The sequence below is a fragment of the Apodemus sylvaticus genome, chromosome 7 (genome assembly GCF_947179515.1).
Source record: "Apodemus sylvaticus chromosome 7, mApoSyl1.1, whole genome shotgun sequence".
In the NCBI taxonomy this organism is placed as follows: Eukaryota; Metazoa; Chordata; class Mammalia; order Rodentia; family Muridae; genus Apodemus; species Apodemus sylvaticus.
This window is the reverse complement of record NC_067478.1, coordinates 17,124,749-17,242,206: the sequence shown is the minus strand read 5'-3', so window position 1 is coordinate 17,242,206 and position 117,458 is coordinate 17,124,749. Positions and strand designations below refer to the sequence as shown.

The window sequence follows — 117,458 nt, the reverse complement described above, 5'->3', positions numbered from 1 at the left end:
TTAATTTGGTGAGCCTTGCTGTATGCATTTCAGACTGGCTTTGAGGAAAGGCAGGTCCTGGTGAAAGGGTATACACCAAGCCACAGAGAGGAAGGACTGTGGGCTGTGAGGGGGGATAAGCAGCAGAAGCTCGTCCCATCCCTCACAAGATCCATTGTGGCTTTAGGGACCCTGGAGAGTAGAAGTAACAATCTCGGGGACTCTGTTGAATATGATACCCTGTGCTTAAGAGCAAAATGCCAGCTGGGCGGTGGTGGCACATGCCTGTAATCCCAGCACTCTGGGAGGCAGAGGCAGGCGGATTTCTGAGTTCGAGGCCAACCTGGTCTACAGAGTGAGTTCCAGGACAGCCAGGGCTACACAGAGAAACCCTGTCTCGAAAAAACCAAAAAACCAAAAAACCAAAAAACCAAAAAACCAAAAAACCAAAAAAACAAAAAAACAAACAAACAAACAAACAAACAGAACAAAATGCCTACCATAGGCATAGACTTTTGTACCCTGATACTTGCTAAAGCATGCCTGGATATAGACATAACCCTTTAGAAGAGGGTCCCACAATCGTGCCCCAAATAGAGAGAGGCTCTAGGGAAATTAAGCCCTCCAAGGGCAGGGAGTCACAGCGACTGTCCCGACTGTCCTGGAACAGGACTCGATTAGCATTCTCTAAGATTCTCCAAAGTATCAGCTGCTGTGGGCTGTTTGGGAAGGGAGGAGGGTCCAAGAACAACTGGGAAAGGGGCAATCTGACTGGATCGGAGAGTGCCAGGCACACCCTAAGAGGAGGCAAGGAGCCACAGGGTATCCACAGAGACAGAGAGGAAGCCTCAACCAGTGACAGGTCTGGGTCCAGGACTGAGAGATAAAGATAAATAAAGCCTGGAGAGACAAGACAGGAGCAGGGACCCAGCAGAGAGAGTAGTTGGAGTCCTGGACAGAGTCACGGGGACAGCTGGGACTGGGACGGGCAGGAAGCCCAGATTCTGCAGAGCAGTGGCATGGGTTCTGCCAAAGGAACAGGGACTGGGGGCTCGGATAGAGCCCAGGCTGAGGACCCCTGAAAAGATAGACTCAGGTGCACTGTCTATAGAAGGTTTGGGCTGCTGGTGTGGGTCCAGAGAGACAGGGCAGGCACGGCACTCCAGATCGGAGTTCAGTTATGAACATAGTACTTCCGCCTTTCTCAATTCAGAAAGACTATTTGGGGAATGTCCCAGAATGCACTCTGGCCTTGGGATTAAAAGAGCTAATGTCATGGAGCAAGGGGACAAGAGTGAAGTAGAGGCAAACTCACACGAGGATCGTCAGTTCAAGGGCGGCCTGAGCTACACAACAAGTTCTATTTGCACAGATGTTTTCATGTATGTATACCTGTGTGCTGGATGTGTGCCTGCTAACCGTAAAGGCGTGAAAAGGATATCAGATGCCCTGGAACCGGAGTTATTGGCAGTTGGAAGCCACCATGTGGGTGCTAGGAATTGACCCCAGGTCCTCTGGAAGTGCAGTCAGTGCTCTAAACCACTGAGCTATGTCTTAGCCCTAAGATTCTGTCTTAAACAAATAACAAAGCACCTAGTATTGTGGGGTATGCCTGTAATCCCAGTGCGATGATTTGGATATGCTTTGGCCCAGGGAATGGCACTATTAGAAGGTATGGCCCTGTTGGAGTAGGTGTAGCCTTGTTAGAGTGGGTGTGTCACTGTGGGCATGGGTTTTAAGACCCTAGTCTTAGTTGCTTGGAAACCAGTATTCTGCTAGCAGCCCTCAGATGAAGATGTAGAACTCTCAGATCCTCCTGCACCATGCCTGCCTGGATGCTGCCATGTTCCTGCCTTGATGATAATGGACTGAACTTCTGAACCTGTAAGCCAGCCCCAATTAAATGATGGCCTTATAAGAGTAGCCTTGGTCATGGTGTCTGTTCACAGCAGTAAAATCCTAAAAGACCCAGTTTTCCGTAGGCAGAGGCAGGAGGATTACTGGTAACTTTGGGACCCACCTGGTCTTTATAGTGAGTTCCCATCCAGCCAAGGCTACTTAGCAAAACTTTGTCTCAAAAAAAAGAAAGAAAGAAAGAAAGAAAGAAAGAAAGAGAGAGAGAGAGAGAGAGAGAGAGAGAGAGAGAGAGAGAGAGAGAGAGAGAGAGAGAGAGAGAAAAGAAAAGAAAAGAAAAGAAAAGAAAAGAAAAAAGAAATGTGTGTATATACATATGTATATATGTATACCCTTTCTGCCAACTCCTGATACCAGCAGCCTGTCCCTTGGTTCCTGAGGTCAAGTTGGCTTCCGGCTTCCTCAGCATAGAGTGCGACTACGCTTCCTTCCCTGGGCCCCATAAGGGCAAGATCTGTCTCCTGCTTAGATCCCTCAAAACAAAGTCTTTCAGATCCCCAGGACAAAACTTGATGTCCTCCTCATACTTCAGAACAGGATCTGTCACCTCCTCAGACCCCTCAGGACAGAGCCCTGGTTGCTCTCTCTCAGATTCCTCAGGACAAAGCCTATCAGCTTCTCAGATCCTCCCTCCAGCCCTCCAGGTCAGGGAAAGACCCCTCCCCCCAGCTCCTGGCCTGCCTGGCTCTGGCTGTTGAAGAGGTGTTGACAGCTTGCTAACCACAGGCAGAATGCCTCTGACTTCAGCCATCACCTCCCCCATCTTCTCTGGACACCTGACATGGCCTCCTGCCTGGCCAGGGTCAGGGCTGGGTGCCCAGGACCTTTTAGCCAGGCAGCTGTCGGGATTTCCGGCCGGCACGAGGAGTCTCTCAGCCACTTTCTTGTCTGGAATCTCTGGCCAAGTCTGCGCTCTTCTGGGGTCCGCGTCTGAACTTTGGAGCATCTGTCATTAGAAGGGAGAGGGATACAACAGACAGCAGGTGGCCTTTGGTGGCCTTTAGCCCAGAAGGCTTAAGGACAGTGCCCGTGAGCCCTAGGAATGGGAGAAATGGCCGCCAGTTCTGGGACAGGGCTTTAGCCAGTGCATGAATCAGGAGGACTGGTGGTCTGAGCAGCCCATCGGGTCTGCAATACATGATGGGCAGCAGTTTTTTTATGGAAACAGATGGTTTTTTTCATAGGCCCACAAAACAAGCCAGAAAACTTCCTTATGTAACGACTTATAACTAGAGACAGCACAGTTTGGGTTAATCCAGCCCATATTCTGGGTAGATCACACCATGCACCTCAGTTTCTTTATCTGTAAAATGGATTACAGTAAACCCTCTTTTCCTCTCTCTCCTCTCTCCCCTCCTCCTCCTCTTTCTTTTTTCTTTTTGTTTGTTTGTTTGTTTGTTTGTTTCTTTCTTTCTTTTTTTTTGACACAGGATCTCTCCATGTCACCTTGGCTGTCCTGAAACTCACTTTGTAGTTCAGGCTGGCCTTAAAGATCCACCTGCCTCTGCCTCTTGAGTCCTGAGATTAAAGGTGATTGCCATGCGAGTCAGCGATGGCAACCAAGACTCTACCTAGAGGCTCCTAACCTTTTCCTGAAGCCATCTTTCTCTTGCCAAGCACCTAACAGCTTAAGCCGATAGGCGGCCCTTAGCTACCCCTAACCCACTCTAACCAGGGGAGACCACACTGAGCTCTGCAGGAAAAAGAAGCCTGGGTGGGCACTTAGAATCGAGATCTAGCCGGGCGGTGGTGGTGCACATCTGTAATCCCAGCACTCTGGGAGGCAGAGGCAGGTAGATTTCTGAGTTCGAGGCCAGCCTGGTCTACAGAGTGAGTTCCAGGACAGCCAGGGCTATACAGAGAAACCCTGTCTCAGAAAAAAAAACAAAAACAAAAAAACAAAAAAACAAAAAAACAAATCCAAAAAACCAAAAAAAAAAAAAAAAAAAAGAATGGAGATCTAGGGCAGAATCCCTCCTGGAAAGGAACCTGGCCGAGCCCACTCCCTTCCAGCGTCTGCAAAACGGGGAGCTGCTGGCTGAGTGCCTGCTCCTCTGATGTGGAAGCCACAGACTGTGCCCAGAGATCTATCCTCTGTCTTCACTCGGCCTCCCTCCCTGCCTTCCAAGCTATTCTGACCTTTGGCCCCAGCTCTTTCAACAAGATGGGGAGGAGGAGGAAGAGGAGGAGAGACGGCCCCCCCACCCCAGACCTTTTTTAGCCCCCCTGGGAACTCGGTGTCCTCCCAGCAAGGGTGCGTGGGTCGCGGTGAGTATTAATAGCTTGGCTGGAGGAGGTGACAGGGACTATCATAGCCAAACTCTGGAAACTTCACTTCCTAGGCAGGCCAGGCCCTCCTCCTGTCCCCGGCTCCCCTATTAAGCGGCTCCATTTCTGTCCCCCAGGGGCTCTCTCAGCCCCACAGCTCCCACCCCCTCAGGCACGCCTCTAGCTGCCTCTTGGTTTGAGCCTTCATGAGATCCTCTCAGGCCAGAACTTTAGTGGGTTGATGGCTTGGGGCTGCTCTGGGACCTGCCCATGGGAAATGAGAACAGAGGGGGGTCCTGTCTGTGACAAGGACCTTGTCTGCATCCTTCCCTGTCCCCTGGATGACTGCTCCTTCCTGCACGCTGCCTCCATCTTTGTTTCTGATGGAGCTGTGTTGTGTTCTCAAAGTTTTCATGCATGCTCTATTGAGCCTAGGAAGAAGTGGAGAAACTGAGGCAGAAGAATGCTGGTCTGGGAAAATTGCTTACATCCTGTTCAGGTGGGCCACCTCTCAGGGCTGCTTGGCAAAGAATGACACTCTGAGCTATGACTGGGGACAGTGTTGCCTCTAAGGCTGGGCTGTGGGAACAGCAACTAGCAATGGAGACCTGAGGGTGAGGGGGCATCCTGAGGGCAGGAGAGCTGAGCTGGAGTCTCAGCAAAAGTGCGGCCCTGGTCCCTAGCTCTTTCAAAAGTCATATTCAACCCCTGGAAGCCCCATCTTGCTTAATATCTGTTCCCGGCCCGACTGATTTATTTCTAGGAAATGCAAGTTTCTGAGTCTCTGAGGGACAACTCCTCCTCAGTCAGCAGCAGCTGACTAACACAATCCTCTGATCCCCTGACCTCTGACCCTACTGTAGTTTAAGTCCTAGCCTTGATTCCGGGCTGAGCTCACACTTCTACCCTCATTAGTTCTGAGTAGTGTTCCTGCCTGTGGTCCCTGATTTCAGAGCAAGTCTGGACCTCTGCTACCAAGCAAAGTAAAAACAAACTCCAAACTGGGGCTGGATGGATGCAGGGTCTCTGACCCGTGGCTCAACTAAGCCTCAAACCAGTGCCAGGCCCAGGAAGAGTAGTCCCCTCCTCCCTTTCTCAACTTCTGTCCTTGGTTCACCCAGGTCCCTCGTTCTAGAGGAGGCTTTGTGTGCCACACAGGCACCTCACCCTGGGTCTTGAAGCAAGATGACACTAGGAACATGTCACACCAGGTGATTTGTGACTTGGAAGAACAGCGGTGGAAGTGAATGCTATTTCTGGGATAAAGCTTAGTGGTTTAGACTGAGGTCAGAGCAGAACCCTCGGTGGGAGAGGAAGGGGAGGAGGCAGATGGACCCTCAGTCATCACACAGCTTGACAGATAATCCGAGATTGGGGCAAAACCCTCCTGGAGCAGAACAGCAGACATCCATACCCCAGCCAGGGGGGCAACGGATTGTAACAACACACACCCTTAACTTAACCCCTGTGTCTGCTTTTCTCTCTAGTGATGGAATATGTCCTCCTGGAGGCTCAAAGCAGAAACTGGGTTTGAGTCTTGCTTCTCCTTCCTAGGAACACTGACCTAAAACTGCACAGCCACAGCCCATAGTCGCCTCTGTATTCCCATCTGTAAAATGGGACCCTCTGCTACATTCCCTTCAGAAGTTTACAACTTCAAAATGCAATTGCCTAGTGAGTCTCTGCACACGCCCAACACACATGGAGAGTTCAGGAGGGCTGATCAGGCATGGTGGTCCCCGACTGTAGTTCCAGAACCCCAGAAGTGAAGGCTTGAGGGTCAGCTCATGCCCAGTCTCAGTTACACGTGAATGCGAGGCCAGCCTGCACTATGTGAGATCCTATCTTTAAATAATCAAAATAAGAAAAGAAGGGAGAGCTAAAATTAGCTCTGCTTCTGAGATGAAGCCCCCGTTTGCCGCCCTGCCTCGGGCCCTCGTCTCCCCCTCGGAGCCGAGAGCTCCTGTGAGACACACTTTGGAAACCCTGAATAAGATTCTTGGCCTGCAGCAGAAGCATGAGCTGACAATGGCAGGAGCTGCAACAACATGGGATTTGCCAGCATGGAATTAGGTCACAGAGCTCTTAAAACCAAGAAACTACAGAAGCCCCGATAACCCAACATCCTGGGGGACAATGCTCATCGAACTTTCTGAACCAAACACAAAGGGCACAAAGGGACCAAAATACAGGGGGTTTGGGGAGCAAAGATCCTGCCAGACAACAGCCTGGGCTCTCAGATCCTGAAGTGTAACGGGAGCTGAGGCTTCAGAGAGGGTGAAGGCTCCTCTGGCTTCACCAGGGTCTTATTTTTTAAAGATGTATTTTATTTTTAATTATGCATGCATGCATGCATGTATCTGTGTAGGATATGTGGCCATGGGTGCAGGTACCTGCAGCGGCCAGAAGAGGATATCAGACCCCCAGGAGCTAGAGTTACAAACAATTGTAAAGGTGGCGGTGGCGCACACCTTTAATCCCAGTACTTGGGAGGCAGAGGTGGATCTCTGAGTTCGAGGCCAGCCTGGTCTATAGAGCAAGTTCCAGCACAGTCAGTGCTACACAGAGGGAAAAAAAAAATCCAAAACAGTTGTAAACTGATGAACTTGGGTTCTGGGAACTGAACTTGGGTCCTCTGCAAGAGCTGTATAACTACTAACCTATATCTCCACCTACTATGTGGACTTGAATCTCCCCATTTCTTGGGGATTCTTCTCCTCTACCTGCTCAGGTTCCCTGATGGTCCATCTTCTTCTAGATCACCTCCCTGGCCTGTCTCCTCTCTTCTGACTCCTAGGATACCATTCTCAGCTGGGTGAATCCTCGGGGCTATCCCTGCTCCCTTTGTCCTCTGTGATAGTATCCTACGGAGTGGAATTCTGACATACTCATGACTACAAGCCCTTGCCTCTGGCCTCCCTTACAAATGCAGAAAGTATTGGCCTGTAGGAAGGATGCATGTATTGAGCAAGCATTGAGCATATGTAGAGAAACCTACTATACACCGAGGATTTACATACATCCTCTCTAATCCCGGAGCCCGGAGACCAGGCAGGGGAATCACATACCCAAGACCACTCTGCTGGAGGAGTGTTCTGACAAAGGGGTGGGAGGGAGTTCTGCACTGCAGCTGGTGTCCTGAGAGGAGAGAGGTGGTTATATAGCAGCTGTCAAACAGGTTGTAGGCTAAGGGGCTGCAACAGCGACCTGTGGCCTGATCTCTGGAATGGGGGTGGGGGTGCCAGCTGCCACCAGGGCTGGCTGAGCAAGCCCTTCCCCTCGGTGCCAGTCCCGCATGACCTTTCTAGGTGGTTAATGAGGGCCCAGACACCACTCAGTAATTGGCCTTATTAGACAGCTAGGACTGCTCAGGGGATAGGGTGGCGGATGCTGGGGCCCTGTGGGGACAGGCCAGACAGCAGCCTGTTAATTACCTGAGAAATCAGACAATTAGGCTTTCTGCCACCCGCCTGCCCATGTCCTGCTGGCCCCTAATTACTGAACGGCTGCTGAGCAGGCCAGGAGTGACCTGGATTTGGACCGGGGACCTGCCCCTGCCATTTCCCCACATCCACTCTCTGCCTCTACTGCAGGCTACAGGGACCTGGCTGGGTATCTCCTTCCGGGATCTACCCCTGCAGACCCCTGACCTCCACCTCGTTCCCAGCCCTTGGACACTCTTGTCCTATCTTTCCTGCCAGAGGCAACTCTGAGCAACTTGAGACAGATGCTAAGGTGTCTGCCGTGATGGGATGAAGGGTGTGGGTTGTTAGAACGGGGACTCAGGAGGCGAGAGGGTGAAGAAGCCATTCAGGGTCTCTTCGTGACTTCCTCAGTGAGAAGGGACCGGACGTGACTGAGGAGAGGAAGTGGAGGGCCTGGATGTACCCCCAAGAGCTGTGGGGTACAGGCCAGATCTGTCCCTGGGGATCCCTTCCACACAGAAGCAAAGAGAACAAGATTGATGGGCAACCTGTGTTCAGGAGAGATACAAGGAGCGGGTTATGTGGGGAAGTTCTGGAACTCTACCAAAAATGGAATGATCAGGCTGAGTCAGGTAAGGACAGCTTAACAGCACATCTGGGGGCCTGGAGGCAGATTCGCAAGCAGCTGTTGGCAACTGACTGGAGAGAGTCAGATGGGCTCTACCCTGGGATGATGAATAGGAAGCTGGGTGGTTCAGTGGGCAGGACAGAGACATGGGCTACCTCTCATCCTGAACATACAAGGAGCTGCTGTCTGTCAGGCTCTGAAGGAGGACGTGAGATCATGGAGAACCAGAGCTTGCAGGAAATGCCTGGGGTTTACTGCTTTCCGTACTAAGGCACTTTGCTGGTTCTGTTGTGGAACTGAAAATTCCATCCACTATCTCTCCAGATGAAGGGGGTGGGGTTTGTCCCAAAATTGCCAGCTACTCAGAAAAGTACACTCAGCCCCCCCCCCCCGAAAAGTCAAGAAAAAGCTGGGTTTATCAGTCTAGGGATGCACCCGGTTGGTAGTGGTTTGCACGAAGTCCTGACTTCATTCCGAGAGTCACACAAACCCAGGCACCCTGGTTGCAACACCTGCATTCGGGAAATGAAAGACAGAAGAATCAAAAGTTTTAGGTCATCCTTGGCTACGGTTTCATGTGGATGGGGGGGGGGGAAGTCACTTATGAGTGGCCATAAACGGGGTGCCTGGGTTACCCCCATGAGGGCTTCTTTCCTCTGTCCCCCACACAAGTTTGCCTAAAATTCTACCTGGAGCGGTCATTGCGCCTTCTGAGGTTAAACCCTGGCAAACTTGAGGCCAGCCTGGGCTACGTGAAACCCTGTCTCAAACAACAAGAAAAAGAAATTAAGTTGATGAAACCTGGCCAGTGGGCTAGAGTGGGCCCCAGAGAGGCATCCCAGTGCCATCCTGGCCCAGCAGAGGAGGCACCATGGCAACAAGGTAGGAGAGAGATGGGCAGGATTGCACTGACGTGGCTGGACACTGGCATCTGAGAGCCGACAAGAGTCACGAGGATCCTTGTCTTTAAGTGCAACTTGAGGATTAGGGCAGGGGTGTCGTCTGGAGAGTCTGCTCCCAGCCCTCTCCAGAGAGAAGACCTAGGAAACCCTTGTAAGCTTCTCTCTGGGGCTAGCTCCTGAGAGCCACTGTGGCCCGAGGCCAGAGGCTGAGAGCTGAGTCCTGAGCCACTGCCACCGAGTCTCCTCCTCACGGGCTCAGGACAATCTCTGGATAACCACGGGTGCTCTGCAGCGTCCATTGCTCAGGTCCCCAGGTATTTCCTGACAAACACATGCAGTACCCACCTCAGAGATGTGCGGCCTCAAGGCTTCTGCCAACTGTTTCCCAGAGAGCCAGCCCTGTGACACATACACACATGTATACACACACACACACATACAAAACTTGCAGTGCTAACTGCCTGTTGGCCTCTGAGCCCAACTGGGTTGACACATCACTATTCATTAGAACAGGTTGTGCCCTTGTGCCTCAGGGCACCATTCCAGACACCAGAGTCACTGTCTGGCTGATCTTCACCTGTCTAACCTCCGAAGGCCGGCCAGGCCTTGCTCCGGGTCCCCTCCCTGTGGTGTCTGACTTGGTGTACAATACACAGAGGGAGAGATGTGTTTGTTAGGCAAATAGAATACATGTGTGTCGGGTAGGGGTAGTGAATAGGTGACTTTTCCAAAGTCTCTTTGACAGTATAGCATGTGTAGGACCTTGTTCCTGGGATCTGTATTTATAAGTGCTACCTGTCTTATCCCACACTTATCCCCCATAGGATGTCTACACAACAGGGGATCTTCCATCTTTGCTCTTAATTCCAACTGACACTAGCCAGGGTTGATCCAGGTTGTATGTGTGCATGTGTGTTTGCGTTCTGTTCTGATACCTGGCGTCAGACTCAAAAAGGAAGTGCTCACAGGGGGGGGGGGATACTGCCTAGTCCAGAAGTCTCCTACATGTTGTCACTTTTAGGGTCCAGTGCTGGCACAGAGCACAGCTGGGAGTGAGAGGGGGCAGGGAGGAAGCCAGATCCCATAACACCCACCCCAATTCAACTTCCACCTTCTCCTTGCCTCTGCTCAGTCAGGCAGCCCAAGGTAGAGCTTGCTTCTGCCAATCACTGCCTCTGTGCCCTCGGGCAGCCTGCTTCCCGTTGAATCCTCAGCTGACTCACCCAGAATCAGGTGAACAATGAGAGAGATACCAAAGATGTCTGGATACAGATGCCAGGCCTTGTAGGTTCCTCAAATGTGGCTACTCTGCCTTGCCCCATTTTCTAAAAGGAAGAACAAGCCTGCAGAATTAGGGTACTATCCCGAGGCAAAGACGGGGCCAGGACTAAGACTCTTGATTCTCTAGGGTTAATGTGACAGAAGGCTTGCCGCAGTGTCTCCTGACCATGGGGTTTGGGTCCAGTAAGGCCCAGCAGCTGAAATCTACGGTTTCATGTGGATGGGGGGGAAAGTCACTTATGAGTGGCCATAAACGGGGTTCCTGGGTTACCCCCATGAGGGCTTCTTTCCTCTGTCCCCCACACAAGTTTGCCTAAAATTCTACCTGGAGCGGTCATTGCGCCTTCTGAGGTTAAACCCTGCCCCCACCTCTGTACACCAAGCCTCCCAGATCACTGCCCTATCTCGGGCCACGCTCTTGGCCTAAAACATCTGCTGGATGTGGCGAGACACACGTCTTGCCTTTGAAGACATTGGACTAAGATGGCCAACACCTTCTTGGCTCGTTCTCAGAGTCACAGCAAGGTACAGGCTGTTCCTGGAAGACTGAAACAGGAGCCGGGCCTGGTAAGGACAGTGCCCATGGTCCACAAGGCCCAAGGCAGCACTCCGGAGAGGCTGCCGACTGTGCCGTAATGAGGCTCTACAGAACTGTACCTGGCAGATCAAGGCCTGGACCTCGGGCATGGTATTCAATGTTATTTTTTTTTCCTCACAAAAGTGGCTAAATGCCATTAACCCTGTCCCCACCACCACATGGCCTCATGGAGCATAACAATTCTGTGCAGCATACTTACAGTCTGCAAAGTATACAATACCACCTTTCCCAAGTGGTAGTAGTTGTGGAGTTGTATGTACCAGGGCCTGAGGAGGTTGGGCTTCGACATCAGTTTCTCTCTGCCTTGGCTGACTCTGGGAGAAGGGGTCATCATCAGTCTCCTTCCACAGATGAGGTTGTAAAGACTCAGAGAGAATGTTCCATCGTCTGCAATCACACACTCTTCCGACTTGACTCAGCCTAACCCCAATCATTCGGAAGGCATAGATAGTAGGTAGGTACTGCTAGCTGGACCAGAAGCGCAGAGACAAGGCTGAGTGGCAGGGTGGCCAGAGGCCCTGCATTATGGAGGAGGAGGTAGATGTCACCCCAGGAGGACATCCTGGTTGGGCCTATCTCTTTGCCTTCTCATTGAGCAGAACTCTACAGTCTTGAGGGGGTGATGGCAGAGGCAGCAAGGATAGCAGCTCCTAGCTGACAGCTCTCAGGGAAGGCGCTGGCTGCAGAGACTCACAACTGTTCTGCAATAGTCTGTCTCATTCCTGTTACTAAGAACCAACATGCCTGGCTGGAGAGATGGTTCAGCGGTTAAGAGCACTGGCTGCTCTTCCAGAGGTCCTGAGTTCAAATCCCAGCAACCACATGGTGGCTCACAACCAACTGTAATGGGATCTAATGCCCTCTTCTGGGCGTCTGAAAACAGCGACAGTGTACTCAGCTACAGTGTACATAAAAATCTGACAAGCCATGGACAGTCCCATATCCTCTCCAAAAGCCCCACTCCTTCCATCAGAGCTGAGATCTCCAATGGAAACCCCGTGTCCACCTCTCCAGTGGGGGAAGTGCTTGAGGCAGGGAGTCACTGTTCTCTTCCACAGCCTGGCAGCTCAATGCATGTGTGGTAAAGCCCTGGATGGTCAGCTGGGTGAGTGGACGTTGCGTGTAGTTCCCACAGTTGCGGTAAGAGATTCCCACAAATTTAGTAGCACTGAAACAATACAAATGTATTCTGGAAAGGGCATCTCCACAGGCTGAGGTCTCCCAGGGACAGCTACATTCCAGACTCTCTGGGAGCACCCCTTTTCTTGCCTTTCAAGAACAGCTTTCCATTCATTTCCCATGTCTTCATCTTTAGACTCAGCCATGTTGGCCAAATCCTTCTCACATTGTATCTCTCTCTCTCTCTCTATTTTTTTTAAAACGAGATTTATTTATTTATTTATTTATTATATGTAAGTACACAGTAACTGTCTTCAGACACACCAGAAAGAGGGCATCAGATCTCATTACTGATGGTTGTGAGCCACCAGGTGGTTGCTGGGATTTGAACTCAGGACCTTTAGAAGAGCAGTTGGTGCTCTTAACCGCTGATCCATCTCTCCAGCCCTGGACCACTCTTTAACCTCTCCTCCTCGAGATCCTAGTGATGACATGAGCCCCCCCTCCTCCCCGAAAAACCCAAGATAATCTCCCTATTTTGACTCCAGATAATTAGCACCCCACGTCCCATCTGCTGCCCTAGCTCCCTTTGCTGTGTAACGACTGTGGGTGCTGGGGATTAGGCCGTCTTTGGGGAGCCATCATCCTGCCACTCGCAGATGTCAGCTGTATGGCTGTGCGGAGGCTGGGCTGAAGGATAGATGGCATGGTGGATGCTCGCCAGACCTGTGCCCGCAGGGCGGATGAGCAGCAAGCAGCTTGAGACGGAGAACAAGTCTCAATAAGTCCTCCGGACCCTGTTTTCTGTTCAAACCACTAGAGGCCTACCTAGGCAGGCAGAAGGAACTTTACCAGGCCCTGCGCTTTATCCATTGCATTTTATCTTCCCATCAGACACTGGCACCCCAGACACAGGGTTCCAGTCCACCTACCAGCCTGGCGCTCTAAGCTGTATCTGGACCTATTCAGAGTGAGTGCATGAGAGAGTAACTCCTTGGGACATTCAGCTAGAGTCGGCCATCCAGTATTTATTGGGTTTGAGAAAGAGGCCCAAAGAACTGAGCACTTGATTCCCAGTTGGTGGCACTGTTGAGGGGAGAAGGGGAGAGTTCTCAGCCTTTGAGAGTTCATAGCCTGACCCTATGGGTGAAGATGTGACAGCTCAGGTTCCTGCTCCTGCCACTGTGCCTACGACTTGCATCCAGGCCTCACCACCATGACGGATTCTTATCCCTCTGGAATTGTAAGCCCCCAACCGCTTCCTTCTGCACATTGTCTCAGCCACAGCATTGCATCCCAGTAACAGAAAAGCAACTAACCAGGTGGTGGCGGTACACGGCTTTAATCCCAGCCCTCGGGAGGCAGGCAGATCTCCGAACTGGATGGAGGCCAGCCTTGCCTACAAAAATGAGTTCCAGGACAGCTGGGGCTATTAGAAAGAGAAACTGTCTCAGAAAACAGACAGACAGACAGACAGACAGACAGACAGAAAAGTAACTAATTGCAACAACTAAAGGTAAGGTCTGGAGTTGGGCCTCCTTGGGAACATGAAGGAATGTGTATGAGCTCAGTCCTCAGAACCAACACACTTGTGTGGGACTTTGTACTCAGGCGAAGGAGGCCAGCTAACTACTGTCTACCCCTTGTTTATCTGTTTCAATGTAACAGGATTGACATAACAACACCTGCAAGGGGCAAGGAATAACTGTAAGGAACATGTGTGACCTACCCCAGACCTAAATAAAGACATGAACCCACTTCGCCAGTGCGCCTGCTCCCTGAGGCCTGGGACTGGCTCTGTCCTCCTCACACTCATGTCTCCCCATCATGAAGGGTGCTTGGCGCCTGTGGCCCCTGCTAGGCATCTCTGGGCGGAAGCTTCCTGGTGTGCCTCCTTCACTCAACCCTGCTTCTTCCCCCGGAGTGTCACAAATAGCCGATTGTCACTTCCTGGCCTCATAACAGTTCTATCATGTTGATATCAAACCCCCAAACTGTATTGTTTAGTTTCGTTTGGGGCTTTGAACTGAATGTAACTAACCCCTTACATGCCGGTCGGTGGTAGCACACACCTTTAATCCCAGCACATGGGAGGCAGAGGCAGATGGATTTCTGAGTTCAAAGCCAGCCTGGTCTATAGAGTGAGTCCCAGGACAGCCAAGGCTATACAGAGAAACCCTGTCTCGAAAATACAAAAAAAACAAAAAAAAAAAAAGTGTTAACTAACCCCTTACAATTCGCTTGCCTCATTCCCATTGATATGGTCTAGAAGCTGGGCGGTGGTGGCGGTGGTGGTGGTGGCGGTGGTGGTGGTGGTGGTGGTGGTGGTGGTGGTGGTGGTGGTGGTGGTGGTACATGCCTTTAATCCCAGCACTCTGGACTCAGACAGGCAGATCTCTTTGAGTTCAGGGCCAGCCTGTTCTACAGATGGATGGATTGAGTTCCGGGACAGCCAGGACTACACAGAGAAACCCTATCTGGGGAAAAAAAATGTTTAGGATCTACGGCTTCGCTCCTGCGGCTAGGGGAGCTGCAGTTGATTTCTGAATTCTGTTGCTGCTATTCCTGGAGTTCCTAGTTTCTGCTTAGGAACAGAGCTGCTAAAAATGTCCCCAGAGCTGGGATGGGTTCTTGTTCTTAGAGGGATCACTGGTCTCGTTCCCAGGCAGGTAGATACACAGTTTCTCTTCCTTTCCCTGGACCACTCGCGAGCATCAACAGGTACTACTAAGCCACCGGGCCTTTGTAAACTCAAGACAGCCAAGGGTGAGTCCTGGGGATGGGGTGGGGCTGAGGGGTTGGAGGCACAGATGCAGGGAACATCTCACAGCAGAGCCCATGTGCTCCGCCCCAGCCCTCCACAGACACATCAGATGCTGCTGGCTGAATTTTTAGAACAGGAAGTGAGAGTAAAAGGAGGCCGGATGCCAGGTGGTGCCAGCTTCAGATGTCCAGCCGTCAGGTTAGATGAGTCCCTCCTCATAGCGTCAGTGTCTTTGTGAAGGGAGGACAGAAAACCTCAGTATTATCTCCTCAGGGACATTAGGGAGCACCAGAGGATACTCAGTGGAGGCCAGTCAGGATGTTGGTTTCCCTGCTCCTGCCTCAACTTCTTCATTCCAGTCTACCCTGAAGTGCTTCAGTGACCACTCCCCTTTCCAGATGACTGCCATATCGCCTTCTTGCTGAGAGGCCTTGGGTTTGCCTTCCGGCCAGTTGTGTTCCTTCTCCCTGATGTGTCCCAGTGGTATATGGAGCTGGGAATGGCTCTGATAACAACACTGCAGGTAGAACAGTCTCAGTACCCACCATGCCCCAGCCTCCAGCCACCACTGTCTATCCTCCAACAAACCCGCGGGTTCCCCTCCCCATGCTCCCCACTAAGCCTCCTCTATCTGGAGGACTCCAGGTCTGACACTGCCCCACTGTGCTCTGAAGAGTGGCGGTCACAGGATAGCCCCTTCAGCTGGCAGAAGAGCCTGCCGTACTATAGATAGGTGAGACATGGCCATGGAGTCTGGCGACTGGTTTCATAGTCGCATCTAATTTTCAGACGGAGATGCTGGGTTCAGAGTCTCACACAAGGAACAAGAGGTCCTGATGCAGGCCTCTGCCTGAAGCGTGGTAGGCCTGCATTCCGGGCAAAATGCCAGAGTGCATGGGTGGGTGGAGGTGTGCGGCGCTCTTGTCCAAACAGACTATGCTGTTGCAAAGAACCCCCCATGCCACATCTCAGCCTGGCCACTCACCCCAATACAAAGGAGCAGGGGTGACAGCTACCTGCCTCCAGCCCTGCTCCAGAAGCCCTGCCCTTGAGGCATAGACCTGGAGACTAGCGAGAAATGAGAAGGGACCAAGCTCCGTTCTGCAGACTGCACCCTTTCCCACCTGCCAGCACGCATGCACTCTTCTCGGCTTCCTTTCAGGGAACCCCCTCCTGGCTGCTGCCACATTCCCTCCAATGCCGCCCCCGCACCCCCCAGGCCCCTCCTCTGCGCCAGGGTGGGAGCCGCAGCGATTCAAGTTATTTTTAGCCAAACTGCCTCCTCCAGGAGATTCAAGTCAAGGGGAAGCCGCCCCCGCGCCTCCAGGAGCTGCCTGCGGAAAGCGACCGATTAAAACCAGTGCTGTGCCGGCTGGGTGCCAGGCCGGAGCAGGCAGTGAGACAGTCCTCTCCCGCGCTGGCTCCCAGTGCTGCTGTGCCTTGTTAAGAGTGCCGGGGTCCCCATATGACCTTTATTGCCACCTCCCAGCTTCTGGCCTTCAGCCCAACCCACCGGGCAAGCTCCAGCCTCCACCCCAAGCCTCAGCCTCATCCCAAATCCATTCCAAGCAATGCACCTAGAGGACCTGCAGTCTCTCCTCCCATCAGGGGAGATTTGGGAGGAGGGTAGAGAAGCCTTTATTTTGCCAGTGTGGGTTTCTGCTACATCAATCTATTCATCCATTTGCCCATTTATCCATCCATCCATCCATCCATCCATCCATCCATCCTGTCTTCCATCCTGTCTTTCAGTCTTCCATCTCTTCTTCCCTTCTTTTTCCTCCTCCTTGTCTCTTTCAATAAGGTCTCCTGTAGCCCAGGCTGTATCAAACTTGCTGATGGCCTAGATTCCTGATCTTCCTGTATCTCCTGAGCACTGTGGAGTTATAGGCACCACTACATAGGGCTCAGGTCACCCTTTGTCTTTTGGGTGAACTATCAGACAGGATGAGAAGCTACTGACTCTGGCTGCCAGCCCCTGGTCTCGAAGAGTTACCAAGAGGCAGAGGCCAAAAGAACTGTCAGGCATATGGAGCAGGCAAGTAGTCTGGGGACTAACCAGGGTCAGGGAGCACCCGAGTGCATGAGTCACCGAGTCGGGGCTCTTCAGATCCTTGGAATGAGCTGCTCCTGAGATCTCACCACGACTCCCTATGGTGGGCTCAGGGATTTGCTGCTGGAGAAGGACTCTGGCAATGTGAGTGTGTCTGAGAATGTGGAGAATTCCCTAATGGGACGGAGGGGAGGGGGAGGACATCTTAGGGATGAGGAGGATCTACAACTCCCAGCTGCCACAGTGACCTCTACATGAGAGCCATGCACAGAGAGGGCATCGACTTCCTTCCTCAAACTCTCCACAGAGTTCAAGCCCAGCAGAGTGCCCCAGAATAGTTTGATGGAGAAGAAAAAGCTCAGTTTGCTTTCCCGAACGTCAGTCTTTTTTTTTTTTTTTAAAGATTTATTTACTATATGTGAGTACACTGTAGCTGTCTTCAGACACACCAGAAGAGGGCATCAGATCTCATTACAGATGGTTGAGAGTCACCATGTGGTTGCTGGGATTTGAACTCAGGACCTTTGGAAGAGCAGTCGGCGCTCTTAACCACTGAGCCATCTCTCCAGCCCCCATGAATGTCAGTCTTATCTGCATCGAAGGATAATCAAAAAGTCCCAGTAAGAGTGTAGCATGCAAAGCTTCCCAGAAAACACATACACACACACACACACACCACAATGCCAGCTCTCTAGAGTTTTTCAAAAATGCAGTAACCATTCGAGAAGTCTGGATCAGCTGGGAGGACTGTAGGGAGCACCTGGCCTGTCCACCCTGCCAATGTCCTTTCTCCCTCTGTCTGACTCCACCCGCCTACCTTTTCACAAGAGGGCTCCCAGGCCTCTTCTCCATCTCTGGTGCTCCCTTCTCGTGCTCCCTTTCTGCCCACCCTCCTCACTCTGGATGCTGTGTTCCACAGCCTCCAGCCCCTTGGTGGTGGCAGTAGGGCTTTACCGATCAGACGTGAGTTTGGGACCTGAGCTTTACAAAGACAGCTGTGAATCTGCCAGGTGGCGCCTGAGGGTCCCTGTGTATCTACAGTGTCCCAGGATTTCCCCTGTGTGGAGGGGAGGGGAGAGGCGGGTGGGAAGGGTTGGCAATTCCTGGACAGTTGGTGGAGGGTCCTACCCAGGCCCTCCAGCTAGATGATAAGTATGCTGGGTGGGAGCCCCAGTGCCCACACCACATCCCCCCTTTGAGGGGGCACATGAGGTATTCCGTCTGGGGTATCCCTGCAGATCTCCCAGCCTTCCTGTAGAATCAAGTAGCCTCTAGGACCAGAAGCAGGTTTCTTTCTCCTTTCAACCCATGCTGCCATGGGTGGTGGGTGGCAGGCACCAGGAGCTGATGGGGGCAGGGCAGGCTTTCTGGGGACCCCCAAGGAGGAACCACCAGACACTGCTTTCCCCTGCTGTATTATTGCTTCTGTGGCCTTCCTTGCTTGGCATGCTTCTATCCTTCCTTCCCTGCCTCAGTTTCCCCACCTACCAGCCTGTTGATTTTTTTTTTTAGATTTATTTATGTATATGAGTATACTGTAGTTGTCTTCAAACACACCAGAAGAAAGCATTGGATCCCTTACAGATGGTTGTGAGCCACTGTGCAGTTGCTAGGAATTGAACTCAGGACCTTGGGAAGAACAGCCAGTGCCGTCCATCTTCAAGCCCCTATTTCAGGGATTGGTTTCCTAAATGTGGCAAGGGAGGCTCCCAGGTCACAGCCTCAGGCTCCTGGGAGAGGGTGGGAGCTCAGAGAGTGGACGCCTGAAGTCTTTGGGCAGTGATAGTCCCGGCATCCATTCAGAGGGATTCCTTGAAAGGTCATGTCATCCTGCCCTCTCTCCTCTTCCAAGAGCCTTCCAGACGATCCCCAGGGAGGGGCAGTCCTGGGGGGCAATCAGAGCTTTAACCCCAGGCCTGCATGGTGAGCAGAGTCCTCCCTCCCCTACACCCCCACCCTCTTTAGCCAGGGCTGGGAGGGGGGGGAAGATGTGAGGGGAATCCAGGCAAGAAGGGGTTACGGGAGAAAGGGGAACTGGAAGGGGGTTGTGGTTGCCAAGGCAACGGCACTGCTGGGGCCAGTGGAGGCTGCTGGGGAGGGAAAGGAGAGGGGTGTCCCTCTCAGCTCGCAGCTTCATTCTTCCTGTTCTGACGCTCGCTCTTTGTTTAAAAAAAAAAAAAGAGTCGCCTTACCCTCCTTTTGTGTCTGGAGGTGGGAGACGGGGCCACTCTGGGGTCTGCCCTGCCTCGCTGAGCTCACCTAGTCCATCCCCTCCCTCACCCCCTGCCCTCCTGTCTGCTCAGTTTCTAACTCTGAGCTTGGTTCTCACCTGCCAGCCTGTCTTCCCGAAGCAACAACAGGGCCCTGACCTCAGCTGGTAGGAGCCTGTCCCTCCTCCCAGGGACACACATAACACACACCTCCTTCATGGGCCCGCTGAAGGTTGCAAAGGGGGTCTGAGTAGAAAAGACACCGCTACCCCAGACTCCAGACATTCCAAGTAAATTGTTGGCCGGAGAAGCCAGGGACTTTTATGCCACCTGGATGTCATTGGTATTCTTGCATGGCCTCATGGAAAACAAACCCCAAAATCCTAGTGTGTACCTAGACCATAGTAGCTCTCCTCAGGGCTGTGGGCTCTGCAGAAGCGCCCTGTTTGCCCCAGCTGTGATGTGAGTGACCAGGACATCTCTGCTGACCCCAGCCGCTGTGCTACATCCAGAGCCTGGGTGGCAGAGGACTTTCCTCCTCCTTCAGTGTTGGGTGCTGCAACCTGAGGTTCAGTGAGGGGGATGCCCTTCTAGCCTGTGGAAGTCAGAATTTAACCTAAGTGTTGAAGTCTGTCCCTTTAACCTCCGGAAGCTTCTGCTTTGGGAAACCTGGAAGTGGCCCGGAGAAGCTGTGCCCTGTGGGGCCCAGGGATTGACCTTTTCTTCTCCGGAGAAAGATGCCTCTCTACCACCTTAGGAGTCTTTAGCCCATCTTAAAGTCCAGGGGTTGTATCTGCAGATCTGTCGGGCAGAAAGGAATGAGAGGTGGCTGGCTGGCTGGCTGGCTGGGTGGGTGGCTGCAGTGTCTTCCCAAGGAAGGGAACAGAGCTGCTGTTTGTTGGCCTGCTTGCCTGCTGCAGCTGAACTTCATCTATGGCCCCATACTGCCCCCTTGTGGACAATCTCACATTCCCCACGTGAAATACGTTAGTTCCCAGCTAGGTGCCTAGTAGGCCAATCAGCAACCTGGAAGTTAAAGGTGGTCTCTTAAGACCTAGCAGTGGACTGGGCTACACCTCCCACTTCCACTGGAACTGTCAGAGCCTGAGCCGGGGCAGTGTCTCACACAGCACATCTTTCTCTCCCCCAGGAACTTTGAAAACTTTGAAACTTGGCAGGAAGTAACTTTAAGAGTTGTATTTTTTAACCCTTCGTTCCCTGTTTTGTTTGGCTCCAGTCTCTGACTGTTTGCATATCTCTTGTATTAGGACGCTCACTGCCTCTGAGAGCAGAGAGTGGCTTGGAAACAATGGTGGGGGTGGGATGGGGGTGGGATGGGGGGTAGGGAGGTGGGGTGCGGGGGTCAGGGTCTCTCCTATCCCAAGATAACCTGGATGAAGTCAAGGGTGACCTTGCATTTGTGAAATGTGTACATTTAATTCTTCGACCATGTGTCAGGTCCCCACATACACCCAGTACTGTGAAAGATACTGTTAACATGTCACTCTGCTGAGAGTGGATCCTCTGAGCCTCACACCTAGATTGAGGTGTGGATCTGGGAAGGCTGGGTAGTTTAGAGAGATGGCATGAGGATTGTTCAGTCCGAGTTTGTCTTGGACTTGTTTGTCTCGGACTTGTCTTACCTTGCTTTAAATCCCTCTCTGTCATAGGTCCAAGCTGGAACAAACAGAACCCAGTGCTGCAGAGCTCAGCTTGAAGACTGTAGAGATCAGAGAAAGACAAGAGGGTCTTGTCAAGGACAAGACTTGACTCAGGCTGGAGTCAAGGCCAAAACCGCTTCCTCAAAGGTAGTGCGGGGTGTGATATTATATTCCTTAAAATCCCAGCCCTTGGGAGGCAGAGGCAGGGCTGTCTCTGGGAGTTCAGGGCCAGTCTAGTCTAAATACTGAGTTCAAAGCCAGCTGGGGCTGCATAGAGAGACCCAGTCTCAAACAGGAAAACAAAAACAAGCAAACAAAAAAGAAAACCACAGAAGACACAAACAGAATGTAAGGACCCTGGAGGAAGGGCGGCGCTCATCACTGCTGGCTTTGTGCCTGATGCTCCTTCAGTATTTGGTATTGCTTATTCACTGCTTCTCAGAACAATTTATCAATCATTCGATTGATTGATTGATTGATTGATTGAACTTGAGATAGAGTTTCTCTGTGTAGCCATGGATGTCCTGGAACTCACTCTGTAGACCAGGGTGGTCTTGAACTCAGAGATCCGCCTGCCTCTGCCTCCTAAGTGCTGGGATTGTGTGCCACCACTGCCCGGCTATCAATGTATTTATGTATTGTAAAGCTAAGGATAGAACTCAGGGCCCTGCATGGTCTAGGCCAGTGCTCTGCCACTAACCTACACCACACACTCCAGAATTGCCATTCGCATGACTGGTACCTCGCAGGAGTCAAAAGCAGTCACGGAAGTCCCCTGGAACTGGAATTACTGGCTGTCACCTGGGTGCTGGGAACCAGGTTCTCTGCAAGAGTGGCAGGTTCTCTCTTTATCAAAGATGTGGACACATTGTGACAAGTTGTAACTTACATAATGACAAAAGGGTTCCCAGTAACTTGTCCCTAATGAAGAAGATACACAGGAGTAGAACATGGAAAGAATAAACTGTTGGGAGAAAGAAAACTATTCTTGGGCCATGGCTGGCCTTAACACACATCATACCTTGAAAATTATGGTCAGGCTGGACAGACAGATCAATGGTTAAAAGCCCTGGCTGCTCTTCCAGAAGACCTAAGTTTGGTTCCTATCACCCATGTGACTGCTCACACCCATCTTTAACTCCAGTTCCAGGGGATCCAGTGCCATCTTCTGATGTCCCTGAGCACCAGGTGTTGGGATTTAAGGTGTGTACCCCCACACCTGCATAAATAAAACTTTTTTTAAAAAAAGAAAGAAAAGATGTGGCTGGCTGGTAGCTCCAGGTCATGGACCCCTCTGACAGGTCTGTCTCGTTGAGTTATAGTCAGAGAAAGGTCTTCATTCTCTGCCTTCTTAGGCTGGTGGCTAACCTTTCTTCTAGGGCTCTTCCTAGGGTCCCTTCCTGTCAGTGCCCAGCACGACTGCATAGACAACTGCCACCTTCGAATTTGCCTCTCCATAAACTGTGGCTTTTCCATACTGTTCATTCTACTACTGTCAATTTTTTAAAAAATTGTTCTTTATTTTTATTTTGTATGCATGTGTGTCTGAGGGCGTGGGATCCCCTGGAACTGGAGTTACAAACAGTTGTGATCTGCCATGCAGGTGCTGGGAATTGAACCTGGGTCCTCCAGAAGAACAGTTGGTGCTCTTACCTGGCTGAGCCACCTCTCCAGCTGGAGATGAGCGTGAGTGCATGTGTGGAGGTCAGAGTATAATTTGGGGGAGTTGGTTGTCTCCTTTGAACTCAGGTCATTGGGCTTGTGCTGAGGGTTTTACCTGCCCGTCTGAGCCTGGTCTCTTTAAAGTCATCACAATTCCCTGTGTTAAACTCCACCAAAACCAGTTACCTTCCATCCATCCATTCCAACCTCTGGCCTCACCAATCCTGCAGTTCCGGTTTGTGCTGGCTGTTTCTGAGTTCTTTCTTTCTTTCTTTCTTTCTTTCTTTCTTTCTTTCTTTCTTTCTTTCTTTCTTCCTTCCTTCCTTCCTTCCTTCCTTTCTTTCTTTCTTTCTTTCTTTCTTTCATTTTTTTGTTTGTTTTTGGTTTTTCGAGACAGGGTTTCTCTGTGCAGCAGCCCTGGCTGTCCTGGAACTCACTCTGTAGACCAGGCTGGCCTTGAACTCATAAATCCGCCTGCCTCTGCCTCCCAAGTGCTGGCATTAAGGGTGTGTGCCACCACCGCCCAGCTTGTTTCTGAGTTCTTGATGTCCTATTTGAAGAATTAAAGCATAAGAACTGCTGGTTACTACCGAGAGTAGTAGAAGTACTACCCAGATTTGTAGGCCCCAGAGTAGGAGAAGTTGGTTGTTAGAGGTAGGGTAGTGTATAGGTGCTTTTTTTTTTTTTTTGGATTTTTTTGTTGTTGTTTTTTTGTTTGTTTGTTTGTTTGTTTGAGACAGGGTTTCTCTGTGTAGCCCTGGCTGTCCTAAAACTCACTCTGTAGACCAGGCTGGCCTCAAACTCAGAAATCTGCCTACCTCTGCCTCCCAGAGTGCTGGGATTACAAGCGTGCACCACCACGGCCAGGCTGCTTTTTTTTTTTTTTTTTTTTTTTTTTTAAGATTTATTTATTTATATGAATACACCATAGCTGTCTTCAGACACACCAGAAGAGGGCATCACATCCCCCGTTACAGATGGCTGTGAGCCACCATGTGGTTGCTGGGAATTGAACTCAGGACCTTAGGAAGAGCAGTCAGTGAGTGCTCTTAACCACTGAGCCATCTCTCCAGCTCCTCAAGTGCTGGAATTAAAGGTGTGTGCCATCACTGCCCAGTTTAGGTGCTTCTTTTTAAATACTGATTAAACAAACAAACAAACAAACAAAGGGGCTGGACTTACTGGTGCACACCTTTAATTCCAACACTCAGAGGCAGAGGCAGACAGATCTCTTGAGTTCGAGGCCACCCTGGTCTACAGAGTGAATTCCAGGACTATGCAGAGAAACCCTGTCTTGGTAAATCAAACCAACCAAACAAGCAAACAAAACTGTTGATGGATGGATGGATGGTACTTACCTTTGATCCCAGCACTAGGTAGGTAGACAGAGGTGGATTTCTTGTGAATTTGAAGCCAGCCTGTTTTACATAATGAGTTCCAGGCATCCAGAACTACCTAGAGAGACTCTGTTTAAAGAAAAAAAAATTAGTAAGAAGAGATAGAAGCGGTGGTGGTGCAAGCCTGTAATCCCAGCACTCTGGGAGGCAGAGGCAGGCAGATTTCTGAGTTTGAGGCCAGCCTGGTCTACAGAGTGAGTTCCAGGACAGCCAGGGCTACACAGAGAAACCCTGTCTGGAAAAAATACAAAAGAAAAAAAAAAAGCCTAAAAAAAAAAAGGGCTGGAGAGATGACTGCTCTTCCAAAGGTCCTGAGTTCAATTCCCAGCAACCACACAGTGGCTCACAGCCATCCATAAGGGGATCTGACGCCCTCTTCTGGTGTGTCTGAAGACAGCTACAGTGTACTCACATATAATGAATAAATACATCTTAAAAAAAAAAAGTTAGTTGGACAGATGGCTTGGTAGCTAAGAGCACTCAGTGCTCTTCCAGAGGACCCATGTTCAATTCCCAGCACCCACATGCAGCTACGACCATGTGTAACTCCAGTCACAGAGGATCCAGGATCTTCCATTGGCTTCCCTGGGAGCCAGGCATGCACATGGTACAGACATATGTTCTGGCAAAGCACTCATATATGTAAACAAAAAATGTTAAATAGATGAAAGAGGGACCCCCAGCCTCACTGCTACATCGGGTGTGAACTGTTGGGCAAGGAAGCAGAGGGCAACTGAGTTGCTGGGAAGTACTGCTTACCCGATTTAGATCTTGCCCTCTCTCTGCCTGTCTCTGGTACAGAGATTAAATTTAGGGCTTTCTGCGTATTAAACATGTACCATGCTCCCACACAGCTAATTACCACTATAATCTGCCCAGAATTATTATTATTGTTGTTGTTGTTATTATTGTTATTATTATTATTAATTGGTTTTTTTGAGACAGGGTTTCTCTGTGTAGCCCTGGCTGTCCTAGAACTCACTCTGTAGACCAGGCTGGCCTCGAACTCAGAAATCCACCTGCTTCTGCCTCCCAAGTGCTAGGATTAAAGGTATGCACAACCACTGCCCGGCAAAATTAATTTTTTGATCGATTAATTAATATTTGGTTTTTGAGACAGGGTTACTCAGTGTAGCCAGCCCTGGCTGTCCTGAACTCGATTTGTAGAGCAGGCTGGCCTTGAACTCACAGAGATCCACATGCTTATAGTTCTTTAGTGCTGGGATTAAAGGTGTCCACCACCACTTCTGGCTTTTAGATTCTTAGAGTCGCAATTTTTCTGAGCCTGTATGTGGGTGTATACAGCAGAGGACAACTGTCAGGAGTCTATCCTATCCTATCCTTCCACAACTGGATCCGCGGTTTGAATTTATGCTTGAGCTACAATCATTCTTACCCACTGAGCTATCTGCCCAACACACTGTTTTTGCAGTTAAGAGACAGGGTATTGTGCTGCCCGACCTGAGGACGGGCTACAGAGCAAGAAAGACCACGGTCAAAAATAGGAGGGAGGAGTTAAGCAAAGAAAGAAATCTGTGACGCTAAAGAGGGCGGGGCAAGGCTCTAACCACTCCCCTGTCTTAGCGTCAGCCCTTTCCAGCCTTGGAACCTTTATGCTCTGCTAGCAGTAAGGGAAGCTTTTCCGTAGGACCTTCCGGTGGCGTCGGCCCTATTTCCCGTGTTGCACTGCGGGCCTTTCTCTTTCTCTTCCGGTCCCAGGCGCTGCGGGAGCGGCGGGTTACCGTGAGTGTTGGCCTTACGGATCCGATGCCATCCGTGACTATAGGGCAGCGGCGGGTCGCGGGGCATGCGACGCGGGTTGCAGATGGGACGGGGCGGGCAGCTGCTTGGCTATGAGGCGTAGAGACTGCGGGGCGAGGGTGGTGCCCGGCCGTCCTCAGGGAATGGATGGAGGGGAAAGCCGCCCCCTAGGGCGGGCAAACTTAGTTTCAGTTGCTCGCATTTGAGAAATAGGGTCGCGGTTTTTGAGTACGACCAGACTGGTGGATGTCGTAAATCGAGAGCGTCTGCTGCAGCCCTTTCTGGCATGTTCTACCCTTTCGGGGCGGCAGAGGTGTCCCAGTCTGGGGAACCTCAGAACTGATCTCATGTCTTTCCTGCAGGTGCAGACATGGCCAAGTCCAAGAACCACACCACACACAATCAATGTAAGTACCGTGGGCTCTAGCTGGTGCCTGTACCCTAGCAAGGATTGGTTGGGGGGTTGTTAGACCAGAGCTGAAGGGAGGACAGGTCTTCCTTCAGGTGAGCCTGTGTTTGTGTGTTTACCTACTTCTGAGATTATAAATCTGGGAGCCAGGAACCCACTTAAGCCCACAGTACTTTGCACTCGGTCCAAGGACTATGCCAACTGTAATGTTAGGTGGTCTTATTAGAAGATACCTCGGTTTTTGATCTGTAAATTATTTGTTACCCTACAGCCCGCAAATGGCACAGAAATGGCATCAAGAAACCCCGGTCACAAAGATATGAATCTCTTAAGGGGGTAAGTGAATACATTGGATCTTAAATATCCCTGGGCTCTAGGTCCACAATCTAGGGCTTGTTGTAAATTATGTTTCAGAGAGAGAGAGAGAGAGAGTGTGTGTGTGAGTGATTTACTAGGGAGTGCTGGGATTAAAGATGTTGCCCAGCTCCTCTGGTGACTCTTATAATGGTTTCCCAGTACGTTGTGTTTTTCCCTCCTTTGCAAGACTCACAGAAAAGCTGACCTTGATCTTCCCAGTCAGTCCCTGGTGTAACGTGCTCCTAAGAACAGAACTGTTCTCTTGCTCAGTCTTGAGGGAGGGAGCCTGTTGGGTACCTTATGGTCTGTTTCTAAACCATTTAGTTCTGTACATTTGATTGCACCCAGTATTAAACTGGGGATAACTGGGCCTGCCCTACAGCTCTGCAACCTTGCTCTCTGATGTGAATCTGATGGATCAGGCTTGGTATCTGACCTTCTCAGCTGAGGGAGGGTGGGAGGGTGGCCCTAGGGGAGTCTCAGGAAACAGCTGGATTTCGGGAAGTTCACACCCTCTGACCTTTTTGTAGCTAAGGTTAACTTAATGCTGTTTTCCCAGTATCTTCGCAGATAAAGGCTTGAGGAAATGAACTGGACCCTTATGTACTTACTACCTCAGATATTTTTCTCTTTTCCAGGTCGACCCCAAGTTCCTGAGGAACATGCGCTTTGCCAAGAAGCACAACAAGAAAGGCCTGAAGAAGATGCAGGCCAACAATGCAAAGGCAATGAGTGCGCGTGCAGAAGCCATCAAGGCCCTGGTGAAGCCTCAGACCGTTAAACCCAAGATGCCAAAGGGCCCCAGCCGCAAACTCATCCGCCTGGCTTTCATCGCTCACCCCAAGCTTGGGAAGCGGATTCGAAGCTACATGGCCAAGGGGCGTAGGCTCTGCCAGCCAAAGCCCAAGGTTCAAACCAAGGCAGATGCCAAAGCTCCAGCTAAGGCCCAGGCGTCAGCTCCAGCCCAGGCTCCCAAAGGTGCCCAGGCCCCAGTGAAGGCCCCATAGAAAAGGCGCCTACCAGTGCAAAGACAGATGGACTGCTGTGACACCTACCCACACGCTGTTTGCAGATGACCAGGGTCCTATGCTGTTTTTACAAATAAATTTGAGGCTAGATCTGTTGGCTTGTGTCTGTTGTCATGGGATGGGAGTGGAGTTGCTGCCTTCTGGTGTGGAGCAAGAGTTCAGCCTTGGATGAAAGGGGTCGCAGCTATGAGAAAAATGTCCTGTGGGAGACCTGAGGTAGGATCCTGAACTCCAAGAGAGGAGCTCAGTAATCAGTGGTTGGCACCTCAGGGAGCTGAGGCATTAGCCTGCTCTACTTGGTAAGCTGAGGGAACAGAAGGGCCCTGCTTTAGCTATGCTCTGGTCTGACAGGACTGCACCTGGGAAGGAGGGTGATACCACCTTATCACCCTGGTTGAATGCCATGGTTCTAGGTGGGGTGCACACAGGCATACATACACACCTTTAAGATCTTTTCTCATGTTCTGGGTGAAGGTCAGGACAACTTGTGAACTGTCCTGGGCAATCAGACTTACTTGGCAAGTGCTTACATACTGAGCCACTGCCAATCTCAGGCCTTGCATTGGCCCAGGCTGGCATCAAACCGAGAGCTGTATGGGTGCGGTCGTGCTCCTGTTGGCGTGTAGGTTAAAGGACAGCTGGGATCAGGGTCAGGGCTCATGATTAGGTTTAGCAGCGAGGGTTTTTATCCACTGAACCCACCAGGCAGCCCCGGTCTTGACATGTGGTGTAGCCATCCAGGGTGCAAAGATTTCATCTGTGAACCAACATTTCCAGGTTCTGGTAAGGTCTTAGTCTTCAGAGCAAATCATTAAATGACTAGTGTTTTCTGGGGTATTCTGTAGAACAGAATGGAACCTTCCCTGAGTACAAGTAACCTTCAGGACTAGCCTTAACCCAGCCCTGGACCCTTTGGTGACTCAAAGGGATGCTATGCCACAGGTTTAAGCCACAATGGTGGCTCTGAGGCCTGTGCTAGTGGTATTCTTGCTACCCCTACGTATTAAAACTGATCACGGCCAGGCAGTGGTGGCGCACACCTTTAATCCCAGCACTTGGGAGGCAGAAGCAGTTGGATTTCTGAGTTCTAGGCCAACCTGGTACAGAGTGAGTTCCAGGACAGCCAAGGCTACACAGAAACCCTGTCTCCAAAAACAAAACAAAACTGATCACAGGGCTCCGGAGGGCAGGAGAGGCAGCCTTGCCGCTGTGAGGAAAATAGTCCCTTGAGGGGGCTCTGCTCTGGGGGAGCCAAAGCTCCAGTCCAGGATGTTAGGACCTTAGTGCAGGGTTCAATGTGTAAGCACTTCAAGGCACTGGCCCTACTATGAGCAGGGGTCATACTAAACACACCCAGTGGCTGCAGGCCAGGATTTGGATATTTCATCTACAACTAAGGTAGACATAAAGCTCTATCTTCCTTGTTCCGTGTTTATGGAATTTAGCTCACGATTCAGTCCCTGGAGCCTGGAACTGATAACGTTGGGGATGGCCTGACCTATTTCTAGAAAAATCAACGCACCACTCACTTCAGACTCGGTTTCATCCACTTGGGATGGGAACAGTATTTTGACCTTGCAGGTCAGAAGTATGCAGGGGCTGGGTGGTGGTGGTGCACACCTTTAATCCCAGCACTTGGGAGGCAGAGGCAGGCGGATTTCTGAGCTCGAGGCTAGCCTGATCTACAGAGTTCCAGGACACAGAAACAGAGACAGAGAAACCCTGTCTCAAAAAAACAAAAACAAAAAAAAGAAGCCTGCTGGGTTTATGACACAGGAACCAGTGGTCCCAGCTGTGCGTAGATGTGTGGTACTACTGAACGATGTGCCGTGCCAAAAGGCACAAAGCAGTTTAGGAGAGTAAGAAAGGTCCCAAAGTCAGGCTCAACCTTCCCATCTGTGAAATGGAGATAAGTCCCCAGAGAAACAAATCTCTACTCCATGATCGTCCAGAGTATAAACACCCCCTCCAACACTGGCTTTATTACTGGACAGGGGCCACATCCTTGGCAGTGGTTGGGCTGAAAGGGTTGGACGGCCTGGGGTTTAGCTTTCACCAGGCAGGGCGGGCACGCTAGCAAGTGCGGAGAGTAGGCGTGTGTATATGTCAACCCCGCGGAGAAACACAGCTTCGTGCAGCCTTTCATTATGGTCATGGAGCAGCACTGGGGTGCGGTTCATGGGCGAGAAGCCCAGAGCTGGGATCCCCACCTGCAGGGGTGACAAAACGCTGTTAGGAGAAAGGCTTCCAGGCTCCCCCGCTGCCAGCCACCGCCCTGTAAGTGGGTAGCTCACTGCTCGGATATAGCGGCTGTCGGTGGCGGCAGGAAAGATCTCTGGCTCCAGAGTGAGGCTCCTGAAGGGAAAGGGTCTGGTAAACGGGGGAGGAAGGCGGGGGGGGGGGGGGGGGGGGGGGCAGGGGGGCGGGGGGGGGCAGGGGGGCGGGGGGGGGGAGGAACAGAGGGGCGCAGGACGGTGGGAAAGCGGGGGTGGGGTGGGGAGGACAGCAGGGAGGAGGAGGCTGTACGATGGGGGCTACGGGAAGAGGGCTGGCCGGGGCTCACATTTCCTTGCAGGCCCCGCTGAAAGCTGCCCACCAGGGATCTGTGTCATCAATGGATGTCATTCGAGGTTCTGTAAACTTCTGGAGAAGGGAGGAGGTGACAAGGACCAGGACATGGGGCTTTGCCTCTCGCACAATGTGCCGTGCTTGGCACAGGGCACACCCACCCACCTACCAGGCTTCCCGGTGGCCAGGACAGCCCCAGGTCCTCTTGCTGGGTCTTTCCTCATTTTCATCGACTTTACTCTATCCTTCAGATCCTAGCCCAAGTGCTGCTCAGGCGCCCTGGGCCTCAGACCGGCGGAGTACATATTCTCTGAATACAAGGTCCTACTTTCCCTGACCACGTGAGTGCATAACCACATCATCATATCATAGTATTTTTCTTTCTTTCCAAACATGGCTTCTCTACATGGCCCTGGCTGTCCTGAAACTCGGTATGTAGACCAGGCTGGCTTCAAATTCACAAGAGATAGGCCTACTTCTGCCTCTCAAGCACTGGGATTAAAAGCATGAGCCACCACACCTTGTCTTTGAATTGCTTTCTAAGACAGGGTCTCAGCTGGCCGCGATCTGGTCCCTCCTCTGACGCACATAGGCATAGGCCGCATTCCTACTTTAGGAGGTGCTGGAGATCAAACCAAAGGCTTCATGCATGCTAGGCAAGTGCTCTACTGCCTGCGCCACACTCCAAATGTCCTATCAAAGGATACTCACATGCTGCAGTGAACACTGGTCAAGACCCCCATTTTATCCCTTACCGTTCAGAACGGTTTCTGCTTACTGGGTAAATAAAACATTTTTTTTTAAATCTCCTTTTTTTTTTTTTGGTTGTTTTGGATTTGGCTTTTTTTCGAGACAGGGTTTCTCTGTATAGCCCTGGCTGTCCTGGAACTCACTCTGTAGACCAGGCTGGCCTCGAACTCGGAAATCCGCCTGCCTCTGCCTCCCAGAGTGCTGGGATTACAGGCATGCGCCACCACCGCCGGGCAAATAAAACATTTTTTATGGCTAAGGAATCAGCCAGATATATGCAGAGGTTCTGCACGAGCCTAGACTTAGTAAGCCCACAGTCCTGTAGCTCTAATGCTCCCTCATCATAGGTCCCAAGTCAATACCTGAACAAACTCAAAGGTGACCCCCTCTCCCGCCTCCTGGCACCAGTTCTGCAGCTGCTTCTCGAAGGCCTGAAGGAAGAGGTATGGGCTGGAACTCTCGGACAGCATGGAGAGCCCAGGCTCTCTCCGTCAAACCTGAGTGGAGGCCGTACCGTCATGTCCACATCTGGTGCCACGCGGAAGTCAAAGCTAGCACTCATAGTGGCAGGGACCACATTAAAGGCCACACCACCTTCCAGCTTAGTCAGGTTCACCGAAGTCACAGCTCCTTCCTTCAGGTGAGGGTTTGCCTGCAGCCTGCGTCGGTTTGGGAGGAAGAGAGGAGGCAAAGAGCAGGCGTTGCAGAGAAAAGAAGGTAGCACAAGTCTTGCGCAGCCTTTCAGAGCCACCCCCTCACCCCACCCCTGCCTCGGCTGCCTTTACCTCTGCATTTCCTTCTCCCGGAACGCCAAGATGGAGCTTATAACCTTATGCTAGGAGAGTATGAGGTGAGGTGTAAGAGCGACCCTGGGCCAGAGCCTCCCGAATGCCCAGACTCCCCAAGGGCCACACACCAGCTTCTCCACTGCTGTATCCTCAATGAAGCGTGAGGCGTGGCCTGGTTTCCCAGTGCTGGTAACCCGCACCCCTGGGAGGAAGAGAGGCATTGGCAATGACACATTCTGAACTCTGAGCCCATGGCCTAGAGCAGGGTCCCAGCAAAAGTTAAGAGCTAGCCCTCAGAAGCCAGGAAGGCAAAAGTCTGGATGCCTCAGATGTGAGCTTCTGAAAGACCCTGTGCTGTGCCAGCCTCTTTCTGGCCGAGGTTGCACCTGGCTAGGAAAGGCCACACTGAGGGGTGAGGTGAAGCCAACCCTTAAGTAGGAGTAAGCAAGTGAAACTGCAGAGCCTGAGAAAGGGTGGCACACAGTGGGACTGGTGGCTTTGGTCAGCTGACCTGGGAGATGGCCATAAAATAGCACCCCTCTCCTCCAAACCCATACTCACACCAAGGACTCCGCTCACTATAAAAGACGGTGAAGGCATCAGTGGGGTTGGCCAGGCCTGAGGGAGAGAGTAGGTAGAGGGTGGAGTGTCTCAGCTTCCCCTTGTAGCTTCCCCACACCTGGGAGAGGCAGGCCAACCTGCTCACCCTCGTCCAGAGCAAAGCCTGCCCGCAGAGCCTGGAACTCAGGCCTCTTCACAAACAACTCCATCCCCTTGTGACCTCCGACCTCCTCGTCTGTAAAAGTGTCAGGGATGGGTAAGACACCTTGAGACACGACACACCTTCCCCTCCACCCCCCCTCACAGATGCCCCTCCCCAAGCCGCTCCTACCAGGCACAAAGGTCATGTGGATGGTTCTGGGGAAGCGGTGGCCCTCGCTCTTCAACCTCCTCACAGCCTCCAGGTACCTAAGGGAGCAGAGGCTTAAGTGTTCAGTGTGTATGTGGAGGAGTCTTATGCCCTAGACACTTCCCTGCCATGAATTTCAGGCACTCCAGAAAACTCCCTGCCCTTTTCCGGGCCGGTTTCTCCATCCATAAACGGTCAGGAGAGCCATTTTTTTTTTTTTTTTTTTTTTTTTTTTGCTTTAGATAGAAAGTCAAGATGATCCATTGGGGTTTTTCAACACTCTTGCTGAATCCAGGCAAGCAGCGGTCTGGGAATGGGGGATACTCACTGGATGCTAACACTCTTCATGTCCTGGGCGCCCCTAGCATAGATGTAGCCCTCGGAATCCTTGAAGGCTTCAAAGGGGTCATGATGCCAATGTTCCTGGGGGCAGAGGTGGGAACAGAGGCCCGCCACAGAATTGAAATAATGAGAGAGAGAGAGAAGGCTAGACACCCCAGCTACCTGATTTCCATGCCCCTGTCTCCTGGCATCACCCCCTCTGTAGCCCAAATCCCTCCTGGACAAAGGCTGGAGCCACGCCCATATGAATGTTAAGAGTTAGTGGCGGGTAAACTGAGCACAGCGGCCTTTAATATCAGCACTAGGGAGGCTGAGGCAGGCGGATCTTTGAGTTTTAGGCTATCCTGGTCTACCCAGTGAGTTCCTGGATAGCCAGAGCTACATAGTGAGACCCTATCTCAGAAAACAAAACAAGACAAAACAAAATAAAATACAACAGGAGTCAGTGGTGAGGTCAGCACCATGGGTCCCCGGGGGAATCCTGAAGTCTACACTGTGTCTGCTCTCCAGGCCTGTACACATCCCTCCATACACACCTTGAAGACAGGTACCACATCTGTGTGGGAGTTTAGCAAGATGGAGGGGAGTGACGGGTTGGTGCCTGGCCAGGTCAGCACAGTGATCACATAGCCAGGCACCACCTGCAGAGTCAGGACAGGAAGCAGTCAGCACCAGGTGACAAGGTGTCCCCAACCCATGGCCCCCCGCCAAGCTCAAGGCCCCAGATTTACCTCTATTTTCTGACAGCTCAGACCCAGCTGGCGGGCTCTCTCCTCAAGGAAGGTGATGGCCCCTCCTGGAGACACAGAGAGCCTTGGCACTGCTTCTGCTGGTACCCACCGGCCCAGGCAGCCCAGAGAGGTACAGTTGCTTTCCCAGCAAAATTTCAAACCTCTTAAGACTATCTGTATCTGTGTCCCTGAGTAACCTGAAGTTCTGGACCCATCAGTGACCCTCGGTGAATGACAGGTGTTATCTTTCTTAATGACAGAGAAATCAGAGATAAAGAGACTCACCTAAAGTCTCTCAGCTTGTAAACCTTACAACAGGTGTTGGACCCATGCACAAAGATTCCTAGCCACTAAGCCAGATTCCCTAAGGGCTGTGGCTGTTGTTATAACTTGGTAGTGTTAGACCAGGGGAGGTTGCCCCAGTCTCCACACACCACTCTGGCCTCTGAGGAGTGAGTTGAAGCCATGCCTTCCTTAAACTAGCCATCAGGAGTACCCATCAGAAGCTGCACAGCATAGGGAAAGGGTGGGTGCAGAGTGGGGACCCGTTGCCTTGGTCAGCTGACCTAGGGGATGGCTACAGGAAGGGAGGCAGCAGAAACAGCAGAGTCGGGTCCGCTGGGTGGCAGGTGTTGAAGGCAGTATACAGCATTAGCATCCTCCCAGCCCTTGCCCCTCGCCACAGGCCCTAAGACCCTGCATTCTCACCATAGTCTGGATTGGGTTGCATGGTGCAGATGCGCAGGTACTGGCGGAAGAGCGTCACGGAGGGGTGCTCAGACTCAGGACCCTTGGTGGTCATGGCGCTGCGTGCTGGCTTGGATAAAGTGAATAGTTAATTACTACTCCCACCCCCCAGAAGTTGGAGCCCCGTGGTCTGTACCTGAACATCTGGCCTTTCCAATGTTGTTCCTCCGGGGAGGAGGATACTTAGGTTTGACTTCCCCATTCCGTGCTAGGCCAGGCACTGGTTGCTTTCTAAACATTTCCTCATTTAATCCTCAAAAGAGTGCCTGGAAGTAAGTTTGATCCTCCGAATGCTCACTTGACACAAGAGAAAGCCGAGGCACAGAGCCAGCTTAATAGGAGAACTTGGTTTGAATGAGACACTGACTTCCTATACCCTCCTCAATATATTTCTCCCAAAGGCCGGGCTTTTATGCCAGAGAGCCGCGTTGCCCCATACTCCTCAACCCTTCCCTAAAGTCCTCCAACCTTGCTCTCTCCAGGAATCAGTCCTGTGCTCTCCTCTCTCTGGGTCGTCTTGAGACTGTGGAATTCAGGGTCCACAGAGGTCGCAATCTCAAAAATCGCCCGGGGCCGCCCACCACGTGGCCAGGGCGGAGTGGAGGGGCGGAGACAGAAAGACTATAAGGGCCGTGCCAGTACCCGCAGCGGAGCGGGCGCCGTCGTCCCTGCCAGGCTCTGCGTGGGGCCTGCGCTGGGTAACTGGAAGCTTAGATCCGGGATCCACCCCCTGGGTCCTCCTCACTGAGGCCAGCTCCGCCCTCCCGACACCCGGCCTTGGAGTCTGGACCGCAAGCCCAGGATGGTCCCGCCCCCAGGGAACCCTCCTCCCCTTGCAGCCTCCGGATAGGGCGAGACAAAAGGGCGGGGCCTGTAGCTAAAAGTCGCCACGGCGGCTTTGGGTACTCATCCGTTCTTTAGGTGTCTGCCTGCAAAGTGCATTCTGTCATCTCTGTCCTCTCTTGCTTCCACTCCTCAGGGAGTCCTCACCCCACCCCCAGATTGCCATACTCCTCCTGCAGTGAGGTTTTGTTTAGTGTCTTCCCTCCCTATTCTGTGAGTTCCAGGACACTGATTAATCCATGGGCTTCTAACCCTGGCCAGGCAGAGAGGGCGGCTGGGCAAGGTGCCGTAACCCTAAAATAAAATATAAGTACCCTGATGGGAGAACGTGTCACTGTGTCCATGAGTTTCTGCTGGCCAAATCTGTGTAAGGGTGGATAGAACCGCATGTGTGACATTATTAGTCTGAGATGGTGTAGGTGCAGGGAACCTTGTACAATCGTGACACCTTTCAGTATGGGAGACGGGGAAAGGGCGTCTTGGCTGACCCTACACTGAACTCTTAAGCTCTTCTGCCTCCAGCTGAGAGAGAAACAGAGACACAACTGTTTCTCTGCCACCAGCAATCAAGCAGTTTGTAACAGTAGCTGCCCACTTGTGCACCTACCTAGCTGTCCTTTGTACTGCCACCAAGTTCTGCCCTCTGTTCCAGAGACTGAGCCAGCTCCGGGAGGGGCAAGGGGCAAGGGGCAGAAGACTTCTGGGTCCAAGGAATCAAGGAGGGGTTCATCCCACCCTTGGGGTTGAAGTCTCTACCTGTGCACCCTAAGTAAGGAAGCAAGCGGGTTTGGTGGTTCAACAGCAGTTCAATCCTCAAACCACTCTCCACCTCTACCTTCAGGTACTCTGCACCTTCATTCAGTGCAGTTGGGAAGTGACCTGTATTCCCCAGGGACCCCAGTGGGACGGAGGCCCCAGTAACTCACCTTCCAGCTCCCTCAGTCCTGTTACCCACATTCAACCCCACAATCACTTCCCTGTTAGATACTGTTCCCATGCCATTTTATAGAGGGGGAAACTGAGGCACAGAGAAGGGAGCACAGAGTATCAACACTTAGACTCCCAGGTGCACCGCCTCCAGCCTCGCAGCACAGATGCAGTCTTGCCTCCCACTCCCAGTTCCCCCAGTCAGGAAACACAATGGCACTCTCCAGGCAAGACAAAAGGCTTTTCTTTATTGTGCCTGTGAAATGAAATACAAAAGTCCTGGCTAAGCTTGATCCTCTGTCCCCACAATCCCAGCCAGGGACTGCCGGACTGGAAGAGGAGGGAGAGAGAGGGTCCTGGGAAGTGAGTCCGTTCAAGGCAGATGATCGAGGAAGGCGAGAAGGGCGAGGTGGAAGGCTTCTGGCTTGTGGAGGTAGCAGGCGTGGCCTGCATTGTGCAGCTTCCCCACGGAGTGGTTGGGCAGGTGGCGGAGCTGCTGAAGTGACTCTCGCGCCAAAGTGTGGTCCAGTTCCCCATACAGGATAAGAGTCGGGGTCTGCAGGGCAAGGCCAGAACTTGCTGATCCTAGGGCTTGGTGAGGACCCAACCCACAAGCTATTCCTTTACGGAGCCTTGTCCCACACGTTACTTCTTCCATAGGACTGCAGGGGCCAAGCCTCTAAGGCCCCCTCACTCGCGTACGCACGCACGCACGCACGCACACACACAAGCAAGCAAGCAAGCAAGAGACAAGAGAACTTTGCAGATCACTGTCTGCGTACCTTCACAGCCTGGAATTGTTCCTGTGCATAATTCCGGGTGGAGGTGGGCGCAATGGGCACAAATCCACGTAGCTGGTGGTGGCTTCGCATCAAGAAGGGCAGTGCATAGCTGCCACTCAGGGAGGGGCTCACCAGCACAGTATTCTGCACCTTTAGGTCCCGGAGCACTGTCTCCAGCAACTCCACTCGGCCTGCCTCTGTGCTCACCTCCTTAGAAGGGGCTGAGTTCCCAAAACCTGGGAACGGCAGACAGCAGGTACTATCTCAGAGGAGCTCGTCCATCGCAGTTGGGGAGAGAAGGACACAGCACACTCTACCCCAGCTATTCTCAGAAGCAAGGTTCTATAACATATCAGTTCCACTAAAAAATAAACCATGATTCTAGCAGGTGAGAAGGCTCACCGGCTGCACATATCTGGATGACTAGACTCTGATCCCCGGAACCCATGTGTTGAGAGGCGAACATGCCTCACGGAAGCTTTTAAGCTGATAACACCCAGCAGAAGAGATGAGTGGGTACCTACGAGACTGACAGAAGAAAAATCTATTATGTAGGCTTTCTGAAAGGAAAGACAGTGTTTATCAAAAATGTATCCCCTGCCTGTAGTGACCATTCTGAAATTGTGGTTTCTTTAAAAACAAAAACAAAAAACACAGAAATAAGCTAAGAATGTGTTTTTGTTTTAATCTCAGGTGTGGGGATGTGGGGCTGTTCTGGACTGTCCGTAGCAGCTGACTATGATTTGCCTCGTGCTTTATCAGAGGGGTGGTTTTGCCAGCTGCAGATAGTTTCTGTGATTGTGTGACGTTTAAAATTTAGGGACCTTTTCAGAGGGTATATAAATGCTAGAGCCCCACAGGTAAGGTTGGTGGTTGGTGATCATTCAGGGAGGCTGACTGAGGTTTGTTAGTAGTCGTACTCAAAGAAGAAACAAGAAAGAAGTTAGATTCACAGATGTCTCTCTATCCTTCTTTCCCTCCTATCTAGTGAAAGAGGGTACAACCACGGGGATAAAGGGTGGGAAAAGAAGAATCCTCAACGTATCAAAAGACCAGCTATATCTGACCTACTAATTGTCCTTGATAGCTAGAGACACTATGTTTTTTGTTGATGGTTTCCCAACCCCACCCCCACCCCAAGCAAGTTTTCCCTGTGTATCCCTGGTTGTCCTGGATCTCGTTTTATAGACTAAACAGGTCTCGAGCTCAGAGACACATGCCTCTGCCTCCTGAGTGCTGGGGGCATGTGCCACTCTGCCCAGCTCTCCTATAATTAACGAAAAACGTCCAGAGAGGCTTGGGTTACATGTTTAAGCATTTCAGGTGACAATGACAATCTACTAATTGAGGAACGTGCATACAAAGCCTGCCCGTGCCTCCCATGGCTCTCACTGCAGCATTAACAACAGAGGAGGTCTGGAGTCCCTGCTTGGCCTACAGTCATGGTGTAGCCAAGCAAATTAAGGTGTAAATATGTTCATTAAGCAAGCAGGATGCTAATACTCCCAACCCATATACAACTTGCATGTTGTTTGTCTGTGTCTTGGTTCTATCTGTCTGTCTATTTCTCTCTGTTTTTCTCTGTGTCTGTCTATCTGTCTGTGTCTGTCTCTCTGTATAGGTAGGTTAAGCCTAGGACCTTGCACATTCTAGGCAAGGACTCTACCATTGAATTATATTCCCAGGCCTCTTTTACTTTTTATTTTGAGGCAGGGTCTCTACTAAATTGCCAGGCTAGCCTTGAACTCACTCTGTAGTCTAGGCAGGCCTTAAATCTGGGATTCTCCTGCTTCAGCCTCCTGAGCAGCTGGGATTACAGGTCTGTACAACCAGGTCCACCTGTCTGTTATCTCTATGCATGGAAATAGATGAAAGTGGGGCTGTCACTCTCAGATGTTTAGAGAGGAAAAAGAGAAGAGGTTTTGGTTTTTAAGGACTTCATTTAAAAAATATTGATTTATTTTTAATTTATACGTGTATCCCTGCATGTAGGTTTGTGCATGAATTCAAGTCCTCTCAGAATCCAGAAGAAGGCATTGGATCCCCTGGAGCTGGAATTACAGGCTGTTGTGAGCCGTCTGACATGGGTATTAGAAAACAAACTCAAATCCTCTGCAAGAGGGCTGGAGAGATGGCTCAGAGGTTAAGAGCATTGGCTGATTTTCCAAAGGTCCTGAGTTCAACTCCCCACAACCACATAGTGGCTCACAACTATCTATAATGAGGTCTGAGCTGGGCAGTGGTGGCGCACGCCTATAATCCCAGCACTCTGGGAGGCAGAGGCAGGCGGATTTCTGAGTTTGAGGCCAGCCTGGTCTACAGAGTGAGTTCCAGGACAGCCAGAGCTATACAGAGAAATCCTGTCTTAAAAAACCAAATCCAAAAACAAAACAAAACAGAAAAAACAAAGAATTGAGGCTGGTGAGTGGGTAAAGGGGCCTACTACCAAGCCTGACAATCTGAGTTTGATCCCTACACCAAAAGGCAGAAGGAGAGGCCAACTCTAACACATCATCTGCCCCTAATGGAAAAAAAAAAAAGCCACAAAAATTACAGTCACAAAAGGCACCGGGAATCCTCTCTGACGGTTGCTCATGAAATGAGTCACTCTTCTATTTTCTCTGTGATGTGGAACAAGAATAACTCACAGTGTAGTTTCCAAGGTAGAAAATAAGAACAGGCCAGGCGGTGGTGGCGCATGCCTTTAGTCCCAGCACTTGGGAGGCAGAGGCAGGCGGATTTCTGAGTTCGAGGCCAGCCTGGTCTACAGGGTGAGTTCCAGGACAGCCAGGGCTACACAGAGAAACCCTGTCTCTTTGGAAAACAAAACAAAACAAACAAACAAAAAAAACAAAAAACAAAAAACAAAAAACAAAACAAAACAAAAAAAAAGTAAGAACAGGCTTTTTGTTACCATGCTTTCTCGTGACCTGCAACTGGTTTTGTCCAGACATGGGAACCCACACATCCCTGTTTTGCCACCCCTCCAATTCTCCCTTCTGGTGTCTTCCTTCATTCCCACTGTAGCCCGACCTCTCTAAACTTGAATGTGGGGGTACTCACCTGGAAGGTCGATGGCCACAGCCCGGTAGCCCCTCTCTGACAGTAGCTGCAGCGTGCCCAGCTGCTCCCAAGTGTGGGAACTAAATGCTTTTCCATGGAGAAGCACGACTTCAACCCTGCAGACACATGGGGAAACATGTGGTATGGGACCTGGGCTGCCAGTGTCCCTTCTTCCCAGGGGTCTTTCATTGCCCTCCCAGGTTCTGAGTCCCATGAGTTGGACTAGGCTCCCTCCATTAAACCCTTGAGTAACCATTCACCTGTGCGCCTGCTGGATTGGCAGCACCTCTCGGTAAAAGATTTTAGAGTTGCCTCTGGTGAGACCAGTCAGGACTGTGACATTAGGGCCTCTCCAGAGTAGTGAAGACTGCTTGGGTGGGCCAGGCAACCCCACATACAGTAGGAATATGAGCAGTAGTCCCAGACCCAGCAGGGCTGCCTGGTGCCGGCTCATGAAGATCTGTACCACACAGCCTGGAGGAGAAAAAGGCAGAGAGAGGCTGTGGAGGACTTGTAGCCCTCTTCCCTTCTCTTCCTCTGAAAGATCGTCTGGATGCTCATGCCCTGCTTCTCAGGCCAGGGCAAAGGCTTGGGACACACCCCACTACAAACAGAAGTGCATGAGATACCTCTCATATATAATGGACACCATCATCACTGGGTTAGCTAAACCAGCTCTTCCGGCCATAGTAGCCCCTGTGCTGGGGTCTCTACACTTAAGCACTCAGAGGCCACAGAAAACACAGAGAGCAGATACGATGACAGTTCTCTGACACTGAGGGATCCAGGCTAACAGGTGAATTCCCTGCTGCAGCGGCAGCCGGGGACTGGGTCACAGGGCTAGTTTCCAAAAACACCAGATGAGGTGTGTTCTGGAAGGAAGTGCTGTGATGGCCGGAGATGGACTGAACTGCAGACTCAGAGGCGTTGGAGCCATGAAGGCAGCTACAGGTCAAAGTGCAGAGAGACCTCCACTGAGGGCGTGCCTGGAAATGGATAAACTGCTGGTACCAGAATGTGCTGGTACAATAGAGGGGACAGTTCATGATGGCCCCAACCTTTATGGGCCAGTTCACAGAGAATGTTGGGTGTCATGCTGTGCTGTGATAGTGGGGGCTGGGAGAACTGGAAGGGGAAACATGAGGGCCAGAGAGAACATTCCTTGACCTTCCACCCTGCTTCTGCCACATGATCTCATCATGGACTCCTCCAGTAGGGAGGCTTTGTCAGCCCAGAGGGCAGGTAGCCTTGGTTTGAGAATTCCCCTCTGCCTTGAGTAGAGTTCCATAACTTGGGATAGCCTTTTGGTACCTGCCCAAGCTTCTTCTGAGATTTACACAATACACTCTTCCTAAGCCGGTGGGGATGGGGTGTCCCTGCCATCATTTACTGGACCTAAGATGAACGTGTTTGTCTTATTCTGGGATTCTGGATGCATCTTTACGGAGTGTAAACAAAGTGTGTTGTGGTAGGGCCAGGAGCTGGGACCCACCCAGGGGCCACACACCCACCTCTGTGGAACTCTTCTGGAGGCCTCACTCCCTAGCTCTGAAGTCAGGCAGTGTGTGGGCTGCAGCAGCTCCTCCAGTGCTGATAGGAAATCGGGAGCCAGGTGGAGAAAGAGCACACGCTTCTTCTTAACCTGGAGCAGCCGAGGATGCCGAGGACACCCGTCTCCAACTCAACAGCTTTAGCTCACGTTCCCAAGAGGTGGAGCATCCGGATGGACCACCCTTAGTGTCCAGTGCTTCTTGCAGGATCAAGGGGTGGGGTTTCACTCATTGCCATGGCAACCTGCAGAGGTTCTGATGAAGACTGCTCTGCAGGCGGAGGGAGTTGGAGTTCAACGGTGCTTGTTTGGGGCACTGAAATGCCGCTCTACCACAGCACGTGGACGCAAACACACAAGAGTTTTCCACACCCTTTTCAGGAAGCTATATCCCCCAAATGTACAGTAACCTCTTTGCACACCCATTGGCTAATGCAGTCAGACTCTTATAGTAACATCCACAAAATCCCATGCATGGGTGTGTTAACGGTCTACTCCAAGATCAAAATATTCCATGTTGCAGAGGAGCCCCTTAAGCAGGGAGGTGAACAGCCAGAAATCAGCTTCGAGAACTCCCTGAAACTGGCAAGATTCACTAGGCCTCTCTCTGCCTGCCAGGGTAAACCACAAAAGCTGAGAACCCCTCTCTCACCAAATAAAGCTGAGCTGCAAAGAAGACTCCGAGAGAGCACACCAGCTTCCTGAAGAAGCAGAAACCAGCTGAGCTGCCTACAAGAGGCTTACGCCAGCTGAGGCACTTGGGAAAGACACTCCCCAACCAATCCAGCTGCCTGATGGCTGGGCAGTGTGTTCCACATTTTGTCAACTGTCACTCCTGCTCGGGCTTTGGTGACATAGCTGTCTTTGAGTCCTTTCTGCTCCCATAAGCAACCCATTATCTATATTTCCGTGAGCAACCCTGATAAAAATAATTGGTTTACCAAGTTGGACTTTGGTGGTATCCTACTGTGGTCTGTCATGGGCTCCCTATGGGCTTCCTATCTGGGACAAGCAGATGTATGTTTTCTCTCCCCAGGAAACATTTTGTCACAGGATGTTATTCTGTGACAAAAAAAAAAAAGTTTTGTTATCAGGAAGGCAGAGGGAGAAACACCTATGATTTCAAAACCATATGTAAGTCAGGCATGGTGGCCCATGGCTTTAGTCACAGTATTCAGGAGACAGACGCAGGAGGATCTCTGTGACTTTGAAGCCAGCCTGGTCTACATAGGGCGTTCCAGGTCAGCCGGGGTCACATACAGAGACACTGTCTCAAAAAATAAAAAGCCAACCCATGCACAGGCATGGAAGGTCTATAGTCAGGGCCCACACGGTGAAAGCAAAGAAACAATTTCCAAAACTACCCTCTGACCTCCATATACATCCCCCTAAATAAATGAAATATTAAAAAGAGGAAGAGTTCCAGGTGAAGGCACTTGGTGCTAAGCCCGACAATCTGACTTTAATCCTTGGAATTCACAGCGGTGGAAGATGAATGGATTCCCCTGGACTTGACCTCTCTATGTGCCCCCCCCAACCAATATAAATAAATGTTTTAAAAAAGAAAGAAGACCTAGGAAAAAACTACTAGCGAGCAAGGATCTGGGGGGGTAGGCGGGGAAGAAACGCACCAGCTGATAGGCACACATAAACCTTCGGAAATAAACACAGTCAGATGCAGAGATAAACACAGAAAAGAGACATGCAAGTAGGCAGGCAGATCAGAAAACACCTACTCCCAGGTTCCCCGCCAAAGCGAAGAGAAGCACTTACACCCAGACCTTCAAAAACATTCCCGTGCGCAGAGGCACAGGAACACTGTACACGTGTTGCCAGGCGCTTGCGCCTTCCGAAGGACTATGCCCCAAGTGGCAGGGATAAGGATGGCTGATCCCGGGACGACCTGCGGGCCTCCTTCCCTGGGGACACTCACCGTGCGGACAGAAGTGACCTGGAGGGCTCCGGCGAGGCGGGGCCCGGCCTAGGCGGAGCCAACTGCCAAACAGCCTAGCGGCTATGGCACAGCCTCCTCCTTGGTAACCAGACGGCTAAAGTCCAGCTACCCAGGCGCGCTTGCGCAGTACGCAGCTGCAGGCCAAGCCTGGTTACCAGGGAAGGACGTGGGGCGGTGCCCTAAAGCACCGAGGCCCGCCTCTCTCTGCTCAGATTTTCCAAATTGTTATTGGTCCTAAGCTGGAGAGCTTGTGGAGAGCCATCAGTTTTCGCACGTTTGTTTGCAAAATAGGGTTTAGGAAAGACCCACCGCATAAGGATGTCATGGAACTTAAGGAAAGCTCAAGCCTTAGAAGAGTTCTTGGCACCAAACTCTCCTAGCGTAAATGCCAGATGATGTGATTGTCATGCCGCAGCTCCAAGCTTCTGCCCAAGCATTTTCTTCTCTCTCCCTATTCCCCTGCCGGGTTAGAGCTTGAGGTGTCCTCTAACTCTGGTCTGCTCAGGACATTTATTATTGGTTGGCAACCCGTGATCAACGTTTGGTCTGTCCCAGGTTCAGGCCTCTGCGTTGCAACCAGACCTTGGAGCAGGGAGGCCAGGAAGGGCACAAAAGATTCACTACTCATCAGTACCTCGCCAAGGTTGGCATTACCTAGATTCATTCTAAAGCCTCAGAACAGACTCCGATGTCACCTGGCTGAATTTTGGCGGAGCCTTTCACTCAGATATGTAGGATGTCCGCTTTATGACAGGTGTACAATTCGTTTTGTACAGTCCTGACTCGGGGTGAGGGCTGGGATGGGGTGGGGCGGACAGGAAAGATACCAGAAATAGCTTTCGCCCTTAAGTCAAGCCATTGCCGTGTGATTGCCAGAGAATTTTGAGATCTTCAACCCTGCTTTTGGTGCACATGGGGTGGAGGTGGGCTTGGGAAAACAGGTTCCATCAAAGAAAGAAGGGTTAAGGCGTGGACGAGGCTAATGGCAGCTTGTGACCAAGAGAGGGCGCCAGGAATGGCTTGGCCTGGTCCCACCTCCTGTCCAGCCCCTCCCTACTTCTCTCCCCACCAGCCTACTGCACACGCCAGTCTCCTGCGGAAGATCACCACTTTTCCAGGTACCACCCTGCACTCTCGGCTCTCTCTGCGTCTCCACTCAGAACCCACCTGCTCCAAGTCTTCTCATCTCGGCTCTCCAGGTCACCTCTCTCTCTGGGCTGCCCCTCCTTCCCGTGTTTCTCCAGACAGACTCAGGGATCCAGAACGGTGGCCAGTGAACCGAGGGAGACTTGGCAGAGCGGGTGACCGCAGCGTCAATTGGTTGGGCTCCAGCGGCTAGCGCGCTGAGCACCCCGCGTCCCTGGCAGTCAGAAACTCCAAAGTCCTTGCCGACCGGTGTATGTGTTTCTGCTTCTGGAAAAAGGGCCTTCATCCCAAACAAACTTGGTCTCCTGCCTGTGTTACTAGTTCACCCACAGTATCATAGTGCTGGTTTAGATGAGGCTAATCAGGACAGAATTAACCCTTCATTGAGCACTGTGTCCTAGGCATGTATACGTTTTCCCCTCATGCATAGCCTCATTTAATGTCTATGAGCTGTTATTGAATAGTCCCATATACCAGTTTTTACTAGCAGCAGATACCTTAACTGGTAGAGATTCTTTCACTTTTTGCATAGCCTTTAAAAAAAAAAGATGTATTTATTTATTATATGTAAGTATAGTGTAGCTGTTGTCTTCAGACATACCAGAAGAGGGTGCCAGATCTCATTACAGATGGTTGTAAACCATCATGTGGTCGCTGGGGTTTGAACTCAGGACCTTCAGAACAGCAGTCAGTGCTCTTAACCACTGAGCCATCTCTCCAGCACCCACCCCCCCTTTTTTTTCAGTCTTTTCAAGACAGGGTTTCTCCAGGTAACCCTAGCTGTCTTGGAACTCACTCTATAGACCAGGCTGGCCTCAAACTCAGAGATCAACCTGTCTCTCTGCCTCCCAAGTACTGGGACAAAAGGTGTGTACCAACCACCATTGCCCGGCAGGTTTTCTTAAATTCTTAAGTGACATTTGTAATTCTGCCATGTTTCTGTTAAGACAGTTAAACCTGCCTTTTTTGACTTTAATTCAGAGCCTAGAGACCTGGTGGTCACCTAACTGCTCCCTGCTGCTGCCAGGCAGGGGTTCCTTCCTTCCTCACCAGCCTGGCTTTGAACTGCAGGCATCACCGTCGGACATGGCCAGCGTGGATCAGCGTGAAGGCACCATCCAGGTGCAGGGCCAGAACCTCTTCTTCAGAGAGGCCCGACCTGGCAACGGGCAGGCTGTCCGCTTCTCCGTGCTGCTGTTGCATGGTATCCGATTCTCCTCTGAGACTTGGCAGAACCTGGGTACTCTGCATAGGTTGGCCAAGGCTGGCTACAGGGCTGTGGCCATTGATCTACCAGGTACTTCTCCGGTAGGGCTTCTGGGGCGGGGTTGAGGGAAACGAGGAAGGAGGGCTGGAAGGATTTAGCCAGTCTGGGTCCCCAGCTTGGCAGTTAGGTAGCTCGACGTTTGAACTTGTCTAGTCTTGCTCTCGAAGGGTCAATACACTCACTGCTCTGCTACTTTTCACTGGTACTGAGCCTGTGTCTCCATGCCTCTGGGCTCCCTTCCCTTCCCTCATCTGTAATGGTTGGTGCCACACTCCTGCTGGTGACTGTCCCTACTGAGCATGGAAGGAGGTCATTGTGTGAATGTATTAGCTAGTATGTAATGACAAGCAGTAGAGGGTCCCAGCTGATGGGAACCAAAGTGCCTGGGTAGAACCATATTCAGTCTGATGATAACACAGTCTTCCAGAGCCTTGGGAAGCATGGCAGGGCCTGATGGATGGCCAAGGACCTGGTCACCTATTTGCAAGCAGAGTCCTTGAGCTGGGCACTGGAGGAGGTGGGGACAGCTTCCAGATTGCTTGACATAAGCCGAACCACCAGGCCCCACCACTTTTAGTGTCTAGTGAGGAATTGGAGACATAGCCTATCTGACAGGATCTAATCCCCTCACGAGCTAGAGCTGATACAGTTTCAGGTTTCAAGGGCAGATTTCCAGCCTGGCCAGGCTTGCTTCCAGCAGTGGGTTGGGCTGAGTTTCAGGGTGAAGAGCTACACTAATGTTGTTGGGGGGGAGGGGTGACTGGTAGGTCCCACTGCAGGGGCATTTTCCTCAGCTAAGATCCTCCAGTATCCCATCTGGGGTAAAGTCAGGGCTCTCAGGGCTTGATGCCTTTTCAATAGTTAATTTGCACAACTTTAAATGGCAAGCACATTCCTTATCCCTTTTAAACAGAGCTGGAAACTGTGCAGCTGAGGAGGGCTGGGAGGCCTTACCTATGGTCATCTTTATGGTAGACAGAGACCTGGGACTCAGACCAACCCTCATAGACTCCAGAGCCTCATTCTTTTCAGGACATGTTAGCATGAACACAAACATGGAAGGAACTGTGTCCTCCTCGTGCGCACCACAGATATAAAACACTGGGATGTGGGTATGGATAAATTCAGTCTGCTGGGTATTACATGAATCTGGGCACGGAGGAAGGGAGCCTTCCCATTCATTGCCCTTCTCTCTCATACGCCTGAATCCCTGCAGGTCTGGGGCAATCCAAGGATGCAGCAGCCCCTGCCCCTATCGGGGAACTGGCCCCTAGCAGCTTCCTAGCTGCTGTGGTGGAGGCCTTGGAGCTGGGACCCCCAGTTGTGATCAGTCCATCATTAAGCGGCATGTATTCCCTGCCCTTCCTCGTGGCCCCTGGGTCCCAGCTCCGGGGCTATGTACCAGTGGCTCCCATCTGCACAGACAAAATCAATGCTGCGGACTACGCCAGTGTGAAGGTACTGTGTGTGTGTGTGTGTGTGTGTGTGACTGAGAGGGTATCTTAGGAGCAAGGCGGGGTCCATCCCTAGGTCTTCTTCATCTGGGAGCTGGTTAACCCATGGGGTGGTTTCTGGGGAGACCCCTTTTGATTGACTTATCAGAAGACTGTGCCAACCCCTATATAAAACTGTGTACTGGGGAAAATACAAACCCATGTCTCCACCCACCAGATCTGCCTGTCTCTGCTCTTCCTCCTCTGGAGGGCAGGAAGAGACTAAAGAGGTGGCAAGGCCTGAAGCTAACCTGAAGCACCTTTAGAAGGTGGGCTGGTGCGACAAGCCCCCATTCCTCTTTTCCTCCCTCTCAGACGCCAGCTCTCATTGTATATGGAGACCAGGACCCCATGGGCTCCTCCAGCTTTCAACACCTGAAGCAGCTGCCCAACCACAGAGTGCTGGTCACGGAAGGGGCGGGGCATCCCTGTTACTTGGACAAGCCTGAGGAGTGGCATGCCGGCCTGCTGGATTTCCTGCAGGAGCTAGCCTGAGACTCAGTCCTGCTCATAGAGGGGACGGACTGCCTGCCCTAGGATCTCTTGCTGTCTTCCTCCTGGTCTCTGGCTTCCGCCTCACCTGCAACAGGTCTGTCTACACGTCTGTCTGGGTTCCTGTCATTTCTCTTTTTCTCTTGCAGTGACAGATCAGATCAAGGAGGTAGAATCAAGTGGAAAAGGCCTCGGATTCGAGGGGAGAACTCTGATTGTGGGTAATCCATGTGCTCCTGCAGGCTTCCTGCTTGGCTCTCTATCTGCCTTCCTTTCTTTCTGATCCTTCTCTCTCTTCGGCTGCGCTACAGGACAGACATTCCTTCTGTTCCCCTACCCTTAAGGCCACATCCCACACCCACCCAAACAGAACCTTTCCTGTGGGAATAGCACAGGGGTCCACGTGACTGGACCGTCACCACATTCCCGGGTAGCTTTGCACCCCGTGCTTGCACAGGTACATGTGCAATTTCCTAAAGGAAGCGGGGAGTCTTTGAAAGAGATCCACTCGCCTGGATAAAAATGTGGCCACCCCTAGATTTCTCTTATCTACCCGTTGCAACTGGTCCCAGACCAGAATTGTTTCCCCAGAAGGGGATGTGCACCCCCCTGCTTTTCAAATCTCCCCCCTTCTTCTTGGGGGCTCCCCAGGTCATCAAGAATGAATCTTCTCAGCCCAGCCCATTTCCTGCTCTGAGGTTTGGGAGTGGGATGAGGAGACCGACTGCGGAGGTCCCTGAAATAAAGTGATACAATTAGACCTCACAAGCTTTTGCTGTCTCCGGAGCGCCGCCCCTCCCCCTTCCCCTGGGGACTGCCACTGTGGGCTCCTCCCCCACCCTGGCGGGACCAGATGGTCCCCCTGCCCTTTGTCCACTAGGCCAGATGGAGGGAAAGGGAGATTGGATTCCCCTCCCCACCCACACACATCCAGGTGCCAAGACTCAGCCGAGGGGGGGAGGTGTAGGTCAGTGGAACCCATGAGCCGATTACCGAAAGGGGGGGGGGGAATATCTGCTCTGAGATGGGGGAAGGGCAGGCTCAATTGCCCTTCCCCCCCAAACACACACATACACACACCTATCCCTTTCCTAGTAAAGGAGTTAATGGCACTCTGACCCTTACAACCCTAGCTCCAAAAGGAATTTGTAGTAGATTTGAAGGATCACGGGACAGGTTGCCAAACGGCTCTCAGGCCCCTCCTCCAACTGGTCGGGTAGCCTCTCCTGGGAGGACCAGGGTCGGACAGTGCGAACGCCATAGGTCCCTGGGTGGCGGGTCTAGGTGGGCTGGACCCTGGAGTGAAGGATGGTGAAGATGCAAGAGCCGGGGCAGGGCGGAGGGCCGTGGGACAGAAGCCGGGAGGCGCGGTCAGGACTGAGATGAAGGCTGCGGAGAGTTCCGCAGAAGCGCTGGGCGGGAAGGACAGGCCGGGAGAGATCCACAAGGGGAGGATCCGGGGCCCCTGGTGAGCCGCATGGGAAGGGTCCATCGCTCCCTCCCGGAAGCGGCGGATGCTCAGGACGCCGGACCGCGCGGGGCGGGGCGGGGCGGGGCGGGGCGGGCGGCTGCGGCACTGGGGCTGCTGGGGCGGGCCCGCCGCGCTGTAATCGGATCCGGGGAGGGGGCGGGGCGGGGCCGGGCCAGGCGGGCCGGGGGGTGGGGGTGGGGGGGCGCGGAGCCGGGCTCCGGGCCGGCCGGGCTCCGCGCCTGTCAAACCCCTCATTGTTCGCAGCTGATGTCACTCGCAGTTGTGAGCGGCCGCCTTTCCCGGGGACAATGTGGGACTGAGCGGCCCAGCCGCCGCGCCGCCGCTGCCGCCGCCGCAGAACAGCCCCAGCGAGGTAAGGCGCGGGCCGGGCGGGGCACCGCGGGCCATTGAAGTTTAGGGGTTCGCTGGGGGGGGCGGGGAATTCGTTCCAGTGTGCACCCGACCGCGATCCTGGGGGGTGCACTGCGAGGAACACGTTTTCTGTCCAATGCGGCTGAGGCCTGTACAGGTGGGAGGCGTTGGTTTTCCACGGGAACACCCCACTACAGGGAGGGGTTTCTTGGACCTTGGGTACCAGGTTTGAGGCTCTCATCCTATTTGCCGTTTTCTGCCCTCTGAGCTTGCTCTCAGTTCTGGACCTCATGCCCCAGGTTCGGGTTTACTTCGTCCCTGTTCTCATCTGCCCTTCTGTGCTGCTCCTGGCTCACACACACCCCTTCCCATTCTCTGCAGTCCTCAGAGGAGCCAGACAGACCTCCAGGCCAAGGTGGATGGAGATAGTCGGGAGCACAAACTGTTCTCCCTTTCCGTTCTCCATCTCCTGCTCTGACCTAGCTTCTCGCCTGGGGTACTGGGTGGGGATGGAGGTGAAGGGGCCCCGCCACATACTGGCCTGGCCCTCACGCAGGCCTGGCCAGGAGAGGGAGGTGCCCACCTCCTCACACTCCTAAACCAGGCCCGCCATTTTGAGACCTGTGGCACCCAGGGCCCGGCCCCGCCCCACCCCAGGGAATGGTCCCCAAGGGGATGTACCTTGGTCCATTCGCCACCCCTTCTCTCAGAATGTGTGGCTTTGGGTCCCCACCAAGCCAAGGATGGTTACCTTCTCCCTGGACCAACAAGGCATGTGTCCCAGGGTCCCTGTCTTCCCTATAAACACGCCAAGCTTTGGTCAGGAGTTGATCTCCCGGCTCTCGGTGTTCAGTGGGGTCACCCTGGTGGCCTCGGGGCCAACGCCTGGGAGGGTCTATTGTTTTTCCATTTGAGAATATTATCTTTCTAGGTCCTGGAACCCCCCTCAACTTTCAAAGCACCCCTATCCCAGCCCCCACCCCGTAGCCTTCATCAGCATGCAGGCTCAGGCTGCCCAAACACAAGGGGATTGTTCTCTTTGCATGCTCAGGGTGGGGGGCTGGGAGCGGGCGGCCCACACACCCTGGCCGGCCCAGGCCGCAGAGAGGCTGGTTTGCCCCACCCTGTGTCCCCAGACGGGCTCTGTCCACCCGCCCACTCTCCTCCAGCCTCCATCACCAAAGCCTCTGAAGGAAAGGGCTCCTAGCTGTACAGGTGGACCCGCGGGTTCTGCTGGCCTGCAGACGCCTCCCATGCAGTCCTCGAAACAGTTCCCATCCTCCCTAGGCCTCAGGTTCCTCTCTTGATTGGTGAGGCTTTTCCAGTTGTGATTGGCTGAACCCACCTCAATGCTGTGAAACCTGTCTCACACTCCAGGGTTCCTACCAACTCCTCTTCCTGCTAGGGGACCCAGTCTGGTTTCTCAGAATTCTCAAATTCCTCACTTCTGCAACATGCCAGGGGAATCCAGCAGAAACGGACTGGGATGCTGAATGAACTGGGAACTCGGAGTTCTAATCAGGCATGTCCTAACTCTGCCCACGTGCTCAGTCCCCCAGCCCCAGGATTCTGAGGCGGCATGGTCTCTGATAGTCCCAGGCCTGTGAGCCCTGACTCCTCCCCTTACCCCCAGGGCCAGGTCCTGTCTCAAATTTCCTATTCTTTTGTAGCAGAAAGATAGGCTTAGAAATGTCCACTGGTCTCCTTTAACTTGTAGCCATGTCTTGTCTTTGGAAAGCACAGAGGCTGGAGGAATTTCATCTGATTTGAAGGCTGGGGAGGGCTCCACGGAGGAGAAGGCTTTTGAGAAGAATTTTGCTAAAAGAGTGAAGGGGATATGTATTTTAGGCTGACGTTGGCAGCTGGCAAAGGTTCTGTCTGAGGCTTGGAGTTACTAGGCCTATTTTGTGGCCTGGTATGTATGAGGGATGGGGCAGAGATGCGACAACAGAAGTTGCTAGGGGCTGGACCATGGAGGCCTCCATCGCTGGTGCACAGCCCAGGTTTTAATCTCTTGGGTCTTGGGATTCATGGGTGGTTGTTAAATAGCAGAGTGAGCCTACAGTCTTCAGCATGGAGATCTGCAATTAGAGGGCTCTTTCAACTTGGATAGACAGTCCGAGGCTAGAGCATTTCAGGCACCTACTAGTTTATCAGCTTCTAATCTGTCCATGTTCCTCTTCACTGGTCCTTTACAAGACAGGCTTAAATCAAGGAACCAGAGCCTGGAACTCCCCTAGGCCTCCCCACCCCCATCCTTTCCAAAACAGGAATGGTTGGCCATCCCGGGAGGCTGAAAGGCTGAGGCTGGGTCTGAGGATGCTGGGCAGTTTTGTGGAGCCCAGGCTAAAGAGCAAGGGTAAGCGTGCCCAGGGTAGGGGGTGGACAAGGGAGTCAGGAGTGCCCAAGGCTGCCAAGGCCCAGTGGCCACCCTCCTGCCACACCCCGCCATGCCTGATGCTCAATCATTCCCCAGCACCATCGGGTGTGGCCAGTATGGCTGTTTTTGGAGTAAGGATTGGAGGAGACTGTTAGGTTAGGATTGTTAAGGGGAACATGCTGAGCATGCGATCTGGGGTGAAGTTGGAGACTCGATTTCCCCGAACCTTCCCCAGCCCAGGTAGGTCTACAGCATCTCAGTGGTCCAGACACACTGGGCAGTAGAGCAGAGGGAATCCCCCGAGGGGCGGGCCAGTCTACACGGTTCAAATGGCCCCAGGAGCCCTCCCCTCCTCTGGATTGTTCTTCCAGTAGAACAAAGCCAGGGAGGACACTTGATCCCTGCGCGTGGGGGGGAGCTGGCTAAGCCCCCGGCCCTTTGATTGGGCAGCTGTCATGGGAGAGAGACAGCTGGGGGGAGGGGCAGGAAGGGGGCAGCCACCATCGCTTACACAGCTGTCACCCCCCCACCCCCAGCCCCTTCAACCAGAGTGGCAGGAAGCCAGGTTCAGAAGGAGTAGGCACTTGGTCTGGGGAGGGGGCCTGAGAAGCAAGACAGAAGGCCTGAAGTCAGAGGCTTGGATGTTCTTGCCTGGGAGCTCTGCTGACCAGAGGGGGCTGGGCACCCTCAGAGGTGAGCTGGAGGTCAGCATGGCATGTTGTGTGGCTGCCATGTGGGTGGCCCGGCAGAGACCTGGGGCCACCAGACCGAAGCAGCAAGAGACTCCTTCAAACTCAGTGAAAGCGGGGCATCTGGTCATGGACGCTTAGGGCCCTGGGAGAGAGGCCTAGAGGAGGGTCAGAAGCTTTATTCTTTCCGAAAGATAGGAAAAACTCCAGCGTCTCTGAAACAGGTACCAACAGCTCCCCCTTACCCTAGCGCCCCACACAGGGCAGGTGGGTAAATCCAGATCCGGATCCAGGGAAGGGCTAAGCCAAGATCACCTATTGAATCTGGGGCAGTGGGCCTGTGCAGCAGAGCCAGGCGTCTTCACGGCCAGACCGAGCAGTTCTGCCCACATTTTGTCTTTCCTGGGGTCATAAGAAGTGAGGCGATGATACGGGGTTGCTTTCAGGTCTCCCACTGTTTATCATCTAGTTAGAGTCCACAAAATTCTGGGGCTTCAGATTATATGGCCCCCAGAAAAGCCAACAGTCTTTCCAGAAAGGATGAAGAACCACAGGTCAGACAGGGCCTCCTCAGGCTACCAAAGTCTAAAGTCTACTTGAGAAAAGGGACTAAGAGACATAGACTGGAACAGCCACGAACGGGACACAGATGGGGCCTGGTCCAGTTCTACGCTAGCTTGTTGGACGTTGTTTTCCCCTCTACTCCCTTTCTTTCTATGACCTTGAGCATGCTTACAGACCCTTTAGCTATTAGGCTGCCCTTGTGTGCAGCAAATTCATCTATTCCCGTCACCAGCATGTCTGAGCCGCCCGCCTCTCTAGCCTGGCTCTGAACTGAGCCCTGGGGACACAAGGAAAGGTGGCAGCTTTGGCTCCTGTTCTAAGGGGCTCCCAGGCTTGGCTGTCCAGGGAGACAGAAACTATTCACGTCATCACAGGCGCTTTGATGGGGGAAGTGCAGGCAGCCAGGGGAATGTCTAGCAAGGGCAGCCAGCGTGAGGTTGGCCAGGGTGCCCAAAGAACACAGGCCCCAAATCTATTGCTGGTTTCCACCCTCTGGCAAGTCTATGGCAGAACTCAAATGAAAGAAGAAGCAAGCATCCAGGGAAAGGCACTTAGGAGCAAGGTTGCTATCCTGATTGTCTCCAAAGCCAGCAGGAAAGGAGACTGTGTTTGGTATAGGTATCCAAGAGAAAGCTAGGTTGGGAACTTCCTATCCACTCCATACCCAAACTCGGGCTGGTACTCAGAGGAGGGCTTTGGGCAGAGCTCGGAAACCTTGACCCTCATGTCAGGATAGGACAGCGGCTTGGCAAAGGCACTCCCGTTGGGAACACACATCCCTAGCTTCCACACCCTTCCGGGCAGAAGGAATTCCTATGGTTACTGATGTCTGGGTCCAGACCCATTGTCTGTCCTCCTGGGGCTATGGTCCCCAGTGAGTTCACCATCAAGTCTGGGCCTTGAGGAGAGACAGTTTCTGCTGAAGGATTTCTGAGGAGGATTAAGATTCAGGATTAAGTTGAGGCATGGAAAGGGGTCGGGTAGGGAGAGTGGGGAGGGCTGGCGGCTGAGCTAATCCCAGTAGCTAATCTCAGGCTCTGCCTTGCTCCATCAGTTAATGGCCCTGACGTCCTGCAGCCCACCAAATCCTTCTCTTACCCATTACCCAGTTCCAAGGAAACAGGCCATTTTTTCTGTGTGTAGAAATTGAGCCCCAGAGCTCCAGTGCCGTGTATCTGGTACAGTAGTGTGTCCTAGGTGGAAATGTGACCAGTCTCTATGCCTCTTGCTGTGTACGAGCCATTCTGGGCACACAGGAAATGGATCAGAAATACCACTGTGGAGAGAGTCCACCTTTACTCCTATGTCAATATTAAGTGGATCATGCCCAGAGTCATTTGCAGTGTGACCTCTCCTCCAATGACGCCTGGCCCATATGAAATCGCCTCAAGGGATTCCGCCCCAAACCTTTACCAGACTCTAGTCCCTTCTTTGGTCTCTGGAAGCAGATACCTTATATTTAGAGTATACCTTTCTTTCTTTCTTTTTTTTTGAACTGGGCTCTTACCACATAGCCCAGGCTAGCCTTGAATGAGAGAGCCTCCTGCCTTAGCCTGGGTGCATCCTGGGTTTTTAGGCAGGTGCTACACTATTCCTGGCCCAGAGTACACTCAACCTTAACTCCACAATGGAGGCACAATCCATGGGGAGGATTTCTTCCAAGTTAGGGAGGAGGCTATCGTGTGGCTCCTCATAGATGTCCAGACCACTTCATTAATCCCCCCTCCTCCCATGCTGGTGTTCAGGCCTAGGACAGCTTATATTCTAGGCAAGCATTTAACTACTGAGCTATAATCTCCTGCCATCCTCCTAATAACAGGGAGGGAGGGAGCAATAGTCAAGGAAACTGGGTGTCTGTCACGTGACTGTCTTATTTCAATGCTCAGAAATTTGGAATGTAGGATGCAGTAGTCATTTTCTAGGTCGGGTGACTGGGGCCCAGAAGGCTTCAATGACCAGGTTTACACAGCCAGGAAGATACACACAAATACACTGGTTAGAAGGGCATTTAAAACTCATGGGGGTGGGGAGGCTGGAGAGATGGCTCAGTGGTTAAGAGCACTGCCTGCTCTTCCAGAGGTCCCGAGTTCAGATCCCAGGAACCACATGGTGGCTCACAACCATCTGTAATGGGATCCGATGCCCTCTTCTGGTGTGTCTGGAGACAGCTACATGTATTCATATAAATTTTTAAAAAAAGAACTTAAGGTCCATACCATCTCCCTTCCCTTTGAGTTTGGCTGGCCCGGCTCTGGGGTGGCTGTGTGAGGGCTCCTCTCAGACACTCTTCTCTCCTGCCCTGTCCAGAGTCAGCTGAACCACAGCGTGGACGTGCTCCCAGGCCGCCGCGGCCCCAGCCCCGCCTGGCAGGATGAGCAGTTCAGATGCGGGGCTGGAGGAGGAGCCAGAGCTGAGTATCACCCTCACCCTGCGGATGCTGATGCACGGGAAGGTGAGCGGGTGGGTAGGGCTGGCACAGCCCAGTGGGAGCTTCCTCCCTGCCTGAGTGACAGGAGGGGCAGAGCCTGGCGCATTCATCCCCATCTGAGTCCACTGTTGTTATTTTTGCAGGAAGTAGGCAGCATCATTGGGAAGGTAGGTGTCCTGCTCTGCTCTGTCCCCTCGACTAGAGCCTTAGCCTGGTAAAGAGGTGACCGGTTAGGAATCTCCGTTTTGTCTCCTACAGAAGGGAGAGACTGTAAAGCGAATCCGGGAGCAGGTAACGATGTGGTCAGGGGAGGAGCCCGGGGCCCTGATGCTGAGGGTAGGGGAGGTGGCCATTCCCCCATCCCCCCTCACTCCACCTGTGATAAGTGATACCCAGAAGAATGGGAGTTTCTAGTCTTGGCTGGGGCCGAGCGAGCGAGCGAGCGGGGCAGACAGATAGATCCGCCGTCACCGTGGGGAGGATGCCCGCTGCCCAGTGCTTGTCCCACACCTGCAGAGCAGTGCCCGGATCACCATCTCCGAGGGCTCCTGCCCTGAGCGAATTACTACCATCACCGGCTCCACAGCTGCCGTCTTCCACGCAGTCTCCATGATTGCCTTCAAGCTAGATGAGGTTCGCACCCAGCTGGGGTGGGAGTCTAAGGGTGGCTGCCTGCGAGAAACCTGACCCCGTCTCCAGATAGCAGCTCCGGGGGAGGGAAGGTCAAGTCCAAGGCCGAGTTCCCTGGGACGAGGTCTAGGGAGGAGGCAGTCGCCTTATTCCTCTTCGGGAAAGTTCTTGAGGGAGCGTGAGGGAGTATCAGGGACATAACCTGGCTGACTCCCTGTGCCCCTGCCCCAGGACCTTTGTGCTGCTCCTGCAAATGGTGGCAGTGCCTCCAGACCTCCAGTGACCTTGCGCCTTGTCATCCCTGCCAGCCAGTGTGGATCACTGATTGGGAAGGCAGGGACCAAAATCAAGGAAATCCGAGAGGTGAGTGAGCGGAGAGAGCTACCACCCACAGGGGTGGGTGTGTCTTCTACCCTTCAGTGGGAGAGGGAACTGGAGCTCAGTCCTGAGGTGCTCTGGGCCCTTGTAGCCTTTCTCTTGGCTATTGGAGTCTAAAGAAGTGGTTATTGTTTCCTCTTCGTAGACTACAGGAGCCCAGGTGCAGGTGGCAGGGGACCTGCTCCCAAATTCCACAGAGCGTGCTGTCACTGTGTCTGGGGTGCCTGACGCCATCATCCTGTGTGTGCGCCAGATCTGTGCTGTTATCCTGGAGGTGCTTCCTGGGGTGGGGGAGAGGGAAGGAGAGGCCCTGGGTGATTGTGAACCATCCAGATTGTATGGCTGTAACATTGGGTAGGGTGGGGTGGGGTGGGGTGGGGTGGGCAGAGCCACAGCTGTGGGCGGTTTGTAAGCCTTAGAGCACTCTGGGATATCGCCCCCCTGAGAGCCACAGGAATGCCTTAAGGCTTGTGGGTTCTTGGGGAGGCCTCAGAGGATCCTGACAAAGCTTCTCAATTTGTGCTTTCCAGTCCCCACCCAAAGGAGCCACTATCCCGTATCATCCGAGCCTCCCCCTAGGTACTGTTCTCCTCTCTGCCAACCAGGTGAGGGACGCATCCGGGGGGACCAGGGTGGAGGAGGGGAGGAATAAAGAATTGGGGGGGGGTCTAAGGAGGGGACAGAGTGATCCTGACCTGTCACAGTGACTCCCTTTTCAATCGCTTTGTTCCCACAGGGTTTCTCTGTCCAGGGTCAGTATGGAGCAGTGACCCCTGCAGAGGTGAGTGACCCCTAGCCTGAGACAGCCCCATCCTGCACTGCCCCCTCTAACCTCTGACCCTGTTCTCTGGCCCAGGTCACCAAGCTCCAGCAGCTCTCAGGCCACGCAGTTCCCTTTGCGTCACCCAGTGTGGTGCCAGGTAAGCAGTTCCCGCTGAAGGAGACAGCCAGCAGCGGGGCATCCCTGGCAGTGGATGGGGAGGCCCCTGGAGACCTCAGACCGCACTCAGTCCTTCTCCTCTGCCTCAGGACTAGATCCCAGCACACAGACCAGCTCGCAGGAGTTTCTGGTTCCCAATGATGTGAGCAGAAGCTGGGGGGCGGGACTGGGAGGAGGGTGGTAAGGGGATCCGGGGGTCTAGCCCATGCTCAAGGTTCAATTCTGCCTCCCTTCTAGCTGATTGGCTGTGTGATCGGACGCCAGGGCAGCAAGATCAGCGAGATCCGGCAGATGTCAGGGGCGCACATCAAGATTGGGAACCAAGCAGAGGGTGCCGGGGAGCGGCATGTGACCATCACTGGCTCGCCCGTCTCCATCGCGCTGGCTCAGTACCTCATCACTGCCTGGTGAGCACGGACAGCGGGTTGGGGCGGGGCACAGGTACGGGGAGGAAGGGAGCACCTCCTGTGCTCTGGAGCAGTTCCCTGGTGCTCCTCAGCTCCTCCTTTCCTTTAGGTATTCTACCTAAGTCCTCCTGGCTGCCTTGGTTACTACCTCTGTATCCGTTCCACACATCCTGTCTTATCCTTGTTGGTTTTCCGGATCTTCTCTCCTATTTCTCCTTAACCTGTTTTGTCTGCCTGTGGTTTCTGCCCCCCACCTTCATACCTTTCCCATCCCTCCCCCAAACACACCCAGCCCGTGCCCGCTCCTGTCCACTCCTTTCCTGTCTTTTGGCTAACCTCATGGCTCCTGTCTCACCTCCACCTTCCCCTTCATCTCCCCTCTGTATCCCTCTCTCCAGTCTAGAGACGGCCAAGTCTACCTCTGGGGGGACGCCTGGCTCAGCCCCCGCAGACCTGCCCACCCCTTTCTCGCCACCCCTGACGGCCCTGCCCACAGCTCCCCCAGGCCTGCTGGGCACACCTTATGCCATCTCCCTCTCCAACTTCATCGGCCTCAAGCCTGTGCCCTTCCTGGCTCTACCACCTGCTTCCCCAGGGCCACCGCCGGGCTTGGCGGCCTACACTGCCAAGATGGCAGCGGCCAATGGGAGCAAGAAAGCTGAACGGCAGAAATTCTCTCCCTACTGAGGCTGGCTGAGGCGCAGGCGGGGGCAGGCAGGACCGCCGGCAGGGGCTGCCTCCACATCCTTCCTGCCCAAGGAGACTCCACCATGGGGTCTCAAGCGCCAGTAATGCCAGACGCATGGATGCACCCCCTACCCTGCCCCATCTTTGGAGATCCTCCTTGGAGAGGGGGCAGTTTCTGGCCCAGGGTTCTAGGCGTATGGTAGCCCCAGGGCAGGGGCCCCACCCCTGCAGGCTTATGCATGGATGCAGGGCGTGGCTGGGGGCTCCCCAGTGCCCTGCCATGGGAGGGGCTGCTCGTGTCCTCGGTCCCTTTGGGCTTCATCCTACTGCCCCAGTGGGAATTGGAGGAGAGCGAGGGGTGGCTGGGGCCAAGCTTCCCTTCATCCCCTGCAGATCCTGCTGCTTCCACTGATCCCTTTGACTGGAATAGACTGGCTGGGCTTGTCAGGGGCAACCCAAAGAGAGGGCTCTGCCTGTAGCAGGGGGTGTGGCCTGGGGGGCAGGGGCCCGGTTCTCAGCAGCAGACACTCTGTACAGTTTTTTCAATCCCTGTTTTTGAATAAATATTCTCAGCGACCAGAAAGCCGTGAAATAATACTAGTAGTGTTGGGGTAACAAAACTTTCAGGGAAGGGATGTGACTGAAAGCACAAAGGACCCCAGTCTGAATCCACAGTCCCTAGTTGACCCACAGTCCCTTCCTCCTGTCAGTTCTGGAGTGAAACTGAAGGGCTCTTTGGGGGTCGTGTGTTCTGTTCAGTCCCCTGCCTTTAGCACCAAACCGATCAGGCTGTTTTCTGAGCAGCTTGGGTGATGAGTTTGAGTCGAAGCATCCAGCTTTTCACGGTACAGATAGCAGGGAACTTGGTACGCTTCTCCACTGGTTTCTCCACTGGCTCCTCCTGCTGTGGTGTAGCCCAGACCCCTGTCCCACTTGGCTCGTCCTTCTGGCTGTGAGCTCTTAGGATCCTAGTCTCTGTGACCATGCCTTCCTCCTCTCAGGACCAGGGAGTATTGATGAGTTTACACTGGAGGGGTCCTTAGGACATGATGGTACAGCATACAGATGGGAACACTGAGGCCCTGGAAAGGTAGGACTGAGTGCAAGACCACACAGGTAGTGTTCCGCCCAGAATCAGGTTTCTCAGGCTAAGTACCACCCCCTCTGCCATTTCAGAGCCAGCAGTCCCGTACAGGGTACCTGCCACAACCTGAGCAGGGGGCTGATGTGCCCTCTGATCCCGCCCTCCTTTCCCCACCTCAGGAGGAATCTCTCAGGTGGCCCCTGACACACTCGGGCTCTGTCCAGCCAATTCTCGGGTCTGTGCTGGTGCCTCAGAAGGGCCTAGGACAGGGTCCTTGCGGAGTCCCTGGAGACGCTGAAGGAGTGTCCGCAGGTCCCAGGCTTGCGATGTGCAGGCCTTTGGGGCCCGAGGCAGCGCTCGGCGGGTGAGGCGGCCCAGCGCCAGGCGCACCGGGCGCTGCAGCAGGCCATAGAGAAAGGGGTGAGCAGCGAAGGCGGAGTAGGCGACCCAGGTGACTGCGGCCTCGGCCGCCGCGGCTCGCGCCGCGGGCGCCAAGCACGCGCAGGCATAAGGCAGCCAACAGGCTGCAAACTGGCCCACGGCCAGGGCTGGGGCCAGGGCCGCCTTGCCCCCGGGAAGACGTGACCGGAGGGGCGGCAAGAAGGAGAGGCGACTGTCCAGAGAGTCGGAGCGGAGCCGGGTCCCGCGCGGAGGCCGGAGGGCGGCGCGCCGCGCCACCAGGAAGATGCTACCGTAGGCGGCCAGCAGCAGCAGGGCGGGCAGCGCGAAGGCTAGCATCGCCCAGAGTGGCCGGAAGGGCCCGAGCCCCCCGGCCAGGACGGAGCAGCGAGCTGGAGCCGGCGGTGGCCCGGGCGGTGGCCCGAGCAAGGAGAGCGCGCCCAGGAGCGCGGCAGCCGACCACACTGCGGTGAGCACCAGCGCCGGCGCCGGGCGCGCGCCTGGCCGCAGCGGGTGCACGATGAGGCGGTAGCGCGCCAGGCCGAGAGCGGCTACGCCGAGCGTGCACGCGGGGAGCAGAGCCGCCGAGAGGAAGCGCGCCGCCCGGCACGACGAGGGGTCCAGGGGCACACTGCCCAGCCCGGGCGGCGCGGCCAGCAGGCTCAGAGGCATGATGGAGGCGGCCGCCAACAGGTCCACGACGCACAAGTGCGCCAGGTAGAAGGCGTCTTGCAGGTCCGGTGTGCGCAGCACCACCACGAGCAGAGTCCCGTTGCCCAGCACGGCCCCCACCTCTACGAGAACCGCCAGGATAAAACCCACCGAGCCCGCGAGCTCGCTGACGCTGAGCCCGGAGCCGCTGGCCATCTGAACCAGGCTTCACTGGGGTTGCTATAGAGAGAGCGGAAATGGAGCCTTTGGCTCCAGGATTCCCATCACCTGTCCCATGCTCCTCAAGGCCCCTCACCTCCTCGTAGGCTGCCCAGGAGGTGACTCCGACGCCCAGGCTGCCATCTTCTTGTGGGGTTTGGTGGGCCCTATGGGTGGATGCAAGGCTGAGCCTGGCTCGGCTTTCTCCCCCAGCCCTAGCACACAGTTCCGCAGCTCAGCGTCTGTGGAGATGGTACCGGCTGTCACTCTGATGCTTCCCTTTGAAGACACACACAGCTTAAAGGGAGGGGCAGGGCCTGGTGCCAGCCCCCTTGGCCCTAACAGCTGCCAGCTGGAGACTGGAGGCTCCTCTGTAGATCGGCCCCAAGGGTATAGCTTACTGAGCCTAGCCCTTCCCTGCCTTGCTCGTGGGTGGCACGTGGGAGCAGTTTGGGTCAGGCAGTACTTTTCTCAAGGTAGCCCAGGAATCAGGAAGGAAAACTTTTAGGGATGCTTGGCATGGCACGCAGTGGATGGGCAGCCAAGGTTACCTTGGTATCTCACCTGGTGGGGTACGTGAGAAGAGAAAGCCTTAGCAGAAAAAAATGGACGCATAGCCAGTCTTGTACTTTGACTGCTGGCAAAATCAGCTCTCTTCTAAAGGGCACCCTGCACGCCCAGCATTAGCACCACCCCTTCCCAACCTCAGAACTCAGCTTGAGCTAAGAAGACCTCCACATGAAACACAGTCCTGGCCAGTCAGGGTGTAAGTTTCTGCCCCCCTCCCCCGGGTAGGTGGCTCAAGGAAAGCCCTGTAACTCCAGGGGGAGGGGCCCGTGCTCCAGTTAAAACCACACAACTCCGTGGCAACTCTATGTAGACACTGAGAAGGAAGCAGGTGTCTGAAAGGCCTTCTCCCTCGAACCAGACTCGAGTCTCCCTAGGCCTTTGATTAATGGGCATCTCAAACATCCTGTGTCCTGAACAAAATTAAGACCCTTGACTGTTCCTTAACTGGCTTCTTGCAGAATCTTCTTGGCAAACTCCTGTCTCAGGATAGGCTTTCCTAGCTTTCTTTTCTCCCACACACCATCCAGTTTGTCAAAGGTCCAGGGAATCCAGTCATGTCTCATTACCGATGTCACTGCCCCACTGATAGTGTCTCAGCATTCCCCTAACTGGCCTGACCTTTGCTTCTGCGCCTCAAGCTGCTCAGCTGATTTGTCCTTAGGTCCCCTCCCCACTCTACCTTCCGGTTCCTGTCCTTCCCTGGGAGAAATTCAGCCAACGGAAGTTCCCAGCAGAAGACCAGAGAGTGGGAGGAAGGAGGAAGCCATGGTGTTTCCTTCCCCTCACAGCTGAGCCTAGGCCTCGACAGCCTTCTGTGGAAGACAGCCTCTAGCCCTGTAGCCATGGCTTCCTTCCTAGAGGCTCTTCTGTGCTCTTGTTCATGCAAGACGAACCTAGCATGGCCCTGTCTCCTCCCACGATCTGTCCAGGCTCTGGGTTGGTGATGGCTTCCTTGTGGTTGCCCATCTCTGGACTCCCCCATTGTCTCCTGTGCGATTGCCTCTGCTCTCTCCCCGTATCCAGTTCCCCTGCTCTTTATCTTGTATGAGTCCTGCCTTGCTGACTTTTTTTTTTTTTTTTTTTTTTTTTTGGTTTTTCGAGACAGGGTTTCTCTGTGTAGCCCTGGCTGTCCTGGAGCTCACTCTGTAGAACAGGCTGGCCTCAAACTCAGAAATCCGCCCGCCTCTGCCTCCCAGGGGCTGGGATTAAAGGCATGGATTTTTACACTCTTAACAGTGTAGACACTTTGAAAAATAAACCAGGTGGCATCTGAAATCAGTCCCCTTCCATCCAGGGGCTGTCTATCCATCATCAGTTTGAGCTCCTCGGGGCATCGAGGTGGCCTCCCAGGCTGTCTTCTGTTCATCCCCACCCCTCCTCCTCCTCCCCCTCCTCCTCCCCCTCCATGCTGCAGGCATGGCAGTCACTTGCTGTTTGTGCCTCTCGAGTGGCAAACTGCTGTGGCGGATCTTCGTGGCCTGATCCCTGTGCCCGCCCCATGACTCGCTCTCTTGCTTTGCCATGGTTTATTATTATTATTATTATTATTTTAAAGATTTATTTCTTTATTATATATAAGTACACTGTAGCTGTCGTCAGACACTCCAGAAGAGTGGAGTTAGATCTTGTTATGGATGGTTGTGAGCCACCATGTGGTTGCTGGGATTTGAACTCACGACCTTGAGAAGAGCAGTCAGCACTCTTAACCACTGAGCCGTCTCTGCAGCCCGGTTTATTATTTTTTAGCCATCCATTCCAAACGCACCCCAGTTTCAGCTCACTCACGTTCCTCCTTTCACCGTGCTTTAGGGGGCGTGCAGGCACTGTCCTTTCCTGATGCTGTGTCTCACATCTACATGCGTGGTCATTTGAAGCCTCTCTTCCTGGGCTGTAGGGACCAGAGCCTCCAAGGTCATCACAAGAATGAGGCCAGCATCCCTTCAGCCCTAGAGATCAGGCTCCGGCCTCTTGGTGTGACTCATCATCCCCTGATGGACTGTGAGAGGTCACCGCCCAGTTTCCCGTCATTCAGATGAGGAGGTTCGGGGAAAAGGGTGGCATGTCCTTCAGAGCATACAGCTGGCGCTCTGGTCACCTGCTTCCCAGAGCTGGTCCACACGGACATCCACGCTCACTCTAACTCGGCCACAGCTTGGATGGGGTTTGCCTCTAGAGGTGAAGCTGCATCTTTGAGGTGTTCATTCAGAGTGGAGAAAAGCCAATTCCTTACTCTCCATCTCCCTGCCTTGAGAGGCCTGCAGGCGCAGGGCAACCTCACGGGCCTCCACAGCGCAGGGGAAGCTCAGCAGGGTCCGTGGGAACAGCAGATGAGGAAAGGGGACTGGAGAGGACAACAACAAAGTGGGGGCTGGAGAGATGGCTCAGCGAATAAGAGCACTGACTGCTCTTCCGGAGGTTCTGAGTTCAAATCCCAGCAATCACATGGTGCCTCACAACCATGGGATCCAATACCCTCTTCTGGAGTGTCTGAAGACAGCTACAGCGTACTTACAACCTTTTATTAATCTTTTTTAAAAATGAGATATTATATGAAGCAACTGTCCTGCACTCTCCTGAATGTCAAAATGAGCTGGGTGTGACAACAGACAACTGTGACCTCAGCAGTAGAGTGGATAGAGAGTTCAAGGACAGCTTAGGATATAAAGCAAGAACCCCCCCCCCCCATCTCAAAAAAAGTTATGAGAAAGAAGTGGTTGAGGAACATTTTCCGATTAAAAGGGATACAGCAGGAACAGGACCTTGATCCCACTTTCTGGCACAGGCACCCCAGGCTAGGACAGGGATATCCAGATGACAGCTGTCAGTCTTGGTTTTTTGGATCTTTTTTTTTTTGTTTGTTTTTGTTTTCAAGACAGGGTTTCTCTGTGTAGCCCTGTCTGTCCTGGAACTCACTCTGTAGACCAGGCTGGCCTCAAACTCAGAAATCCGCCTGCCTCTGCCTCCCAGAGTGCTGGGATTACAGGCGTGCGCCATCACCACCCAGCTCAGCTGTCAGTCTTGGAGGACTGTGGAGATGTGCTGCTCTAATACAAACTCAGCCTGTTTAGAACTTGCAGACAGGAGACACGCAAGGATGCCTGGTTCACCTGGCAGAGTTTAAGCCAAGCAGACAGAATCAGGTGGCTTTCCGAAGGGAGGTTTCTGAGTTGATGGTGAGGCTATTTGGATATTAGAGGGGACAGGGTACTCCAGGGTAACCTTGGGTGGGCAGGATGTGTGTGGTCACTATCATCTCCTGTGTGCAGCTGGAGGTGCCATGCGCAGGGCCACCGTGGAGAGGAAGGAATCCTGTGGCCACTGTAGCTCAGATAAGCCGGGTGAGGCCTCGTGCTTCATAAGCCTACCTGTGAGTCTGGGATGTGGCTCTGCGTTGGAGTACCTCCCTTAACATGTCTCTGAGCACAAAACACTGAAATAAAACCTAAGAAAAAAAATGGCCAGAGTTGGAAGGCAGTTGGCAGGGAGCATTTCCCAGCCAGTGTCTCTTTAAATATCATGTTAGGAGGCAAGGGTCTGGGCTGCAGCCCTGACCAGGCAAAGAGGAATTACTTTTAGGGGATACTGGGAATCACTCTTTTAGATATAGGGGGGCCTGGCAGAGAGAGATGGGATGGATCCAGTAATACCACTGTTGCAAAGGAACTGAAACCAGAGGGTTGCTCTTGCTTTTCTTTTTTCTTTTCTTTTTTTTTTTTTTTTTGTTTTTTTGGATTTGGTTTTTTGGAGACAGGGTTTCTCTGTGTAGCCCTGGCTGTCATGGAACTCACTCTGTAGACCAGGCTGGCCTCGAACTCAGAGATCCGCCTGCCTCTGCCTCCCAGCACTGGGATTAAAGGCGTGCACCGCCACCATCCGACTTGCTGTTGTTTTTCTTTCTTTTTTTTTTTTTTTGTTTTTTGGATTTGGTTTTTTCGAGACAGGGTTTCTCTGTGTAGCCCTGGCTGTCCTGGAACTCAATCTGTAGACCAGGCTGGCTTCGAACTCAGAAATCCACCTGCCTCTGCCTCCCAGAGTGCTGGGATTACAGGCGTGTGCTACCACCGCCCGGCTTTCTTTTCTTTTTTCTTTTCTTTTCTTTTCTTTTCTTTTCTAGCACTGCTCACAATGCAAATCATCCTGTGTCCCTTGAGGGTGAATAGGCAAAGAAAATGTGAACATACACTGGAATACTATTCAGCCTTTAAAAAAAAAAAAAAGGAAATGCCATTGTTTAAAACAACATGGGAGAACCTGCAAGTTATCCAGGCCCAAAAAGACAAATACCACACCATATCACCTACATGTGGAGCCTAAAAAATCTGGCCTCCTAAGTAAAGAGCAAAGGGGCTTAGGAAGATGTGTGTACAGAATTCAGTCAGACAGGAGAAATGAGTTTAAGAATCTATTGCACAACATTGATTATAGATAATGACAATGTGAGGTCGTTTTCCACCTCATGATGGTGATACGTTCTCACGCACGTGTCGCTGAGTGATTTTGTCATTGTGTGTAGACCCATTCACATAATCTGAAATGGCAACGGTGTCATTAGGTGACATAAGTTTAGTATGTGCAGTCTATTATTGACTGGAACGTTGGCATATATATATATATATATTTGGATTTGGTTTTGGTTTTTTCGAGACAGGGTTTCTCTGTGTAGCCCTGGCTGTCCTGGAACTCACTCTGTAGACCAGGCTGGCCTCGAACTCAGAAATCCTCCTGCCTCTGCTTCCCAGAGTGCTGGGATTACAGGCATGCGCCACCACCGCCCGGCTGGCTTCTATATTTTTGAGGCAGGGTCATCATCTATAGCTCAGGCTAGCCTGGAACTATCTCACCTAGGCTGACCTTGAACACACAGTGATTCTCCTGTCTCAGTGTCCCAAGTACTGGGATTATAGGAGGGAATCATGGCCTGCTTCAAAACATTGTTATTTGCTTTTGATTCGTGATTGTAATTTTTTGAGACATGTCTTACTATGTAGCCTAGGTTAGAGTCCAAATCCCAGGGTAAAATGCTTTTCTTGACTCTGCCCCTGCCACCAGTAGCTGAGGCTACGGGTGTGTGCCACGTGCGTGCCTGGCATGTGTTATATTCTTGGGAGACAAAGTGTTATGGGAGCCAGAGAGAGGAGGGTGAAGACCATGGCCCGGAGGGCGGGCCGGGCGGGGCCTGGAGAGGGCCAGCAGCTCAGAGGTGAACCTCCAGCAGGTAGCGCAGGCGACACTGGCTCTCCTTGTAGATGAGGTACTCGCTCTGACTGAAGCTGGAGCTTTTGAAAGATGGGCACGCCACAGGTCGGCCTTGGGGCACCACCACCGGCTGCCCATCCAGCTCTAATTCAATGTCCAGTGCGGGATCTGCAAGGGACGGAGGGCCACGGGGTCACTGGGGTCTGGGGCTACCTGTGCCTTGTTCCTTCGTGACTCGTCACTTGCTACAGGAAATGCCACTGTATCCCCCATTTTTCTCTGGGAAAGTCCTAGGCTAGCTCTCAGCCAATGACACGACACGATTCTTACAGCCCTCTTAGCCACCCTGGAGAGTTGTTACAGTGGGTGTTTGCTGGGTGTCACAGGGAATCCGTTCCTGCATGCTTTTCCCTCTCTCTAGTCTACTTTCTCTGCTGTCTCTCTTCTGAACCCCCTGCAGTCCCTCACATCAACCCCACTTTTAGCTGTAGGCCTGCCCAATCAGGGGGCTCACCAGGCTCTGTTTGGCCTCGGGCGATGACGCTGTCAAAGCCAGGGGGTGGATTCCTCAAGCTGGGATCATCCGTGGTGATGTGGTGCTCTTTGCCGAGGGCCACCTCGCCCAGGAACATGTAGCCCACCTGGTGGCCCTCACAGCGCATGGCAGTAACTAGGGAGCACAGAGGCTCAGTGCGAGGAGGAGGCAGCTTAGGCTCCTCCCCACCTCTCCTGCAGCGGCAACGCCATGGCGTTCTTCCAGCACAAGCCGGCCCGGCCCCTCCCACTTCAGCCTCCTCCCCGTCCGCGGCCGCTCGCCCCGCCCCCTTCCCCGCCCCCTCCCCATTTAAGGAGTCAGTCGGGGCATCCCAGCCTGCGAGCGGGGGAGGGGCGCCTCGCCCTGGCCTACTTTATTCACATCACCGACATCCCTTATGCCCACCACAGACTTTTGGTTGGCTCTCTTGAGGCCCCGCAGGCAGTCTTTCTTGGGACACTGTCATCTCGGTAGACCTCTTCGACTGTCTGTCTGCCAAGAACTTGAGCCCCGTTTGTTTTTGCATAGACCCTTGCTTTCTTGGACTGGAAGGTGATCGGGAGCCTCCAGGGATGGGGACAGCCTGGGCTGATGAGGTCACTTAAGTGAGGATGCCCTGACCATGAACTTGGAAGTATCTGGAGTTACCTTTGACTTCTTCCCGCCTCGCTGCCACACACACACACACACACACACACACACACACACACAGCTCATGAGTTCTCTCCTCTCATTTCTGCAGCCCTGGGGCCAGAGCCAGTGCCCAGAGAGGGAGGGGAGGAAGGGAAGGAGGGAGGGAGAGAGACACAGAGACAGAGACAGCGACAGACAGAGCAGAGGCAGACAGAGGGCCTCGCCACCACACCTCCATCACCATCACCCTCTCCACTGCTCCAACCACAAGATTCCTCCATGTGCACAGCCAACCCAGGCTCTCTGTGACCTTCCGGAGAAGGCTTCCTTGATGGTCCCCTGTCCCTGCCTCTCTTCACCTGACACTGCTGTGAGCTTCCACATAGAAGGGGCTGGCAAGGCTTGGCCCACACAGCCTTCGCCCCTCCCCTTCAGGACTTCTTACTTCTCAGAGTCTGTTTGCTCTTATCCTATCTGTCTCCTCTAGGATGACACATCTCCAACGGGCAGGGCAGGTGCTTCTTCAGCGTCCCTGAGCCCTGGGGCACCTCGCTCGCTGTGGACTCTGGTCAGCAAGGCTCTCAGAATTCATCTTTCAGGCTGAGCCTGTCTTGGTGTCCTCATCCCCACCCAGGCGTCGACCCAGGGGGGCCTCACCATAGCTCGCTGACTTGCTGTTCTCCGAGGCAAAATAGATACCCTTGCCAACACGACCTCCCGAATGTGGCATGATTCGGAGCCCGCTGGTGAGGATAGCAGCCACCACGGCCACATTGGTGCCGTGCCACAACAGCCTCCGGTTGCTGAGTTTGGAGTGGACCTGGAACCTGTCTCCCTGAGTGGGGGAAGGTAGAAAATGGTATCGACATGCCTCGCGAGGGCTCAGGTATGCCTCCCTCTTCTTGGGTGACCAAAACCTAGGGTTCCACGGGGTCACTGGCAAACACTCAACCTGTTGGAAACTGGTCAGGGTTGTTAAACCAGCTTAGCAAGGGGCAGATAAGTAAATGTTATCCCCCTAAGGGACAGGGTAGTATACGGGGGCTGAATCTCCCTCACCTCCCCTTCCCGGTTCACTTTCCAAACGTGCTGCAGGGCTGGGCATCGGTAGCTGTTGCCAGTCTGTTTCAGGTAGGTCTGTATTGCCTGTGGAGAACAAAGGCCCGTGGCCAAAGACGGGAGACTTGTGGACGGACTCGTGTGCCCTGCGGTCTTCTGAGCTCTCCCTGGGTCAGGGCTCAGAGGGGACAGTGCGGCAAGCCAGGGCTCTCTGGGTATCTCAAGGGCAGGTGGGCAGCGGTCACCTTGTATTCGGACTCCCCAGAGTCCAGCAGTTGAAGCTGGCACCGGAGGAGCTGGTAGTCTCGGTCCAGTGGGTGTGGCACCTCTTCCACTTTCTCCTCCTCGCCAGGGGCTGCCTGTAAGGTCTGGGCCAGCTCGATGTCCGCTAGCACCTAAGACAACAGGTACTGGACCTTGTCTGCCCGGCGGGCTTCCCCCGCCCCCCAGCCTCTCCCATGTGACAGACACCCCACCTGCCTGTTCCATCCCCCCCATCTCTCCGTCTGGCTCCCCCTCCCTTGGCTCTCCGCCGGCCCATGGCAGCCTCTCCTGGTGGGCCGCGTGGCCATCTGTTCCTCTCATCCTTGCCCAGTCTGCCTGGTATCCTCGGGGCCGGCCGGCCGGCCCTCACCAGCAGCATGTCCTTCTTGGCCTGAAGAATGTCGGGGGAGTTGATGGGTGGGGGTCGGCTTCGGCCGAAGTTGTGTGGGATGACGGTGTAGAAGCAGGAGGAGAGCTCTTCCAGGCTCTGGCCATCCTCTGTGGGGTTTTGCATGGCCTCCTCTAGAGCTTCCAAGGCCTCGAAGCCGCGGGCAATCTGTTGCTTGCTTAGTTTTCCCAAGGGCATCTTCTTCACATCTGGGGGATGAAGGGATGAACTCAGCCCTGTGACCCCTGCTATTGGGGTCCTGCGCCCCTGCCGAGAGCGCCTCCTACCCAGGAGCCCTGTGACCCCTGCTTTTGGGGGTCCTGCGCCCCTGCCGAGAGCTCCCCCTACCCAGGTTCATGAGGGACATGGCGTTCCTGAACATCTCTTTGCTGAAGATGTTGGTGACAAGCTTCTGGGTGGCAGGGTCGAGGGAGCAGGGCTTAACCACAGTCCTCACGGGGCCGCCATCCACCTGCGGAGAGAAGGCCTGCATGGGCAGGAGCGACGGCCGGATGCTCACACCGGGAGCAGGGCAGGGCAATAGAAACGGCCTAGGCTGAGGCCAGAGAGGGAGGCTGGGAGTCGGGGATGTGCAGTCCCTCCCTCTGCCCCCTGCCGCCCCCTGCCGCCCCCTCACCTTCACGACAGCCTCTTGGGACTCCGCTTCTCCCTGGACTTCTATAAGTGTGTACTTGTTGGGATGGGCCACAAAGTGGCCCCGCTCCTCCCACTTGTTTTTAGTCTTCTCCCAAAATTTCTTCTTAAAGTCCTTCTTCGCATCTTCCAGGCAGGCGAAGTGGTTCATCTTGCTCTGGCCCATCTCTCCCTGCAAGGGACAGCTTTCAGGGGTGTGGCCGCCCAAAAAGTTTGCCGGTCCCTGGGCTGGGCTGACGGCCTCTGAACAGCTGGAGATGAAGTGGGGCAGTCAGCAACAGTGGCTCTTCGGATGCCCTTGAAGTGTGTCCGGAGAAGGGGCGTGGGGGAGGAGGGTGCGTGGGGGAGGAGGGGATATGGGGGAGGAGGAGGCGTGGGGCAGGAGGGTGCGTGGGGCAGGAGGGTGCGTGGGGCAGGAGGGAGGGTGGGGGAGGAGGGTGCGTGGGGCAGGAGGGAGGGTGGGGGGAGGGTGCGTGGGGCAGGAGGGTGCGTGGGGCAGGAGGGGGCGTGGAGGAGGCCAGCCCTGGCGACAGCTCACTCACCACTCGGCCCCAGCGATTCCAGCAGAAGAAGCGACTGCCCTCCTCCAGCAGCTGGATGATGTAGAACTTGTTGTTGTTGTTGCCGATGTTGGTCTGGTTCAGGGTACAGTCGTAGTCCTCGTGGACCTGTGTGGGGTGAGTCCGGAAGGCAGCTTGGCTGGGCGTGGGCTGGGTGTCACACCGGGGGACATTAAGGGGGACCTTGTTTTGGCATTTGGTGACTCTGCCCTTGGGGTCACAGTCTGACTGGATGTGACGAAACCCTGTTGTGGGCATGGGAATTTGGAGAGGCTGCAGCTGGTTCCTGGGTGGGAGAATTTGAAAGAGACCTGGCTCCGCCCTGAGGGCTGAGTTTGAAGGAACCCGGAGGAGGGTCCTGGGGAAACTGAGCCAGGCCCCTTCCTTGAGTGTGATGTAAGAGGCGTAACACCCTAGTGTGTGATGGTCGGACAAGATATACCTTGACCTGATGGAGTAACAGCCCATCTTGGAGGTCTTCAGAAGACATGTACACAATCTTTGGCTTTTTTTTTTTAGATTTGGTTTTTTCGACACAGGGTTTCCCTGTATAGCCCTGGCTGTCCTGGAACTCACTCTGTAGACCATGCTGGCCTCAGAAATCTGCCTGCCTCTGCCTCCCAAGTGCTGGGATTACAGGCGTGCGCCACCACTGCCCGGCCCAATCTTTGGCTTACTTAGAGACACTGAACTGCTGGGTTAAAACGAAGAACCCAAGGAGGGAAGGATGAGGTCTGAACACGGGTTCAGCTCACCTGAATTCCGGGGTTCTTGCTGAGTGGACATGAGGGATCCACACGGATGATGCGAGTATCAGCAGGCGCTGCTCTGAGAGCCTCAGCAGTGGACCGGAAGCTGTCCTCCTCGCCTGTCCCCTGTCGCTGCTTCTTGGAGCCCTCTGTCTGCACGGAAGACTTTCGTTTTGGAGCCATGGCTCTCCTGGGGGCGAGAGGTAGGGAGTGTTCAGATTTGCCTTTTAGGGGGCCGGCCTCGCACTCCTTGGTATACAAATCTCCAGAACCGCACTTCGAACCTCAGATGCCCCTCCCTAAGTTGCAAGTACAAGCTGAGAGCCTGTCAGTTCTGCCCACCCTGGAGCTAGGAAGACGTTGGCTCTCTGGACTCTCCAGCTCGAGGTGTGCCCTGAAGGCAGCAGAAAGAGTGAAAGACGACTCACCCCTCCCACTTCTGGGGCACCTCCCTTTCTAGAACATTTCCTCCTCCTGTCAGTCATCTGGCAAAGCTACTGGCTGAATCATCTGAACTATAGGGGAAGAACTCTATAAGTAGCTCTTCTGCAGCCAGATCTACCTCTCCGAGCTTAGGACCAAGTGGTGTAGAAGCCTTTTGCTAACAGTCCAGAGTTCTGGGGTGCCAGCCAAAGTTTCAGGTAAGTGGCTTCCAACGGCCAGAGATCAAAAGCCACTTTAACCTCACCCTTCCCTGCCCCGCAGAGGACTCCAGGGCAGGGCCAAAGAACACTCACCCCAAAGAAACAGGACCCCGGAAGAGATAGATGGTTGTTATCCAGCCTGGTATCAGGAATGCTGACAGTGCCTCCTAAGAAACAAATTCCAAGTCTGGGATCCCATCTAGTGACCCTTCGTGAGCCTTCTGCTTGTCTTTGGTAGGGATTTCCCAGCAACCACTAGAGGAGGGGAAAGAGCTTAGGGGTGGTGTAGAATTCCAGTCATTTGGCCGCTAGTGGGGTGAGTCAGAGGCTGGCTAAGTCGAGGTCGGTGGCCGGTCCCACAGATGAGAGGACAGTAATCTAGACGTATCCAAAGCTGCAGGGACTGACTGGGCCCCTCACGCAGCTTTGACTAGGCACATGCAGCACATATCCGTTATTTGTCCCGTGATTTTGGCTCTGGGTTCGGATACTGTCTCCTCTCCAGAGCTGCCTGAATTCCATCATTCCCTGTTTTAGAGCTTGGCTGTATTAGCTTTATCGCCGCCCCAGCGGACAATCACAGAACCCCGCACCTCTGGCTCCCCCTTGTGGCCATAAGACGCAAGCACCGGCATGCCCTCCTGGCCCCACCCCTCCCTGGAAGTCAGGCGTTAGCAGAGCGCAAGCGCCACAGGCCTAGGCCGGAAACAGCAAGAGAGGATTGCTTCCTACTCCAGGTCGGCGCCGGAGCCTATAGGAGCTCTTGAAGGCGTGTCCAACTGCATCGGTCCAATGGACGGTTGGGGGCGTGGCGGGATCGTATAAAGGGTTCAATGGAGCTGCGGAAGGCGGGGCCCGCCGCGCCGTGGGAACCTATCAGGGCTCCGAGTCTTGCCATGCGGGCCGCGGTTTAGCAGCCATGTGAGTGCTTCAGCAGCGGCAGCGGCACCTTGATGAACAGTATGTCGGCCGCCGTGGCAACTCGTAAGCGGGCAAAGCCAGCTCCCGGGCCCGGGGCGGCCCCGGTGGCCGGCAAGCGGCGGCGAAAGGTGAGCATGGTGTTTCTTGGGTGCGACTGATCTAGCTGCTGGGGCAGCCATCATTCCATGCCAGGGCCTCCATCGGGGCATGCATCTTCGCCAAGGGCCCCATCAGACGGGAGTCTCCATCTCTTTTCTTCTACCCAACAAATCCTGGGAAACCTTCTGCTCGGTCAGGGCCAGGTGCCACTTGCCTTTCTCAGTCCTGGGCCTCTTGACCAAGAACAGATCGTTTTCTCTCCAGGTAGACTCTGCTGCGGATAGACGCAAGTCCAAGGGTGGCGGCAAAATGAATGAGGAGATTTCCAGCGATTCTGAGAGTGAGAGGTGAGTTTTGTTTTCTACCGAGAGTATGGATAAACGAGGCAGGCACAGGGCTGGACTGATCGAGAGGCAAGGACAGACGGTACAGAACACATCTTCCTCCTAATTCCATTTTTACACAGTACCACAGCGACTGGCGTCCTCGGACTCCTTTTTGAGATGAAGTCTCCGGTGTTTTGCCCAAGGTGGCCGCCTTGACCTCCTGGGTTCAAATGATCCTACAGCTTCAGCTTTATAAAGAATTAAAGCCGGAGAGTGTACTGTGACTGAAGTCACATGTATAGCCTTCCTAACATAATGTTAGGGACTTGTTTCACTGTTGCGAACACAGGCGAGCAGGCAAATGGAGAGGCGGTGTAGGGAGGTGTGTATCTTGGAGGGCTTGTGTTGTGCGGACAGAAGAAACCTTTTTAAAAGTTGAGCCTGGAGGGATGAGGAGTGTCATGGAGCTGTAGGGGAGAGATTCAGAGACAAGTCTGGGATATTAGTGCCAGGGTGGGGGGCAGGTGATAGGCGCATAGAGAATTGAGGGAGGTTTGAACACTTCCCTCATTTCGGTGGTCATGGGGATGGCTTCAGGGTTTCAGAAGACTGGGACAGGGTGCCATTCCTGGGTGGAGATTCTCAGCCCTAGGAATCCTGGAACCTTCCTTGTAAATGAGATTTAGCAATTCTGTAGTGTACCCCAGGCAGGGTTTCTCTGTGTAGCCTTGGCTGTCATGGGATTCACTCTGTAGAGCAGGGAGCCCAGAAACCCATCTGCCTCTGCCTCCCAAGTGCTGGGATTAAAGGCGTGTGACATCACTGCCCAGCCTGCTTCTGCCTTCTGAGTGCCAGGATTACAGACCTGGCTATCACTTCTACTTGAAAAAGTGAGTATGTGTTGCCTTAACTTTCTCATAGAAACAGACAATGTCTTTTTTTGAGGCAAGGGTTTTCCATGTATCCATGGCTGTCCTAGAACTAGCTATATAGGTCAGGCTGGCCTCAACCTCGAAGAGCAGCAGGCTCCCCCTGCTTTTGCCTCTAGGACCTATGCTAAACACTTTGGGTTCTGTTTGTCTTTATTTATATGTGTGTCTGTATACATGAGTTTGTATGTCTTGCCTACGTACTGATGCCCAGGGAAGACTGAGGGCATTGGATCCCCTGGAACTGTCATGTCAGGTGAGCCACCTGAGGGGTGCTGGGACTGAACCCAGGTTCTCTGTAAGAACAGCAAGAGCTCTCAGGCGATGAGCCATTTTTTCCAGCCCACTATTTAATGGCTCTTAAGTTGTTGTTGTTGTTGTTTTTTTTTTTTTTTTTGAGATAGGGTTTCTCTGTGTAGCCCTACTGACTCTGTAGACCAGGCTGGCCTCGAACTCAGAAATCTGCCTGCCTCTGCCTCCCAAGTGTTGGGATTAAAGGCATGCGCCACCACTGCCCGGCTGGCTCTTAAGTATTTTAAGTTGTGTCATGAAATAAATGTATTAACTACAGAATCACTACTCAGTTTTCTTCTGCTGTTCTTCTAATGTGGGTGAAAGTAAAAATAAATATATATACAGATTAAATTCAGGGTTGAAATAGCTTTTCTTTCAAAGGGACTTTTTAGCAAAAAGTGATGCCAGGCATGGTGGTGTACACCTTTAATCCCCAGCACCTGGGAGGCAGACAGATCTGTGAGTTTGAGGCCAGCCTGGGCTACATGGGGAAAATATGTCTTGGGAAACAAAACAAAACAAAAAAGCAGAACTGCTAAATCCTGTTTATAAGGTCTTGGCATCAAATGTCTTCACCTGCTGAACCACTGTACCTCTCACTGGCAGTCTGCTTTTCTGTGTGTGGGCCCTTAAGTAAGAGACTGATTGATTTGGGGTACACTCGGGAAGGACATAACTCTGGGGCATGGTGTGGCCTTGACCTTCCTGAGACATGGTTTTTGTTCTGTTCTTTTAGGAAGGGGCTTTGTAGCTCTGGCTATCCTAGAACTTGCTATGTAGACCAGGCTGGCCTCCAACTCAGAGAGACCTGCCTGCCCCTGCCTTCCTCCTGGGTGCTGGGACCTGCCCTCAGGACACTGGTCTTCCCGATGGGTTTTAATGTCCCTTCTGGTAGAAGTCCTGGGCAAGGGTGCTGGTGTCTGCAGGCTTGTGATTAGAGAGTGTGGCCGCCCTGGACTCCTGGCTTGACAGTTCTCAACATGTCCCACAAGCTCCTAGGAACAGGTCAAAGCTGGACCTTTGAGTGAGGGGAGTGTCCTGAGCCGGCCCATGGACCAGGGCTTACAAGGGACAATGCACATATTCACACACACCTTAGTCAGTACTGCTTAGGATCCCCTTGGAACCTAGTCCTTCTAGGGGTTCAAGGAGGATGGATGCAGGGGCGGTGAGCCTGAGGCAGCCCTAGAGTGCCTATGTCTTGGAGTGGTTGTCATCCTTTCTTTTGCCTTCCCTGGCACATTGGATTTCCTGTTTCCTTTTTTTTCTTTTTTGGTTTTTCAAGACAGGGTTTCTCTGTGTAACCCTGGCTGTCCTGGAACTCACTCCATAGACCAGGCTGGTCTCAAACTCAAATCCTCCTGTCTCTGCCTCCCAAGTGCTGGGATTAAAGGCGTGCACTGCCCTGCTGGATTTCCTGTTTTCAGTACCCTGTGCCTTGTGCCTTTGTCTTTAGCTTGGGAAGCTCAGTGGCAGGACAGGCTCAGTCTCTGTCACTCTACCTGACAATGTCTTTTTAGCTGGGACTTATTCTGGCTCTTCGGACTGACCTTGGACTTGTGGCAGTCCACTGGTCTTAGCCTTCCAATTTTTAAGATTTTAGGTGTGCTACCTTGTCTGGCTTGAGAGTGTGGTTTTCTGGAGGATGGTGATTGAGTTTAGGACCTCGCTCTGTCACTGAGCCAAACCCATGGCTATGTCTTCATTTGTCACCACTTATCCTGACACTTCCTCTCGCCCTCCTCCTCCTCTCCTTCCCTTCTCCCCGCTCCCCTCTCCCCTGCACTGGCTGTTGAGCCCTGGGCCTCAAGGATGCTACTTTACTCTGCCACTGAGCCCCGTCTGCATGCCTGCCGCCTTTTACTTCTGGTCTTTTGTTTACAACCTGGCTTCTCATAGAAGCTTGTGGAATCTTCTCTCTCCCTTGTTGAAACGTGAAAATTTCCTGGTGTTGGGGACTGGCTGTTCTGGTGACCTTGTGCTGGACACTGAATGGGACCTTCCGGTTGGTGAGGTCACATACTTCTGTTTTCTGCATGTGCCATTGGCCCTGAGGGTTGACAGGGGCAAGGCTGGCATTGAGGAAGCAAGTTCTAGTGGCCAGAGGAGGGGGCCATCCCCTTATACCTCACCCCTTGTCCCCACAGCTTGGCTCCGAGGAAAACAGAGGAAGAGGAGGAGGAAGAGCTGGAGGAGACCGCGCAGGAAAAGAAGCTACGCTTGGCCAAACTCTACCTTGAACAACTCAGACAGCAAGGTGAGCCGGGGCTTGATGAAGGCTGTGGCCTCTGGCAGAGCCTGCCCCTGGTGTAGCCCCAGGCATCTGATGGGTCAGTCACGAAGGTTCCCATTGTCCTAGTGCTGCTGGTGTTGGGTAGGTTGCAGAGGGTGGCCAGCGTCTCTAATGGGCCAGTGAGACCTTTAGGGAGCCAAGCCCAGTGTGAACAAAGACAGGCAGGGGCTGCTGAGGCACCAGGAGCTTCCTATAAGATCAGCCCTGGTGGCCCAATGCTTGGGTAGAGGGCTAGCCTTGGGAGGGAGGGAAGGGGAGCACAGCCTGGGATCATGTGGACTGTTCTGTCTTGCACAGAGGAGGAGAAGGCTGAAGCCCGTGCATTTGAGGAGGATCAGGTGGCAGGGCGCTTGAAGGAGGATGTGGTGAGTATGGAGGGCAGATGTCGGTGTGGTGGAAGGCTGGGCCTTCCTCAGGTCTTCACTCCTCTTCTCTCCTCTCTTTTGCAGCTTGAGCAGAGAGGCAGGCTGCAGAAATCGGTGGCAAAGGAGGTGAGTTAGTGTAGGGCAGCTCGGTGTATGGGCGGAGTCAGCGTCCGTCCGCACGTGGTCGGTAGGCAGGTAGCTTAGTGCTGCTCAGGCCGTTGGAGTCTTTGTGGAAAACAGTGGACGCGTGGGCAGGTGTGGGCAGGTAGGCAAGTGCCTTATTTTTGTAGCCTTGGGTTCTGGTTTCCTCTGGCTAGGGTAGGTGGGGAAGGATGGCTCTAGGTCCGGGAAGTGTCTTCACAGCTCCTAGTGCAGTGACACAGTCTCTGTCTGCCCAGATCCAGGCCCCAGCTGCCACCGACATCCGAGTCTTGCGGGGCCACCAGCTCTCCATCACGTGCTTGGTCATCACGCCCGATGACCTGGCCATCTTCTCCGCCGCCAAAGACTGCACCATCATTAAGTGTGAGTGAGACCTGGAGGGTGTGAGCTTGGGGCGGAGCCCTGATGATGGACGCTTCTAGACAGTTGCTACCTGGGGGTGGGGGTGGGGGTTGGAGGGAGGGCTTTGTGATTGATTGATAGTAGAAGCTTCCGAGTAGCTATCTGGCTTCTGAGCTCTGTGGGGCACAGAGCTGAGGCCTCAAACAGGCAGTTGGCTTAGGTAGTGTGTGAGCTCTATACAGACTTGCATGGAGCCCTCGGTCCTTCTGGGTTCCTAGCCTTCCACACCTAGCATAGCCCACACCCTCCCTCCCTCACCAGAGGGGCGCTTAGTGGTCCCAGTGTACTTTGTTGTTGTTGTATTTTAAGGTATTATTTATCTCATGTGCGTGGTATGCACATATACCACAGTTCACATGTAGAGATGTCAGACAATCTGTGGGAATCGAGTGGGTTCCGGGGATTGAACTCACATCGCAAGTGGCCCTCCTGAGCTCTAGGGCACTTTTGCTTTCTTCCTCTTTTGGGGGTCATGGCTGCTGCCATCAGGGACTGTCGCTTCCATTTGGCAGATGAGACCACTGTGACTTGTACTGACGCTCACGGCTGAGGCCCCTTCCTTGTCCCTCGTGTGCTGCCCTTTGTTCCTGGGGGAGGGGAGGTGCTAGCCCAGCAGCATGCCCTGCCCCGCAGCCCAGGAACTTCTTTCCTCTCTTGGTGGCAGGGAGCGTAGAGACGGGGCGGAAGCTGCATGTGATCCCTCGCGCCAAGAAGGGCGCTCAGGGCCAGCCTGGCGGCCACAGCACCCACATCCTCTGCATGGCCATCTCCTCTGATGGCAAGTACCTCGTAAGACTGGGTTGGCCCTGTGGGCGGGTGGGAGGTTTGGGGGTGTGGGGTGTGGTGGGTGCCGGTGGCCATTATCTTCATCCCCACAGGCCTCTGGTGATCGGAGCAAACTCATTCTCATTTGGGAGGCCCAGAGCTGCCAGCACCTGTACACCTTCACGGGACACCGGGACGCCGTGTCGGTGAGGCTCTGGATATTGGCCACCTGCCTGGCATGGGACGCCTGCTGAGTGTGCCCCTCTGATGCCAGGCACCACACCCCAGACTTTCTTGGTAGTGAGTGGTGTGTAAAGGCCTCGAGTGTGCTGAAGAGATGGGGAGGGATGGAGGGAGACCAGGTTCAGCCGGAACCATGGAGGGCCTGAGGTCCACGTAGCTGTTTGAGGTCAGGCCAGCCTGTTCCTGGCTCCACACAGGGCCTTATGTGGTACTTTGAGTGCGCTGGGAGAACAGGTGCCTGGGTCATGTGACTCACTTTCAGGCGAGCCTCCCTGGGCCTGCTCTCCGCAGTCCACACCCTTTGACCCCCTCTCCGTTCTCTCTAGGGACTGGCCTTCCGAAGAGGCACCCACCAGCTCTATAGCACTTCCCACGACCGCTCTGTGAAGGTGTGGAATGCAGCTGAGAACTCCTACGTGGAGACACTGTGAGTGTGCCCCGGCGGGTAGCACTGGGGCAGGCCCACATGTGGGCACGGGTTCACACACGGCCCTCCCTTCCTGCTCCGCTCTTCCCTCCAGGTTCGGGCACCAGGACGCTGTGGCTGCACTGGATGCCCTGAGCCGAGAGTGCTGTGTCACAGCCGGGGGCCGGGATGGGACTGTGCGTGTGTGGAAGATCCCAGAGGAGTCCCAGCTTGTTTTCTATGGCCACCAGTAAGGCAGTTTGCGGGGCTGTGGCCGGGCGGGGCTCTGTGGGCCAGAAAGAGGGTGGACCTTGTCTCTCACAGCCTCTCTTCCTAGGGGTTCCATTGACTGTGTCCATCTGATCAACGAGGAGCACATGGTGTCGGGCGCGGATGACGGGTAAGTTCCGATGTGTCTGGCCACCGCTGCAGCCAGTGCTTCCTGCCTGCCAGACCCTGGCCTTATGAGCCCAGCCACACCCTTCAGCTGGTCTGTGTGCTTGGTCCTCCCCGCTGTCTGCCTTTGTCCTGCCCCTCAGACTCTTCCTCACCCACAGCTCTGTGGCCTTGTGGGGTCTCTCCAAGAAGCGGCCCCTCGCCCTGCAGCGTGAAGCTCACGGGCTGCACGGGGAGCCAGGCCTGGAGCAACCCTTCTGGGTGTCATCCGTGGCAGCCCTACTCAATACAGACCTTGTAGCCACAGGTGGGTGCTTGGTGAGGTGGGGAGAGGGCCTGGAGGGTGAGCTGGTACAGGCCTTGCTCACTGACTGACTGTCCTCCTAGGCTCCCATAATGCCCGGGTGCGGCTTTGGCAGTGTGGAGAGGGCTTCCGGCAGCTGGACCCTCTCTGTGACATCCCCCTGGTAAGTGGTCTTCAGTGCATGAGCCTGTCCTCAAGACTCTGGAGGCCTGTGGAATGAGCAGTTTCTGCTCTGCCCATGCAGAGAAGTCTGTTCAGGGCAAGGGCACTTGCTGTCACAGAGCCTGGCAGGGACTCCCTCTTTCCTCCTCTGTTCCCCAAACCCTATCCCTTCCGCCCTGTCCTCCTGACTTTGTGTACAAGCTGAGTGTGCGTGGGTAGAGGGTGGAGGCCTGTGTGGACTTGGTTCTGCGTTATGCGTATTGGCTTGAGAACCAGGCTGGGCTGTGTGGAATTAACTGTCCACACTGGGGTGACCTGTGGGGTTGTGTTACCATATGCCAGTGACAGCTTGGGTCAGGATTACTGGCCTGGGGTTTCTAACACCCCAGTGCCAGGAGCCAGGCCCGAGGCAGTTCTTGACACACTTGATGGTCACTGTCTCCTCAAACCTCATGTCTCCCTGTTCGGCTGGTGCTCCACTCCTACTGTTTCAGGTAGGAGGCTGAGGCCTCAGTGGAAAGGGTTGGCACACCTAACCCGTGCACGAGGCAGCATGGCGTGCACCAGGCCCTTGCCTGCTGTGGGAGCCGTGGTGGGGGAATGCTCTAATGTCTTACAGTGTCCTTCTCTCTCAGGTCGGTTTTATCAACAGCCTCAAGTTCTCCAGTGCTGGGGACTTCTTGGTGGCTGGAGTGGGACAGGAGCACAGGTGTGTGATGGGGTCTGGGGAGCACGGGCCGGGTGGGATAGGATTGGGGTTGGCACGGGCCTCAGTGGTCATTCATTCCCTGCAGGCTTGGCCGGTGGTGGAGGATCAAAGAGGCCCGGAACTCAGTCTGCATCATCCCGCTACGCAGGCTGCCTGTGTCCCCTGCTGCCGGCTCCTGACACTCACCCTATTTAAGTGATTTCCAGGCCCCGCCCCACCCCGCCCCGCCCTCTTTTGTATTAAAGCATCCTATTTTAGACCTTGTTCTTCCTTGTTCCTCTGGCTTCTGGGAGGGTAAGGGTAGGTGTGGGAAGGACTGGACTCTCTCAGCTCTCAGCTGAAGGCTTTTGTTTTCCTAGGACTGGGTGGGAACTTCAGGTAGCTCTTGCATGCCGTCGTTAGACAGCTGCTCTCAAGAATAGGCTGATGGGGTCAGAGTTGCTTACCCATCAGCCAAGAAACCATGGCTTTCCATTCCTGTGTGAAGGCTTAATCTGGGGTCTGAGGACCCAGTGGAAGCTAGCAGAGCCTACAGCGCAGGCTGACCCCGCCTCCCTGCCTACTCCAGCCCAGGAACCTGGAAGGGATACCCTGCCCCGGAAGTGCTTGGGGACAAGGTCAGAACTGGGGAAGAGATTTTCCGTCTGATAGAGCTAGGCAGGGACCCTGCTGGGAAGATGTGCTTGTACAGATCGGGGTTCACTGCTGTCATGGGGTGCAGCAGTGGAGGAGTGGGGAGGTCTGCTGTCAAGAGGTCAAGAGGTGCCGGTGTGGTGGGTCAGGGAGGGAGATGGTGGGTGCTTGAACCCTTGGAAAGTCCTGGGGTTTTATAGGAAACCATGAGAGGATTGGGACCCAGTCTTGGGTCACATTGAAAAGATAACCGGGCCGATGAGATGGCTCTGGGTGAAGGTGCTTGCTGCCAAGCCTGACGACCTGAGTTCGATCCTCAGAACCCAGATAGTGGAAGGAGAGAGCTGGCCTCTGAAGGTAGTGCTCTGCGTGCATGCCACGGCGGGAGCCGTCCTGATAAATAGAGAACTGGGGCAAGGAGGAGTGAGTGGTCAGGGGTGGGGAGGTGGAGGAAGAAGGGGGCCCAGGCAGGGGCAGGAATAGTGTGACAGGTGAGATGGTGGGGGTAATGAGCCGGCAGCAGAGGAGGGACACTGTTAGCGGTGGGGCTTGGAGGCCGAGCTCACAGATGACTGTGGGGCTGTGGGGACGTGAAAGCAATGACCAGTGGTGGTTTGCTCACTGAGGCCAGGACAGCCAGGTGGGGGTGGAACGGACTTTTTTTTTTAATTTTAAAAATATGGGTGAATATGGGGGCTGAAGAGATGGCTCAGCAGGTAAGCACACTGACTGCTCTTCCAGAGGCCATGAGTTCAATTCCCAGCAACCACATTGGTGGCTCACAACCATCTGTAATGATGTCTGATGCCCTCTTCTGGTGTGTCTGAAGACAGCTACAGTGTATTCATCTACATAAAATAAATCTTTTTTTTTTTTTTTTTTTTTGGAGACAGGGTTTCTCTGTATAGTCCTGGCTGTCCTGGAGCTCACTCTGTAGACCAGGCTGGCCTCGAACTCAGAAATACGCCTGCCTCTGCCTCCCAAGTCCTAGGACTAACCACTGCCCCGGCAATAAATTGTTTTTAAAAAATTGTGTGTGTGTGTGTGTGTGTGAATAGAATAGCCAGAGCATAGAGTGCTGAGGAGAACTGTAGGCTCTGTAGGCAGATGGCAGGATTCCAGGTCAGACAGGAGAGGGTTCCAGGAGCAGCCAGGCTACACCTGCCAGGAAGTCAGAAGGAAGGATGCAGGTCTGCATTTGGGTCTTCCTCTGGCATGACTGAAGTGCTGCCTGTGGCGTGTGTGCGTGCATGTGTGTGTGTGTGTCTGTGTGTGTTGTGTGCGCGTACTTTGCCTCTGGCTGTGTTACTTGAACATGGTCTTTGCCTCTGGCTGTGTTACTTGAACATGGTCTTTCCCAGATCACTCCCTGGTTCCGCTACTGCCAGCCCTCCAAGCCTCTGGCGATCGGTAGCTTTCCTTGGCGCTGTGCCGTGTCCATGAGGATTGGGGTTGAGCCTGTGACAGGGAATGTGGTGAGCACAGCTCTCTCGTGGGTGCGCCTAAGCCTGGAGCTGGGCTCAGGGACGCAGGAAGAGCAGGTCCTGTCTTCCGGTCCAGTCCTTCTGGACCCGGGCGGCTCTTCCACCTACTCGCATCCTTGTTTTGTCCTGACTGAAAGAGCACTCCTATGGTGGATGATGAGGTGGCGTTTTATCTGGGCTTACTACCCAAGCTCTGTGTCCTTGGAAGTGAGGGAGAAGACTCACTCCTGAGCACCCAACCCCCACCCCCAAACTCAGAGACATGTTTTCCTGCCAAGTCTGTAGAGTTTTATGGAATGTGAAGGATTCTCTCTTCAGAAGAAGTGGTTAAGAGCACTGACTGCTCTTTTGAAGGTTCTGAGTTCAAATCCCAGCAACCACATGGTGACTCACAACCATCCATAATGAGATCTGATGCCCTCTTCTGGTGTCTGAAGACAGCTACAGTGTACTCACATATAATAAATAAACCTTTTATTTTTTAAAAAAAAGAGTGGTCTTTTTTTTTTGTTTGTTTGTTTTTTTCAAGACAGGTTTCTCTGTATAGCCCTGTCTGTCCTGGAACTCACTCTGTAGACCAGGCTGGCCTCGAACTCAGAAATCTGCCTGCCTCTGCCTCCCAAGTGCTGGGATTACAGGCGTGCACCATCACTGCCCAGCACAAAGAGTGGTCTTACGCTCTTTCTTCTACATCAAGGCTGAGTGCGTGATTCCTTTCTCCTGGGGACTTTAGGTCTAGACTGGATTATTCCAGAACTAGTACTCAGGAGACTCCTCTGGAACACAGTGCGTAGGTAGATAAACACCTATGCTGACTAGCATAAAAGGCAGATTTATCTCTGCACTGTGGGTTAATGCTACCCAGTCTCCCAGTCCTCTAACTCCAGAGTGGTACCGTCACCGTCACCCATGTCAGCACGTTCTTCACCGGCCGCCAACACAACCTCATGCATTCTTCATGCCAGAGAGAACATGCTTTTCTGTGTATAATCCACCTACGAAGGTGCAGACATCAAAGTGACTTGGTGTGTCGTCAGCACCGTTCCAGAGAGTCCTAGACTTGGGAGGCCAGCAGAAGGTATTCAGTTCATCTCTGCGCGTTTTCAGAAATAAAAGCCGGGCTCATTCCTCTTAAGATTATCTTGAAAACCCTGTACACACTTCATTATTTGTATTTCTGTGTATGCTTTTGTGTCTGTGGATGTTGTGTGAACACAGTGGCCTTGGAGGCCAGCGGAGGACAATGATCCCTTGGGGCTGGAGTCACGGGCTCGGTGTGGGTATTGGGACTGAAATTCAGGGCCTCTGATAGAATGGGTGTTCTTAATCTGAGCCGCATCACCAGCTCCTTGAAAATGTTTTTTCCCCCCTTTGGAATCGTAAGCTCCCCCAGATGCCTCTTATTTCTGGCTCCCTTCATCCCCACCCAGAACGACACTGAGGGATCTGAATCACATGGGGCAGTTTTTCCTTCTGCCCCAGAACCACGGTCCCGTAGGCATTTACATCAGTCTCAGTGTTCTCTTAGAACATGAGATTTCTCCTTCACTTTGTTAATGTAGGTCATGGTCAGCGCTAGCTGACCTCTACTGAGGCGCTACATCATCAAGAAACGGGAAATTCAGGGTGAACCCTGCAATAGTCCTTTCCGAGGGAAGCAACTTCAGTGACCTAAGAACCTTGAGATAGACCCCAACTTACCTTTTTTTTTTTTTAAAGCATTTTTAAAAAGATTTGTTTTATGTATATGAGTACACTGTAGCTGTCTTCAGACACACCAGGAGAGAGTATCAGATCCCATTACAGATGGTTTTGAGCCACCATGTGGTTGCTGGGAATTGAACTCAGGACCTCTGGAAAAGCAGTCAGTGCTCTTAAACACTGAGCCATCGCTCCAGCTAACTTACCTCTTTAAAGGTCTTTTAAAAGGCAGAGGCATAGCCGGGTGGTGGTGGCGGCGCACGCCTGTAATCCCAGCACTCTGGGAGGCAGAGGCAGGCGGATTTCTGAGTTCGAGGCCAGCCTGGTCTACAGAGTGAGTTCCAGCCAGGGCTACACAGAGAAACCCTGTCTCGAAAAAACCAAATCCAAAAAAACAAAAAAACAAAAACAAAACAAAACAAAAAAAAGGCAGAGGCATGAGGATTTCTGAGTTCAAGGACTGCCTGGTCTATAGCCAGGGCTACATGGAGAAACCCTGTCTGGAAAATCCAAAAATAATTTTAATTTAAATTCTCTCATTCTCTCATATTTTATCCTCTCTCCCTCCCTCTCTCTCTCCCTCCCTCCTCCCCTCCTGCTTTCCCTCCCTCTCCTTCTGTCTCTTTCTCTCTCTTTCTCTCTGATTTGAGAGGTAAAAAAAGTTGTAATAAAGTCCTGTTCCTTATGCTTTCTGAATAGAGGCTAATGCATCGTTCCGTAGTGCCCTCTTCCCCCCTTCCACATCTCCCTCACCCCATTAACTTCACACTGACACTTCTAGCCTCACAGCATGACCCCCTCCCCTTCAGTAGACTCTCCTATCCTACACTAAATATGCACATTCTGAAAGGACCACCCAGTGACTCCGGGGACCATGGCTCTGAATGGACTCCAGGCCTTGTGCTGGTGCTGTTGAGATGGGTCTTTGGGAGGTGGGAGGGGCAGCAGAAAGGCTTCCCCTTGGGTAGCAGCTGCCTGCCTGGATCCCTGTCATCTCTAAGGGCAGAAGAAGAAGAGGAACCTGAGCCCAGAACTGAGATGACGGAGCCCAGGCTGGTTCTTGGGTCTCCTGGGCACTGGGCGGGTCGGTTGCATGTCAGCCACCAGTGGCTCCATGGTCTCTAACGGTTGTGTCAATGCCTTTCACCTCCCTTGCCTTCATGTTCAGATCCATGTATCATTGTTCTGATATTGCTCAATATAGCCATCGTGATCTGAGGTTTCTTTACTTACAAATGTACCTAGGCATGAGAGATCCAACTCATTTTTACCTTTTGAGACTCTGAGCTAGCGTTTTTTAAAGGTTTACTTATTTATTTATTTAAAGATTTATACATATGTGAGAGCCACCAGACGAGAGCATAGGATCTCGTTACGGATGGTTGTGAGCCACCATGTGGTTGCTGGGATTTGAACTCAGGACCTCTGGAAGAGCAGTCAGTGCTCTTAACCGCTGAGCCATCTCTCCAGCCCCTGAGCTAGCTTTGACTCCCAAAGCAATCCTCCTGCCTCACCTTCCTGAGTGCTGGAATTAAAGGCTGCCCACCATGTCTGACTTAACTCCCTACTTTTTAAATATGTATATAGTATTGAAGGTATAAGCGATCTATGGCCCTACCACTCTGAATGTGCCCCGTCTTGTCTGAAGGTATGAGCAGACTACAAATCATTAAATAAATGATTGATTATTTGGAAATGGGAATGAGGTGTTATCAATGGTTCATTGTACACCTTCACATCAACGGACCAGTGATTCCGGTGACCCGGCCTTGAGGCCAGGGCTCTGGGCATTTATGGCAGGAAAAGACCAAACAAGCAAACAAGCCCCACTCTGCTCTTTCCTTGGAAGTGACTCCACTGCTGCCTGAGTCACAGCTGCCCTTGTGACATCATGGGCCACCCTCTGCTTTCTGCTCATGCCAGCGCCTGAGCAGCACAGACCTGAGGGGATTTGAACCACCTACACCCAATCCATGCGTGAACAATGGTGAGCAAGTGAGGGCAGACACACCATGCCTGTACATTCTATAGATCTCTCGGGACGAGGGGGCCCTCTGATGCCTCAGGGTCTGGGAAGGAAGTAGCTGTGTGGCTACCTAATCCCAGCACTCAGGAGGCAGAGGCAGGCGGATCTCTGAATTTGAGACCAGCCTGGACTACAGAACGAGTTTCAGAACAGCCAGGGCTACACAGAGAAACCCTGGCTCACAAAATGTAGTTGGGGGGGGGGCGGGGGAAGAGAGAGTCTGGGGCGCTCTGGAAGTCAGGGATGTGTGGGTACGGAACAGCGAGGGGAGATGGCGGTCCCACCCCTGACTTCCCCAATTGCTGAGCACAGGAAGAGGAACAGCAGAAGCCTGAAGACCTTAATGCACCTACTGACGATGCCCCTCAGGAGAAGCAACAGCCAGCTGATCTGTCCTCAGAAACAGAGAAGGCAGAGGTAGGAGGAGATCGGGCCTAGGTGTCTCCTCCGGCCCTTGTCCTTTGCACGGTCCAGAGCTCAGAGCCCGGCAAATGACCACTCATCGCCGCCCTCGCCTGTTTCCTTTCCAGGCTAAAACTCTGGTTCAGAAACGGAAAGCAGACAATGTTAGTGTGAAGTTGGGAAACCCTTGGCTCAGACCAAGGGACTGGGGCTGACGCAGGGAACGCGCTTATGGAATAGAATAGCTAAGATGGTGGGAAGTTGGCTTACTGTGTGTATGTTTATGCTTCTGCACATATGTCTGCTTGTCAGTTAAGATGAGAACTGCAAAAGTCATCAGGCTTAATGGTACACACCAATTGTCCCGGCACGTGGAAGGCTGAGACACGTAGGAAAGGTTGAGGCCAGGAAAGATGCCACAGACTCAACACATACATACACACATACACAGACACATACATACACACATACATACATACACACATACATACACAAGTACACACATTTACATACTCATAACATACACACATACATACATACACATACATACACACATACATACATACACACATACATACATACATACATACATACACAAATACACACATTTACATACTCATAACACACACAGACACATACATACACACAAACACATACACATACATAAACACACTCATACACATACACAAACTCACTCATAAACATACACATAAACACATCACATATACACATTCATACACATAAACACACATATACACTCACACATAAAAAAATCACATACACTCACATATACACACATACACACATATACTTACACATACATATATACACACACATACATTCACACACATACACTAATACACACATGATGGGGGCAGGGTGGGAAGAGAAAAGAACGGGGAAGAGAAGATTGGGCTGTATGAGTTAAAGAAACTTAACATGAGGGTTCAACAAGAGGGAGGAGAAGGTCAAGGACTGGGGAGAGTCAAGAGGGACGCGAATAGGGGCCGCCAATTCCCCAGAAGCTTCTAATGGGAAGGGACCTGGTCCTGGTTAGGCGGGCAGGCTCAGCCTGGCATAACTATGTCATATGTGTGGGCTCACAGGTTTTGCTAACCTCGTCTATGGGGAAGTTACAATGCCAGGGCTTGAGACTCAAGAAACATGGTGAGCTGCTGGTGGCCTGAAGCCAGAGGGTGAAGGACAGAGCAGGACACCAACCCAATTTTCTAGTCCCAGCCAGTGTCCTGATCAAGGCTATGAATTTCAGGGGAAAAGGGAGGGGCGGTGATGGACAAGGAATCAGGGCCCTTCTCAGCATCTCCTTGTGCTGAGGTGGGTGAGGAAACTCACTGAGCATTTCCTCTTTTTCTTTGCAAGTCCAAAGAAAACCAGGAGGTTTCTGAGATGGACCAAGTTATAAAGATCCAAGCTTGGTGGCGCGGTACACTGGTACGTCGGTCGCTGTTGCACGCAGCCCTCAGTGCCTGGATCATCCAATGCTGGTGGCGGCTGATACTGCCAAGGATTATGGAGAGGAGGCGGCAGTCCATGCTGGATAATTTCCAACAGGAGCAGTGGGCAGTCGTCAGGCTGCAGTCCTGGATCCGCATGTGGCGTATCCGCAGGCGTTACTGCCGGTTGCTTAAAGCTGTCCGGACCATCCAGTCTCACTGGAGGTGTCATGCTTGCTCTTCAAGGGGTGTCATCAAGGGCCAATACCGAATTTCAGCCAGCCAGATGCATCTTGAGCTGGAGGTCTTGCTGGGTTCGGGGCCTTGTATTGTGACCGAATGTATTCCCCTCCCAATAAAGCAGTGAGGTGGTGGTCTTATGTGGAGTTTCTCTCTAACAAATTCCAGGAGGGCATGATGGGAAAGTCTTGACAGTTTGTACACTAGCTCACTAGGGGAAGTGGCAACCCTGGGTTCTTGTCTCCTTTTTTTTTTTTTTTTAAGACAGGGTTTCTCTGTGTAGCCCTGGTTGTCCTGGAACTCACTCTGAAGACCAGGCTGGCCTCGAACTCAGAAATCCACCTGCCTCTGCCCCCCCCCCCCCCCAGTGCTGGGATTAAAGTCATGCGTCACCCCTCCCATCCACACCAGATTTTTATTCCTATTTTTCTCTTGAGCCTCACCCTCCCCACGAGACTAGGTTCACCTTTCTCCACATCTGGCCAGTGTAGGAAGTTCTACCTCTGTGAGAAGCCAGACCTCGGGTGACACAGACCCAGGAGCTGAGGGAGTTTTAGCTTTGTTTTCCTCTGTAAGTGGCGATTCAGGCAGCGCTAGGCTTTCTGAACATTTCTTCCTGTACATGTTGTCCATAGGTGGGATTAGGATTGGGGAATGGCAAAGGTCAATAGGTAGCCCAGGTTAGGCGGCCCCTCTTCCTGTCTGGATAGTGCACTCCCAAAGACTCTTACAGAAAGGGAGGGTCTCTGAGATCTGAGTCTTTCCCTGCAAGACTGCCCTGTCCTGTGTCTGTTCAGCCTTGGTGTCTTATGCCCTCTCTGAAGGACTTCTCTGTTCTTGCCTTCTTGTGTCTTATATTTAGTGTCGCAGGGATGGATGCCCTGAGAGCCTGGTCAGATCTTTGTCTCTGCCTTGCACTGTCACGTGGTCATGGTCACTTTTCTCTGAGCCTCAGCTTCCTGAGCTAGGCCTTGTGATCTCCACATTTCAGGGACATGTTTTTGTCTCTTCTAAGCATCTCATTGTATACCTTAAACATACACATTGTTAATTACATCTCAATAGAAAGCTACAAAATAATCAGCATCAGCAACAAAGACACAGACTTTACATACTGGTGGTTGTTAAAAAAAATGGCTGACTTTGACCATTTGTAGAATCCAAAGAGACTGAGCAGCCGGGCCTAGAGGTCCATGCCTGTGATCTCAGCACTTAAGATGGAAAGGCAGGAGGATTGCTGCGAGCTCAAGGCAATTTACATGGCAATTTCTGGGGCTGCAGTGTTTTTGCTCTGTAGCAAAACTCTGTATCAGAGCAAAAATAAAAGAATCCTTTTCAGTGGACAGACTGGAGATGTATTTGTGCCAGCGAGCACAGGCACAGCTGAGCTGGCTTCTGGAGTTTTTGATTTTCAAGACAGGGTGTTTCTGTGTAGTGCTGGTTGTCCCGAATCTTGATTTGGAGACCAGGCTGACCTCTAATGCCCGCCTCTGCCACTCAAGTGCTAGGATTAAAGGCATGTGCTGCCGCATCTGGCGCTGCTTGCTTCTGTATCTACACCGAAATTGCATAAGACCTTCAATCCCACTATAAACTCGGTAAGCTCTCCTTCCAAATTACTCTTTTTTTTAAAAAATTATTTTTTTAAAAAGATCATATGTTGTGGTTATGTCTGTGTGCAGGTGTGTGTAGGTGTGTGCACATGTGGACAGCTGTCTGTGGAAGCCAGAAAGAGGCTCTCCGTCTCCTGGAACTTGGGTTCTAGGTGCTTGTGACTCACTTGGTATGGCTGTTGGGAACTCTGGTCCTCTACTGAGAGCAGCAAATGTTTTTAACCACTGAGCCTTTTCTCCAGTCCTACATCTCTCTATAACTCTTCATTCTGAATTGGAGATGACTTTTTTTTTTTAAATTTAAAAAAATTTTTTTTTGTTGTTTTTTTTTTTTTTTGGATTTGGTTTTTTTGAGACAGGGTTTCTCTGCCTGTCCTGGAACTTACTCTGTAGACCAGGCTGGCCTCGAAATCCGCCTGCCTCTGCCTCCCAGAGTGCTGGGATTACAGGGGTGCGCCACCACCGCCCGGCTTTGGAGATGACTTCTGATTCCCACGATTGGAAACAAGTGGGATCCTCCCCGTTGTGAGAAGACAGTGGTCGCGGCCAGCTTTCCTTCTGCGCAGACCCGCCTTACCCTGCCTGAGTAGTGACAGACCCTCTCACTGACTCTCAGCCTCCACGCACTTTCATTGGCTCAGGCTTCTACCCAGTCAGAGCCCTGTTGCTCGGCAGAGACAACTCACGCAGCCAAGGATAGAAAGGTGACACTCAAGTTCTGGCTGTGACAGAGCACAGGCGCCCTTTCCTATCCCATGGAACATGATTTGCTTCAGTGATGGAGCGGCAGTTTGTAGAGTAAAGCCTGGGAGGTTCTGGCGGCCCTAACCAGCTGGGCTTGGTCACCCATCTCCAGGATGCCAATTAAAGGGACAAGGAATGGAGAGAAACAGGAGATTCAGTCAATGGAGCTGCAAGTCCATTTTAAGGCTCTGAAATCAACTTTAGGTTTAAGTAGAACTGGTGCAAGGGGCAGGAGGTAGGTAGGCATCATTAGGCATGGTCCGGGGGTGGGCTTCTTAATCCTTGTCTCTGTTCCAGTCCTGCAAGATGCTCTACACAAGTCCTTCTTGCTTGACGGGGCAAAGTGGTCCTTAGGGATGGTTGCTTGGGCTCCAGGGTGCAGCCTTGTCCTCAAAGACAACAGCTGTCATCTGGGGGCCGTCTGTCTTGGAGGTTTGGGAGCTCATGGGTTTTAAGGTGACTGCATACTTAGGTCAGTCTCATTTCTGTGCCTTGGAGGGAATGAGATAGTTCAGATATTCCTTGGGCGGTTGACAGTTGGCCTGCAGAGGTCACCAGGTGACCTAAAGGGAAAGAGACAGACAGGAAATGCAGGCGCACATGCCAGGCTTTTGTCTTGTATCTCTTGTAGCTCCCCTGTGGGCCCAGGGGAGGGTCAGTGCTTCTCAGAGCAGTTTCTACAAGCATGTTTCAGTGATAGGATCTTGGACCCCTGTATGGACCCCTCCTCCTGAAGCCTGGATCTCCTGTGGCAGGCAGTGCTTTCCCCAAAGCACCTGGCATTCCCACAGGCCCTGAGCTACCTGACTCTCTTCCTATTCCCATAACACCGCCCAACTCGGGAACTTTCAGATGTCCAGGAAGGGGCAGGGAAAAAAAAAAAAAGAAAGAAAGAAAAAAAAAAAAAAACCCTAAAATTCAGTTAAGGAGAATCACGTCACCTTCCGAAAAATGACTGGCTAAGTGTTTTAAGGTTTCACCCTAAACCTCAAGGAAAAAGGCCACTGAGAGAAGCTGGAAAGTGCCCATCAGACGATAGCCTGAGAGCTGAGCACGGGCTCTGGCCTTCCTTTCTCTTCACACTTACAGGATCAACAGGAAAATAGACATTAATCTCCAGGGCGGAACAGACGGCTCAGTGGTTAAGAGTGTATGCTGTTCTCGCAGGAGCTGAGTTCAGTTCCCAGTGCCCATCTCTGATCTCCACAGCCTTCATGCATACCCTCCCCCCCACCACATGCATATAATACAGATAATACAAATACATCTCTAACTGTATTTAAAAAAACAGGAAGGAACATAGAGTAGATAGCAATTATCAAAGAAGGTAAATGTGGAAAGGGGATCAATTTTAGTCTATCTATCTATCTATCTATCTATCTATCTATCTATCTATCTATCTATGTGTATGTTTGAGACAGGTCTCACTATGTAGCCCAGGCTATCCTGATACTCATTATATAGACCAAGCTGTCTATAAAAATCACAGATATCCACCTGCCTTTGCTTCCCATGCTCTGGGATGTTAGGCATGAGCCACCATGCCTGGCAGATCCAAGTTATTTTAAATGTCTTGAGAAAACCAAGAGAGGCCATGTAGGCCATTTGAGTGCAGAGGCGGCAGCTGGTCCAGGAGCTGCTGGGCGCTGACTAGAGCAGGGCTGTTTGGCTCTTCTGCAGAGGAGCAGCTGATACTCTCCATGCAGCTGGAGCAGAGGATCTGCCTCCAGGAGGACCTGTAACGGGCCAAAGCCTGGGGTGATCCTCTTGCTTGTGGACACTGATATTCCATCTCTGCAATTCATGGAGTCAGAGGTGGGGTCCTCACTCATACAAAGGCTAGGGTCGGGATCCAGAAGCAACGATTAACATTCAGAAAAATAACCAAGAAAAATAATCAAGCTTTTGAGGAGGCCAAGAACATGAGAAAGCATTGCTAATCCCCCAGTAGAAGTGTGCTCGTCAAGAGAGTCTTGACTATCACATATAGAGATAATGTACTTTTAAAGCTGAGAGTAGGGGCACACACCTTTAATCCCAGCACTCAAGAGGCAGAGGCAGGAAGATCTCTGAGTTCCAGGACAGCCAGGGCTATACAGAGAAACCCTGTCATGAAAAACCAAAGGGGAGGTGAAGTGTGTTTAAAAAATTTTTAAGCTGGGGTGGTGGCACATTTCTGTAAGTCTGCAGAATTTGGGAGGCTGAGGCAGGAGGATTGTTTGAGGAAAACCTAAGTGAGCTATATAATGAGATATTCTTTCAAAAAACAAAACAAAAAACTTCAAAATAAAAGAAAACAAAAACTTCAAAGAATGTAGGATGTAGGTCAGTAGTAGAGTGAACAAATGAGCAAGGCCATTCACACACACATACACACACACACACACACACACACGAGAGAGAGAGAGAGAGAGAGAGAGAGAGAGAGAGGGAGAGAGAGAGAGAGAGAAGAGAGGGGGAGGGGGGGAGGGGGGGCGAGGGAGGAGAGGGAGGGGAAGTGAGGGAGGGAGAGGGGGAGAAGGAGGAGGGGGGAGAGAGAGGGAGGGGGAAGAGGGGGTAAGAAGGGGGAGGGAGGGGGAGGGGGAAGGGGGGAGGGAAGAGGAGAGGGAAGGAGAGGGAGGGGAGGGGGGGAGAAGGGGGGAGAGGGGAGGGGGAGAGAGGAGGGGAGAGGGGGAGAGAGAGGGAGGGAGAAAGAGAGAGAGGGAGAGAGGGAGAGGAGAAGGGGGAAGGGGGAGAGGGGGGAGGGGAGGGGGAGAGAGAGGGGGAGAGGGATGAAGGGGGAGGGGGAGGAGGGGGAGGGGGAGGGGAGGGGAGAGGGGAGAGGGAGGGGGAGAGAGAAAGGGAGAGAGAGAGGAGAGGGGGAGAGGAGGAGAGTGGGAGAAGGGGAGGGGAGGGGAAAGGGAGGGGAGGGGGAGAGGGGGAGAGGGGGAGAGGGGGAAATGGGGGGAGAGGGGGAAGGGGAAGGGAGGGGGAGAGGGGGAGAGGGGGAGATGGAGGGAGAGGGGGAAGGGGAGGAGAGGTAGAGAGGGGGAGGGGAGGGGGAGAAGGAGAGGGGGAGATGGGGGAGAGGGGGAGGGGGAGGGGGAGAGGGAGAATGAAAGAGAAATTAATTTTTTCCTGGATTCTTAAAAAGATGTATTTATTTTTATTTAATGTGTGAGTGCTCTGCTGCATAAACATCCACCAGCCAGCAGAGGGCGTCAGAGCCCAGTACAGATGGTTGTGAGCCACCACGTGGTTGCTGGGAAGTGAACTCAGGACTTCTGGAAGAACAGCCAGTGCTCTTAACCTCTGTGCCATCTCACCAGCGCTGGGAAAGAAATTTAAAGAGTGAAATTGATATCCTCAGTGAATGGAAGAGGTTGTGTCAGGCAGGAGATAACCATCTTCAAAGAGTCATTAGAAGGGAGCAGGACAGACCATTAACTGCTGGGGTGAGCGACAGAGAAGGCACACTAATTATAGATTCAGGAAGTCCTTGGATTGCAGTCTTCTTGGAGACAGATGGCGCTCCACACCAGCCACGGCACAGTGTCGTAACTGGTGAAGACAAAATACTTAGCAGACAAGAGGATACGCGATAAACAGGTTACCTATCCAGGGACCAAGTATCAGATCGGTCTGGGTGTTCTCAAATCAATGCCAGGTGGGGGAAGAATATGGAGGGACCCCAGTGCTCTGAAAGAGGTCAAGGAGTGTTGAGGACCCCCAAATGTGTCTCAAATATGTGTGTATGTGTGTGTGTAAATTTATATATATATATATGGGACAAGGTCTCATGTAGTTCAAGACTAGCTGAAGATGACCTTTGTATTGGCTGGTTTTGTGTGTCAACTTGACCAATAAGCAGAGTCACAGAGAAAGGAGCCTCCCTTGAGGAAATGCCTCCTTGAGATCCAGCTGTAAGGCATTTTCTCAATTAGTGATCAAGCCGGGAGGGCCAATTGTGAGTGGTGCTGTTCCTGGGCTGGTGGTCTGAATTCTATAAGAAAGCAGGCTGAGCAAGCCAGGGGACACAAGCCAGTAAGCAGAACCCCTCCATGGCTGCTGCATCAGCTCCTGCCTCCAGGTTCCTGCCCTGCTCGAGTTCCTGTGCGCTGGCTTCCTTTGGTGATAAACTGTGATGTGGAAGTGTAAGCCTAATGAACCCTTTCCTCCCCAGCTTGCTTTTTGGTCACTGAGTTTTGTCAGAGCAGTAGAAACCCTGACTAAGACAGCCCCAACCTCTTACTCCTCCTGCACACCCCTCCCCCAGTGCTGGGGTTACAGGTGCACATCACCACACCTGACATTTTTTGTTTGTTTGTTTTTTGTTTTGGATTTGGTTTTTCGAGACAGGGTTTCTCTGTGTAGCCCTGGCTGTCCTGGAACTCACTCTGTAGACCAGGCTGGCCTCGAACTCAGAAATCCGCCTGCCTCTGCTTCCCAGAGTGCTGGGATTACAGGTGTTGCGCCACCACCGCCCGGCCACACCTGACTTTTTAATGTCAGTTCTGGGAATACAGCTCAAGGCTTTATGCTTATGCAAGCAAACATTTTACTTCTATCTCCCAAGCCACTCTCTGAAAGTATTTCTGGGGAGTTAACTCTAAGACCAAAACAAATTCAGGAGCGGGGTACAATAAGCATCGATGAACTAAGACTTTATTGTCACAACCAACAGAATTTCTCTACGTGCAGATTTCTGTTAAACAGGAGTGCAGTCTCAGATGACACCAACATCTGAGGAGGTTGCTGGAGGCATCGGAGAGCAAGGGGAGACTAGGCTATCCCCAGAATCCCCCTATCCCCAAGACAGGGTTTCTCTGTGTAGCTCTGGCTGTCCTGGAACTCACAGATCTGCCTGCCTCTGCTTCCCAAGTGCTGGGATTAAGTCTGTCTTGGCTACCACACGTCTGCTGTGGGGTCAACAGTGCTTTCTCATGTGTGGGTATGGGCATTGTGTATACAGATGCCTGCAAAGACAGCAGGGGGTTGGATCCCTGAAGCTAGAGGGACAGGCAGTTGGGAGCTGTCTGATGTGGGTTCTTTGGAAGAGCATCAAGGAGTCTTAATGGCTGAGACACCTCTCTGGACCTAAGCAGACTTACATAAAAAAAAATTTCTTGAAGCATATTATTATATTGATGGAAAATTAATTAGCATACTTCATATCAAGACTAAAGGAGGATAATACAAAAATACAAAATTACTACCTCATGAACACCAAAGGAAATAAAGTCAATAAAATATTAGCAAGTCTAACTTAACAGCATATACTAAATATAAAGTCTGTATTATATTCTGTAAGCCCATACATACACCACACTCAGTAGTCCTTATATCAGATACACAATTTCAATATTTGAAAACCGATCATTGTTATGTGATTATTGACACTGAACTTGAGTGTGTAACGGAGGCTGAAAGTTCTTGTTTCCTCTCCCCATAATCGATTGCAAAGTTGGAAGTGGTGATGATATGTGCCTGCAAATCCAGAATTTGGATGATGGAGGCAGGAAGCACAGGAAAGAGCTGGAGGTCATTGTAGTTCAAGGCCAGCTGAGCTCTTTTAAACAGACTCTTTAAACCGGGCGGTGGTGGCGCACGCCTGTAATCCCAGCACTCTGGGAGGCAGAGGCAGGCAGATTTCTGAGTTCCAGACCAGCCTGGTCTACAGAGTGAGTTCCAGGACAGCCAGGGCTACACAGAGAAACCTGTCTCGAAAAAATCAAATCCAAAAACCAAAAAAAACCAAACCAAAACAAAAACAACAAACAAACAAACAAACAAACAAAAAACAGACTCTTTAAAAACAAACAACAAAACTTGAAAACAGGGGAAAAATCCGTAGAAAAATGCTTGTCTTGTGCTAGGAAGGATGGCACACCCTGTTGCAAGATATTTTATTTATTTATTTTTTTGGATTTGGATTTTTTCAAGACAAGGTTTCTCTGTATAGCCGTGGTTGTCCTGGAACTCACTCTGTAGACCAGGCTGGCCTCGAACTCAGAAATCCACCTGCCTCTGCCTCCCAGAGTGCTGGGATTACAGGCCTCCGCCACCACAGCCTGGCAAGATATTTATCTATTCACACGGAGGCAGTGAGAGGCCAGTGATTGGAGGGGAGAGAGGAGGAGGAGCTAAGAGAAGGTGGGAGGAGCTAAGAGAAAGCGGGGCGGAGACAGAGGGAGCCGGGAAGCTGCACGAGGGAGCGGTGCTTTGAGGTTAGAAATGTTGAGATAAAAGGTTATCATTGTAAATTGGCATTATGTAATTGGGAGTTTCATATACATTAATATATTTGGTTAACTATTCAAGTTTAAGAGTCATGCTTTACCGGATACTTGGAAGTAGTGGGGGCTGGGCGGGAGAGTGGGACCCGCAATGGGACTTGGAGCAGAGGCCTGGCAGGGCGGTATTATATTTTAACCATTTTCCACTACACACTTCTGTAATCCCAGCCCTCAGGAAGCAGGAGCTAGGAGATCTCTGAATTCAAGACCAGTCTGGTCTACAGAGTGAGTTCCAGGTTATACAGGGTTATACAGAGAAACCCTGTCTCAAAACTAACCAAACCAAACAAAACTAAAGAAAAGAAAAGAAAAGAAAAGAAAAGAAAAGAAAAGAAAAGAAAGAAATTAGAAAGGAAATGCTTCTCAGCAATTAAACACAATGAATTCATGAAATTCTTAGGCAAATGGTTGGAACTGGAAAATATCATCCTAGGTGAGGTAACCCAATCACAAAAGAATACACATGGAATGCAATCACTGATAAGTGGGTATTAATTAGCCCAGAAGCTCTGAATTCTCAAGACACAATTAGCATATCAAATGATACCCAAGAAGAGGGAAAGAGAGGGCCCTGGTTCTGAAAAGAGTTGATCCAGCATTGTAGGCGAGTACCAGGACAGGGAAATGGGAGGGGGGTGATTGGGAAATGGGAGGAGGGAAGAGGGTTATGAGATCGATTGGGGAGGGGGGAACTGGGAAAGGGGAAAGCATTCAGAATATAAACAAAGAATATAGACAATAAAAAATAGGAAGGAGATGCTTGTCTTTAATGAAATATTACATATTTTACCTTTGAAAAATTCTTTCACAATACAGCTACTGTATAAGATATTTGGCCCTGCCAACACTGATACACGTCTATGAACATACTCTCTTTATTGAGAATATTCATCACTTGGGAGACAGTTACAGATTCTATTAGATTCCCCTCTTGATGTTTCCTTAAATGTGTCATCGTTTCATGGATTATTTCCATCTGGAATGTGGGTGGTTGCTCCTCATTTGCTTGATAAATGTATCTAGACATATGGAAATCATTCTCATATTTGCATGGGAGAACTGACAAACCGTGGCTGCTGTACCTATAATCTGAGCTCAGAATGTATTCAGTGCAGATTTGTGTACAAGTGGATGTCTCACTTGTTTCAATTTTCGATGACACAGGACGTACACAGCGAAGCTTGACATACCTGGGATTCAGAATTCTTTTCATCATGACTTCGCCAGAGTACAAACGTTAGCTACAAGCATCGTTGTCTTGCTTTTTTTCCATAAAGATTATTTTTATGTTCATTAGTACATGTATATATGAAGGTGCCAGATCCCCTGTAATTGGAGGTATAGACAGTTGTGAGCTGCCCTGTTGGTGCTGGGAATTGAACCTGGGTCCTCTGGAAGAACAGCCATTGCTCTTAGCCACTGAACCATCTCTTTAGCTCCCATGTGAGTCCCATGTGTAGGCATAATGTTATTGTGCATTGTGTAAAGACACCATGATTATTCAAATGGCGATTTCTGTGTCTCTATATCTTGTTGCAATCCTTAGTCTGTGAGTCTTCTTTCGCAGTGTTGTATAATCATTGCTCCCCAATTATTCCTTGATTGGTCATTAAAGCTAGCTGATCAGCCAATGACTGAGCAGGGGAAAGAATAGGGGAGGACTTCCTCCTAGCCAGGGGAGGGGTAGGAGAGAGAGGAAGTGGGACATTGGAGAAATACCTGGAGGAGAGAAAGTCATAAAATACAAGAATCATGACCTTGGCTAGGGGGTAGCCTGGTTAGCATAGAGGATTAAAACAGAGTAATACTGCTCAGTTGTTGTGCCTTTAAAGCTTGTTAAATAAATATAATAGTCCTGTCTCAATTATTGGGAGCTAGCTGAGTTAAGAGGAAAATGGCACTACTTATTTAAAAAATCACTGATAGATTTGTGTTTTTTTTTTTTTAAAAAAACTTATTATGTACATAGTATTCTGCCTGCATGCATGCTTGCACACCAGAAGAGGGCGCCAGGTCCCATTATAAATGGTTGTGAGTCACCATGTGGTTGCTGGGAATTGAACTCAGAACCTCTGAAAGAGCAGTCAGTGTGCTCTTAATCTCTGAGCCGTCTCTCTGGCCCAGATTTTCTTTTCTTTTTCTTTTTTTCTCATGATTTTACTTTTAAATTTGGGTTTAATTTATCAAGAAACACAAAGGCCTGGGAGAAGAAAAATATCTTTATTATTAGATGTATGTATCTTTATATTTATTTGTATGGGGATTTTGCCTGCATGTGTGCTGTGGCTGGTGCTGGCAGAGGCTAGAAAGACATGGGAACCCCTGGGACTGTCGTGACAAATTGTCTGAGCTGCTGGGGATAGATCCTGGTCCTTTGGAAGAATAATCAGTACTCCTAACCGGTGAGCCATCTCTCCAGCCACAGAGGAAAACGCCTTAAAAAAGAAGATGAGGGGACTAGAATACACGTGACATAAAACAAGAGGGGGGTCTACTGGGGAAGGGAATGGTCCAGCAGGAGCAGGCAGAGGGACTGGGGTGGTGGAAGAGAACTAACAAGAAGGAAGACCTGGTGTGTGCATGCCTATGGTCTAGTATTAGAGAGATGGAGGCAGGATAATCAGGAATTCAAGTGCCAGTGTCAGCTATATAGTGAGTTTGAGAGCAGCCTGGGCTACACAGGACCTTGTCTCAAAACAACAACAAAAAAAACAAGACCTCGTCTGAAAACAAAAAACAAACAAACAAATGAGCACCCCCTTCCCCCCCCTCAAGAAAACCAAGAACAGGACTGGAGCTCGGTCAAAAAGTGCTTGTTCCAACGTAGACTAGCACCACCCAGTTCTCCCAGAGTCTAGACCACCAGCTAAGGAGTGTACCTGGAGGGACCCATGGCTCCAGATACATGTGCAGCAGAGGATGACAGCAATGGGGCGGGGGCTTTGGTCCTAGGGAGGTTTGATGCCCCAGAGTAGAGAGATGCTGGAGCGGTAGGGCACAAGAGTGCGGGTGGGTGGGGGATCACTCTCATACAGGCAAAGGGGAGGGTGGATGTGGGATGGGGGTTGGTGGAGGGGGTAACTGGAAAGAAGGATATCATTTGAGATGTAAACGAATGGAATGATTAAAAAAAAGGTAAAAGAAGAAAAGTGCTTGTTCCACAATCGTGAAGACTTGAATCTAAGCCAAAGCACTCATTAATGAGCAGCAGTGAAAGGGGCTTGTAGGGGAGTGCTGAAACCGTGGAGACAGAGAGGTCCCTGGGGCTTGAGAGCAGTTAGCCCAGGTGAACTGGAGAGTCCCTGGCCGATGAGACTCTGAAGGCAGAAGAAAAGGCGGGGCCTGTGGAATGGCTCGGCATGTAGAAGTGTTGGTCATGCCACCCTGACAACCTGAATTCATCCCTGGGTAAGAAAGCTTAGTGGTTAAGAGCACTGACTGCTCTTCCAGAGGTCCTGAGTTCAATTCCCAGGAAGTGCATGGTGGCTCACAACCATCTGTGACTGTAGGCCCATGGGAGGCTCTTTTGGTGTGCAGTTGTATATGTAGAGCAAATACCCTTATACACAATTAAATACATCTTTAAAAACACAAATCAAAACAACAGAAAAACAAAACAAATCCCTAAAAAACAAGATAATAACAAAATCCAATTAAACTGCAACAGCAATAACACAAGTGGAGGAGGGGACAGCCTCTGAGGAATTATACCTAAGGTTGACACACATCTTCTGCACATACGTGTACATCTGATGCACATACATGTGCCTCTACACACAGAAACATGCACACACACAACACACATGCACACACGTACACATGTGCACAAAGTATGTATGAACATGTTAAAAGGAAACCCATTACTTTACATACTAATCTTATTTCTTACATATTTTTATAACTTTAAAAATAAGATTTATTTTATTATGTATCTGGATATTTTGCCTTAATGTATGTCTGCACACTGCATTCATGTAATAATGCCTGTGGAAGTCAGAAGAGGTGTCAGATCCCCCGGGATTACAGTTGTGAGCTGCCACGTGGTTGCGAGGAACTGAACCTGGGTCCTCTGTAAGAGTGGCCAGCAGTTTGTTAGCCCCTGAGTCATCTTCTCATCTCCTTCCCTCATGCTAACTTAAAAAAAAAAAAGGATTTATTTTATATATGTGAATACACTGTAGCCGTCTTCAGACACACCAGGAGAGGGTATCAGACTCCATTACCGATGGTTGTGAGCCACCATGTGGTTGCTGGGAATTGAACTCAGGACCTTGGGAAGAGCAGTCAGTGCTCTTAACCATTGAGCCATCTCTCCGTTCCCCCTCATGTTAATTTTAAAAATTCTTAAAAAAAAAACAAACAAAAACCCAAAAAACTAAACAAATCAAAACTCCTCCAAAGTAAAAGAAACACAAAGGCACCAGAACACAGCTTCTCCTCAGGGCTGGTCAGTGTTTGATACTGTAACTGCAAATATTTTTTTCTTATTTGGAAAGTTGGAATTCAGTCAACTATTATTATTATTATTAATTTGGTTTTTTGAGACAGGGTTTCTCTGTATAGTCCTGGCTGTCCTTGAGTCCTGGCTGTCCTGGAACTCTGTACACCAGGCTGGCCTTGAACTCAGAAATCTGCCTGCCTCTGCCTCCCAAGTGCTGGGATTAAAGGCGTGCGCCACCACTGCCTGGCTCAGTCAACTATTCTTACTGCTAAGCCATGGAGGCCTGTGGTGGTTGGACAAGTCAGCTCATCCAGCTTTGACTTCTGTGGTGGTTTGAATTTGCTTGACCCAGAGAGTGGCAAGGCACTATTTGGAAGTGTGGCCTTGTTGGAGGAAGTATGTCACTGTGGGCATGGGCTTTAAGACCCTTGTCCTAGCTGCCTGGAAGCCAGTCTTCTCCAGGCAGCCTTCAGATGAAGATGCAGAACTCTCAACTCCTCCTGCACCATGCCTGCCTGGACTCTGCCACATGTCCGGCGCCTTGATGATAATAGACTGAACCTCTGAACCTGTAAGGCAGCCCCAATTCGATGTTGCCCTTATAAGAGTTGTCTTGGTCATGGTGTCCGCTCACAGCAATAATACCCTACTAAGACAATTTCTGACAAACCTTTGTGGAATTGATATCAGCTAAATGGACAATGCCTAGCAGTTTCCTGGCAAGGCAGAAGATTCTGTGATTTTCCATATTTATTAATTTTTATATCTATCAATGGATATGGATACAGTGAGAAGCTATGGTCTATAAGCACTGAACACTTTTGTCTGTCTGTGGTGGTAAGATCAACGCCCCAGGGCCTTGCACATGAACGAACATGCCAGGCAAACATTCTGTGTCTGAGCCTCAGCCCAAGCCTTTCATAAGCTTGTTCTACCTCCACCCCCACACCCACCTCCTTTGTCCCACACCTATTTTCAATTCTATTAGGCTTGTCACTTCTAGGAAGAGTCCGTGTCGAGTGCTGCTGAGTTTTCCTCCCCTTGACTTCTTCAACAGACATCCTCACGTATAATTGTTTCCTACATGCTATTTATAGAGGCTCGGTCTCAGCCACTTCAAAGCTGGTGTTTGCCCTGTCAGTAACAGCAGCTGGTTTGATTTGGTACGTCTGCCAACTCATTAAGAGCCAAAGAAAGCCACTTGAATGCCTCCTTCTTGTTTGGAAGCTGACTACTGATGTTTCCCACTCTGTCTTCAGTTCGCCTCGCAGCTATTTTCTTTGGAAGGCTAATAGTGCTCTTGGTTTTCTCTGGACACATTTCTTCAGCCGCTGTAATCAAGCTAATTTGATTAAGTTCACTCCCGGTAACAGCTTTCCTTGTTTTGTTAGCACACAAACAAATTGGAAATTCATCTTCTTTGCCGTCCCGTCTTCACATTTTTAGTTTGGGAAAAAAAAATTTTTTGCTGTGCTGAGATATGCCACGGAGCCTTCCCAATCTGTGTGCTCACACACTGCTTTTCCATGAGCTGGGAAGATGGTGTCTTGCTTCATCTAGCAATACTGTTTCATCTTAGTTTCTTTAAATTTCATCATTACTTTATATGTATGGGTGCTCTGCCTGCATGTCTGCATACAACATGCATGCACTGCATGTCTGTATATGGCGTGCATGCAGTGCCCTTGGATGCTAGAACAGGGTGGTGGATTGAAGTTACAGATGGTGGTGAGTCACCATGTGGGTGCTGGGAATTGAACCCAGGTCCTTTGGAAAAGCTGCCAGTTCTCTTAACCACGGAGCTGTCTCTCCAGCCCCGCATCTTAATTTCTTTGTTTGTGACTGTGATAAAATCTCTGACAAAAGCCACTTAAGGATGGAAGAGGTTAGTTTGGCTCCCAGTTCAAGGCACACGCCATCATGCCCAGGGGGTCAAGGCAGTGTGAGGCTGAGGCTGCTGGTGGAACTGCGTCTAAAATCAAGAGAACTGCTGGTCACCATACTGCCTCTAAAATCCAGGACATAATGAATCAAGGCATGCCGATGCTCCGTTCTCTTTACTCATCAACACAGTCAGGGACCCCACACCTAGGGAATGGTCCTGTCCTAAATCAAGATGGCACCCATAGACCCATCTTCCAGGTGATCTAGATGGATATGTTGTGAAGGTTAAAGAAACGCTATTTCATGCTTGGTATCCATCTTGGTAGCCACTATCAGTGGTTACCTGACTCCAGTCCCTGGAAGAGGAGTTCCCAGTAACGCCAACTCAGTGACCCCACCCAAGAATGTACAGATGTGACCATCTACTTGCTGTATGACTGTTTTTGTTTTTTGTTTGTTTTTTGGCTTCTGCAACTTGCTTACACAGATACCCAAAGATTGTTTTGAGTTGCCTTAATACTTAAACTTGGCAGAACAGAACAGAGCAATTTTTTCTTGCTTGCATAGATCTTGAAGGTCTTCTTATGGTTTTCCCCTTTGAAAATCCTTCCCCGCACCTCCTTCTCAAGGCCACCTCAAATTTGGCTCAGAGATGGTTTGTCCTGCTAGCAGCTAATCAATAAATCTTTTAATTATAATTGAATGGAGCCTATTTTCTTTCCACGGAGGTCACAAACTCCATAACAATAGGATGTTTTATTTCCCCTTTTTTTAAAAAAGTAATTTTTATTACAGGACAGTCAGGGCTATACAGAGAAACCCTATCTCGAGAAACAAAAACAAAAAAAACCCAAAAAAACCCCTCACAAAAACAAAACAAAACAAAACAAACAACAATAACAAAACAAAAACCCCCAACAACAACAACAAAAAATAATTTTTATTTTATGTACACCAGTGTCTTGCCTTCACACTTGTCTGTGGGAGGGTGTTGGATCCCCTGGAACTGGAGTTACAGACAGCTGTGAGCTGCCATGTGGGTGCTAGGAATTGAACCCAGGTCCTCTGAAAGAACAGCCAGTGCTCTTAACCACGGAGCCATCTCTCCTACCCCAACAGCTCTTTTTACTTAGCCTCCCAAATGCTGGCATTGCTGGCACACACCACCAGGGCTGCCTGATACTGAATCCCTTTAACACAGCTTTAGTGCCATTGTATAATGAAGCCTGTATTTCACCATTATCTTATAAGCGTGACTCTCTTCTCTTTGCTTGCTTTTTGTTGAGACAGAGTCTCACTGTGTACACCAGGCTGGCCTTGAACTTACAGAGACGTACTTGCTCTGCCTCCTGAGTGCTCTTCTTGGTTTTCGATGATGAGTATGCACTTGTAATAACTAATAGGTTACAGCATGGTCACAGGCAGGAGCAGCGGCAAGTGAAGAGAGCGACCCCTGCTGACTGCCTCTGTCTAATCCTGTCACTGCAGTGGAAACATTACTACCAACCATATAGGACACTGATTTATGGCAGGGCTGGGATACTACCCTGTTGGAAAACACTGCTGCCAAGGTCAAAGTCTGACATCACTGAAAAGCCCTGAGCTCTGGTGCAAAATGGTGGACTCCCTTTGTCAGCAGGGCGTCCTCTACCTGGGGGATGTTGGACCCCACATCACGTACCTGAGGAATGTCACATTGCCATTAGGAAATTACAGGTCCAACTTCCCCCCAACTCCCCTATAGGAAACCCATTCAGCAGCACTGAGGTTCCTGGACTGCCTCCCCAGAGCTAGTGCGGCATCTCAGTGTCTTAGCCTTCAGCCGGTGACCTTTGCCCACCCTGGACATTCCTACCCCCTTCCCTAAAACTATATAATGCTTGATTCATCCGGAATAAAGCTGATCTGTCTCCCCGATGCTGATCTGGGGGTGTCATCATCTCCAGTGTCCTCATGGGCTTTCTGATCTCCCTGTCAGTCATCCCCTCCCCGCCCCCGACTCATGGCTCCATTTTCTCTCATGCCCATAAATCAGATCTAATTTATTGTACATACTGAAGAGTTTAGCATAAGCATGACAGTCCTCCAATAAAACTTTATGAACACAGACAGACATTTGGATTTTCCTTTTCTTTAATTCTGTGGTCCTGAGGACTGAACCTAAGGCCTCACACAGATATGCAAACACTCAACCACTGTGCTATGTCTTCAGATCTCCTTTCACCTTTTATTTTGAGACATAGCCTCACTAAGTTGCCCAAACTGGCCTTGAACTCACTATGTAGCCCAGGAAGGCCCTGGGTTTGTGATATACCTGGTTCAAGCCTCCCAAGTGGCTGGGATCATCACCCTGTGCTACTAGACCTAGCTCATTTATGCTTCATGAAATACAAGTATTCTTTTGTGGTGTTCCAGCTACTTAAAACCTGTAAAAGCTACCGGAATCAGGGCATGGGTTAGATTTGACTTACGGGTTGTAGCACGTTAGCCAGGCTCCAGTCAGTGCCTACCACGTGGCATTCGGAGCTTAATAGAATGTAGGTGTCTAGGAGCTAGTGTGCGGAAACAGAAGTTTTTTCCATGTGTGTGCACACACATGTGCATGCTCTCATGCAGGTACATGTGTGCACATGTACTTGTGTGCCTGTAGAAGTCTTGGAGGACAATTTTCAGTATGATTCCTCAGCTGATACCCACTTTCTTTTTTATTTTGATACAAGGGGTCTCACTGTCTGGAGCTCGCAGAGCAGAATCGGATGACCGGTTTAGAATGCTCAGGCATTCTTCTGTCTCCTCTACCTCTGCAGCCCTGGGTTACAAATGCGTGCTACGGAGCCCAGTTATTTTATGCAGGTTCCGGGGATCAAAGCTTATGCAGCTATCACCTTAATATCTGAACTCTCTTCCTAGCCCAAAGATGCTATTAAAAAGAAGATTAATTCTTACTTTATGTGTATGAGTATTTGCCTACACGTGTGTCTGTGCACCATGTGTGTAGTGCTCACGGAAGCCAGGAGAGGACGTTGGGTTAGTTGTGAGCCACCGGGTGGCTGCTGGGCACTGAACCCAGGTCCCCTGGAGCATCACTCAGGGCTCTTAACTGTTGGGCCATATCTCTCCAGCCCCAAAGAAGCTTTCTGAAGGAGTGAAAGCAAGCTGTGGGAAGCAAGGAGATCTGAGTGGTATAAAGATGTGGGGTATACAGATTTGTATGTGGGTGTATCGGACCCTCCCGTCACAGCCAGTGACACATGACACAAGAGCTGAGAATGTTGGTGGCTAGAAGCCATCCCGGTGCCTGTGTCATAGGCACCCTTATGATGTCATTACCCTTTCCTATCTACTCTCTCTGCTGGGTCAGAGCTAGGAGAGCAGACCGGAGGGTGATGGAAACATCTAGCCCCTAACCATGGGTAATTCATAGAATTCAGATTTGAGGGGGTGGGGGTTAAGCATGCATGCCTAACTCAGGGGATTGAATGTTTTATAAGAGACTGATCTATCCAGGGGTGGTTCACCCACAGCATGCAGATGAGGCTAGCTAGGAATGTGGCCCAATATAAAGTTGTAAACGTCCTTAAAGTGTTATGAGGTTTATGTGTGTGACTGATTTTTATTTCCTAACATAATCATGTGTTGATTTTGTTTTTTTGTTTTTTTCTGTGAACTTAGTAGGTGACAAAGTTATTCACAATGTCTAAAGGTTGGCCACACTTGGTAGGGTACAGTAAATGTCTCCTAGTTACTACAGAAGGGAATTTATAATAAAGGCCATAAATAACTGGTTGTGGTGGTGCACAGTTTTAATCCCAGCACTTGGAGAGGCAGAGGCAGGCAGATCTCTGTGAGTTCAAGGCCAGCCTGTTACTGGGTTACTGGACAGCCAGAACTGCATAGTGAGATCTTGTCTCAAACACACACACACACACACACACACACACACACACACACACACATGCAGGCCAGAAGCTGAGTCTTATTGACTTGGTACCAGGGCAAACATTCTTACCTTCTCTCCTACTTTTTCCCCAAATATGGAAAGAGAGTTTTAAATTATTATCACAACAAGTATTATCACAACAGGTGCATGTCCAGAAACTCAGATGATGTATTCATCATGATGAATTAACTGGCATGTACCACAGGTAGTTCAATTTAGCTGTTCTCCTGGGTGCATCTGTGACCCTGTCGGGTTCTGCAGGTCTTGAACTTCCTAGATAGAGGACTGGGATTCCTGTCTGGCTCACCCCGAGCTCCCTAAGCGTCCTAAGTGGTCTGTTCTCTCTCGGAAGGCCCAGAAGAGACTACCGCCATGACAGAAACATCAGCGGCTGTGCGCATCCAAGCATGGTGGCGTGGGACGCTACTGCGACGCTCCTTGCTGCATGCCGCCCTCAGCGCGTGGATCATTCAGTGCTGGTGGAGAAAGATAATGATGACGGTGCAGGAGAAGAAAAGGCGAATGGCTCTGGAGTTATATGCTCGAAAAACTTGGGCAATAGTCAAACTGCAGTCCTGCTTCAGAATGTGGCATATCCGCCAACGATACTGTCGTTTGCTAAATGCCGTCCGCATCATCCAGGTTTATTGGCGTTGGCATAGCTGTCACACTCGAGGCTTTATTCGGGGCAACTATGAAATCAAAGAAAACCGACTGAATATTCAACTTGAGATTTCCCTGGGCTCACAGGCTTGTAAGGTGGAACAATGCATAACCCTACCAATAAAAGAGTGATCAGGTCTGCTACACCCATATTCTCCAAAAAATTTTTTTTATATTGAATATGTTCTTCATTTACATTTCAAATGTTATACCCTTTCCCTGTTTCCCCCTCCCCCATCCTCCCACCCCCTTCCTCCAAGAATATGCCTCTCCACCCAACCAGCTCCCACCTATCCCCCCTTGATTTCTCCACATTGGGGCATCTATTGAGCCTTCACAGGACCAAGGACCTCTCCTCCCACTGATGCCCAACAAGGCGTTCCTCTGCCACTCTTGGTTGGAACCATGTGTGCCCCTTGGTTAATGGCTTAGTCCCTGGGATCCCTGGGACATCTGGTTGATCTACATCTCGTTCTTCCCATGGGGCTGCAAACCCTTTCAGCTTCTCCAGTCCTTCCTCCAACTCCTCCAGTGGGGACCCTGTGCTCAGTCCAACGGCAGTGCTGCTAGCATCTGCCTCTATGTGTAAGGCTCTGGCAGGGCCCCTCCAGAGACAACCATAACAGACTCCTTTCCGTATGCACTTCTTGTCATCCATAGTAGTGTCAGGGTTGTGTGACTGTTTATAGGATGAATCCCCAGGTGGGATAGAGTCTGGGTGGCCTTTCCTTCAGTCTCTGCTCCACACTTTGTCTCCATAATTGCTCCTGTGAGTATTTTGTTCCCTTTCGCAGAGGAACCAAAGCACCCCCACTTTGGTCTTCCTTCTTCTTGAGCTTCCTGTGGTCTGTGAACTTAATTATTTTGAGTTTTTGGGTTCATATCCACTTTTCAGTGAGCGCATACCATGTGTGTTCTTTTGTGACTTGGTACCTCACTCAGGATGACACTTTCTAGTTCTATCCATTTGCCTAAGAACTTCATTGTTTTTAATAGTTGAGTAGTACTCCATTGTGTATATATATCACAATTTCTGAATTCATTCCTCTGCTAAAGGACATCTGGGTTCTTTCCAGCTTCTGGCTATTATAAATAAGGCTGCGGGCTGGAGAGATGGCTCAGTGGTTAAGAGCACCGACTGCTTTTCCAAAGATCCTGAGTTCAAATCCCGGCAACCACATGGTGGCTCACAACCCTCCGTAATGAGATCTGATACTTTCTGGTTCGTCTGAAGACAGCTAAAGTGAACTTAAATATAATAATAAACAAATCTTAAAAAAAAATAAGTCTGCTATGAACATAGTCTCTCTCTCTCTCTCTCTCTGTGTGTGTGTGTGTGTATGTGTAGTGTTTGCATGCTTGTGTGTAAGTGTGTGTGTGTAGTGTTTGCATGCTTGTATGTAAGTGTATGTGGTGTCTGTGTGTAGTGTTTGCATGCTTGTGTGTGTGTGTTGTCTGTGTGTGTAGTGTTTGCATGCTTGTGTGTGTGTTGTGTGTGTGTAGTGTTTGCATGCTTGTGTGTAAGTGTGTATTGTGTCTCTCTGTGTGTAGTGTTCACATGCTTGTGTGTGTGTTGTCTGTGTGTGTATAGTGTTTGCATGCTTGTGTGTGTGTATTGTATCTGTGTGTGTATAGTGTTTGCATGCTTGTGTGTAAGTGTGTATTGTATCTGTGTGTGTGTAGTGTTTGCATGTTTGTATGTGTGTGTGGTGTTTGTGTGTGTGTAGTGTTTGTATGCTTGTGTGTGTGTATGGTGTCTGTGTGTGTATGTGTGTAGTGTTTGCATGCTTGGGTGCATGTTCATGCACATGCACGTAGGCTACCCTTAAACTATGTAGTTAAGGGCAAACTTGAACCTCGGAGCCTCTCCCTGTCCCCATCCCTCCCAGGTGTGCATCACCACACTTAGCTGTGAGTTTGTTTGCTTCTTGAAAACAAGTCTCACTATGTAGTTGGCCTTGAACTCAGGTCCTCTTGGTAGCTAAATGTTTCTTAGTCTGCACACAAAGGAATGGAAAACTTACATTCCCATAAAACCCTGAGCATGTGTGATTATAGAAGCTTTACTTATAACTGTCCAACTCTGCAAACATTTGAGATATCCTTAGGGTTGAATAAACTGTAGTTGCTAAGACCTAGGTAAAACATTAAGGCCTAGGCAAAATGTTAAGGCCTAGGTAACTGTCATCTGGCTAGTCTGCCATTATAAGGAAACTTGTATGTTTCTTCTGTTACTAAGAAATTTTCTTTTTTTCTTTTTTGAGATAGGGCTTCTCTCTGTAGCTCTGGCTGTCCTGGAACTCACTCTGTAGACCAGACCTCGAACTCAGAAATCTGCCTGCTTCCACCTCCCAAGTGCTAGGATTAAATGCATGTGCCACCACTGCCTGGCACTAGGAAATTTTTTAATGCCAAGATTGATCACATATTCTGCTATGTTCTGTGCCCTTGGAAACAAATCATGATAGAAGTCGGTAGAACTGTTTTGTACAGTTACCCACAATAAACTTGGACCCAAAGTAACCACCCAACAGTGATTTCTGCACCTGTGTATAAGTTTTTATGGTATAAGCTGCCCTTGGGATAGACCCCAACATAAGAGAGACACCTGCACCAACAGAAGAAACCATTTGGAATAAGACTTTCATTTTGAGTAGGGGTCCAGTAAATTTCCCCGGAAACGGAAGCATCCTACTTGGCAGAAAGAGACATGTATGTGGGTAACCGACATTCTGGTTGGCAAGTTAAGACAGTCTGACTGAGATCAGTGTTTGTGTGTTTTGTGGGTCAATTCCTGGACCCCAATAGTAGTATGTCCCTCAAGTGGTGTATTAGGTGGTGTTAAAGGGAGCCATGATAACATATGAAAGAACTTGCATGCATATTACTCAAGGAAAGAAACCAACCGGAAAGGCTACATACCGTGTGCTTCCTGCTAAGTAGCATTCTGGTAAAAAACAGACACTGTGGAGAAAGCAAGTAAGTGCCAGTGACTGGTTGGCTTTTTAGGGCTTGAGGAGGGAGGAGTATGTGGCCCAGGCTGGATTTGAACTTGCAGTCCTCGAGTCTCTGAGGGCTGGGAGTTCAAGGGTGCACATCTAGCTGAGCACATAGGAGTATTTTTAAAAAGGCTCTTAAACTGTTATTCATGACTCCATGGCAAACCCGAGAGCCTGTAGCAAGGGAAAGAACGTACTTCGGGTGAGATCGTTGTCAAGCTTGTGGGTTTATGAAACAAATGTGCTGTCCTGGTTGGGGCGCTGACAATGAGGGAGGCCAGGAGCATTTGGGGACAGGGATGGGGGCGGAAGTCTCTGTACTGTTGTAAGACCCCTAAAAACCGAGGGTGCCCCAGCATCCCACGCCTCAGAAGGTGACACCCAAATCACTCACGAGAAACGGTCTCGATGCAATAACATGAGGATTTCTTTATTCCAGAGCTCAGGGTTCCACAGCTGTACACCTCACAGGGGTAGAGGACTGTGGACCCCGAGTGCAGAACTGGGACAGCTTTTATAAGTTCACAAGGAAGCCTGCGAATCACCAACCAATCATTCACCAACCAATCATTCCTTAGCATCGAGAGCCCTCGAAATGCGAGCCAATCGATTTGTACCACTCCATAGTTTTTAGGCCAATCAGTTTAAATTATCGGAGCCCACGCTCAGTGGACTAATTAGTTTCCTATTTTCTCGGATGTCTATAGCTGCACGAATTCCTGCTTAGGGGTAATGCCGTAAGCAGTTTACAGAAGCAAGATAAGCTTAGCCCATTTCCAGTTACCTTGTGGGGCCAGGATCACCTATTCAAGGCCTTTCTGCTAGGTCTAAACAAAGGGCAGGCTCTGGAATGTGACCTTTTCTAACAAAGAGCACAAAGAGCGGGCTCTGGAATATGAAGTGTTTGGGGCTGGAATTAGGCTGTATTTTCTATCCTTTCACTGTCAATTTATTGTGAATTTAAAATTGTACCAAAAAAGTTAAACAGAACAAAACAGCAACAAAAACTAAACATTTGTAGGTTGGCAAGGTGGCTCAGTGGTTAAAGGTGCCTGTCACCAAACCAGATGACCTGACCTCCACAGTGAGCGAATTAAATCTGCATCTCAGGTTAGTCGCTAACTTTAGTAAGTAAATAACGTCTCTGCTTGGCTCTCATTTAGCCCGTGAGCCTACTGTCTTTCGCTGATTGTGCTGTGTTTTGGTGTTTTATATCAGTAGTTAAAATTTTTCAGTATAAGGCTGGTGAGTTGGCTCAGCAGTTAAGAGCACCGACTGCTCTTACAGAGGACATGAGTTCAAATCCCAGCAACCACCTGGTGGCTCACAGCCATCCATAATGAGGAACAAAGAAGCTATGGGCTGGAGCGAGCAGAGCCAGAGCGAGAGGGAGAAAGGAAGGGGAAAAAAAAGGATTAAAGACTGCAGGTAAAAAGGTTTAAAATTTATTTTTCAGTATAGAGATCTGTATTTACTATATTAAGTGATTATCCAAATTTAATTTCCCCTTTCTCCCTCCTTCTTCCCTTCCTCTTTTCTCTCCCCCTCTCTCTTCCCTTTCTTTCTCCCTTCCTTTCTGGATAGGGTCTCATGTAGCTCAGGGCTAGCCCTGAACTCACTATGCCGCTAAGGATGTCCTTGAACTTCTGACCCCACTGCCTCTAGCTCCCAAGTGTTGGAATTGCAGGCGTGCACCGCCAAGTCTTGTTTTATATGCAAGCTGGCCTTGCGCCCTGCCAGCGGAAGTAGCCCACTTCCTACATCTGTTTCTTTGGGTGGATTCTCACTTGTGTTTAGATTCTCAGATCTGTAATCTCAATCTGTAAGTAGGAGCAGTTTGGCTTTCTCCTGTCGGTCTGCCCTTTATTTCTCTTTATTGATTAATCACATTGGCTAGAATTTCCAGCTCAATGTTGAACAGAAGCTTTGACGGTGGATCTCATCTTGCCATCTTGGGAGTGGGTGGGGGTCGGGCAGGTGTGCTGTTACAGTTATGGTGGTTGTGGGGTTCTCATAGATCCCCCTTATCAGATTTCTAAAATGCTTAGGAATTTTTATCATGAGCAGACGTTGGATTTGACAAGTCCTTTTTTTTTCCCCGATGAATTTTAGTGTTTTATCCTGACTTTCTTGACTTAAATTTTGTTTGATCAGGATAGACAATCCCTTTGATGTATTGTTAGGTTTTTGAGTGTGATGAGTCGGGTTTTTTTTTTTTTTTTTTTTTTTTTTTTTTTTTTTTTTTTTTTTTTTGGTTTTTTGGATTTGGTTTTTTAGAGACAGGGTTTCTCGGTAGCCGTGGCTGTTCTGGAACTCACTCTGTAGACCAGGCTGGCCTCGAACTCAGAAATCCACCTGCCTCAGCCTCCCAGAGTGCTGGGATTACAGGCGTGCGCCACCACCGCCCGGCGTGATGAGTCGTTTTATAGTCCGATTATACATGACCCGAGTACCTAGGGTGCTGGGCACTCATGTTCCCCAAAGGTCAATCTGGGCCAGTGGCTCTGAGTCTGTGGGCTTGTGCCAGTGAAGACTACCGACTTGGGTGTGTGTGGAAGTATGAAAGGCACAAGCAAGCTTTATTAGAGTTGCAGAACAGTAAGAAACTGGGGGAAAGATTTGAAAGACTTTAAGACTGGGAGGAGTTTTCACAGAGGTTAACAGCTATTGAACTTGCTTGTTTAGGGGTTTTTTACAGGTCTATGGCAGAAACTGGGCAAAGGCTGAGGTAAGCTCTGGGGTTTGTCTTCTGTGCTATCATGGGCAGAGACAATGCAGGCCCCTGCACTCTGTGAATGTCCCCCTGGCCCACCCAAGGAGATGATCATGTGCTGCCCCCCAGGAGGGGTGGTGAGTCCTCCACTTTGTCCATGTCTGACTCTGACTTTGTTAGTCGTTGATCTTGACTGTCTGCTACCCTTTGCATCTACCTCTGACTTTGCGACTTTGGAGATGTCTCAATTGCTATTAATTCTACTAAGCTAGTTTTGCTCCTCAAACCTACCAGTGGTTGAAAGCACTCTTCCAGGGGATCTGTGTCTGATTCCCATGCCCATATGGTGACTTACAACCACCTATAACTCCAGTTCTGGGGTATCTGATGTCTTCTTCTGGCCTCTCTGGGTACCAGGCATACATATGATTCAGAGACATACATGTAGGTAAAATAGCCACACATACAATCACACACTTGTGTGGGTTGGGGTTGGGCTTGGGGTTGGAGAGTTGGGTATGGGAGGTGTGGGATGGGAAGTGGGGTGTGTGGGTAGGTGGGAGGTGGGTGGTTGGGAGTGTGTAGTGGGTGGTGGGGAGTGGAAGGATGGGGGTGGGGTGGGGTTAGAGGATGGACTTTTTTGATGCTCCCATTTAATGTTACAATTAGCTATATTGAAAGCAAGGATTTGTGAAAGGATGTTGTGTGCCTCAAACGCCGTGGCTGTGTCCTACCTCGCCCTCTTCAGTGCTCCAGACTCTGCCATTTTCTTCCTTTTAGACACAGCCTCCATCCTCAAAACCTGTGTGAGCAACTCCAGTTTCCGCCATGGGCTCTCTCCTCACGCTGCATGCTGAGAGCTAGCTCCTGCCTTGGGGTTGAAATGCTAGTATTTTCTTGTGGGTTTTGGCGTGTAAGTTCCTAGAGTGGTTGTTCTCTGGTTCCCTTATTCACTCTCTTCTCTTGCTTCCCCAGTTTCACCTTGATAGGAATGCCAGCCTCACAAAAGCTGGTTTCTGTTCTAATTTCTGGATGAAACTGTGTAAACCTGATTTTTAGAATTATTCTAAACTGTGTGCGTGTGGGAGCATGCAGGCGTTGGTGGAAGCGATGGGTAGCTTCCTTCCTCAGTCACTCTGCGGTCTCCACTTTGACCAAGGGTCTTTTTGATTAAGCCTCAAATGCATCAAGTTAGCTAGATGCTGGCTTGCAAGACCCAGCAGTTCTCCTGTTCCTGCCTTTCCGCTGGGATACAGGTTTGTCCTGCTGTGCCTAGCTCTTTTTACATGGGTGCTGGGATTGACCTCAGGCAAGTACTTTATTCGCTGAGCCATTTTCTCAAATGGTTATTATTATTATTTTTTTGAGACAGCATCTCTATGTAACCCTATCCCGAGAGTCACTCTGTAGACCAGGCTGGCCTTGAACTCACAGAGATCTATCTACCTTCCTCTTCCTCCCCAGTGCTGGGATTAGGGGTGTGTTCTGTGGATGTCAGATAAAGGATGACAGGAAGATCAGCATTCCCTTCTCCATGCTACCCAGCTCTTCTTCATATCTTGTGACGTTCTTTTGCTGTCACCAACAGCCACCACCAGTAACAACATAAAACCCTGTATAGCTCATTCAATTGGAGAACTTTAGTGGTTCCCATTTATCACTGGGACAATTTCATAACATTTTGGTATATGGCTACTACATGTGGGCAAATGTCTCTAAGTAACCAACTCTAACAAAACAGACCCAAAGTCTTCCTTCAAGTCAAGTGTCTATTAAAGCGTTTATTTTTAATCATGTGTAGATGTGTGAGCCTGTGCATGGATATATACATGTGTGAATTTGAGCATGTGTGGAGTTCAGAGGCATCAGATTTCCTGGAGTTTAACTTACAGGCATTTTGGGGGCAGCTGATATGAATCCTAGGAACTGAATTTGAGTCTTCTGCAAGGGCAGTGTGCGTCCTTAACTGCTGAGCCATCTCTCCAGCCCAAGAGTCTCACTTAAACTTCTTATGTGGGGATGGATTGAAGGGAAAGGAGGGAGATCTTGTTCCCCATACAATATCATCAGTATGGATATTATGAATTAGTATAGTATGCCAAAATGTATAAAATTATCATCGCATAAAAACATTTTTCCTAAGCCAGGCAGTGGTGGCACACGCCTGTAATCCCAGCACTCTGGGAGGCAGAGGCAGGCAGATTTCTGAGTTCGAGGCCAGTCTGGTCTACAAAGTGAATTCCAGGACAGACAGGGCTACACAGAGAAACCCTGTCTCAAAAAAAAACCAAATCCAAAAAACAAACAAAAAATATATGATTTAAAAACATTTTTCCTGTCTGTCAGCCTCTGCCTTCAGGGTGCTGAGGTTAAAGGTGGGCATCAAGATATCCAGCTTGAAGGAAGCATCTTTAAAGACAGGAGAGGAAGATATTGATCATTTGGACAGCAAGGCTCCGTAGACAGGATCAGGAGTCTTAAGAAGGTAGGAGAGTAACAAGGGGGTTGGCTTGTGACTGGGACAAAGGACCTTTTATTTCACTGGAGAGAAATCAGTGGGATGGAGAATGAGGTGATAGGAAATTGGAGATCTAATATGTTCCCATTTCTTCAATCAAGTGAAGAGAAGAAGTAAAATTGGGTATTTGGAAAGATTTTAGATGATTCAACTCATAAAATGGAAATGAAACCATGAGAGGAAATTTGAGGACATTCAGTTGAGATACACAGTCTTGAGTCTAGACAGTCTTGCTCAAACCACACTCCACTGTAACACGGCAAGGGGGCAGCTAGGGCAGGTAGGTTCCTCCCGTGGGAGGAAGAAGAGAAGAAGCCAGACTGTTCAGAGAACATAATAAAATGCAGAACCTGAACCACAGGAGCAGTGGCTGAAAAAGTAGCAGAATCTACAGAGAGAAGATCGTGATACATCTGAGGAGACACCCTGTTGGTTACTGAGAAGCTGTACCAGAAGGAAAGGAGGAAGTAGCCAGAGACAAGACCCTGGGGAAAGCAATTAGAGCAGTAGTACATCCCTGGGGAAAATCGTGTCTAGAGCCTCACTATTCAATCCAGTAGTCACTAGCCACGACACAGTTGTTTAAACTTAAATTTAGGGCCTGGAGAGAGGGCTTGGCAGGTAAGAGCACTG

The 117,458-nt window shown here is 51.4% G+C and overlaps 10 protein-coding genes and 1 long non-coding RNA gene across 25 annotated transcripts in view; 7 read left to right on the top strand and 4 right to left on the bottom strand.

Moving 5' to 3' along the window:
* LOC127688607 (uncharacterized) overlaps positions 1–1,890 on the top strand; it is a 15,144-nt gene extending 13,254 nt beyond the window's left edge. For all 3 annotated transcript variants that reach the window (XR_007978718.1, XR_007978719.1, XR_007978720.1), the window contains exon 4: positions 1,352–1,890. This is a non-coding gene — a long non-coding RNA (uncharacterized LOC127688607). The remainder of the gene's footprint in view (positions 1–1,351) is intronic.
* A 23,626-nt stretch (positions 1,891–25,516) lies between these two features.
* Positions 25,517–27,506, top strand: Rpl29 (ribosomal protein L29). The gene is made up of 4 exons (XM_052187431.1): positions 25,517–25,604; positions 25,985–26,029; positions 26,303–26,367; positions 27,027–27,506. The coding sequence occupies exons 2-4, from the start codon at positions 25,993–25,995 to the stop codon at positions 27,393–27,395; spliced, it is 471 nt and encodes a 156-aa protein (XP_052043391.1). The 5' UTR covers positions 25,517–25,604; positions 25,985–25,992; the 3' UTR covers positions 27,396–27,506.
* Positions 27,507–29,365: 1,859 nt separating this feature from the next.
* Acy1 (aminoacylase 1) lies at positions 29,366–35,037 on the bottom strand. 4 transcript variants are annotated; one of them, XM_052187405.1, is made up of 15 exons: positions 34,721–35,037; positions 34,214–34,322; positions 33,506–33,570; positions 33,311–33,415; positions 32,761–32,855; positions 32,415–32,491; positions 32,229–32,318; positions 32,084–32,140; positions 31,651–31,724; positions 31,520–31,569; positions 31,249–31,393; positions 31,097–31,165; positions 29,980–30,059; positions 29,711–29,771; positions 29,366–29,626 (listed from the first exon to the last, which is right to left on the bottom strand). In XM_052187405.1, the coding sequence occupies exons 2-15, from the start codon at positions 34,305–34,307 to the stop codon at positions 29,462–29,464; spliced, it is 1,227 nt and encodes a 408-aa protein (XP_052043365.1). In that variant the 5' UTR covers positions 34,308–34,322; positions 34,721–35,037; the 3' UTR covers positions 29,366–29,461. The 4 variants fall into 4 exon arrangements, with proteins under 4 accessions (XP_052043365.1, XP_052043364.1, XP_052043366.1 ...); XM_052187404.1 differs by having other exon boundaries at positions 34,214–34,318; XM_052187406.1 differs by having other exon boundaries at positions 34,895–35,037.
* A 1,207-nt stretch (positions 35,038–36,244) lies between these two features.
* Positions 36,245–43,492, bottom strand: Abhd14a (abhydrolase domain containing 14A). 4 transcript variants are annotated; one of them, XM_052187425.1, is made up of 7 exons: positions 43,350–43,492; positions 42,358–42,478; positions 41,379–41,687; positions 40,128–40,341; positions 39,868–39,983; positions 36,805–37,040; positions 36,245–36,578 (listed from the first exon to the last, which is right to left on the bottom strand). In XM_052187425.1, the coding sequence occupies exons 4-7, from the start codon at positions 40,319–40,321 to the stop codon at positions 36,396–36,398; spliced, it is 729 nt and encodes a 242-aa protein (XP_052043385.1). In that variant the 5' UTR covers positions 40,322–40,341; positions 41,379–41,687; positions 42,358–42,478; positions 43,350–43,492; the 3' UTR covers positions 36,245–36,395. The 4 variants fall into 4 exon arrangements, with proteins under 4 accessions (XP_052043385.1, XP_052043384.1, XP_052043387.1 ...); XM_052187424.1 differs by lacking the exon at positions 42,358–42,478; XM_052187427.1 differs by lacking the exon at positions 42,358–42,478 and having other exon boundaries at positions 41,379–41,682.
* Positions 43,493–44,430: 938 nt separating this feature from the next.
* On the top strand, positions 44,431–48,536 carry Abhd14b (abhydrolase domain containing 14B). 3 transcript variants are annotated; one of them, XM_052187422.1, is made up of 4 exons: positions 44,431–44,488; positions 45,588–45,813; positions 47,000–47,241; positions 47,592–48,536. In XM_052187422.1, the coding sequence occupies exons 2-4, from the start codon at positions 45,603–45,605 to the stop codon at positions 47,769–47,771; spliced, it is 633 nt and encodes a 210-aa protein (XP_052043382.1). In that variant the 5' UTR covers positions 44,431–44,488; positions 45,588–45,602; the 3' UTR covers positions 47,772–48,536. The 3 variants fall into 3 exon arrangements, with proteins under 3 accessions (XP_052043382.1, XP_052043383.1, XP_052043381.1); XM_052187423.1 differs by having other exon boundaries at positions 44,481–44,569; XM_052187421.1 differs by lacking the exon at positions 44,431–44,488 and having other exon boundaries at positions 45,327–45,813.
* A 907-nt stretch (positions 48,537–49,443) lies between these two features.
* Positions 49,444–59,297, top strand: Pcbp4 (poly(rC) binding protein 4). Of its 2 annotated transcripts, none has more exons than XM_052187414.1 (13): positions 49,444–49,612; positions 55,552–55,696; positions 55,816–55,839; positions 55,931–55,963; positions 56,189–56,305; positions 56,534–56,665; positions 56,826–56,954; positions 57,211–57,285; positions 57,417–57,461; positions 57,537–57,600; positions 57,710–57,762; positions 57,858–58,027; positions 58,623–59,297. In XM_052187414.1, exons 2-13 carry the CDS (start codon positions 55,616–55,618, stop codon positions 58,687–58,689), a joined length of 990 nt encoding a protein of 329 aa, XP_052043374.1. In that variant the 5' UTR covers positions 49,444–49,612; positions 55,552–55,615; the 3' UTR covers positions 58,690–59,297. The 2 variants fall into 2 exon arrangements, with proteins under 2 accessions (XP_052043374.1, XP_052043373.1); XM_052187413.1 differs by having other exon boundaries at positions 58,426–59,297.
* Gpr62 (G protein-coupled receptor 62) lies at positions 59,291–61,083 on the bottom strand. Its single transcript, XM_052187415.1, has one exon. It carries the CDS (start codon positions 61,062–61,064, stop codon positions 59,988–59,990), a length of 1,077 nt encoding a protein of 358 aa, XP_052043375.1. The 5' UTR covers positions 61,065–61,083; the 3' UTR covers positions 59,291–59,987.
* Positions 61,084–66,026: 4,943 nt separating this feature from the next.
* Positions 66,027–72,763, bottom strand: Parp3 (poly(ADP-ribose) polymerase family member 3). Of its 4 annotated transcripts, none has more exons than XM_052187398.1 (11): positions 72,413–72,763; positions 71,682–71,865; positions 70,909–71,034; positions 70,350–70,538; positions 70,061–70,199; positions 69,695–69,921; positions 69,306–69,455; positions 69,061–69,147; positions 68,659–68,836; positions 67,348–67,503; positions 66,027–67,001 (listed from the first exon to the last, which is right to left on the bottom strand). In XM_052187398.1, the coding sequence occupies exons 2-11, from the start codon at positions 71,856–71,858 to the stop codon at positions 66,832–66,834; spliced, it is 1,599 nt and encodes a 532-aa protein (XP_052043358.1). In that variant the 5' UTR covers positions 71,859–71,865; positions 72,413–72,763; the 3' UTR covers positions 66,027–66,831. The 4 variants fall into 4 exon arrangements, with proteins under 4 accessions (XP_052043358.1, XP_052043357.1, XP_052043361.1 ...); XM_052187397.1 differs by lacking the exon at positions 72,413–72,763 and adding an exon at positions 72,018–72,098; XM_052187401.1 differs by lacking the exon at positions 72,413–72,763 and adding an exon at positions 72,018–72,098 and having other exon boundaries at positions 70,061–70,184.
* Positions 72,093–81,352, top strand: Rrp9 (ribosomal RNA processing 9, U3 small nucleolar RNA binding protein). Its single transcript, XM_052187402.1, has 16 exons — positions 72,093–72,316; positions 73,057–73,368; positions 73,604–73,686; positions 77,036–77,145; positions 77,479–77,546; positions 77,631–77,672; positions 77,945–78,071; positions 78,775–78,899; positions 78,989–79,081; positions 79,445–79,545; positions 79,640–79,774; positions 79,862–79,924; positions 80,082–80,227; positions 80,308–80,387; positions 81,022–81,095; positions 81,181–81,352. Exons 2-16 carry the CDS (start codon positions 73,273–73,275, stop codon positions 81,272–81,274), a joined length of 1,437 nt encoding a protein of 478 aa, XP_052043362.1. The 5' UTR covers positions 72,093–72,316; positions 73,057–73,272; the 3' UTR covers positions 81,275–81,352.
* Positions 81,353–82,835: 1,483 nt separating this feature from the next.
* LOC127689532 (IQ domain-containing protein F1) lies at positions 82,836–89,162 on the top strand. The gene is made up of 5 exons (XM_052189230.1): positions 82,836–82,850; positions 83,090–83,203; positions 86,837–86,908; positions 87,252–87,356; positions 88,722–89,162. Exons 1-5 carry the CDS (start codon positions 82,836–82,838, stop codon positions 89,160–89,162), a joined length of 747 nt encoding a protein of 248 aa, XP_052045190.1.
* An 18,239-nt stretch (positions 89,163–107,401) lies between these two features.
* Positions 107,402–108,727, top strand: LOC127689531 (IQ domain-containing protein F5). The gene is made up of 2 exons (XM_052189229.1): positions 107,402–107,405; positions 108,285–108,727. The coding sequence occupies exons 1-2, from the start codon at positions 107,402–107,404 to the stop codon at positions 108,725–108,727; spliced, it is 447 nt and encodes a 148-aa protein (XP_052045189.1).
* The last annotated feature ends 8,731 nt before the right edge of the window (positions 108,728–117,458 follow it).

What these genes read in the sequence shown, in the direction of transcription:
- Rpl29 (XM_052187431.1), top strand. Translation starts at nt 25,993, where the DNA reads ATGGCCAAGTCCAAGAACCACACCACACACAATCAAT. An exon ending in CCACACCACACACAATCAAT is followed by an intron (nt 26,030 to 26,302) that starts GTAAGTACCGTG and finishes GTTACCCTACAG; the next exon opens with CCCGCAAATGGCACAGAAAT. An exon ending in GATATGAATCTCTTAAGGGG is followed by an intron (nt 26,368 to 27,026) that starts GTAAGTGAATAC and finishes TCTCTTTTCCAG; the next exon opens with GTCGACCCCAAGTTCCTGAG.
- Acy1 (XM_052187405.1), bottom strand. Translation starts at nt 34,307, where the DNA reads ATGACCACCAAGGGTCCTGAGTCTGAGCACCCCTCCGTGACGCTCTTC. An exon ending in CGGGAGAAGGAAATGCAGAG is followed by an intron (nt 31,394 to 31,519) that starts GTAAAGGCAGCC and finishes AAACCGACGCAG; the next exon opens with GCTGCAGGCAAACCCTCACC. An exon ending in TCACCTTTGAGTTTGTTCAG is followed by an intron (nt 30,060 to 31,096) that starts GTATTGACTTGG and finishes TCCCTTCTCCAG; the next exon opens with AAGTTTACAGAACCTCGAAT.
- Abhd14a (XM_052187425.1), bottom strand. Translation starts at nt 40,321, where the DNA reads ATGAGCCGGCACCAGGCAGCCCTGCTGGGTCTGGGACTACTGCTCATA. An exon ending in TGTGGCCATCGACCTTCCAG is followed by an intron (nt 37,041 to 39,867) that starts GTGAGTACCCCC and finishes TGCCGTTCCCAG; the next exon opens with GTTTTGGGAACTCAGCCCCT. An exon ending in AACAATTCCAGGCTGTGAAG is followed by an intron (nt 36,579 to 36,804) that starts GTACGCAGACAG and finishes CTTGCCCTGCAG; the next exon opens with ACCCCGACTCTTATCCTGTA.
- Abhd14b (XM_052187421.1), top strand. Translation starts at nt 45,450, where the DNA reads ATGTTTCTGTTAAGACAGTTAAACCTGCCTTTTTTGACTTTAATTCAG. An exon ending in TGTGGCCATTGATCTACCAG is followed by an intron (nt 45,814 to 46,999) that starts GTACTTCTCCGG and finishes GAATCCCTGCAG; the next exon opens with GTCTGGGGCAATCCAAGGAT. An exon ending in CGGACTACGCCAGTGTGAAG is followed by an intron (nt 47,242 to 47,591) that starts GTACTGTGTGTG and finishes CCTCCCTCTCAG; the next exon opens with ACGCCAGCTCTCATTGTATA.
- Pcbp4 (XM_052187413.1), top strand. Translation starts at nt 55,616, where the DNA reads ATGAGCAGTTCAGATGCGGGGCTGGAGGAGGAGCCAGAGCTGAGTATC. An exon ending in GGATGCTGATGCACGGGAAG is followed by an intron (nt 55,697 to 55,815) that starts GTGAGCGGGTGG and finishes TTATTTTTGCAG; the next exon opens with GAAGTAGGCAGCATCATTGG. An exon ending in TAAAGCGAATCCGGGAGCAG is followed by an intron (nt 55,964 to 56,188) that starts GTAACGATGTGG and finishes CCACACCTGCAG; the next exon opens with AGCAGTGCCCGGATCACCAT.
- Gpr62 (XM_052187415.1), bottom strand. Translation starts at nt 61,064, where the DNA reads ATGGCCAGCGGCTCCGGGCTCAGCGTCAGCGAGCTCGCGGGCTCGGTG.
- Parp3 (XM_052187398.1), bottom strand. Translation starts at nt 71,858, where the DNA reads ATGGCTCCAAAACGAAAGTCTTCCGTGCAGACAGAGGGCTCCAAGAAG. An exon ending in GCAAGAACCCCGGAATTCAG is followed by an intron (nt 71,035 to 71,681) that starts GTGAGCTGAACC and finishes CACCCCACACAG; the next exon opens with GTCCACGAGGACTACGACTG. An exon ending in CATGTCCCTCATGAACCTGG is followed by an intron (nt 69,922 to 70,060) that starts GTAGGGGGAGCT and finishes TTCATCCCCCAG; the next exon opens with ATGTGAAGAAGATGCCCTTG.
- Rrp9 (XM_052187402.1), top strand. Translation starts at nt 73,273, where the DNA reads ATGAACAGTATGTCGGCCGCCGTGGCAACTCGTAAGCGGGCAAAGCCA. An exon ending in GGCGCTTGAAGGAGGATGTG is followed by an intron (nt 77,547 to 77,630) that starts GTGAGTATGGAG and finishes TCTCTTTTGCAG; the next exon opens with CTTGAGCAGAGAGGCAGGCT. An exon ending in CTCTCTGTGACATCCCCCTG is followed by an intron (nt 80,388 to 81,021) that starts GTAAGTGGTCTT and finishes CTTCTCTCTCAG; the next exon opens with GTCGGTTTTATCAACAGCCT.
- LOC127689532 (XM_052189230.1), top strand. An exon ending in GCGTGAACAATGGTGAGCAA is followed by an intron (nt 86,909 to 87,251) that starts GTGAGGGCAGAC and finishes TGCTGAGCACAG; the next exon opens with GAAGAGGAACAGCAGAAGCC. An exon ending in CAGAAACAGAGAAGGCAGAG is followed by an intron (nt 87,357 to 88,721) that starts GTAGGAGGAGAT and finishes TTTCTTTGCAAG; the next exon opens with TCCAAAGAAAACCAGGAGGT.